Genomic DNA, 139,322 nt, shown 5'->3' with positions numbered 1-139,322 from the left:
TGCTGCGGCACCCTCCATACTCCTCCTTCCTGTGCCTACGTTGCTGCTTCGCACCACAAATTCTGCCCAGTGAGTCCAACTAAGCAGGGCTCCTAGGCAGAGACTTTTATACTCACTGCCCAGCTCTCCTCTTGTGCAGTGATGCATGAGGAGTTCTCATCCCAGCCCTGCTGTGTGGCCTTCAACATATCACTTCCCCTCTCTCTTGGGCAGACTGGTGGCACTTGGGAGCTCTGTCTGGGGCTCAGCCCTTCCTTTGGAGCAGCATTTCTCAACCCGCAGGGCTAGGGCATCCCTGGAGGGACACGAGAGACTCTAAAGTAAAGAACACCTGGCTCCCCTAGGTTGAATTCCTCCCCCCCCCATGCATTACAGAGGCTGTTTTATTCTTACTAAGACAAGAATAAGTGCAAAGGGGTCAGGAAAGTGTTCTGAATGATTGTTTGCCAACCTGAAAAATTGAAGGGTCACTGGTGTGAAGGCGGCCCTTTGACTGGTTATGCTGATTACCAGATTTCTTTGTGAGATTCAGGTGATGTCTGTGTGTGATAAAGTGGGAATTTTGGTAATTTGTTATGAATGCCTGGCAAACTGCCACCCCCCGTTTAAGCCAGATACTACACTGGTGAACTGGAGGGGAGCAAATATTGCATATCTTTAGAAGGGGCAGCAGACTGACCCCAGAGAAACAGAAGAATGAGCTCTTCACAATCGGGACAACTATGTGCAAATTACTGAAAAAGAGAGTTACAAAACAACCTTGAGTAACATGCTACACTAGGGACAGACCATACAGCAAATCAGACATCTCCAACTCCTTGGAATTCTTCAAGGGAGTCACCAGAACAGTGGAGAGAGAAGAACAGAAGACATAATTCACTTAGACATTCAAAAGCCATTGGAAAGTCCCTGATTGTGAAGGCTTTTAAGCAGACCAAGACATGGAGTGAGCTAAATCTGTCAGATTATCACCACTCTACATTGGGTCCATCCACACATTCTGTTCTGATCTACACTGCTAGCTCGTTGGGGCAGGGACAGGCGTCCACAATTGGCGTGTGCACCTCACCCCACGCTTAGATGCTACTACAAACTCACGTGAACGTCTTCACCGAGCTGCTCACTCCTTCTGGAGTGAGCCCAGAAGTGGAGGAGGCAGCCTGAGGAGATGGTGATCAGGGGTTCTGGGATGGCAGGAGCCAGGTCTGAGGGATCTTTCAGGTGGAAAGAGAGAGGACGGGGCAGGGTCCCAGCCATTCCTAATCTCTCCGGTGAGAGGGGATGGCCGAGAGGTCCTGGCCAGTCCTGGTCTCTCTAGTGGGAAGGGGGAAGAGAGTCAGGTCTCTCCAGTGGGAAGGTAGCAGAGTCGGGGGGGGGGGGGGGGGGCGTCCCCAGCTGGTCCTGTAGATCTGGTGGGAGCAGTGCAGAGGGGACGCAGATTCCAGCCAGTCTCTCTCCCTCCCCCACTGGGCTGGGCCTTGGAGATGGGGAAGACACAGCTCATGGTGACCAGGCAGAGTGGTGCATAAGGTGACGATGGCCTGGGTCCTGGGACGTGAGAGTAGGAGACCCCGCCCAACCACACAGAAAGACAAGCACTCTCTCGGATCAGGCCTGTCCAGAGAGTAACCCTCCTCCCCACCTGAGTCTGCCCAGAGACCCAAGCACACCTACCTTGGCGTCCAGCCGCTGCAAGTAGGAACAGATGTATTCTATGCTTGCTCCAAATGGGTGAACATGGAGAAATGTTGAAATGATGCCTAGAGAGATAACACAGTAGGGGTCATTCCTGTGAAGCAGCTGAGAGCACCAGCAGCTCAAGAGGTGCTTTTCCCTGCATGCACTGTCCTGGGGCCTGGCCTATGTGCTGCAAAGTCACGAGGAGCAAAGTGTTTCCTTGGGCAGCAGCCGAGGGTGCGTTTCCAGAATCCCTCAGTCACACAGACAACTCTAAAGTGAGTGGGAAAGCTCCTATGATGGGCAACGGGACGTACTGTGCAGTGCAGCAACAGGTCTGCAGCGACGTGAGGAGGCTGGGCCCTCAAAGCGCCGCAAAGAGACAAAGTGTGGGAGCGGGGGGCATAGTGGCAGGCATGCAAATTCATTCCCAACACTGTGATGAAGCAATACAGGCAGTGACCAGCAGGAGCAGAAGCCGCTATTGCCGGTGCAAGCAGGCAGATTGACCAGACAGGCCGTCAGCATGGCCATGAGGCAGTGCGCTCAGCACCAGAAGCCAAACCAGCCCAGGCCCATGAGACCCCAGCATTCCTGATCGCTCCCAGTACCGATCTTCAGCCTAGCAACCGGGACTAGCACACGGCCCAGGTGGTTACGCAACTGCACGTTCTGCACTCCTGCCTTTGTGCAAAAGAGGCAGAAGACAGGCAAGCAAGCTGGTACCCGGGATTTATTCAAAAAGCCGCTTCCAGGGTGTGTCATGGGTCATTACAGAGTCAGCCCACTCTCCTCCACCTTCGACTGCTACAATGTTAACTGGTGCTGAGAATGATGCCCCGAGACTCTGCAAGATCCTGAAGTGCCTTCTGACTCAAAGATGAAGTTATGGGCACTAACGTTTTAGTGGTAAGTGTATGTTTAGTGATCTGGGTGCACACCGTGCTCTGCCCATAGTGATATGGAGCATCATAAGAGAACCTGCTGTACAGCAAACTGCCCGGATACACCGAATCAACCACTCTGCGGTGCAGAACGACGACAGGATCAGTCACTATGAGGGATGTTAACAAACGCTTATTTTTGTAAACGTGTAACTGCTGAATTTTTCGATGGGGACACGTTTATACACAAGGGGCAGGCGTCTGGGTCTCTCCATGTACTTCAGAGCACTGTCAATTGGAGAGAAAAGAGGAAACTTCATAGCAGCAGGTTGTTTGGAGAGTGTTTGAAACCACACAGAGGTTTGGGATATGACAATATGCACCAGGGAGACAGAGGTGCCCTTTCTAGATGACGACTCAGAGGTGTGATGCTAGCTCTAGTCCCCCCATGACAAAGCACAAGCTAATGTGGTAAAAACCCAGCAGAGAGTGTGCAGGCCATGGGATCAAAGGTGGGTAATGTACACAATGTATCAGGTGAGAGTTACTCACATACCCAGTACAAACATGCACAAGCATACAGCGTGTGCCCCCAGGGGACAAGAACACATCTGGATACACAAGAGGCCTTGGTGTAAGCATCGCACAAAGGGTGAAATCCTGGCCACACTGAAGATACTGGGAGCTTTGCCATGACGTCAGTGTGAGCAGCATTGTGCCCAGGGCCTACTACCGTGGCAGTGCGTGAAACTGAGGAAAGAAACCCAGACAGTTAAGACTGAAGAGCTGCATTTTCACTACCTGCTGAGAGCATCTCTTATGGCATCTGAATCTATTTAGCATGGGCAGAAACATGTACGACAGCCTCCTGTTAGCAGACATCCTGTACCTGGACTCTCACCTACTAATAAAGCTTCTCGTTCAGATTTGACGGGGCTACAGCTCAGAGTCCTCTCGAGCGGGCACTCCTTCTCCTGGCTAGACGCACAGATCCTGGAAGTATTGCTCTCCTGAAAACACAACAACGTCCACTCCAGACCCGCACAACACAGCAGTGGTTCTAGATAGTAAAATGCTGGCAAGAGTTGCTATTTTGGTTCTTCTGGTTCAATGTGTCTCACTTAATACATCATTTATCTCATGAAATGCATCCAAAAAACCCACAAAACACACAGGATGTGCAACGGAGAACACCGGTCATTTTGCTGTGGGAACTTCCTATTTGCCTTGGTCAGTTCCTCCCGCTGTTAAAAAGGGTGTCCTTAAGTACTTTGCATTTCATAGACTATTTGCTTAAAAGTAAATCATAGATGGAAATATTAAGACTAATAACAACAACAATACTAACCTACTTCATAAAGCACTTTGAGAGCTATGAATGAAAAGCATCATCAAACAGCTTGATATTACTAATCATTAGCATTGGGGTTGTTTCTCTAGGTATTAAATTCCCTGAATAAGTCACACTGGGATTGGAAAGTCAAGCTGGGTAATTTCCAACTCATGCAACCTCTCCATTAATAAAGATCTTAGCAGGCCATAGTAGGCTCCTAGGGTGTGTCTCGACTACATGGCTCCATCGACGGAGCCATGTAAATTAGTTTACCCGGCATAGGCAAAGAAGCGGGGATTTAAATAATCCCCACTTCATTAAAATAAACATGGCCGCCATGCTGTGCCGACGATCAGCTGATCAGGCACAGCACGGAAGTCTAGACACAGATTCGTCGGCTGGGGAAGCTTTTGCCAACCGATCCCTTATGCCTAGTGAAACATGGGTATGTCTAGCACAAAGAGACATATCAAAAAGGCCGTGTAGGAATAGGAGACTTTACCCTGTCACCTGCTGGAAAATAACCTTGCAAAACACAAAATTTCGCTAAGCTGTTGGAATGAGCTGGGGACAACTTTTTGTTTAAGAAAATAGAGAAAGAAGCGATTGGGGAAGAGCCATTTTAGATTTGATTCTGAGAAACAGGATTTTGGTTGTAAATCTGAAGGCAAAATGTGAATTTGAGTGAATATGATCATGAAAGGATTGATTCCACATTACCAAGGAAAGGAAGGAGTGACAGACGCAGGTTAAGAAAAATGAATTTCAAAACAGCAAATATAACTGCTGAAATAATTAACTATTGTGAAAAGTTTCAGAGGGGCAGCCGTCTTAGTCTGTTTCAGCAAAAACGAAGAGTCCTGTGGCACCTTAAAGACTAACAAATTTATTTGAGCATCAGCCTTCGAGAAGGGCTGCAGCAGGGGAGAAGTGTTGGTGGGAGGATGGGAACGTGGCTGTAGCAGGTGGTGAGCACTTGTTAATTTCTCTCCAGAGGAGCCTCCAGCCCCAGAGCACCCAAGGAACCAGTGACTATGGGAGGCTCTGCAAACTGCACTTTTACTGTGAAACAGCCATCTGTGGTATCTGGCTACCCCTGCAATTAGCAGTAAGAAGAGGTTCTTTAAATACATTAGGAGCAAGAGACAGACTAAGAAAAGTGCAGGCCCTCTCCTGAGGGGGAAAGAGAGCTCATAACTGATAATATCAAGTTGTTTAATGCCTATTTTGCTTCAGTCACTAAAAAGCCACCAGATACTCAAACCAATTAATATTAACAAAGGGGAAGGAACAACGGCCAAAAAAAGGAAATATATTTCGATAAATTAGATTTCTTCAAATCAGCAGGGCCTGATGAAATTCATCCGAGGTCAATTAAAAAACTGACTAGCTGAAGCAATCTCTCAATTATTAGCCATTGTCTGAGAGACGTCATGGAGACTGGGTGACGTCCCAGAGGGCTAACATAGAACCACTCCTTGAAAGGCAGTGGAAATTATAGACTAATCAACATAACTAATACCTGGAAAGATACTGGAACAAATTATTAAATAATCGATTTGTAAGCACCTAGAGGATAATAGGGTTTTAAGGAACAGACAGTACTGATTTGTCATGAACACATCATGCCAAATCAATCTCATGTCCTTCTCTGACAGGGTTACTGACTGAGTGGTTGGAGGAAAGCAGTAAACATGATATAGCTTGATTTTAGAAAGGCTCCCAGGCCAAACCCCCACTTTCGGACAAGTTCTGCTGCCGTTTACAAATGAACCATCATCACTTCCCTCCGCAAGATGCTCTGCCTAAAACAGCAGAATGGCACACGATGACTTACATTTCCTTGATTATCAGCCACGTCTCTCTCCTGGTCCTCTTCAGCTGTTCTCTCTTGCTATAGTCAATTACAGAAAAGAAAAGGGTTACGCTCTCTGGCAGTGGTGGTAAAATAGCAGCTTTGTGCACTGATCTCTGCAAATGAAGCTCTCAAACTGGAGCAATCAAATTGAGATTCAAATGCTTTAACAACCAGAAAGACAACAGTGTGTAACCCTGCTCCAGTACACAGCACTAGCTAACACACAGGGGAAGGGAGAGTTCTCATGTCAGGGAGGGTCCAGACAGGATCTGTGTCATCATTGTCCAACTTCATCGGCTGTACTTAGTGAACAGAGCTGGGTGAGGCCTTCCCCTCTCATGAGGATGTATACACAATGGCTGTCACCCTCCCACCCAGTACACAGACAGCGCGCGAAGCAGGCAATGACCAGCCAAGACAGTCCTTGTGAAAACAGCTCAGAGCAAAGAGTGGAAGGAATATTTCGGGAGAGGCGCAAACAGAGGAAAAAGTCAACAGAAAATCAATCCATTAATTCACAAACTCCTCCCACTTCCCCTGCAGAATCATCCATTTCACATTCATGTAACAGAATACAGAGGTGTTCATGATGCAGACACCTACCTGGAAGAGGCGAGGGAGTAAGAGTCATCTAATTCTAAAACAATCAATGCCAAACCTGCAGAATTTGGGGCTGGGATTTGTAAAGGAATTCAGTACCAAATAATGGGGCTCAGACACCTAAACCCTTTGCAAATGCCAGCCTACTGCTGACAGCTGTCTTTCTGCAAAAATGACAGTGACCCCTCCACGTGATGGCTTCAAATTGGCATTAGCATTTGCATAACACTGAACAGCCCTCTATCTTCACAAACATAAGTCCTGCGCTAGCTCTGCAACCTCCTTATAGATTCTGCAGTACTGACCACACAAGCCAGCATCTCCCAGAGGGGACCTCTGGCAAAATTGTTTAGTTGACACTTTGCATCACACTCAAGATGAAGTAATAACGCTGTACAGCATCTTGTTCTGTGAACATATTCACTTTACCCAGTACCCGAGATCACAAAATCCTCGTCAGTGAAATGCCTTATTTAACTGAGCCATTGGCAACAAGACGGCAAGAAAACAAATGACTAACCAAGAGAGTCGGAGAATAGGGATGCAATTGACAAGTCAACTATCCAACAAGCATAAGCTTATCAGATAGTGCTTCCCCGCCCTCGCTGCTCTATCAGAGGGGGGAGCAGGAGCCAGTGCTGGGGGGAACTGGCTTAAAAGCTAAGCCTAAACCTAAGCAGTCCCACCGCGCCTGTTCCTTTGAAATGTACAACAGCCATGGGCGGGGTAGGGAAATTCCATCAACTATTCAATTAGTTGATTAATCAAAATTTAACATCTCTATCAGAGAGTAGAAATACAACATACTAATAATGCACAAGCTTTCATTCTAAAAAGCTACTTATAATTTCCCTTCCTCGCATATAAAGTAAATGCAAATATATTGTATGTAGCAACATTGCTGGAAACCTTAAAATCACCCACATCTTTTAGAGAATGTAAATCAGAACAGACCTTTAAATGCAAGTTTAGATTTACTGTGGATAATGTAGATGTGTTATAGACTCAGACTCAACTTTCATGACAAACCACATGGATGTTTGAATGGCCGTGTAGGCCCCAGAAATGCAAAGCAGACCACTCCCACCCAAGCCAGGCCTAGGTCTTCTCCTGACCCTGTCCCCTATGCTGCACAGAATGAACTGTGATGGGCAAAGGCCGCAAGAGCAGCCAGAGTCTGTTCCTGAAATGTCCTACAGAATCCTGGAGGCCTGAGCTGTACATACCTGCTCCTTAAGGGTTTCTAACAATGTTTCCATTTGCACTTTTTCTTCCTTCACTTTTTCTAGCTCAGTTTCTCGTTTTTGGTATTCATCCTGCAATTTCAGAAGATGCTAGAAAAGAAAAAGGCCAATTCAGAGCACAGCCTGACTTTCACATGGCACTGTTTTCAAGACTGCGTCACAAGCGGTTAGACAAAGACATGGGGCAAATTCAGAACAGTTTTGAACATTTTAAACACAAAAATAGAGGCTGTAAAGTTCCCACAAAATCCCACAGCATGTGTAACGTGCTGGAGTTAGGGAGGTTAGCGCTGTAGCTGCAAGGGGCTCATAGCATCACATGTTGTCACAGCCCTTCCTTATGTTTCCCACCACAAACACCCTTGCTGTGGGCTGTTGTATCATTTACCCATGCACCATGCTGGAAGAGCACCTGCCTGCAGGGCCCTCTTGCTGTACTAGAAACCCAGAACGTCCCATCACCAAATACAAAACCAGCTCGTAATTCACACTTGTCCTGCACACCCGAGCTAATAATAAATGAGTGTTGATCACGGAGACGTTAGCCATGGATCCCAGGGATTCTGGTAATAGGTTTATATTTTTGACAGATGCCTCACTTTTCCCCTGTGGTTTTCATCGCTCTGTGCAGTGGCGAGGATTAAAGCTGTTCTGGGGGCAGGGCAGGACACACGAGGGGTGTAACTGTCTGGGGTGGTATGAATTGGTCACTGAAGGACTGGCTGCAACTGACTCAGAGAAATGGAGGCTCTAGAAACGCAACAGGAACCAGAATGGCCAGGCTAGTCACACCTAGCAATCCAAAACCAAGGGTCCCAGATGGACAGGGCCATCCCTAGAAAGCGTGGGGCAGCAGGTGCTGCCAGGACACTCCACCTCCTGCCGCCAAAATGAGTGCAGCGGGTCCCACAGGTTCCCTCCATAGGATGGTTGAAGCAACAGCCATGGGGATTGGAAAAGGGGCAAAGGGTATCTGAGGGGGGAAGGGCAGCTGTGGGTAAAAGGGGAAGAGGTATCTGAGGTCTACCCCAAAGCAGCTGGATCTACAGTGCAAAAGATTGGGCTCCAACTTTGGGTCTTGGCTTGACTGAGACTCCGAAACTCTTCATTCACAGAGTCCCAGCAGATTGGGGTGCAAGATGGAAGGAGGGCTTGGGCTCAAATCCGCCAGTGTGAGCATACTAGCAGTTCTGGGGAGAATTATAATTGTCGCCACAGCACTGCAGCCTGCAGGGGTACTGCACAAGTCTCCCACAGGAGCCTGCCTTGGCTGAATTCACTGCAAGAAGCTACAGACAGAAACAGGAATCACGGATGTCTGAAGATCCAGTTTTGGGGGGCACAGGTGTGGAACGGTTTAACCCTTTGGGTTTGGAGACTCAAAGGGGTCATGTCCAAGGGACTGATTACAGGCTGGGGGGCGGGGGGGGGGAAGACCAGCCATGGCATATTCCAGACCCCTACGGACCAGAACTAGCCTTGCAGATGATGATCAGTTCACATAACCCAGGTATTGTATTGGTTTTGTAGCCCTAGAAATGGCAGACAGCTGCTTGCTTTTGAATATGAACTCCCAAGCTATCAGCTGGCGCTTCAGTTGGAAAAAAGGAAAGTGGCATTTTGAGTGTGTGCAGTTGCTCCCGTTTGTGAGCTGTGGAGAGAGGCTGCGACCAAGGCCATACCGACAGGGAAGAGTAGCCTTACCTGCTGCATTCCCTGCAACGCCTGCTGCAGGAGTTTTAACTGCTGCTCTCTAGTTGTGTCTTCATCTCTGTTTGCTTTACCCTGCTCTTGCTTTAACAGCTCCACCTCATTTCGATAGGCATCCAGCTGCCAGCGCAAGCTGTCGTTTTCCTCCTTCAGGGCCTCTGTCTGGGACAGCAGTGCTAAGAGAAAGATGCCAAAAGAAAAAGAGTTAAAAAAGACAAACAAAAGTAATGCACGTTCAGCTCCCAGCCCTGCCCCAAAGAATGACCTCGGAGCAGTCACTTAGGCCCAAATCCTGAAAAGGTATTTCAGTGACTAACTCCCATTGGACTCAAAGGAGATTGGGAGCCAAAATACTTCAGAGATCTGGGCTTCCATCCCTATCTGTAAAATGGGGAGGACACAATGTACTTCTTCCCAACCGCTGTCTGCCATGTTTATTTAGACTGTCTATTCTTTGGAGCCAGGGCTATTTATCAGCATGTCTGCATGGTAACTAGTATCAAGGGAAGCCTCTAGGTACCATTGTCTTACACGTAAGTTATGGTACTTTGACAGCACCATCAGTTATTAAGACTTCCATTTTAAGACACAGTTTTCAAGTGCATAGAATTTTACCAAACTTTATCCATCTGAGCTGAAATTTTCCATGCCAGGCACCTGCCCCAGAGAGATTTTGCCCCACTGAAGGTATTGACAAACCTGGGGAAAGATATGTTATACCAATGTTCAAAAGTTCTGGTGAGCCTCCATTCAAACGCTAGCACCACACACTTTGGAGCCAGCTTAGAAATCTGGCAGGGTATGCGGCCTCTGCGTCAGGGATGTGCATTTTGTCATCCCCATGAAAATCCACCCAAACCTGGCCAAGCTACAAGGCTTTGAAAGACAGAAGTTTGCACATGCTCAGTAGAGACATCTTAGATTTTAACAGCCAAAATCTCCAAGAGCCTGGCCATGTTCTATCCGGCAGCTGAGCAGGCAATTACACCTCCAGGCCAACATGGAGTGATCCGGAGCAGGGAAATCAGAATGGAGGAAAGGTTAGACTGTCTCTTCCGTGCTCTCAGCAACCCCTCCTGCCCCCACACTACACCCACACAGTCCAGGCAGCATGGCGGAGAATACTGCCCAATTTGAATACTGGGAGCAAGGGGGGAGAATCTAAATAGGGACAAAAGACCACAAGGGATGCTAGTGGAGAGACAGGAACTGGAGCCGGTAGGAGAGAGAGGGAAATTCAGGCTGGGAGTTGTGGAGGAGGAGACTGGGACTGGCTGAGCCAGGAGACAGGGCCTGAAAATCAGTAGGTGGGAGGTGATGGCTGTGAGGAGACAGATCTGATGCAGAAACAAGATGCATGAAAGAATTGGGACTGGCTGGACTAGAATGGGGACAAGGAGTTAAGGACTTGGGGGGGGGGGGCAGGAAATGACTGAGGAGAATGTGGAGAGGGAAACAGAATGTGGAGAGGGAAACTGGTACATGGAATCCAGAAGAGAGAAGTCTAGGAATTATTGGCCATAGAAATAGGATCTGGGACAAAGAGCCAGGAATGAGGAAAAGGGACTGAGCTAGGCTAGAATGGAGGGGACAGAAAGGTCTGTGAGATTGAAAAAACTGGGAGATACACAAGTAGGGACATGATAAAACTATAGAAATATCAAATGGTTTAGAGAAGGGAGACAGGGAACTGCTATTCTCCCTGCTCCATAACACGAGAACATGACACTCAAAGTGGCAAATTCAAAACTGACACAAATACCTTTCAATACAAAGTGTGGTTAGTATGTGGAACTCACTGCTACAAGGTGTCACTGAGGCCAAGAATTGAGCAAGTTTCGAAGAGGAATTTCACGTGGTATGACTATCAAGAACATCCAGAGTTGCAATCACTATTACAGATTTTGAATGGCTATAAAACCTCCTCATAGTGCCTCACAGAGTGGAGGATTCACTCACATCTGCCATTGCAAGGTTCTTACGCCTCCTTCTGAAGCCACTGGTGCTGGCCACAAGAGACTGGGCTAGATAAATCTTGGCTTTGATGCAATCTGGCAGTTCCAGATTCTGTTCTCCAGGAATGTGATGCTTATTAGCCCAGGGATAACCAAAGCCCAGTATCCAATATTCCTGAGGTTTGGGGCTTCTAAATCCTGGCTCCCCAGGGAATTCACACACTGCAAACACAACATGAAGATGTATTTATCATCCTTAACAAATGGTGTACCTGACTCTTCCGTTTCTTTCGCCTCTGAAGGATCTTCTATCTCATCGTCAGACATTTCCATTTCCTCCTCACTTCGAATCCCCATTAGTTCATCATTATGAATGTTGCGGATTTCCTAAGGTTTAAAATGTAGATCTTTCAACATGAGGTAACAAGCCACTTGTTTGTTTAAAGAACAGAACCAGTGCTACCAGAAAAGAACATGTGAGGAGCACTTCGCTGCCCCCAGCCACATGACAGCAAAGACCATTCATGTTAGAACATTCCTGGGCATAAAATATTCCCAACCTCCCCAACGCACACCCAGCACTGCCCTTCACCTGAATTGTTGCCTCATCCACTAGTTCCCCGATGTGCACCTTGCTCAACACTGCTTCACCTCCCCACCACTCTCCTCAGAGGTGCCCTGCCCCCCAACACACACTCTTCACACCTGTCAGTCACAAAGCAGGTGTATAAAGCCATTTAGTGCCAGTCCCAGTCCTGCAGGCTGGGAGAAGCCGCTTCTCTGGTGTTGTATAGTACTGTATGGCTTAGCAGCTGAGAAGCAGCCAGGAACCAGAGCTGAGCCACAATCTGAACATCTAACTGCTCACAGGAGGAAATGGTGAACCTCTCGAAGGGGGCTGGATTTGGCCCCCACCCCACCAACGTGACACTGGAGCAATGGAGCGATGAACTATTACTGCGGTCCAACTGAGGATCCAGCTGAGGGCACGACCACTGTGTCCATTCAGCCATTCCCAACAGTGGAAGGTACGAAAGCCTCCTGACGGCCACACTGCCAAGTGATACCCAGGAGATCAAACAATGGTGCCTACCACTGACACATCAGAACTCAGTCAGCTCACAACACAGGAGGGTTTCATACAAATGATCCACCAGAGGGAATGTTCTACACCTGTGCTAACCTCTTACTGCAGCCCACAGTCCAGGGAGTACCACACAGGGAGGCAGAGGGAAGTGTTTGCAGAAAAAGTTGGGGCAGCCATGAGTATGAGGCACTCCCACATGTGCCTGAGGCCACGCTGATCCTATTTCTGTGCATTGTGCTTTTTAGCATAGTCCCATTCTGTGCCCCATGCTTGCACTGCCTGCCCTCAGCCTGTGTATGATGCAGTCTACCTGCTCCCCTCGCAAACCTTCCTCCCTCCTTCCCCTCTTTCAGGAACTTGTCCTCCCGCATCAGGTTTGTAGCTAAAGGGGAAGGAAGCACAAAGGCACAGCCAACTTCTGTGCGCCAACTGGCCTCCGCCTCGCCCTGGCCTGGCCTCTGCTCTCCTCGTGGGATGCCAGAGCCAGCCTAGCCTGCAGCTTCTCAGGGACAGGTCATGGGCTTGACTGCCCTTGGCCTTGTACTGATTTGCACCTAGAATGGCGCAGAATGGCAGCGGTTCACCCCCACTTGGCACGTGTGTAAACGTCTGCCTGCGCCAGACAGAAAGACAATGGAGAATCCAGTCCAAAGCTTCATAAGAGCGGAAAGGACAGACTGGGTCAGACCAAAGGTCCATCTAGCCCAGCATCCTATCTGCTGACAGTAGCCAATGCCAGGTGCCCCAGAGAGAGTGACCAGAACCCATAATCAAGTGATCCCTCCTATGTTGCCCATTCCCAGCATGTGACATTCTCTCTGCAAAGTGTCACTCACACCCAGGCTGTGCCGTCTACAGGTACAACATCTCTACAGGAACCACGCAGGAAGAGAGATGGGTAAACGTGTTCAGGATGCCAAAGTTACTTACCAGAGTCCAGCAGAGGTTGCAAAGCGCCCCTCCTAATGGCAACTTACCAGCAAGAGCTTTGCTAAGACGGAGCGACCATAAACAGTGACAGGAGAGAAAGCAGACGAGTCCCAATTACTCAGCAAAACAAGAGGACAGCTACCCTGGCCGAAAGTGCCACCAGGTGCCAGCATATCCTGAGCCCTTCGGTGGCTGCACTCAGCAGCAACACGTTGCAGTTCTGAGCGCCAGCGGGCCCGCAGAGGCAAAGTGCTGCATAGTGCCCACAGCATAGAACAAAGCCACCAAGCCACCGCTCGGACCCTCACGTTTCCTGTCTGCTGAGCTTGGCGGAACACACTGGGCACTCTGGTGCTACGGCTGCTTTATTTAGAGTAACTAGATCCAGGACTGAAGAATACAGACAACGTAGCAGCCCCCTTAGTGAATAGAGCAGCCACACTGCTTTGTGTTATGCTCTCCCTGCACTGCAATAACCTACCTTGGGGGAGTCTCCATCACTGGAAGGCATTAGGATAAGACTGGCTGTCTGAGAGCTACTCTAGCTCTGTGAACCAGGGAGTCTCTAACTACTCACGGACAGAGACCTCACCATCATGCAACTCACATCAGGCTGGACACATTAATTGCCCCAACACTCTGTCAGAATCTGAGAGATCATATGCCAACTGAGAACATGCTGGTCACAGATATTCAAGTGATCTATGTGAGGACAGTGTAGAACACATTATAGATGTGTGATGCCAGTGAGAGGAACTGCACACTGCAAAGGAGACTGCTTTGCGCAGACCCAGGACTGGAGAGGCTCTTGGTGTCACCATGCAAGGAGTAGCCAGGTTGGTGGAAGTCAGGAAGAGGCTACTGTTCTGTGAACAGGCTGCTGGTGTCAGGGCTCAGAGGTAAAGCAGCACAGCACAGAGGCACCCAGTGTTCCAGGACAGCCAGTTACACAGCCGCTTACCAGCCTGGCCAAAACCCCATAGTGTAGGGCCAGGCAAAATATGGCCCGTGGGCCAATTCTGGCCCTCCAAGCTCTCGGATCCAGCCCACGGCCTGTGCATCTTTGAGCACCATTGCAAGCTGGGGTGGCGGGAATTGTTCTGCGTGCTGTCCTGCCTCCAGCACAATCTTGTAACTCTCACTGGCCGGAACTCAGAAAATGGGAGTTGCTTATTTGCAGAGGGCGTGCAAAGTACCGCCCCCTCCAGGTTCTCAGCACTTAAAGCAGCACATGGCCCCTGAGGTGGCATGCAGGTGTGGGGCATGAAGGGGCAGAGCAGATAGGGAGTCTGCCTGAGGGTCCCCCTGAGCTGCTGGCTGGAAGCCACCTTTGTAAATGTCTCCTGGCCAGAGCCTGTCTCTGGCACTCCAGCCATCCCTTGCCCCAACCCTGTCCCCTCCTCCTGAGCAACTGCCCCACATGACACAAACCCTGCGCACCTCTGCTCCTGTACCCATACACCTCCCAGATGACACAACTACCTCCTCTTGTTGGGGGTGGTTTAATTATGCCAACAGGAAAGCGCTCTTAGGAAACCTAACAATGACATCGTTGCAGCTATACAGCTGTGCCGCTATATGGTCTCAAACATTAACACAGCCCCCATTACATTCTATAGGCACAGAAGTATGGTGATGCCTTCAGACCTGCTGGATTTGTTGCAGATTTAAACATCACACCTCTAAAGACTGATAAGGATGAAAGGATTGTCCTTGTAAGATTCTCTCTGAGGCCACCCCCAGTCTCCACACCAGTACAGAAATTCCTACAGCCCTAATACCACAACAGAAACCACAGCCCAATAGGTACTGTACACAATACCAAGTGGCTTACAAAGCTCAATTTAGCGTTACTGGGCCTGTGTTCACATATGCGGGATCTCTCTCCAGCCAGAGAAAACAACAAAACCCATTACCTTAGTTGCAGCAGACAATCTGAGTAAGGTCCATCTTGCACCATTTCATGAAGGCGGTTTCTGTTCATGTGAGCAAAGTGCTACTAAGTGGCCAGCTAAACTCAAACCCAATACCCCGTTAAGAAAGAAACTGTACTCTGCAGGAGCTAACAATAAAAAATTACCAACCTCGGCTTGTTTGCACCACACGCTGATGTTCTTACGCTGAGCTTTCGTGAAATGGTCCCAAGCCTTTTGTTTGGAGGCAGAACGGTAAACAGCCACTATCTGCTCAACTGTAGTGTGAAACCAGCAGTCAAACCGGGGCAGAATATCATCCAGAGAATGCGAACGAGAGGAGCAAAGGAGTAAAAAAGCGGTATCAGGCAGGTGGTTTGGCTCATCTTTTGTTATAACACCGTACTGTGCCGGGGCCATGCCAGGAGGGAATCAGTGCCCAGAAAGGGAAAGACGGGACTCCAGAAGGCCAGAGCCAACGTGTCTATCAAATTATTAACAACTGGAGAGGCAGAGTCACTCAAGAGAACAAAAGCAAGACGGGGTTAAATGCAGGAAGGATTCACTGTAACCAACAAATCAAACAGTGGATTTCCCAGGAATCCAGCAGACCAGGGCCCTGCACTTTTTCGATTCCTCACAACACAACATGGCCAGCTTTCATATTGAGTAGCTGGCAATATGGATGTTCTTCTGTCCTGTTGTTTCAACCCAGTGCACGGAGACATGATTTAGCAACTATAACACGACCCTCAAACACAGGGCAGGGACCTCCGCCACAGGGCAGCAAAACCAGAAGGCTCTCTTCTTTCCCTGGGCACTCACCTGTCAAATCAGGGCTCCGGAGACATTCTTTCAAAATATCTTTTCCACCAATGCTTGGAGGAGCTTTTAAAGGATGTATGTGACCTCCCTCTGCAAGGAGGTAGAGGTCACCTCACAACAAGCAGCACAGCTAGGCTTGTCTTTGTATATTTGGCCTGCTGGTGTAGGCATGATTCTCATGAAATAAAACTCTGTGTGCTCAATGTTTAGACCAACCAGTGCAGCTGTGATAAGAATACTAACGGGTGTGTTATGACGACTGTGTTATGACGACTAATTACACAACACTACCTGCTCTCTTGATCTCTACTTACTCTACCCTGCATTCAATGCCCATATTTGTTTATTTTAACCATAGGAATGTAGATATCCATTAAAAAAGTTAACCAGTTAAACAGTATAATTGTTTAACCGTGTAGCTGGGAGCCAGCCAACCCACTATGGGTAAGGGGGCTGTTCCGGCCAGCCTGGGTCTCACCGTGCCACAGGCGGGAAGCTGCTCCTCCCTGCTCGGCCAGCCGGTTAACCGGTTATAGAGTAAGCATGCTGGTAAGGCTAATGCTTACCGGGTAACCTTTTAAATCCCTAGTTAAGACTAGAACAAAATCTGAAACAAGATTCAGCATGAAAAGAAAACCAAATGCACAAGGGCACTAGTTTAAAATTTGGTCTTACCTCACCTTTAGAAATTAATTTAATCTGCTATTTATGAAACCTCTTTCTACCACAAAGAACTTTAAAAAGACTCTGTTACCGCCTACCTTTGGAGAGTCACTCCTGAACACTGCACCGAAACACTGGGCTGCTGGGGACTTACCTTGACTGCACACAGGGGCAGAATGTTAGGCATTGCTACAACAGAATATATTTGAGAGAAATAATGAGGGATTCATTCCCCTGTGCGTAAATGCTTACTCCACACAATAACAGAGTTATGGAGATAAAGACAGATTATCTGTAAATTAACTGTATTTGTCCAGCCACGGTGATGATTTTTCTGGGGTCTTCCTGTATTTGCTTTACTCCCTCAGAACAAAACCAAAAAACCTCACAGAAGCTGTTCCCGTCTAGTAATGCATGAACAACGTTCAGTGCTGAAGTACTACTCACACTGGACTAGAATCCCTGAGAGAGCAAGCTTAAACTTCTCCTTGGCTTCCTCCATCTCTTTCTCATGCGCTGCTTTCTCATTCATCAGTCTGCGAACGTGGCTGTTAGCTGACTGGATCATAGAGTAGAAGTTGTTTGCACTTCGCCTGTTCACTTCCCCTCGTTCTATCCAGGTCACCAAGGTCTGCACTGCTTCCAAGAACGTGGAATCATCTGGGTCAAAACGGAAAATCTTTAGACCAGGCAAATTTGCAGTCATTTCCCGGGGCCCAGCTAGTCACGTTCCCAGCAGTCAGCACTGAATTCGATTCCTCACAACACAACATGGCCAGCTTTCAGTCAGTTCATCTCCTTCAGGTCTCGGTCTTCCTTTGGGACCCAGGGTGGATCTCTGAGACTCACTCCCCTGGCCAGGTCTCTCTAGTCTTCCACTTCTAGGATACTGCACCCGCTCTATACAAAACAGCAGTCTGCCCTTCAGTGCCCAGACTCTGCCATCCCTCGGATGGCTGGGAAGGGAACCCAGGCCCACGATCTACTCTAGATTCCAGTCTGGAAACTTAATTAACACTAGCAATGGTGGCCTGCTCGTTCCCAGACCATGTTGCTCTTCCCCTGGTCTCTTGCTAGTCTTCCTACTTCTCAGCTCTGATTCTGGCTCCACCCTTCAAATTTCCAGCCCAAACTCCTGCCTCTCATCACAGACTCAAACCCAGCTCCCTTCTCTTGGTCCCCTGCAGCCCTTTTCTGCTGACAACTTTTAGGTTTATACCAGCCCCAGCTAGAGTCTGTCTTCATTCAGTTCTTCCAATCCTTGCGTCTTTCCCAGGTGCAGCCGACCACTCTGCCTTGCGAGTGGTCAGCACCCCACTACAGGGTACCAGGTGGCATTATTGTTCTGTCTACTAAAGGAAGCTACTGAGATCTGGGTGAATTTTGTTTCTTAGTATTTGCTACGAGAACCTACCAGTCTTTAGAACTACATACCTTTCAGCTTTTCAGCCACAATGCTGCACTCATGGTCAGAGTAGTGGACAACAGGGGGTGGAGAAGGAGGGCAGAACCTCTCCTCCTCCATTCTTCTGCGATGACGCTCCTCTCGTGCCAGCATCCGCTGTTTGCATTCCCACTCATACATATCATCCCGCGCCTGTGCAAAATCCACATGGAGGCGGCCAGTATCCTTTTTGTCGGTGCTGGAGCCTAGTCTGATACGATAACCTAAAGGTCACAACAAAACAGTCAAAGACAGCTTGTAGAATAACTGACCATTCTGGCAATTGGGCCTCTAGCTCACACAGCTCTGCAGAGACTGCCCACTGGTTCCACAAAGCCACCCCATCAACCAATCACCGTGGATGTGGTATAGTGCATAATGCATCTGCAGCTTCTCCTGCCAGAGAGGAACAGGGACAGCAGCTAGAGATTTAAGAGTAATCGTCATGTTCTAGGCAGGATTTAACATACAACTTTCCCTCTCTGGCCACTTGCACATGCCATACATAAAGTAGCGAGCATTGGACCAGAAACAGCAGACAACTTGTGCATGTGACTGAGCATGCATGTAGAATGCACGGAGAACATGGAAACCACCTTGGGTCCTTCACACACCCTTCTAATATTCTGCACAAACAACTAGCACCTTGCAACCCGATGGGACCTGAGTGTTGAGTTCAAGTCAGGTCTCTCAGCAATACATTCAAAGGGGCATTGTGTAATCTGTGATAAAGCCTGGGAACATTATAGAGGAGAAACCTCATCAGATGGAGTTCAGCAAGCAAAGGGGAACTTTCCAGTAACTCCTGACATTAGGAAAGCTTCCTTCATGAATAGGAGACATGTGCGGATTGCAAAAAACCCAAAAGAGACAGGGGAGTGGTCCTCAACCTATTCGCCACTGTGGGCCACATCCGCACACTATACGTACACCTAGCATGGCCTTCAGACAGTCACATGGCCCCAGCTGTGCACTGGTAAGGCTGCAGGTTGAGAAACTCTGCTCCAGAAGATCAGTTTGTCAAGATGACTGCTCAGTACTGCTGGAGCTATGTGTGTTATAGGAAAGATGCTGATGAAACCCCCGGCCCTATTTAATGGCTCCATCCATCTGAAATATTTAAATGTTACTGCTTAAATGACCCTCTCTCTTTCAGAGAGTTTGCTGGAACAGACCCAGTGGGGCATCAACGCACAGGACAGGGGGATGAATTCTCTTCCAGTTCCTTACCTCATCCTGATAAGTTGCAGAGTTTTGTGGGGATTGAAACATCAGGAGGCACTTTCAGACATTTAAACCAGCATGAGGCCCTCAAATTTCACAGCAGAAAGAAAAATAATCACAGGGAAAAAGAGGAAATACCTATCCAGACAGCAACAGGCGATCCCATGTATAACTACACAGAAACCGCTTTTTCTCTGTCCCAGTTTCCAAAACCATCACTCCAAGCAAAGGTGTGCCTACCCGAGAGATAGAGAGCCTTGTCCACCATGAATTCCTCAGCAAAGCGGATGTGGCAGAAGTTCTTTTTGCTCTTCCGAATAGCTATGATCTCTCCACACTGCTCAAAAATCTCCACAATGATCTGCTCGGTCCCGTTTTCTGGTAGTCCTCCTACAAATACTGTCTTGCACCCTGGGGGCCTCTCTCTCGTGGCAGGAGGAGGAAGATCTGCACATGGAGAGGGGTAAAACACAGGCTGTTAGAATGTCAACAAGTGCTCCACTTACCCACCTATCACTCCTCAGAGCCAGCCACTGCTTTAGCAGCTCTCACTTGACTGAGTACTGGCACCTATGGTGATCAGCAGGGCCTACCAAGCAGAACTTGTTCATAGCTTGTGTATGCTGGACTTGCAGAGCCTGAATAAGGCTAAGATGGTCAGTTATTTTTAGTCCTTCTGATGCTCCAGCATACAGAGGTGAAGGGCCAGAACACAAGCAGAGTCTTACTTGGGTTGGGTGGGAAAAGGGTGCAGCTTTTGCAGTGAATAATCTCCTTTACTGCTGGCATGTCTGGACGAATGGGAGGTGGAACTATCCCCAAGCCGGGCATCAGGGGGTTGATCGGTGGGATTCCCGTCATTATTCCAAGGGCAGGATCAAAGTCTGAAATGGGGGAAATAAGGAAGACCGTTATTTATTATTTTTGCTGCTATTGAGCCGTTTTAACCAACTTAAATGAAAAAAGCACAGAGTTTCCTTGTCAGCCTTTTTTTAAACTTTCCCTTTATTTTCAGTAGTTTATGTTTTCACAGTTCTGTACTCTATTTACTTTTGTGTGTGTCTTTGATGTGTCTTGTCTCTTTCCATCATACCTGGCCACATGTCTAGCCCCAGATATCAAAGACCCAACTCTCTCCTATGAGAAGTATTGTATTATCAATGCAATCTCCTACAGCATAAAACAAACCAGATACAAAATCAAATTAAACAACACAGACGCCTGAGTGTATTATTCATGTTTATAGTTAATTCATTACAACCTCAATAGTAACCACCAGAGCGCAGAAAAGTCCTGGAATTAGACTGCGGAATTTAGTTCCAGCTTCTTGCAAAGCGGATGAGGTCTTGGCTATAGATGGATAAAATGAATTTAAGAAGCTAGAGATATTTGTGTGTTCAGTTTGTTCCTTTCAGGAAGGTGGATTTCACCTCAACCAGCCTAATTTTAGATAGCTTCCAGGGGTAGCTGAGTTAGTCTGTTACAGAAAAAATAACAACAAATGGTCTGGTAGCACTTTATAGACTAACAAAACATGTAGATGGTATCATGAGCTTTCGTGGGCACAGCACACTTCAGATGACCGGAGTTATGAGCAGGGGATATGAAAACTGGAATAAATAGGAGAGAGGAAGAGAAAGAAAAGAGGAAGGGGGGTGGGAACAGGGCATCAGTAAGTATCTGGAGAATGGGTACTTAAACCAAAGCAGATAAAGATCAAAGTCAATAGATAGATTGCTGAGACAGGAAGGATACCGCTCAGAAAGCTGTTAGCACCTTCAGTGGTAGAGTCCCCACCAGCCTATATCTCAATTGAGTCCATTAGCATGTGAATTGAATCTGTGTATGTACTGTAATTCCAAGTTTTCCCTGTGGATTTAGCTTGAAGAGGTCTGCTCTTCTGAATGATGTGCTGCATGTGTTCTCCTCTGTCCACAAGGTGGCAGCATTTCATGTGCTGCTCCAGTATCATGGTTTATTTTGTGTAAGATTGTGTGACAACCCACAAAAGCCAGTACTGGATGTGGCTTGGATGCTGGCCCCTTGTAGCTTTTCCTGGCACAGCTGGTGACTGGTTCCTGTAGACTAGTTTAATTTTCCTCAGCATTATCCAGCCATGCATCTCCCAGGGCTGCATTTCAACTAAATTCATTTTTTTAAATCAGCACAGTTTAGACTCTTGCCTCTAAATAAGTCATCTCACACTGTAAGGGCATTTTAGGCATTCATCCCCTTTGTGAGTTGAGGCAGAAATATATAATAATGTTGGTAAACGCCTAGAAAATAATAAAACTGCTTACCTGGCAGTAGTGGCTGAGCCATCCGGGCCATGCCTAGACTGTTCATTGCAGTGGCCCATGCAGTGAGGTCTGACATAGATAAGCCCATTGGAGTGGATTCTGCATTCAGATTTCTAACACCATCTGGTACAAGGAGAGGTTGATTAATTCTAGCATTGGGAACCTGGAGTAAATCAGCATCATTAGACAGAGCTCACAACTAAGCTAGGGAAGCTCCCCAAGCCAAAAATCATGACATTATAGCACCTATATAAATAGAAAAGAGATTCATGTGGTGATAAAGCATCACATTTCATGTCACAGGTACACATATATGAAGCCTGTCATATACCAGTTCTCTGCTGTTCATGTTTACAATAGTCCCTCCACTAACTGTACAAGTACAGAGCCTTCTCCAAATGTAGGAGTTCTTCAACTTTACACTCTTCTGAAAAAAGAAACAGAAGACGAATGTGCACTTTAATTACTTATTTTATAGTTGTCAAAAACACGCTGTTACTTGCTTTTCCGTCTGTTGGCACAGGAAAATTCACACAAAAGGGGATTCATTTACTTACAAGGAATGTCTTTACATCCCTGTCCACCTAGCAGCTGCAGCAGCAGCTATTGTGAGCCTGATCAAGCCCTGTGCAATGAGAGTCGTTCCTCGCACTAGGCTTCAGCCAACTCACAAGCCAGGAGCTGGCCTGGTGATACTCAGAGGAGATACATAAATCTCACAGGAGATACAGTAACTCAAGTGTGTTCAGTGTCACCTCATGGCTTGGAACTCTCCTCTGCCTGACAATGGTGACAAATTCCACAGGCCTCAGATTACTTCAATCTCTGCTCCTGCTTCAATGTTGACCCTGATCTGGCTCCAGCTCAGCTCCCAGCTCCTGCCTTTCTCCAACCTTGCTCCTGTCTCCTGACACCAAAGTTTCATTGCTACCACTCCAACCTCAGTTCCTGACAGGATTAAATTAATTGTCCATTTGAAGGCTAATAATGGACAATTTGAATTTTCCAACGAAGAATTAGGCTTTCCCAATTATGGGGCTTTTTTCCATTTGTAATGGCTTTTAACTTATCATTGGAAATAGCAACGTTTCGTCATTGGCCTTGCTATCAGTCAAAACTGGCTTACAAGATACTTATTTTATTGTATATTTCTATTCACTATCTATTTTGCTGCCACAGAAAACTAGATAAACATTTTTAGAAGCTTTTATGAACATTTTCAGCCAATCTCATGATTTTTGAATTACGACTTCAAAACTATTATTAACATGGAGGGTGTTGAGTCTGGCACATCCACTTCTCCAAATAACGATACCTCAATATCTGGTACATATCGGAGTGAGTTTGTGTGTTTGTTCAAGAACTCCTTCTAAACGATAAGAGTTAGGACGACCACATTTGGTAGGCAGCTTCCTCTTATCACAACTTAGAGCAAGGCCAGGGGTTGGCTGTGTCAGGACAATGGGATGTGCCTGGAATGGGACTGAGTATCATAAAATCATACTAAAAAGAAAATCAACAGGGAAGTGAAAGGGGTTGGCTGGGGGCACCTCTCCCTGTCTAGGACTGTCCCACCCTTGAGCCTCCCACCCCCACATGCCCATTAGGGAGGGTGCGTGGGTTAAAGCCCCCCCTCCATTTGTATGGGAGCATTATTGGTCATTCCCCTTCCTCAGGGAGCCAGGGGAAGTGCACAAACAGACAAACCTGAACTTGTCCCAGGTAGGGAACATGCACCCCGTCCCCCGGCTGTGCCCGCTGCAGCAGCCATGGAGAGGTGCTTCTCACCTAGACCCAAGCTGCTGCGGTGAGAGAGGGCCGGGGTACTCCTCTCTCCCCAGGAGAGCCTGCATACTGAACCCCTCATCCCCAGAGCAATGATTAAAATGAAGCATGTACATTTTCAGTTTATTTTCCAAAATAAAAATTGAGTTAAGGACCAAGCAACACCAGGTAAATCATCTAATTTATATATAAGTGGCAACTAGCCTCAATATACTGAAGTGAAGGCAACACACAGGAAGACATGGCTATGTATATTTTGCACACCAATCTGATCCAAAAGAGAAATGAACACCTACTGCTGACTAATCCGGCCCTGAGCACATACCAAGATGTGATTCCAGTTATTTCTAGCTATCCAGTAACAGAAACAGATCTCCCAGTAACTCTGAATTACTGACACAGCAGGTTCTGACAGCGACTTTGCTTTGCCATTTTAAGCAGAAGCCTCCGTTGTTTCCCTCTTTCACAGTTAAACACACAGTGTGTCTGTCTTACCTGGAGGAATGTTTGTTCTCTTCCTCTTTTTGCTTGACTCCCCTCCATTCTCAACTGCATTTTCAGAAACCAGAGGGCTGGTGGTGGTAAATTGCAGAGGCCCATTATTAGTGGTAGGATCAAAGGGCAGTTGGTTTAAACCTGCAAGAGAACAAAATTTGTTAGGGGGATCTTTTCAGATTTTCACGATCTTCATAAAGCATCACAAAAATGGGAGAAATATCCCATACACAGCATAGCCAGAGGGACCATGGCAGGATTCTGTCCCTCACTCTGTTCTGCAGTAATTTGTCTGATAGCTGTCCCTGCAAGACAGGATTGAATGCTTCCTGCCCTGCTGATGAATTGAAGGAAAAGACACAAGGAACTAACTGTGTTTGCACAAACACACTTACTTTACCTACATCAGAACTCCCAAACTTTTTGATGGCATGACCTCATTTTAATGAATTGTTTCTTCCCAGGACCCCAGACAACATGGAGGATGCCATTTTGCTCTACAAAAGCCAAAGCCAGAACCAAGAACAGACAACGAGGGATGGATCACTCAATGATTACCTGTTCTAATCATTCCCTTTGGGGCACCTGGCATTGACCACTGTCAGAAGACAGGATACTGGGCTAGATGGACCTTTGGTCTGACCCAATATGGCCGTTCTTATGTTTAGAGCTTTGCAAGAGATACTCAGTAATATACTTAGCACGCAGCTAAACAAGAGTCTAAGGGGCAATGTGATACAGCAGAGCAAAAACTGCTAGGAATAGGATGAGACTGTTCAGAAGCACAGCACAGTGGACATGCATCTGACGAAGTGGGTCTTTGCCCACGAAAGCTTATGCTCCTACACTTCAGTTAGTCTATAAGGTGCCACAGGACTCCTCGTCGCTAGCACAGTGGAGTTTATCCTCTCTCGCCGCTTTCTGCTATACTGTATCTTCATTTACAAGTGTTTACATGTGCCTGGAATCTTGGCAAGGATTCTAAGCTAAACTATGCAGGGTCTAGACAGGTGGCCAGCTATTATTTCAGCCCCTATTGCGTAGAATGAGTGTTTGATTTCAACACACTTGAAAAGCCCATAAGGCTGAACTCTTAGATTCCTATTGTGAGGGTTAAATATCACCCATGGAAACATTTGAAACCTCATTATAAATACCTGAGTTTTGACAGGTCATGAAGTTCACAGGCAATAATATGTTATATATAAACGCAAATGAGTTGCAAACTCAGGACTAAAGGAAGCAGTGCCTCTCCCCTATGCATAAGGAGGATGATCTCTGGTTTAGTGTCCAAAAACTGGAGCTAACTAAGGGTATGTCTACATTGCACAGCTATTTCAGGATACCAGAGGTATCCCAAATAGCTACCCCACATCTACACAAGCCCTGCCTGTTATTTCAAAACACTTTTCAAAATAACTGGCATGCTATTTTGCCATCCCGGTAAACCTTGTTTCATGAGGGATAAGGGATGGCTCAAAATAGCACATTATTTTGAAATTTGGCACTGTGTACATGTTCCCAATTTCAAGTTATTTAGAAAGATTTGAGATAAGATTCACAATTTGCATAGCACAACTTGCGTATCTTATTTTTAGTTTAGGGTGCTATGAAGACACACTCTAAGAAAGTAATTTATTGCAGGAGTATCAAGAAGTTACAGTCAGGATTTAGAGCCTATTGGCCTACATGCTGTACCAATATAGAGGAAGAGCAAGTTCTTACCTTGCACAGCAATTTGTCACTTTTGCATTGAGTCACCATATTTCATACCAAACACCTTCCAGTGTCTGTGTGAAAATGGCCAATGGAAAACAGCCAATAAATGTTTTCTCTCTGCAGCCTATGTCTCATACGATGGATAGGAATTCTTTTCAGAAGTTTGCATTTCTTGTGGCACTTGCACTAAAAATACCAGGGAATTCTCCCTGCCACTGCTCTAACATGGGGAAGCTCCAACATTGGGGAGAGCTTTTGTACAGAATATCCTCCCATGTTTGGACCAGAGGCGATGGTTTCTTCCTGAGGCCTAGAGATATAAAATCCTGTTTAATTAGTTAACCAGTTAAACCAAGTCAGATCCTCCTGATATATAGCAAAGTTAGCAAGAACGGGGCTATGAGCAAAACATGATTCAATACATGAACTTGGCAAGAACAGGACTGGTGTTGCAAAAACACAAGCACTCCTAGGCACTAAATAGTCACATGAACATGTTCCAGAAGAACAGTGTCAGAACATCCCAATAACAAGTTTAGGCCTGCAACTGACTTGGAGCAGCCCTCTACCCATCGCAGGCTGGAAGCTGCTCAAGCCCCTTCTAGTTAACCGCAACTGGTAAGCATCAAGCCGTTATCTGTTAGGGGTATGATTTTCACTCCTCACAGACAAAACTTGTGTCACATAGCTAGAAGTGTAGACCAGGCCTTAATGCAACAAGATAACCAATGCAAAAGAAAGGAGGCCTCTGCTGTAAATTTAAATCAGTAGGCTGCACAGACACTGTACACAAATCTATTGTTCTAACTGAATACAATTCAATTCACCAGCTTCTAGACCAGACAGCTGACCTTCTCTATTGCTCTCTAACCGTGATCCTGGAGCACTGTGACTCAGATCCCTGTATTTCGTCTCCCTGATATCCACTTAGAGAAAGAAAAATCAATGCACATATTCAAATCAAAATATTACCTGTCACTCAGTGAAAACAGACATGGGTCCATTTCCTTTACCCTAATCAATCAACACACACTGACGAAAGAATACCCTGTAGAAGTAATGATACTGCCCAGGTTTCACTAGAATTTTTTTCAACATTGAAAAATATTCATCAGCTTGCCAGTCTTTGTTATGGCATCACATTTATTTCTAACAACGCAACAATGTCTGTTTAGAAATGCCCAGGAAATCTTTAATATTTATGGTATTACACAAATGTGACATTTTGCTGATATTTAATTGGTTTCTCGTAAGTCAATTCTGTGAAATATCTAATGCCAAAAGATGTGCTGCTTGTCTGCAACCTTTTTGCTAGCAGTTTTTTTGTTTTGTTTTTCGCCAGTAGCTGCAGGGAAAGAAATTACATATTTCTCTGTTTAAATGCCATCCATTACAAAATCTAATCATAAGAAAATGATTAGAAGCTGCTAGTCTGATTTCACATAAAGTTCCCCATTTTAAAGTGCATTCCAAATCTTTAGCAATAAATTAGAAAACGCTGATTGGAAGAAACACTGGAAGGGGACAGAAAAATACCAGCTGCTTGAAAATTGCTTTTTAATGCAAGCTCCCCAGGTTACAATCTAGTAGTAGTAGCAGCCCTCACATATGCAATACAAGGCAGGAAATGCAGGCACAGCTAGATAATCTTGATAATCAGTTCAAAATACACAGAAATCTGCTAGAACCATGGTAGACATGGTCTACATAAAACATGACTGCCATTATCAAGCCAATAAATCCGTCTAACAACGATCACCTGGAGATACCACAGGGAAATGTTCTTTCAGGAAATAAATACAGAGACGAAGTACATACTGTACCTGTGTACTGTACCAGGAACATTGCAAGACGCTGCTGGCAAAATTCTTCGATAGATCCTACAATCTGTTATCCTGACACTCCCAACTCCATAAGAAAAGAGGGAGGAAAATCACAGCAATTCAGCTCACATAGGATGCTCTTATTGAGCTCAGTTACTCGTACGGAGTTCACCCACAACAACCAGAGCAAATAAAGATCCTAATGCTAGTACAACTGACACTACACTTGCACGAAAGGCAGAAGTGGAAAATCCAGGAATCACGAGGGTGAGGGATTGAACTGACTTTTATGAATTGCTGCCACTGCTGCATGTGTTACCATCAGTCTCCAGTGAGTGACACTTATAGGCTGACTCTTGGATGTAGGAGAAAGATTGAAGAGCAGGTAGAGATGCAATTAGCAACATGCTCATCTGTGAATTGGTAAGGAATTTCAAACATTAGTGACTTGCAAAGTGGCACACAGTTGACACATCTGAACTTCACAACGTGCATGCCTTACAAGCTGCTGCCTTAGCACAGAGAGCAGCTAAGCACTGGTAATGCCCAAAGTCAATTACAGGTGCCAGAAAACACAGCACTCCTTTTGTTTCGAAAGTTCACATTCCAATGGAACATTTTAATCTAATATATAAAGGAAAATGTTTGTATGTTTGTGCGCTAATAACTTGGACACTACAAGAGCTACCGCAACCAAACTTTGCATGGGGTAACCTTTTATCCAGGAGAAGGTTTTAAGGGACTGTGGGAGGGAAGAGATGAGAGATCGATGCCTCTCCCTGGAGCTGCACAGGGCTTGGCAGTGTGGGGAGAAGCAGCTTCTAGGGGGAAGCGGCAGGGTCAGTCACTCACTAAGGCAAGCGGAGGGCGGGCTCGGGCGCTAGTGGCAGGCGTGTGGCTCCCTTTCCCCTCCCTCCCTTCAGGCTCCTCACCTCAGTTATACCAACTGTCAACTTATATTTCAACAATGTATACTGACAAAGCGCAAGGACAGTCACTTAAAGTAGTTGGAATTTATTTGAGACATCTTGCTTTTCACATGGACAACTCTATGTTGTGTGTTCAAGGGTTGGAAGTGGAAAACATTTGTACATATTTGTTAAGAATAATGAAAAAATATATAGTTTACAATAAAGTTTTTGATAACATGTAAAATTGGTTGTTTTATACTTATTTTAATCCCTATAGAATTCAGTGCAACTTTTCTACCATTCAAAAAATGATAATGGACTACTGTTTTTCTAAATTTTGTTCCTCTACTTTCCCGGGCAACGCCGGGTAACTCCCGCTAGCTTTCCCTAAGTAATCATGTTAAAAGGCTCCAGAATAATTATTTAAAAAAATCAAATTCTACTGCACACCACCTCTTAAGACTGAAATAAGGATGAAGAAATAGTCAGGGCTTAGTGTTAAATCCCCTGCTGTGTGGGCATTAAACATCTACACCAGTTTCAAAAGCAAACACACACCTAGGACTTTTCAGTTCCTATACCCAACAATGGAAACCGGAAACAAAGCCAACAAAGATTTTTTTTAAAAACAAGTAGTCCTATGGCACGTTAGAGACAGAAAGAGAGAGTATGTGTCATGAGCTTTCTTGGACAAAGCCCACTTCATAATCATCATGTCATCTGAAGTGGCTCCTGAAATTCACCCTCCTTCTAAATGTAAAAAGAGAAATGCACAGACTCTTTTGCCCCTCTCCCCCAAACAATTTTTACTCTGAGTTTATTAATAAATGAAAGTGAAGCTAAAGAAAAAACTAGCAACATGTAATATCTCACCCTAAAAGTTGTTGTAATAATCTTCACAGAGTAGATATTCTTCCAACCTGGGCCCAGTTCCTCCCCCCAGTTCAGTCTTTGTTGTTTCCTGCAGTCATCTAGGGTGGGGTAGCCAGGGAGCACTGACAACACGGATTACCTCTCTCCATACCCTTAAACAAGTTTTGCAAAAGGCGAGAATCCTTTGTGTTCAGTCTAAACTTTCCCTCTGCTCTTGTGGAAAAATACAGCATTGAGTATGGATCCCAGCATCAGGTGACAGTCTCATGCTTTAGCAGGGCCCCTGTCTCCATACCTCACAAGCTAACCCACACAGAAGGTTAAGCTCTATTGTCTCTCGCTAATGGGCCATCACAGCCCTGAAGTGTAAAAAGTGGGAATGCCCCAAAGTAGCAAATATGCAATTACAGATACACATATACACATTCCATATTGCTAACTTGATCTACAAAAATGATACATGCATACAAATAGGATAATCATATTCTGTAGATTACAACCTTTCCATGATATCTGACGTATCTTGCATAAAGCATATTCATAAACATAAAGATGTGGAATATCTCCTTGCCGGGATGTGTTGGCATTCCTACATAGTCAAGTCGGAAAAGCTGTATTAACCTTCACAGCTAAACAGGATCAGTTTACTGAATATGGACCATATATTACCATTTTTTGGCAGGGCAGCAGTGCATGGAACCTCTAGTGTGAAGCACCTTTACAATTTAAGATAGAGAAATGAAAGATTGTTGACAGTATTACATTTGCTGTATTTTTTTTCCAGTTTGTTTGGTTGAAGTACAAAGCCAAGCAAACAGAGTCGACCAGTCTGACCTCACGTATACTACCACCCAGAATCCTCACATGAAAAACAACCACCAAAATTAGACAAATATTACAGTGCACAGGAAACCAAACTATTATGTGCCACAGGAAGAGACTAGAAGAGAGAGAGAGATGCACCTATGCCCAAGATCCTGATAACCAGATAAGAACACAAGAACATAAAAATGGCCATACAGGGTCAGACCAAAGGTCCATCTAGCCCAGTATCCTGTCTGCAGACAGCGTCCAATGCCAGTGCCCCAGAGGGAGTGAACACAACAGGGAATCATCACACGACCCCTCTCCTGTCATCCATTTCCAGACAAAGACTAGGAACACCATTTCTACCCTGCCTGGCTAATAGCCATTGGTGGATCTAACCTCCATGAATTTATCTAGCTCTTTTTTGAACCCTGTTAAAGTCCTAGTCTTCACAACATCCTCTGGCAAGGAGTTCCATAGGTTGACTGTGCGCTGTGTGAAGAAAAACTTACTTGTGTTTGTTTTAAACCTGTTACCTATTAATTTCATTTGGTGACCCCTAGTTCTTATAGTCCCACCAACAGTGACCCCCACATATGGCAGACAGAGAGAAAGAGAGAGAGAGAGAATGCACAACGCCACTTCAGAGCACTGTACAGCATCCAATTTCTGTTGCTTCAGAGAAAGGAGATCCTCTCCTCCCCCGCAAACCCCCACACACAACGGGCACAAATCCCTTCCAGACCCCTGCAGGTAACCAAGGGAAGCACTGACTCAGGAACTTTAAGAAACGTAAGACATAAAACCAGAAGGGACTGTCAAGCCCTGCCCCTACCATCACAGGCAACTTTGTCATATAATCCCACTCATAAATTTGTCCAACTCTCAAAACTAATTAAGTTGTGGTCTCCCACCACTCTTGTTGGAAGGTGGTTCCAGAATCACACTCCTGTTAGAAACCTTCTAATCTCCAGCCTAAATTTTTCATGGCCATTTTATACCAATTTGTTCTTGTTAGTTTATACGCAGTTGCCCTTTCATTTAAATAGCTCTTCACCCTCCCTGGTATTTGCTCTCCTAATATTTATAGACAGAGATCATATCACCATGTAGGCTTCTTTTTCCTATGTTAAACAAGTCATGCTCTTCCAGGGCCTTTCATAAAATAGGCCCTCCATTTCCATGATCATGGAAGTAGTTCTTCTCCAAAGGTGCCCCAAACACCTTTTGGCTAGGTCTACACTGCAGAGCTATTTCTCGAAGTCTCCTGAAATAGCTATTCTACATCTTTTGAGCAAGCCTGTTATTTTGAAATATAACGGGCTCATTATTCCGACGGACCTGTAAACTTCATTCCACAAGGAGTAAAGGACATTTCAGAATAGCACTTTATTTAGTAGTTTGACACTGCCAGGTGCAGTGTAGATGCACCTTGTGTGTCTGGTAAGTTTAACAGTTTTGTTGGTGGCTAGCTGTACTTACCTAGGGTAGCCAACTCTCACATTTCTACCTCTAGGCCTATAGTATTTGGCGTTTATGAAATCCCTTCTGCGTGATTGAGGAGCACAAAGCTCCTGAGAGGTGTTGCAGTTTCTCACATCAGCTGATCACCACCACCAGAGGGAAATTTTCTGATACATTTGAACCAGAACAAGGACTGTGACACACAAGAGTACAATTCAGACTAAGTAGCTGCGTCACCACCCCTGCCCTCTATTCTGGGGTGCCCTTTGCAATGCTTTGCTGCTGTAGCCACCAACCCAGACAGCTCTCAAACAGCCTCCAGCATGTAAGCCACTGCCAACTCTGTGTGTTCTGCAGACAGCCACACCTTTTATCAGCCTTAAAGAGCATCATGGAGTGACCCTAACATGCTCCCAGTCAGATTTCTACCCAGAAATCTATGTCCTGCACAGTCCAGGACAGTACACATTACAGTACACATTACTTTAAATGTTATTCCTTTAAGAAAATAATGTGTATGCAACTTGTTACCCCAATGGAGTTACCCCCACTCTTCAGACTGAACACACTGGATTAGATAAAACAAGTGTATTAACCACAAAGAGAAAGTGAGTACAAATAATGAAGCATAAGTCAAAAATGGTTATAAGAAAAATAAAGATAAAATACTAATTGCCTTATTTAACCTATGTTAGATTTCAAACAGACTCTGGCCCCATGCTTTCAGCAGTCTTACTGACCAAACTGGGAGAGGAGTCCTGACCTACAGAGATTCCAACAGCTGCTTCCTCTGTCTCTTTGGGTGTGCTGAATGTGATGCACAGGAAAGACAGGAACATCTTGGGGTGACCCTGCCTTTTATAATTTCAGGCCTTGTCTCTTCACAGATCTTGTAATCATTGGGTGGTTCACTTGAGGCCTGCTGTGCCACCAGCTGTCTGCACAGAGCTGGGGTGGCCCAGAGAGAACACACATAGCTAAATGTCTATCAACACCTGAGCACACTAATGACCCCAATATGACAGCTGGCATGGCAGACTTCAAGCAAACCATTCACTGAGTACAAGAACCATTTCCCTCTCTGCTGGGCAAAGATACTCCTTCTGAGATACATCTTTAGACCCAGATACAAACAAGTCAGTACTGCCTCTAGGACTGAAACATCTCTATTACATGCTGTGATCCTGCCCATATCTTTTTTAAAAGAATCAGTGTTTCTCTGGCAGGGCAGAGCTGGCTGCCAGGCTGCTCCGGCTCCTGCCACCCATGTGATGAATGCAGAGGGGGAAACGACCCCTGCTGAAGGCCCCCATAACTCCCAGTCCTTTTTGCTCATAGGACAGTTGGAGCAGCCACTGAGGGGCCCCCAAAAGTGCAGGACCTCGGGCAACTGCTCCAATTAGTCCTATATACAGGACAGTTCTGACCTTCAGCATGTCACTCAAATTGAAGTATCCCATAATTACACAGCTTTTTCACCCCTTAACCCTTACACTGTCCTTCGACTCCCTACTGTTGTTTTGTAGTCTTGCAACTTATACCCACATCTTCACGTTATCCATTATTATACAATTGCCAAAGACAACTTCATTCTCACCTGTCCAAGAATTTTAATTTCTGGTCTAAAATATTGAGATTTGCCATAAGGAGACCAATATGCACGGCTTAATTATGTAAAAGTTACAAAATAGTTTAGTTTAAAATAGTGTCATGTTTACACTCTTCTTGCAATGTCTTATCACAAGCATTATTTCTGGAGATAAACTGACACAGAACCCATAAAAAATGGATCTTCTCTACAAGAATGGGATCTTGAGAGAGTTGAGACCTCTAGGGCAAAGCTAGCGCCAAGAAATCTATAGAAGTTTATTTGGTTAAGCTAAGAAGTTTTAAAGCTAGGTTAGCCTGAGGGGCATGTAGGGCTGTGACACACGAACTGCCTTTCAGGGGCAAGACCCAACAGAAGCAGCCAAGGCAGTGAAACCAAGGCTGAAAATGAGAGAGAAAAATCCAACATGCACACCTGTTATGGAGGTGCACAGAGGATCTGCTGGACATTGTGGATACAGGGGTAAGGAAAGGCAGGTACATACGGCTGAGCAGAGCGCCCAAGCACACACCGGAACTCAGCTCCTCTGCAGCCCCACGTCGCGGCACTGCCCCCGAGTCAGGAGGGCGGGGGGGGGGGGCAGCCCCACGTCGCGGCACCACCTCCCCCGAGTTAGGAGGGCGGGGGGGGCAGCCCCACGTCGCGGCACTGCCCCCGAGTTAGGAGGGCGGGGGGGGGGCAGCCCCACGTCGCGGCACTGCCCCCGAGTTAGGAGGGCGGGGGGGGGCAGCCCCACGTCGCGGCACTGCCCCCGAGTTAGGAGGGCGGGGGGGGGCAGCCCCACGTCACGGCACTGCCCCCGAGTTAGGAGTGCGGGGGGGGCCGCCCCACGTCACGGCACTGCCCCCGAGTCAGGGGGGCGGGGGGGGCCGCCCCACGTCGCGGCACTGCCCCCGAGTCAGGGGGGCGGGGGGGGCAGCCCCACGTCGCGGCACTGCCCCCGAGTCAGGGGGGCGGGGGGGGCAGCCCCACGTCGCGGCACTGCCCCCGAGTCAGGGGGGCGGGGGGGGCAGCCCCACGTCGCGGCACTGCCCCCGAGTCAGGGGGGCGGGGGGGGGCAGCCCCACGTCGCGGCACTGCCCCCGAGTCAGGAGGGCGGGGGGGGGGCAGCCCCACGTCGCGGCACTGCCCCCGAGTCAGGGGGGCGGGGGGGGCAGCCCCACGTCGCGGCACTGCCCCCGAGTCAGGGGGGCGGGGGGGGGGGGCAGCCCCACGTCGCGGCACCACCTCCCCCGAGTTAGGAGGGCGGGGGGGGGCAGCCCCACGTCGCGGCACCACCTCCCCCGAGTTAGGAGGGCGGGGGGGGGGGGGCAGCCCCACGTCGCGGCACTGCCCCCGAGTTAGGAGGGCGGGGGGGGGCAGCCCCACGTCGCGGCACTGCCCCCGAGTTAGGAGGGCGGGGGGGGGGCAGCCCCACGTCGCGGCACTGCCCCCGAGTCAGGGGGGCGGGGGGGGCCGCCCCACGTCGCGGCACTGCCCCCGAGTCAGGGGGGCGGGGGGGGCCGCCCCACGTCGCGGCACTGCCCCCGAGTCAGGGGGGCGGGGGGGGCCGCCCCCCGTCGCGGCACTGCCCCCGAGTCAGGGGGGCGGGGGGGCGCCCCACGTCGCGGCACTGCCCCCGAGTCAGGGGGGGGGGGCTCTCCCAGAACCAGGGCACGCGGAGGGAGGTCACTGTCCATTGGCCAGCAGCAGGGGTCCGCCCCGGGGTCCTCACCTGCCGGCCGCCGGGCCGCGCCGCCCCGGTACTCCTTATACATCCGCCGCTCGTCCGCCCCTCAGCCCGGGCCCAGCGCCGCGCGACAGCCCCGCCCCCTTCGCCTGCGCCGCCCATTGGCCGCCCGGCTCCGCGCCCCGAGGCATGCCGGGTACGGCCGTTGCCTAGCCGCTGGACGCGTGCTCTGATTGGCCGTTAGGGCGCGAGGCCTGGTGGGTGACGTAGACCGGCGCGCGGGGCGTCGGGAGCGGGACTGGCGCCGCCTCAGGCCAGCTCGGGGCGGGTTGCCATGGCAGCCAGGCTCTGCGGCGCGCGCCCGGGCCTGACACAGGGAGGCAGCGCACTGGAGGGGAGGGGTGTTAAGCGCCCCGCCTCAGGGCTCGCCAGGCGGGGCCGCAGCCCCAGTCACGGCGGGGCGCTCGGTCCGTGTCGCAGGCCCGGGGCGTCACAACGGTAAGTGTCGAGATTTAGCTGCCGACATCGGAACCCGCCGCCCCGCAGCGCTCGGCCCCTCGGCACGCGGGCCTCCCCCCCCCGCGCCGGGGTCCGGCAGTGCCCCCCCCCCCGCGCCGGGGTCCGGCACTGCCCCCCCCCCCCGCGCCGGGGTCCGGCAGTGCCCCCCCCCGCGCCGGGGTCCGGCACTGCCCCCCCCCCCCCGCGCCGGGGTCCGGCACTGCCCCCCCCCCCCCGCGCCGGGGTCCGGCACTGCCCCCCCCCCCCCGCGCCGGGGTCCGGCACTGCCCCCCCCCGCCCGCGCCGGGGTCCGGCACTGCCCCCCCCCCGCCCGCGCTGGGGTCCGGCACTGCCCCCCCCCCCCCCGCGCCGGGGTCCGGCACTGCCCCCCCCCCCCCCCGCGCCGGGGTCCGGCACTGCCCCCCCCCCCCCGCGCTGGGGTCCGGCACTGCCCCCCCCCCCCCCGCGCCGGGGTCCGGCACTGCCCCCCCCCCCCCGCCCGCGCCGGGGTCCGGCACTGCCCCCCCCCCCCCCGCGCCGGGGTCCGACATTGCCCCTGGCCCTGAGCTGCCTTCAGAGCTGGGCGCCTGGCCAGCACCCTCTCGCTGCCCAGCTCTGTGGGCATCTTACGCCTCCTCCTTACTGTGGAATAAAGTCAAAGGCTCGGGAATGCGGCTAGTCCCAGGGAGGCGCAGAAACAGGCAAACTCTTACTAAATATCTTTTAAACTTTTATTAAGGCACTTCTGCATATAAATTATTTTATCAATTATTAGAATGACTAATAAGCACAATGCAATACAGTAAAGAAAATTCCTTGAGGTTTCTCTAAATCCCAATAGTTGTTAACAAGGGACCAGGGATTATTAACAGTTACATTTACATCAGTCTTACTTATCAGACTAATCATTTATCTAAAACTCTTAACACTACTACTTAACCATACCTCTAAACAATTTCAGATAACAATACTTACATTTAACAGACACACAAACTACAACAACAACAACAACATATTTGGTATACGTTATGTTTGGTATACATTACACTCTACAGGAACTCATTTGGTTCGGTGAGCAGGAGGTGGCCCTCGGGTGATCAGTCCTCGGACCTGGCTCATATTCTACCATCCAATGTTTATTCGGGATTCCTCAATTTGATACAGGAGGGGAAGCTGTTTTATAGAGAAAGCTTTTGCGTGCTTTTTGTGATAGGCTAGCAGACCCTGTCTGTTAAGTGACAGGAGTAAGAGGGTGAGATGGTTTCCTGTTTTTCCTTTTCTGCCTTATCGGGCATGGCACAGTCAGCACAACCAGCACGAACTTTACATGAACTTTTTAGGTCTGGTTTTGGTTCCTGTTCTTCACTGGTGTTTAAGTTACATAATGTAAGGGTTTTTCATCAAGAGGAAGTTGACCTTTTGCTCTGATGGCAATACGCAGGAGAGGCCTGGCCAGCAAAGAGCCTGCTTTCACAATTACATTGTTACATTTTAATCCAATACTCCTTGATTAGGAGGAGGCAAAATGCAGCCCCTCTGCAGCTGTAATTCCAACAAGCTGTAGTTAGAACACCCTCTTTCAGGGTTCTAACCTTGCATTGCAAAATTGGTTTCATGTGACAGTTACTGGTGAGTGTCAAAATAAAGTGTTTCCACGACATTTGAAAAATATTAAATGGTTTTTTATTTCAAAAGTGTTGAGCCATGGAGCAGTCCCACTGCATGGATGGAGATAAAGAAAAGTCCGTACTGGTCGCTAAATCCCAACACCCACCCTGCTTTGGCAAGTTGACTACCAAGGAGTTGCCTGTGGAATATGAATTAAATAAAAAAGCATGGATGAATTCAGAACATTTTGAAAAATGGCTACCAAGATTTGAGCACAGATCACTACCACAGGAATATAAGATTCTGTTTGTGGATAATGCCCCATGCCTCCTCCTTTGCAAACAAACATTAAACTCTGCTTCACAGGACCAGGGTTGCCAGCTTTCTGAAAACCAGAGCCTCTAACCCACCTCTTCCCTCCAAGCCCCCATTCCTCCCACTCTTCCTTAAAGTCTCTTCATCTCTCTCCCATATGCAACTGGGCTCCCTCTGGTCCGGGGCTGGTAGAGGAATAGCAGCATGACACTGTGCCATCTACCTCTGCCCACAAGATACTGACAGTAGGCAGCCTTTCCTCAGCAGGGGCTGCTGCTGCAGGTTCTCCAGTGCCTCCTCCCCATCCTCACTAACCAGACTTTTGGTGTCCAGTCAATACACTTGACCAGACCCTGTCAAAGGTCTCCTTTTTGACAGGAATTTCTGGTCAAAAGCCAGACACCTGGAAACCTTCAAGCTGTGCAATGGCAATTTCAGAAAAGACAAATTCAATGTATTCTTCATCAAATAGAATCTCATGTAACTTCACTGGCTCCAATGCTTTTGAAAAGGATTTTATGCTTGGATGCAATATACTGGTTTCATCAAGCATGGAATGAGATTGAGCCACACACCATCAAAAAATGATTTCCAAAATGTATATTCACCCTTGCCAAATCACCAAGAGATTCACCAAATGAAGACATTTGTCCAGAACATGGGTGCCCTCTTGTGGTAATTAACATGTCACAACTAGGGATGTCAGCGTGTAGTCAATGACACAATTAACCAATAAGCCTCCCCCTTGTTGCCTCTGTATCCAAACAGACTAATTTCTATTTTTAATTTGAGAATCCAAGCTATGCTACAATTGTACATAACCTTTTCAGTCCAACAAATGCTTTGAAAAACTATTGTTCGGTTTCACTGAATAGGGCTATGTGCATTTTGCATGCTTTCTTTCTCAAATAGTCTGGAACTGCTTTGCAACCATCAACCAATGTCTGCCCTGGCCATCAGTACATTCAGGGTGTCCAGTGCTCAGTTCTGAGGCAGTCAGACTTGTCAGCCCCCAAGGAAACAAAAGGCCAACATTCCTCATTCTACCAGGAAGGCTCATTGACTTCTCCAAATTTCAAACCCTGCTAAAGGGCGGCAGCACGCAAGGACAGATCAAGCAGTAAATGAATAATTACCATTCTACACCGGTCTTGCTCACTGTCAGCCTCCAAACAATCCTAAATTTCCCAAAGCCCACACAGATCCCCTTGGTTTTCTGGTACCTAGGGCTGTAAAAGAGAGAAGTGCAGAGACTTGAGTGCTGATGGAGACAAATGACGGTGGAAATAGTTAAGATGAAACAAATTCTTCCGAGCCTATATTGAGGCTTATTATAGGCTGGAAGAACCTTATCAGTGTCCACTGAAGCTGCTAAATCCTACTCCAAGGAGCTATCCAGGGTGCTGTAAAAAGAGTAGCAGATGGGAAGAAAGTCTCAGAGGGAGCTGTGTTAGTCTAACTATAAAAATGAGTAGTCCTGTGGAACCTTACACACACACACACACACACACACACACGATATGAGCTTTCATGGGCAAAACCTACTTCCTCAGTTGAGCTTGATAAGAGAAGAAAGGGGGGCAGAAGTGACCCCCCCCTCAGTTTGTCAGGGCAACACAACCCAATTAAATGTGGAACAAAGGACCCAAATGGGTTTTGTTGCAAGTCCATTTTCATAACTTTTGAAAACTAAGTTAACTTTTAGCTTTTAACTAAAAACTGGTTTTAAAGATTTTCAATGTAATTTTTTTTTTAAAGAAAAATGAGTTTTCTCAGGGTGTTTACTCCGGCGACAGGACAGGCTAAATGAGATCTCACCACTTAACTAAAGCCATTAACACAGTGAGCACTAAGCAAACCAAGGCTCCTAGATACGAGGAACACCTAATGGCTGGGCCCAGAAGCAGCTGAGACCTACAATCTGTCACTGTTTTGCATTGACTTCAGAGTGCTTTCCAGAAGGTTGATGAGTAACCAGGAGAAAGCTGGCATGAGTAAATGAGGCAGGAGGAAAGGCTTCCTTTGAGGGGCCTTTGCAGCGCTTCACAGCGCTTGGTGGAACAATGCAGAATGGGGGAGCCTTAGCCACACTCTCCAAGATGAGGAAAGCCAGGATCCATGCTCAGGACATCAGCCTTGTGTCTGGTTAGCCAGGATGCTTCAGATATATAGCTCTGTTGGAGCCCAGGAGCCTCACTTTTATTGAGATCTCCAGCGATTATTTTTTATCTAGCTGTTGACTTTTGTCATGACACAGATGAATCTAGCCCTCCAACAGCAGTTACAAACTATCCATTCATTGACCACAAAGGCCAGTGGGAGTGCTTGGGACAAGTTCTTCAGTCCATCTTGATCTTTTCGGACCTTTGAATCACGTAGTTTTCTTATGCAGCACATTTTTATGGCTGGTGAAAAATCCTGCTTACCAAAGTCCTCTTTTTATCAGCTAGCTGTTTGCCATAATTTAATACGATTTAGTGCCAGAGTGGTTTCCATATTTAGATCATTGTTTTAGTCCAGGTGGGATGCATGGGACTGCTGGTGTACTTGGGTTTTTTAAAATTATAACTGTAAACATAGAAGTCATTGGATATTGACCCTTCTTGGATGACAGAGGTTTTAATGAATTGCAACTACAACCAGTTTCAAATGAGACTGAGGCCAACATATAAGAACTGGTCTCTTACCAGAAATGCTGAACCCCTGGGCATGCAATTCCTTCCATGTATCATCAGCACATTTGCTTTCTCTTGGCAGTTTGTTCTCTTGAGTTTTTCATAATACATTTTGAATGAGATGCCTTTCATGTCTCGCTGCTTGCTAAAACATTCATTTGGGAAGCAGTTTTCACTTGCTCTGAAATATCCACTGTTCTTTGCAAAGTCTTGTCTATTTCCTCACAGTAGTTGTATTTTGACCTAGTTATCTGCTGTACCAGAAATAATGTGGGGCTAGATTCACAAAGGAGATGTAGGCAAACTTTATTATGTTTCATTATTCTATTATTTGTATTTCTGTTATTTCATAACATGTCAGTAGTAATGCATACTATGACAAATAAATTGTTGAAATAGCCTATTTTTATCTTTCTTTATTGTGCATAAATCTGGCACAGCCTGAGAAATGTGATACTTTGGTCTCATTTTGGCTGGGGTGTGTAGTAGTTCAGGACAGTGATACAGTAAATTTAAGATTCGCTGGCATGGCGTCCTGACAGGTCTCTCTGCTCCATCAGTGATAACCATTTGGCTGCATGCGTTTTTGTATGTTCCCTCAGTATATCATGCCAGCTCTACACAGGTAGCTAGCATAATAGTCTTCACAAGAGCCCCTAAAGACCACAGACTCAGATAAGATACAAAGGCACCCGAGTCAGGTTTATTGTCGAATGAAGTATAGTAACGGTTGTTGGTAGCGAGATGGCCTCTGAGCCCCTGTGTGTTTGTACCCGGGAAAATGGATGCAACTCAGTTGATTGTGTGGATTTCACTATCGCCCCCTAGGCCGGCCAAAGGAATTAAGTCAAGGTTCCCCCATATTTATAAACTGGGAGTCATAGCCATAGCTAGAAACAGACAATGCAGCTGGGCAGTGGGGGAAGCACGAAAGAAAGTGATGGGGGTGGTGATGGGTCACCGCTTGATCGTTCCAGGGGCCTTCTATTCTGGGGAGTGTTTTGTTTGTTTCCTTTGTCCTGAGCTCTGAGCAGCTTTAGAGAGCCATGGCTTTGTTTTTAAACAGCCTACAAGGAAATGCTTTCCCAGCTGCCCCCCACTACATGTAACGTGGGATGACACGGCTTTACGGCTTGGGGTTGGTATGAGTGAACTCCCTCCTGGAGTCAGGGACAGAGCTCATGCCCCCAGCTCCTGTGTCCTACTGCGGTCTAAGGCACTAGAAAAGTTTCAGAGGTGTAGCTGTGTTAGTCTGTAACTTTAAAAAACAACAAGTAACCCTGCGGCACTTTAGAGACTACCCAAAACATACAGAATCATGAACTTTCATGGGCACAACCCACTTCCTCAGATGAGCAGAGTGAAACATCAGTTGCACAGTGTGACAGCGCGTCGGGGTTTCCCTGACTCCTGCACCCCCGTAATGGCATGAACAGACTCCACCAGCCAGTAGAATAGAGGGAGTTTATTGCTTCTCCAGGATACAGCACAGCACAGATGTCATCTGATTACAGGGCAGGCCTAGGATGCCTCAGCCCCCCTAGAGATGGGAGAGACTGGGCCCCTAAATTCCAGCCCCTTCCCTACGCTGCCTCCTCCATGATCCCAGACAGAAAAAACTAAACTTCCCTTCCAGCCCTGCCCCCCAGCCTGGGCTGACCTCGCCCTTCTTCCTTTGTTCCGCTTCCTGAGAGGTAACTGTTCGGACAGGTTCGGAGCCCCTTGCATAATGATTCATCCCCTACCTTGCTGGACTGTGCTACAGACAGCAGCCAGTGGAGGTCATCCACTGCCCACCGCCCAGCATAGCAACCCGCAAGGTACCCACACTACGTCACACACAGCAGCCTGCTGCAGGCATTCCTCTAGCTCACATGGCCAAGGTTGGTGCAAGGGACTAACAGACCAGGATTCACACACTGTTGTGAGCCAACCAGAGGTTCTCATGGTCACACACAAGGGAATTTTTTTCTCTTTAAAATCTTGTTTACTTCACAGAGCAAGAAACTTCCCTTAGAACAGGTAACATTGTTAAACACGATCATGTATACAACAGTGGGCAATGCTCACACTGACAGTGAACCCACATGTTGGTCATTGGTCACACTCTGGCAGACACCAAGGTAGAGAGCTAGCACCCTGGCTAAGCCAGACACGGGGCTAAGCCTGAGCATGGATCCTGGCTTCCCCATCCCGGGGAGCATGGCTGAAGCTCCCCCATTGTGCAGTATCCTGCCAAGTGCTGCAAAGACACCTTTCCTCCTGTCTCACTCAAGTCAGCTCTCTCTCCTGGTTACTCATCAACCTGATGGAAAGCACTCTGCAGCCAATGCCAAACAGCGACAGATTGCAGCCCTGGGCTGTTTGTGCTCTGCCATTAGATGTTCCTGGTATCTAGGAGCCTTGGTTTGCTTAGTGCTCACTGTGTTAATGGCCTTCATTAAGCGGTGAGATCTCATGTTGCCAGCCCCACAGTGCTAGTGATGTAAGCGACTAGTCAACTAGTCACTTCCTCCTCCCCCCCCCCTTGCTGCCTCTATCACAAGGATGCAACAAGGGGGTAAGTGGAGGAGATACCAGAGGGAGCTGGCTTAAAAGCCGGTTCCCTCCAGCTCTATGGGAGGGGGCAGGGATGCAGTGGTGGCCAACTTTGAAACGTACAAGAGTCCCCACTGGGGCTCTTGTACATTTCAAAGGCAGATGGTGAAAGTTCTTATTAACCAATCAAATAATCAATGGAAAGCCAATCCACTATTCCATCAGTTAATCAAAATTTACCATCCCTAGCTAATGCAGATGCTCCTGCACCAGGGGCTTCTCCCTGCCTCCACCTGCCCCGCCTTGTCTGGTGCCGTGGTAGATAGAGATCAATGCTCTATCCTGGGGTCATGTCACTGGTGTTGGGACAGGGTCAGATAGTCTACCCTCCTGTGCAAGGCAGCATGGCCTAGTGGCCCAAGTCAACAGGGCAGCCCAGCGGGGTTATCACCTTTGAAATTTAAAAAACGAAAACCTGGCACACAGACACCTACAAGGCAAACCTGCCACAATCCCAACCATGAAGCAAGCCCTCCTCCACCCCATCCTTCACCACCCACGTAGGGTAACCATGCACGTGTCCTCGCTCAGGTGTGAAGCAAACCCTCTCACACCCATGGGGCAAGTGCAGGGTGGGGGGGCAGACAGGCACTGTATTTTCGCCTCCGTTATCACTGAAGCTGCAGAAGTGAGAACGCTGCAGCATCTGTAGCTGGACACACACTTTTAACATTAGAGTTCCTGGCATCTTGTGAGAGCAAAGTGACTCTTTAGCCTACATGAAAAACCCCAGCTGCTTATATTATTTTTCTGGCAACTGGGAAATCCATAAAAAACCCAGTCAGAAACCAGCCAGATGGGAGCCCTAGGCCCTTCAGAGCAGGGCAGCATGGCCTGGGACCCAGAGTAACTAGGAAAAGGCAATCAGTCCTCCCATCTAGGGTCCCACAGCCTCCTGTCTGGGACACATCAGCTCAGGCCTTGTGGACCAAAGAGAGGAGGTCACCTCAGTGATGGGGGTGGCAGCTGGGGTATGGGGACTCAGGTCCTCCCTATTCCACCAGGGCCCAGCCTAGGGCTCATTCAAATGGTCCCACCACTGTAGGGATCTCACTGAATCACACTGACTCCATTCCCAGTACCACAACTAGACCCGTGTCAGGTTCCCCATGGCTGCTTCCTGCCTTTTCCCCCCAGCCTACAGTCCAGCTCCTTGAGGAAATTCAGCAGTGAGTCCTTCCCCCCATGGGCCTCAACAGACAGCTAGGTATTCACCGAGGTCTCTGCAGCCTGGGGCTCCAACAGCTTCTAGGCAGGCATCTACAACACACCTCTCATCTCCTCCTTGGTCAGCAAAGACTCAGCGGGGCTACCCTCTTTTATAGCCTGCCTCCAGTTGGAGCATGCCCAGCAAGGGCGAGGGGGCGTGGCCTCTTGGCAGACACAAGTTATGGTTCACCCCTGCAGGGCCAGTGTGAGGTAAATGTGCCCTGCCACAGACCAGATCAGCTCTACCTCTCCTGGGACCCTAGACCCTGCTCAAAACCAACTTGACTCGCCTTTCTTCACAGCATCACACGGGGACCGGGGCTGGCCCGGGCTAGCGCGTTAGATGTGAGTAATGTCAGCAAGGGAGAGGTAGGGTTGTGCATCAGGAGGCGGTTGTGTGTTTGCCAGTGTGCAGTGAAAGGGGTGGTGGGGCAGGGGTTTTTGTCACTGGGCAATGCAGGAGCAAATAGCAGCGAGGAGGGAGTGAGGCCAGGGAAGCAGAGGAGCGACTGCAGCTGGAAGGGATGTGAGTGGGGAATTGTCCATGGGGAGGAGGGTTGGATTTGTGGCTGCCTGGTTCCAAGGAGTTAGGCACCGAATCCAGTTCTTGGCTCACAAAGATCTTCGTGTGCCTAACTCTGCTGCCCTCACATTGCAGCCCTTGTCCTCCTGCACCTGGTTCCTTACCCCACATGCTACTGGCCAGGGGTTGTGGCTCTGTAAGGGAGTGGAAAGTGCCCAGCCCACACCTAGGTGCTGCAAAACCAATGAATTGCAATACCAATCGTTTGGTCATCCCCCAGCTGCCCCGGAGTCCAGCAGCCCTGGCTGGGGGTGGGAAAGGGAATGGGAATGGGCTGGCCTTAAAGGCGTGGGGAAGGTAACCTGTGGAGGTAACCTGGAAGTGTGGGGCCAGGAGAGGCCCATGGGCTGAGTGATGAACTGGGATGCGGGACAGTAACTACAAAGGGTTGGTCGATTGTTCTGGTGGGTAAGGCTCCAGCGTTGCCTCTCTGGAGATCCTGGTGGGACCATTCGCTATGACTGCCCTTGTCAGACCCAGCATGGACTCTGCGCCTCCTACTGCAGGCCCCAACCCCAGGGGTGATGCTGTGCATGAACATGGGATGCTGAGCCACCCCGCGGGCTGTCAGAGCAGCCTGGCCGGTAGCCAGAGCATTTCCCCTCCCTCCTCTCTCCGGGGTTGTCTGGTAACTGGGTTACTGGAGGGGAGGGACCAGACCTGTCGCAGGCTGCTGCTAGCAGCATGCACCTTGCAGTGCCTGTCCGCGGACAGCTGTGGATACACAGACACGGCTCAGCCTCCCGGGCTCCCTCACCCGAGAGGGAACAAGAGCATCCACATGCACTGAGCTTTCCAGCCCAGCTCCTGAAGCCGAGTCCGGGACCACTGGACAGTGACTGCCAGGTGTTTCTGCAGGACATGTTTTCCCCCCTGGTTCCCAGCTGATCTGTGGTCCATCCTGGTAGCGACCCAGCCCAGGGACTGCCATGGAGTTGGGTCAGTAAGGCCGGCCCTGCTATGCCCCGGTGAGATATGAGCTATGGATGGCTTTGGGTTTGGGGTGCTTCTTGCAGTTTTGGCCCCTCTCATTATTGCGACAAACACACTTGTTGCTGTGGCTTTGTTACAGCTGATCCAGAAGAATGGCTGCCAGGGGCTGTATTTTGTCTTGAACCTTGCGGTTGCCGATTTCTTGGTTGGCATCACTATTACCGGGCTGGTCACGAACGAGCTTTCACCCCATGACCCCCCCCCACCAAAGATGTTCTGTATCCTGAGGATGGCGTTCGTCATCTCCCCTTCGGCTGCCTCTATCCTCACCATGATCCTGGTGGCGTTTGACCGATACTTGGCCATTAAGCAGCCTTTCCAGTACTTCAGAATCATGAGCGGGCTGGTGGTGAGCGCCTGCCTCGTGGGTCTCTGGCTGGCTGCCTGCTTCATTGGCTTTCTCCCGCTGTTAGTGCAGGGCTTTCAGCAGAAGAGCTACGAAGGGAAGTGCGCTTTCTTTGGGGTCTTCCAGCCCACGTACATGCTCACCATCTTCTGCATCGGTTTCTTCCCAGCATTGTCCATTTTCATTTACCTGTATTGTGACATCCTGAAAATAGCCTCTCTGCATGTCCAGCACATCCGAGAAGTGGCACAGGCTGGCCTGGCCGGGAACAGTCCCTTGCCTCATAATCCCAGGGACATGAAAGCCGTGAGGACCGTGGCTATTCTCATCGGCTGCTTTGTGCTGTCCTGGGCTCCTTTCTTCATCACTAGCATTGTGCAGGTCGTGTGCCAGGAATGCTTCCTCTACGAAGTCATCGAGAGGTACCTCTGGCTCCTGGGGCTCTGCAATTCTCTGCTCAACCCGCTCATCTACGCCTACTGGCAGAAGGAGGTGCGGCTGCAGATCTACCAGCTGGGCCTCTGCATGAAGAGGAAATGTTTCCCTTTCTTCCACAGGGAGAGTGGCCAGCGGATTCCCAGCAGGGGTCCAGCACCAATTCAGGCCATATCTAGCCCACAGCTCCAGGGGTGACACGGTAAGGAAAGAGACGCGGGCTTTTCTCCTCTTCTGCCCTGGCAGCGTCACAGGCTCAGAGGGCACAGAGCTGGGAGGGACTCTCCCGGCAGTCTGGGCCAGGCCTTTAGACTCCACTTTGCAGACAGCGGCAAGGCCAAGCTCAGCCCTAAAATAAACGTGTGCAAAGTTGCAACCACAGTTTCAGATGCGCCCAGTGATCCGGTGGGTCTCAGGTTGGGCACCAAAATCAATGGCCGCTTATGCAAACAGCCACGGTCCACAGCTGAGTTTGCCAGGATCTCTATCTGGCAATCAGCTCCACGTCCATCTGGCCATGCCCTCCAGGCATTTACCCTCGTTCAACCGCTTGACTTAGGGTAAAGGAAGCCCGTCGGCTCTTGGGTTTATTCCCAGCATCCTGTGAAAACGGCCGTCCTCTCTCCGTTCTCAGCAGCCCTGCAGACATAGTCTTCAACCAAGCCCTCCCCCCTCCCCCTTAGCATTCCTCCACCGGTACCATTTCTCTGGCTCGATCTCTGTGCCCCACAGCAAATCTCTGCTCCCACCAGCCGGCTGGTCCCCCTATTCTGGCTCTTTTGAAAGCCGGGTTCCCCAAGCTAAGTGCTGCCTCCCGACCCTGGGCAGCGCACCCCTGTCCTCTGAGTCTGGCCTGGGCCAGCCCAAAACGGGCCTTTGTCAGGGAGGAGCCGGAACAGGGCGTAGCACTCCCCTGAGAACAAACCCGGTAGTCCAGTGGTCTGCAACCTTTTTAAGCACAAGATCACTTTTTCAATTTAAGTCAGTCCAGGATCTACCTCAAACCCAAGTACCCTTACCTAACCCCTTCGCTGAGGCCCCACCCTCTATACTCTGTGAAGATGGGGTACAGGGGAGGGGGACAGAGTGACATCAGTGCCCCCTTGCCTGTCTCCCCCACACTGAGGGGGCAGCTCTGAGGCTCTGGGCAGGAGCAGCAGGGCAGTGGGGGGAGGGACAGCTGAAGTGCATGCACTTGATAGCCTTCCAGCCAAACCAGTCAGGATCACCTGTCAGAGGCTCCAAGATCTACTGGTAGATCCCGATCGACTGGTTGGTGACCTCTGCTGTAGTCCGCCAGCATGGCAATGCGTCAATAGGTGGCACTGGCAGGGAAAAGTGGAAGACTATGGACATGTGCAAGACAGAGGTCTGCCGTGTGGGCATTGCCTTGTACCCGGGGCCAGGATTCAGAAAACAAGGGGTTGATTGTGAAAGTTACCATTGTTACACCCTCCGTACCATGGGACTCCTGCCCCACATTCATTCTGCTTAGTGCATAAACTAGGTTAGGTCGTTCATTTCCGCAGCACATCTTCCCTAATGATTGGCAATCACCTTGAATTATGCATACAGCCTGCGTCTGCGGGGACAGCCGTTAAACCGACCTGCCCCTTCGGACCCACTTAGCCCTCGTACAGAAGGGCAGCCGACAGTCGTCTACCTCACAACTGCACTCGAGGGCTGACATTTCAGTTGCCAGGAAATCAGTGCTGGATAATGAGAGACTGAACGAAAGGCTGCACACAGCACATTGCGTAGGCAAGGGGCGGGGGCGGGTGGCTAAAAATGGATTTGACCCTTGCTGGAATATTTCCACTCTGTTAATTGAGGAGACTCCTGCTCTTTGGAGACGGTTAGGAGTCATGGGAAATTGAGTGAACTGTGCTCAGGGGTACGTGGGGGGAAAGGAATGGAGGAAACCGACCCCACACGAGAGCTGGTGTGAAATCTGGGAAAAGGGAGCGGGTGTCAGAAGGCTGCTCGTGCACAGTTTAAACAAGTTTGTGTGCGTAGGGGACATAACTACCACACATGCCCAGACAACAGGTTGTGGGGGGGGGGGTGGCGTAGTGGGGGGGTCTTGCTGGTTGCTATGCTGGGCGGTGGGCTGTGGGTGACACCCGCTGGCAGCAACACAGCCCAGCAGGATAGCCAGAGAGTCACGTAGGCAAAGTTGCCCAACTGGTCTGGCTGGTGGAGGGAGGAGGGAAGACAATACAGAGGGGAGAGTTAGTTGCGGTCGGAAAGCATGAGGAGAACAGACTAGGGAGGGGGCTAGAATTGTAGGGGCCCAGTCTCCCCATCTTGGGGGGGATGAGCCTCTTAGCCCTGGTTACTGGGACCAGATTACATCTGTGCTGTGCTATACCCTGGAGAAGCAATAAACTCCCTCAATTCTACTGGCTGGTGGAGTCTGTTCGTGCCACTACGGGGGTGCAGAAGTCAGGGAGACCCCAACACACCATCACATGGGGGGGACACATAGCTACACACAGAACAATAAGATGGAGCTGCCCTGGCAGGTCAACAATCCTGTTACGAGTCAAGCTCCCCATATCTGCCCCATTTCAGAAAGGGGGAAGACCCCAAGAACCACCTTTGTCTGATGTTGGGTGGGAGACAACAGCTTGGGGAAATCAGATTGCCGGGCTCTCTCACCAGGAGCGGGAGAAGCGACTGTGGCCTGCTCTCTGCAGCAGAAGTGGAAGTGCGGGTTAGACTGTGTAACCGCGTGTTTTTGCGTCTGTACAGGTGCCTCAGGTCACTGGGCCAGATCCCCGGCTGGCATGGGAGGGAGAACACGCTGTCGACTGATCAAGGGACGGATCACGGGAAGGGGAGAGCTGTGTGATGGAGCTGTGCCCCCCAACGGGCCCGGGGGCAGGGAGGAACCCCTTGCTCTGCCAGATGGGATCTGCGAGCCAGAGGGATGCATCCTGCGCCCAGCCACACCCTCCCCTCTGAGAGCCAGGCCATGCAATAACTGGATCAAGTCTCGTTACCTGCATGCGGCCTGCTCTGGAATGGTCCCTGCGAATACGTGCTGGCTGCTTATGCCAGACTCTTTTCCACCCGGTGCTTTGCTGGGACACGCTCGGTACCTTCCCCAGTCCATCAGCAGAGCTCAGTGCAGGTGAAAGTTTGTCTCTCTCCCCAGGAGACATTTGTCCAAAAGAGGGGGGGGGCTCTCTCATCCACTTGGTCTCACCAGCCAAGACTGGGATTTCATGGGCACACAGGCCAGGAGATCCCAGCAAACCCCCAGCTGGGGGGGCCGCTAGGCTCAGCTACCAAGGAGTGCTGAGGCTAAAACTGCAAGCAGAACTGCAGGGAGCCTCGGCACTTCCCCTATGGCTAAAACCCCAAAGCCCCTGCAGGGCTGAACGGAGGGGCAGAGCTGAAAGCCTGAGCCCCTATGCTCTCCCAGGTCTAAAGCCCTGAGCCCCACTGCTCCCCCTGCCCAAACCCCTGAGCCCTCCCCCCACCACCACCTTGCAGCTGCAGTCTCAAGCCCCCCCCCCCTCCCCCCTCCCAGGGCTAAAGCCCCAAGCCCTGCTCCCTGGCATATTTATTGTATGCTGGAGCAGGGTTGAGAGCCTGTTGGGGTTTTGGTCTGTGCTGCTGCCTCATTGATTACCTGGCTCCCCCTGCTGTCTGGTTGACTAGTCAGTCCCTAACTCTGGCATTCGGTTCTTTGGCTATGTCTACACTAGCCCCTGGTTTGAACTAGGGAGGCTAATGTAGGCATTCGAGGTTGCAAATGAAGCCCGGGATTTAAATATCCCAGGCTTGATTTGCATCCTCCCATCCGGCCGCCATTTTTAAATCCCCTTAGTCCAAACTAACTGCCCGCGGCTACACACGGCAGTCAAACGTTAACTCGAACTAAGTCATTAACTGTTACATGGAATGAGGTGTAACAGTTAACTTGAACTAAGGACTTAGTTCGAGTTAACGTTTGACTGCCGCGTGTAGCCGTGGGCAGTTAGTTCAGACTAAGGGGATTAAAAATGGCGCCCGGATGGGAAGATGCAAATGAAGCCTGGGATATTTAAATCCCGGGCTTCACTTGCAACTTTGAATGCCTACATTAGCCTCCCTAGTTCGAACTAGGGGGCTAGTGTAGACAGACCCTCTGAGTTTCTACTGCAGGGTGGGGAACCTTAGTCCCGGGGGCCAGAGGCGACTCCTGGCTTGCCTGAATCCAGCCCCCGAGGCTCAGGGAGGCCCCTGTATTGGGGAGCCTGAGCAGGTGCTCCAGCCCCCCTGCCACCCACCCACCCAGCTGGAGCACAGTCTACTAGCCTGCTCCCCCCCCATGGCTCTGGTATACGAGGGGAATGTGAGGCATGTCTTTCTGCTTCTGTCAGGGGCTTCTCACTTGTGTGCAGCCCCCGACTGCTTTTTCTGTGGGTCAGAGGCCCCAACCCAAAAAAGGTTCCCCACCCCGTTCTACAGTATGCAAAACAAACTGCGGGTTACCCTAATTCAGGTTCCCAAAAAAAAGGCTCCCCCAGAAGCGGGGAGTGGAGCTGGAGGGGTACAGCTGGGGTGCAGGAGGGAGTACTTGAAGAGGGGATACTCACTGGAGTAGGGGGGCAGTGTTACTCCCTGCCGTGGTAGGACCACTGGTGCCTGGGATGCAGCACACGTCAGTCAGTGGCTCCCAGGAGGACACCCACCCCCGAGCTGGGAGCTGGGCCCTCGGTGGGCGGGATCCAGCACCTGTGACTTACAGGGGCAGGACCAATAAGGAAGACCACCAATCAGGGCTCTTCCTGAGCCACAGATTCTCTGTTCTGCAGAACTGCCAGACAGTGCCTGTTACCTGTAGAGAATGAGTTTATGTTAATGAGGTCACCAGGACCAGGATTGGACTCACCTGGGTCCAAGTTAAAAAGCCTGAGCCTGGCAGTGCAGGGCTGCTGCTGACCCTCTGCAGCTTAGCATGTTGGAAGTGTCACTTTTTTACCATGGAGAATCAGGGTTGATGGAGCCTTATCTTTTATTGGACTTATGTTTTTGCCCCGAGAGTCAGATCTATACATGAATAATGCATCTCATTCTACTGCAAGTCCTAAATAACGTGAAATGGTTAAGTACAATGGAAGAATACATGGAGTACGTCCTCCAACTCTAGAAATGTGTACGGGGTTGGTTTCCGTTGCAGATCATTGCCCTCTAGAAGTCATCGGAATTGTCTGGCACAAGGACGAACTGTTTGAAACATACAAACCAGGTTCTCATTTAGGAACAGTAAGAGAAATTGCTTAAAGGGGGCTCCTCTGGTATTAGGGACTAGTAAGGAATCCAACTAGGAAAGGGACCAAGTGTCAAGGTTATACGACTGCGCCGCCTACTGGACACCAGCAAATGGCAGCAAAGCCATTGAAAGCTAAGCCCCAGGCATTCGCTTGGTATGTGTGCAGCAGGAATAAGGGGCGGCCCCTTCCTCTGAGCCCTGAAACTAGGGGCTATAAACTGAAGTGACTAAACCAACAAGCAGCTAAAGAATCCAAAGGGCAGCTGAGGCCCAGACCAGCTGTGTGAAAAGGGTTCTCCCCATCCCAAGGGTAGGAGAAGTGATGAGATTTTGTTTCAAAGATTATTTCCCCTTCTCTTCAATATCAATAATTGCAGGTTACTTTGCTCAGTCTGCACTCTCTAGCAAGAGCTCATTAGCCACGGTTTTAGACGAACGCCTTTATACGGCCTAGCTCATTGGTCTAAAAGAAACGCAGATGAATTAGGCAGTTGCTTTTAATATTCTAAACTTGTCCATTTTCGACCAAGGCAACCACACTCTTAAAAGATGCCTTAAAGAGATGTGAGATCAAAGTGTTCAGAGCTGAGAATTTGTGGTCATCAGTGTAATAGGAAATCTGGGTAATGTGTATTGCTCCTGGTCTCCACTCTGCCTCGTGAGGATGCAGGATAGGAGCAGTGATCCAAATTAGGATCATCTCTCCACAAGCTTTCCAGACAGCCCATCTCCCCCTCCCCCCACAACTGTTTCCTTCTGCTGCCTTGTGCAGTTAAACTGAGGTACCACAGAGACTGGGGAGTGGGAACCCGCCCCTCAATTACCATAATTTACGGTAAGTCACTCACTAGCCCCCACCAAAGGCAACAGGAGATTTGGGCGGCACTGCAGACCTATACTGGATTTTTCCCATCCTGGGGGGGGGGGGGGCAGTTCTACCAACCTCCCCACCGTGGAGAGCTACTCCCATGGCCCTTCTCTCGGGGAGCTGGACTGAAGAGTGGCCACCGTGAGCAAAGCCACCAATACACACAGGCCCAGATCTGCTCGAGGAGGAAGAGCCGTTGTCAGCAATGAACCACGTGCCAGCTACCAGCACCAGGAAGCAAGGATCAAATTGGGTACGAGAATACATAGGACTATCCTAGATTTATCCAGGGGTGATGAACCACAGGGAGGGAAACCCCCACGTCCTGTTCACACTGCTGGTCTGCCCCGCCCCATGCTGACCAATGGCGTGGCATGGTCCTTGCAGCCTGCATGTTTTCAGCCAGGAGATCCTCTGTTACACTCCAGTTCTGCTCAAGTGTTCTTGCCAGGATTTCAGAATGACTGTTAGATGCAGCACAATCTAGACCAGTGGGGCCCAAACTTTCCAGTTGCCCCACCCTCCCCCCTTTCCAGAAATGAAATCTGTCCACCCTTCTCTCCACCCCCATGGCACAGCTGGTTCTGCAGAGGAGTGAGGGCTGGGGACAGAACTGGGCCCAGTGGGAGCGGGGGTGGCCAGGGAACCAGAGCAGAGCTGCACTAAGAGCTGGTCTGAGAGCAGAGTGAGGGTCGGGCCACCTGCTCTGGGAATCAGCACCAAAGCAACAGACAAGCCCAGGCAGTCCTGTCAATAAATTATTTAATGAGGTTACAGGCCTGCAGAGCACGGCTGCCCCACTCTAGCAGGGTGCAGCAAGGCGCACCAGCCAACCAGAACGCACCGGAGCTGTAGAGCGTGGCCACTGCACCACATCGGTCTTCACAGAAGACATCGCCTCAGGCCCAGACGCTAGCAGTCAATGGTACCCCTAGATCACCAGGGCCCACCCGCTCAAGGGCCTGTGGTCCCAATCCACACGTGGCAAGACATCCCGACTCAGGAGGTGAAATGAGTGAAAGGTGACAGGATGCTCTTTAAACTGCACATCTTGCAGGCTGTGCTCGCGGACGGAGGCAGCCCTAGAACGGGAGTCGCTTCAGCTGCTCATAGGTGATAAAAAACTGGTGGGCAGGTCAAGGAACTGGGCCAACATGCTCATGCAGACACACGCCCGCCAGGCCCTGCCCCCCAGCCCACACGCAGCCGGGAAACCAGAGCAGCCCCACCCTCAGAGCCAGCAGGGAAACCTCCTGGAGCCCCAGTGTCCGTCACTCCACAGAGCTCACCGGCAGACATCGGTCCCCTCTCCACAGAGCCACGGCCCACAGCTGTGAGGGACATCCCACTGGCATCTCCCTGGAACCTGGGCTTGCTGGGGCTCAGAGCCCAGAGCCTCAGTAGAGGCCAGTGAAGGCCTGGGGTCATCAGGAGCCCAGCCCTGGCATTGCTAGTGTTAATCTGTTTGTGTTAGGGGGCCCACCTCGCACACCAGGTCCCACTGCAGAACGCTACGGGCACACCCAGCCCTTGGGGGCAGGACCCATGCTGCAGAGACTGCCACCTCCAAGCAGGGACAATTCCAAAAGGAACATACCTCCAGAAGCCTTCCTTGGTGGGGGGCAGTGGAGGAACCTGAGGGGAAGGCAGGCGCTAACCCAGCTAGCACAGCACAGGGAGGAGTCCCTACCCCCAGGGCTCAGCTGGCTGCCTCTGCCTGCAGGGCATTTTCTTTCCAAACTGGGAGGGGACACTTCAGAGAGTGACCAAAGGGCCAGTACCAGGCCGTGCAGAGCTTGTGGGGCAGGAAACAGCAAGCACAGAGCCTGTTCCAGGCACCTGGCCCAGGCAACCCAGGGCTTTCCCAGCCTTCATCCCAAAAGCAGGCCCTGCCCAGAGGCTGCCAGCCCTGAACGTCTCAGGGAAGATCTGGGGACCCTCAGCCCAGCTCAGGGCGCTGACTGCCGTGATGGGCTCCTTAGGATCACGAAGCCAAAGCAGAACACGCAGTTAGTGACACGAGGGGGCTCAGGGCTAGCTACTCAGCCGGATGCATTAGAAGCCACAATGTGCACCCCCCAGTTTCTCAGCCATGCAGCTGCCTCATAGCCAGCTCCAGCCGCTGTCTATGGATGGCAGGAGTCGCCCTGAGGGGGCCACTGCCGGGGAAACGGAGGGTAATAGAGCCCCACCAGAGTGAGACCCGTTGGCTTTGTGCCGTTCTGTGTCCTGCTCGCTCCAGCCAGCAGCACCTGCGCTTCCTCCCCGTCACTCCGAAAAGGATACAATGATGTTCCAAGGGCCAAGCCGGAGCCAGTTGGGCCAGAACCCTTTGTAGAGGGCAAAGAAGCCCTCGCTCTTCCACGTCTGGAGGAGAGACAGACGGACCATCAGACGGACACACACGTGGTCTCCCCTCCCCAGTGTTGTGGCACCCTCCCAGACCGAGCTGCTCCCAGGTAAGATATTCACCAAGTGCTGCTCTAGGAAGCAGCTAGAGGCAGTTCTCTGGCCTGTGTCCTTAGGGATCAGACTAGGACACAATGGTCCCTTCTTGCCTTAATCCAGGATGGCAGCCGGGGCCGCCCTTGCTCAGGAAGCTGGAGGAGAGACAGCCAGAGCCCCATGGCACAGAGCAGGCCATGCCCCGAGTCCATGCTCCCTGTGCGGCGACACACCCAGGAAAACTGCTCCGCAGTTGCTGCCTTTCACTGCCGGGGTGGGACATCGAAACGTGTTCTGGCTCAACCCAGCCCTGCCGGTCCACCTCCCCAGCTGCGGGTCCACCTCCCAAGGAGACAGGCTTCCTACCTTTAACAGGCCATCCAGCGTGCCTTTGTAGAGCTCCACGCTCCCCACTATGGCCCTCTGGTTCATCATCCGCGTCCGCACCACGTCCACTGGGTTGGAGGCCAGGGCTCCGGCCAGCCCGCACGTAAAACTGGAACTAAATGCACGAGAGCATCAGGGGCTGCTCCGGGCCCAGGCTGGCGACAGGCCTCAGACAGACACTGGGCCTGAGAGCACCAGCCACTGCGCAGCTAACTTGCTTTGCTCAACCACTCTCCCGCAGTCTGTTGCCATGGGAAACACCGAGCGCAGGCAAGCTGCGCAAGCCACCGAGGCTGACAGAGCATTTATCACTGCAACCAGCTCCTGCATCCAAGCCCCAGCCACTGTGGTCACCTTACTGGGTGAGGCTCACCAGGTAACCAGTGAACTGGTGGCCTGGAGCAGTCTGATGCGGGTGGGAGGCGGGCTCAGCCCAAGCAGCACCGCCCCTCCTGCCTACGGGATCCCAGTTAACCTCACATTTACCCGGTTACCTTTTAAAATGGGATTTTACAGCCCTAGCCTAGCCCTGGGCCGGGGACAAGCTGGCGTCTCTCACCAGGACCCCTGCAGACCTGCCAAGCGCTGTGGCACTGGCGTCACAGCTGGTGGGTTTTGGAAGCCTGCAGGTGCAGGGCTGGTGCTAGGGACACTTTCCCTCCCCCAGAGCAAGCGCTGAAAGAGCAGGAGACTTTCCCGGAGAATGGCAAGGGGGGGAGCAGGGCTAAGGCAGGCAGCCTGCCATTTTCCTTCCTTGTCCTTGCTCTCACTGCACCCTGCTGGCTTCCTCCCTCCAGCCACATGGTGCACGCTTGGCCTGTGCCCCACAGGACCCCACACAACGCTCCCACTGAACCACTCTGCAGCAGCAGCCCAGAAGCAGAACCAGGGTGGGGGACAAGTAGCTAGAAATCTGGCAGCTCATTTCACATGCTCTACACAATCCCCACTCCTCGCCCCTTCACCGCTCTTCCCAGAAGCCCCCCAGAGACTCTGGCTGGGAGATCTGCCCCCGGGAACTGCTCACTACAGACCTCAGCCGTGGCTGCTGCTGCCCACCTGGGAGGATCTAGCCTACATTCCCTACAAGCAGGAAGCGGGTGCCCGGGCTGCACCGCACACGCAGTCACATCCTGCCTGTCTCCAGCAGCGCCGCCTGGCAATGCCTCCCCCCAGCACACCCCCATGCCGCTGAGCCCCGGGGAGCCAGCCTGTGCCGGGTGCAGAGGGCATTGCAGATACTCACACAAAGTGGGCGAGGATCGTGTCCCCCATCAATCCAGAGAGGATCAGGTGCTTCTTGGTGATGTCGTAGACTGGCAGCTCTACCCCAACCACAATGGCAGCTCGCTGCGCCGTGGGGACCACCCCCTACCGAACACAAGCATTCCAGTCACTACTGCAGGCAGGGCCCCTCCTGCAGCCATCAGCCCCCTGGCTGTGCCACCCAGCTGCTCCCCGTTCCCCCGCTGCGCCTGCCTTAGATAAGGGACGTCCCCGAGCCCTCCTCCCTTTGGGCACGACTCCCCAGCCCGGATTGAGAGCTATTCTCCCTCTGCCCTGGGCTCACTTTGCCAGCGCCATGAACCGTCTCACCACTCTGCCCCTTGCTCTGTGACCTGGCTTCCCTCACAGCCACACACCTCTCACTAGGCAGCACCTGCAAAACTAGATGCTAGCCGAGCTTAACCAGGAGCAAGATGCAGCCAGGCTGGGCCAACCCCTTCCTGCCAGCAAGGCCAGGAGGTGCAAGACCCCCGGTCTCCCTGGCACCGAGCCGACGTGTCTCACTAGCTCTGCAGAAGGTCGCTGTGGCTTGAGAGCAGGTTATAAAAGAGCGGAAGGAAACGTGCACCAGCCGGACAGAGCCACCTGAGCTGACTGGGAAGCAGCCCTGGAGGCCGCCATGCACACCACACGTTTGCACAGCAAGGGAGGAGGAGCTCCTGGCTCAGAGAAACACCAGGGCCAAGGACGGGCCAAGCAGCTGGCCCGGTGAAGGCTGCCTCGCATCGGCGCTGTAGAGAGGCGTATGGCCATCAAGGCAGGGGAAGTCACCATGTCACCCAATGGAAACGGCTCTGGCAACCGGGCCAAGATGAACACGTGGCCGTCAGAGCACAGCCGCCCGCACTGGCCTCTGGGAGGTCCATTGAAGATGCCCATTGCCCCTCCCTGCTTCATGTCTAGCCTCTTCCCTACCTCATCCGCTTCTCTGTAATGATTTCCAGCCTTGGCCAGCTCCAGCATTAACTCACCCCCACGCTGCCAGTGCGCCAGGCTGAGACCGCAACGGCCGGCTCGGCTCAGCACAAAGCGGAGGTGGCAGGAGGCAGCCAGGGAATGCCAGCTCTCGGAACAGGAGAGAGGCGGGGCCAGGGCTAGCAGCACCCACTTGTGACTGACCTGGCTGGGCACTGTCTCCTGCCTGCAGCACGCGCCCGCGAGACAGACGTTTCCTTCCTGTTCTATCCTCTCCTCCCCGCTCGTGTGCGTTTGTCTAGAGAGCAGGAACAATCTTAGCAGGAACCGCTGAGCCAAAACCAGCAGTGGAGCGACTCCTTACAAGGCTCTGGAGTAAGAGACCTCGGGACGAGTATCTTCCCTCTGCGGGATTTTACTGAATGCAAGGAAGAGATCAGGGGAACGCTCCCTTTGGGAAAGCCCTCTAACTCGGGAATCCCAGCACTGGGCCTCTCTCCAGTGGGGGTTGCTGGTTCAAGTTCACGGAAGGATTTCCATGGCAAGGTCGCTATGCTCAGGGCTCGCCAGCTGCACTGTCCGGCGTTCTGCGCATGCGCAGACGGCCCGAACCCGGCTCTTCTGGGATATAATCTACTCGCCATGGGTGAGTAGATTACATAGATTGTCGAGCCCTGGCTATGCTACAGGCAGGCCAAGGTACCTTACCACAACCCCTGGCAGTGCAGCTAACTCCTAGAGGCACCAACAGTACCACACCGGCTCTAAAGCATCTCAGTGCCTTTGAGCTCAAGACCCTGTCTCCACAATCCACCCTCCCACCAGGAAGCTGCCCTCCTGCTCTCACTCCTAGGCACGGGGCAGATTCCAGGCAACAAGGGATGGGGGGTTTCAGGCCAGACACGAGGCAGAGCGGAGGCTGGTGCAAGGCAATTCATGTTTTTACCCTCCAGTGTTTTGGTGAGGAGATTCAGAGGAAACACCCGCTGACAATGAAAACTCCTCCTGCATCGGACAGCTGTGCTCAGCCTAACCTCACATGGGGGTGACCCAAACCCACTCAAACACAGGCTGAGTCGCTGGCCAAGAGGGGAGGAGCAGAGTCCTGCAAGGAGAAGCTGGCGGCTAGCCGCAGGTTAGCACTTCTACAGCTGTACCCTCTGGGAGGCTGCATGAGGGGACCTGTCCATTCCCATCCAGTTTGGACAGGGTGCCCTTTGCCACAAGGGCAGCAGAAAACAGCAAGGCGGCACCTGGCCTCAGCCTGTTCCCTCTACAGCACTTCACTCGCTCCACGGGACAGCAGCATCCTGGGAAGAGGCTGAACTCAGCACCTGGCTTCAGTCAGCAAATGCATGCGAGGAAGCAGCTTGCCCTTGCGCTGCCGGAGTGGAAGGGACTCTCACAAGTGGGCGCTTACCCTCCAGAGCCCCCGGGTGCCTTCCTGTTGGTAGATATCGATGAAGCTGCCAATCATGCCCCCCTGGAATAAGCTGCCTTGAGCCTGCATTCGAATCTGAAAGGAGGGGAGAGGTGTTACCAGACAGAGGCTGTCGGGCAGAGTTGGGGTAAGAGACGCAGCTACCACACAGGAGGGAGCAACAGCCGAGGACAGCAGAGCAACATCCAGCCGGCCTGGGAGAATTATTCAGGAGCCAGGCCTGTGACCTCTGAGTGGCGGCTCGCCGGGGGACTGGAGAAAGCAGAATCGCACAGGACACCTAGTGCTCAGAGGTCAGGCAAGGAACCCAGCCAGGGAAGCAGAGTCTCTCTCAAACAGAGCTGAACCCTGTGTGAATTCCAAGAGACACTCTGCCGGATGAGGCCTCCGGACTCCCTTGGCCTAGCATCAGGGGAAGGAGCCAGGTGGGCTGGGCTCTGCCATCACCCCGCAGGACTGGAGTAACAGGGATTACAGGTCAGAGGGCGGCGCGTTTCCGGAGCTGCGTGTGGTGGCCACAGGAAAAGGCTTGTGGCATGCCTGGCGACTGGCCAACACTCTTAGCCCTTTGCCCAGTTCACCCGTGTTGTGAGCACGTCCTCCATCAGCCTGGGGCGCCAGAGCATCTTTCACCACAGGGTTCAAGGGCTGCATTTTCCAGCTCCTCCCAGCACTGGGCTGATCCCTCACATTCGCTCTCCCACCCCTAGCTAAATCCACCAAGGCAGCACTTGCTTTCTACCCAGGGGCTGGAGGGCAGTTGCTCCAGCTGGAAGACATGCTGCTTCAAGGGAAGGCATCAGCCACATCATCCCTCTTGGGAGTCCCATAACACAGGCTACTCTTACCTTCAGCACATCTGTTGGGTTGGCCAGCGTGGACGAGATCACCCCTGAGACCACCCCACAGATCATGTTGATTAGCAGCGTCTCATCTGAAAGCAGACGGGGAGGGGGGAGAAGGTCAGAGCCCAAAGACACGGTGATGCAGGGACCTACCAGAGAAACTGAAACGCTGGGGAAGGAAGGAAGGAAAAGTCCAGCTCCCATTTCAGAGAGCGAAGCTTCGGGGTGCAGACACCAACTAGTGAACTGTAAGCTGTTGGCAAGCCTGCCCCCTAGCTGCCAGAGCCTGAAGGCAGTAGCTGGGACAGGCGGGCTTCAGCGATATTCCACCGGGGAGAAGGCAGGCTCTGATGTCAGAGCCTGGCAGATCAGGAGAAAAGCAGACTGCCAAGCGCCTCATTTCTAGACACAATTATCTGTCACTTCAGCCTCCCCGAAGGCGGTATTGTGGGTTGATTTCACGGGCGCAGTTGAGCTGAAATCCTTAGCGGCTGCCTCCTAAGCGCACAGCCCAGAGACCGGGTAGCCCAGACAGAGCGGGTTAGGGGCAATTAGTTCAGAAGGAAAAGCCTCCAGGCCCAGAGTTAGAGCAGTGGTTATGCTGGGAAAGGGCAGTGGTACTGACCGCAGCACTCTCCAGAGGAGACCAGGCCACTGGCAGCCCCAGCCCTGCAGGGAAACAAACATTTAGGACTCAGTACCAAGCTGGAAGTGCTGCAGCAGCAAAGGGACACAGGCAACTTGTGAGAAGAGCCCTGTGCGGCTACCAAACACATATCCGCAGCCGATCAGCTACATGGGCCGCGGCTGGAGGGTGGGTCTCACACGTGGGCAGGGCTCTGCTTGTGACCCAATTCACCTTCCAGGGAGTTAGATGCAAGGACGGACCGCCACTCATGAGCTAGGGCAGCGCCTGGGAGTCAGCGTGACTGCGTTCTATCCCAGGCCTGCTGTGGGCAAGTCCTCCTTCATCTGTAACTCTGGGGCAATACTAACTCACCTCTTCGGGGGGGACTGCAAATCAAATCCACCAGAGTCTGGCAAATGCTTAGAGCTCGGAGAGAAATGGCACTGGAATTTTACTGCTTCGGTATCTAAGTGGGGCAAGTGGAGAGTCCGTGGCCTGCCTCAGAGCAGCCAGGAAAGCACATTCCAGGGCTGTTCTCACACACACTCTGCAGGAAGGGACAAAGTCACAGAGCTAAGGGGACAATAAGGTCTGAGCAAAAGCTGCTCAGCACAAGGGTTCAAAGCCTCTGCCAGGGAGATGGGAGAGGTTAGTTAACCAAGCCTTCCGCTGCTGCTGCCTTGGAGACAGCTAGGAAAGCAGCACGATAAATAAGAATCACATCCTTGGAGGAAGGTGGGGTGTTATCAAAGCCAAACTTGAGAATCTTTCCTTTCCCCACCCTTTTTACTGGTTAGATGGGGAATACGGGGCCAAGCACATTAGGACCTCTATCGGCTGGCGTTACACAAAGAAACCCCCAGTGTTGGGACAGCAGGGAATGGAACACAGTTTAGCTTCTTTGGGATTTAGCAGCTGGGCAAGGTGGAGAAGGGAAAGAGCCGAGAAATGGAACGGGTGGGGGGCTGGCCTCACGAGTTCACATCATGCTCTGTGACCGCTCCAGAGGCAGCTCAGAACGATGCTTCGCTGGCACTGACCTTCTAAGCGATCTACAAACAAGCGCTTCAGGCTCTGGTAAATGCCGATCTTTATGGTGCCATAAGATGCCTGTCTCAGCAATGCAGGAGCAATCCTGCAAGGGCAAGTAAACGCAAGATCTAGTTACATGCAGCACACTCCCCGGGGGGACAGGCCCCAGTGCACCTCCCAGGCACAGCTCAGCATCACAGGCCCCTCAGGATCCATGGGAACAGAGGGTGCTGCATGGCAAGGAGTATGTTGGCCAGCATGGTGGTTCAGACAGACCCTGCTTGCACTGCACATGGCTCATGGCAAAGTTCAAAGGTTATGGAGCGCCACGCTCACCCAGACACAGCTGGGTCTGAAGAAGAAAAGGAGAAGCCTGGGCCCGTCTGTCTGCATTCTAGTGCCTGACACAAAACGGCTTCCAAGAGGCTTGTCCAGGAGACATTCGACAAGGAGGCAGAGTTATTCCCGCCCTTCTTCCTCAGGGTGCAGTTCAAACAAACAACAAAGTGACCCTCTGTTACACGGACAGCAGCTCCCAAGGGGTGCTTGTACCACACCCATGCCTAACTCCAGTGAGAGGCAAAGCGCTCTCTGAGGAGTAGGACTTCCCATGATCACGGCACGGTGGTGAACTGGGAACGCACCTCTCAAAGAGCCAGACCCGAAGACATTTAACAGGCTTTTGGAGAAAGAGCCAAGGAGCTGCCCTGCCTGCCTCCTCCACACAGAGACTTCCCAGGTCTTTATTTGGATATTTTAGACCAAGGGTTGGGAACCTCAGACCCAGAGACCACATCCAGCCACCGACTTGCCTGGATCCAGCCTGCAAGCCTGAGGGATCCCCAGCATTGGGGGGCCCACACTGGTGCTCCAGCCCCCGCCACTGGGCTGGAGTACACAAAGTTTACTAGGCTGGGTCTCCCTAGGCTGTGGTGTGCAAGGGGAATGTGGGGAGTGTCTTCTCAGTTCGGGGTCTGGGGGCCAATTCAGTGAGGGTTTTTGGTTTTCTGTGGGTCAGTGGCCCGCAACACAAAAAAGGTTCCCCGCCCCTGTTTTATACCCAGACATCTTGGGACACTGACCAAACAGACTGGCTGCTGGAAAGTCCAAAGGCCAGAAGGAGGTCAGCCCAGACTTGCAGTGACTGGCTGCATTCCCAGGTTCTTTAGCCCCCACTAAGTAAGAGAGGTGCAGAGATGGCTGACTATGGGAGAAGGAGCACACGGCCACAGGTTAGACTGTAGCCCTCTCTTGAAAGGATGCAGCAGGGTAGTGAGAGTGGGAAGGGAGACTGCACACACAAGGTATCAAGCAGAGAGCCTTTTGCGGGAAAGGGAGGCACCAAACCTTACCCGGAATAGAGCGCCAGAATCCCCTCCTCCTTATAGATGCGGAACAAGGCATGGAACATGCCCCGGTACTTGATCTCTCTGAAGCGGGCATCAATGCTCTGCCCTTGCACCTGCAGGCGCGTTTTGGTGAGGTCCACAGGAAAGGTCCCTACAGACGCAGAAAGGCTCCAGTCAGGCTGCAGTCCCTGCACCATGAGGGGAAACTACACCCCAGGAAATGGACTAGCACCCTCAAGAGTGCAACTACCAGCCAGGTCTCTGGTGCCCGGGGGGCCAGCCTCTCAAGCAAGTCCCCTGCATTAAAGAGCCCTGAAGAGACAGCACAGCCTCAGGCCACAGAGCCCTGCTGCCTGCCATCCCACCCCCTGCCTATTGCTTATATGACAAGGCCAGACACAATCGCTGGGATGCTCGCACTGGCTTCTGGCACCCCAGGCCAGAGAACATCACCCTGCAATTGCTGCACTGGAGCTACCAGGCCGGGTGCACTGCAGCGGGTGGGTCAGGGTGACACAGGGAGCCATGCCTGATGCGCGGGGCAGGGAGCAGCCTGTCCTGGGTGGTAGAGTGACCCCTCGCGTCCCGGCTGGGTGGGACCCAGCTTCTGTCAGACAGAGGCACCTCTTTGTTGTGTGGGGGAGCAGCTGCAGAGATCCCGCCCCCCCGCAGTGCCCCCCCCACGAACCGCCCCTCCCCCAGCCAGCCCCACAGCGCTCCCTCCCCCGGATCGCCCCTCCCCAGCCATCCCCGCAGCGCTCCCTCCCCCGGATCGCCCCTCCCCAGCCATCCCCGCAGCGCTCCCCCCCCCACGGACCGCCCCTCCCCCAGCCAGCCCCGCAGCGCTCCCCCCCCACGGACCGCCCCTCCCCCAGCCAGCCCCGCAGCGCCCCCCCCACGGGCCGCCCCTCCCCCAGCCAGCCCCGCAGCGCCCCCCCCCCCCACGGGCCGCCCCTCCCCCAGCCAGCCCCGCAGCGCCCCCCCCCCACGGGCCGCCCCTCCCCCAGCCAGCCCCGCAGCGCCCCCCCCCCACGGGCCGCCCCTCCCCCAGCCAGCCCCGCAGCGCCCCCCCCCCACGGGCCGCCCCTCCCCCAGCCAGCCCCGCAGCGCCCCCCCCCCACGGGCCGCCCCTCCCCCAGCCAGCCCCGCAGCGCCCCCCCCCACGGGCCGCCCCTCCCCCAGCCAGCCCCGCAGCGCCCCCCCCCACGGGCCGCCCCTCCCCCAGCCAGCCCCGCAGCGCCCCCCCCCCCACGGGCCGCCCCTCCCCCAGCCAGCCCCGCAGCGCCCCCCCCAGGGGCCCCCCCTCACCGAACTCGGCCACGAGGGAGGCCAGCCCGCCGTACACGAAGGGTTTCCAGCTCAGCGCGGACATCGCATGGCGGGGCGGGGCCGGCCGGGCCGCTCACTGCTCACGGAGGCGCGCGCCGCAAACCGACCGGCAGCCGGCACGACACTGACCCGCGGCAGCAGCGCGCATGCGCGGGGCGGGACCAGGACGTCGCTCCGTCGCGCCTTCCGGACGGTGACGTGAGATTGGCGGCGCCGGGCTCAATCTTACAGAAAGGGGCGGGGCCGGGCCACGCGCCTTCACCCCCCCCCACTTCCGCCCAGCGTCGTGACGTAGAGGCGCCAATCTCACGTGTTGGGGGCGGAGCTTACTGGTTTGGACCAAGTGGGCTTGTACCGTGCGGTTGTCCTGGCAACCCGCTGGGCAGGAGGCGGCCCCATGACTATAGGAGCAGTGCCTGCGGGAGGGGCAGGGATGTCACCGCATCCCTCCCCTCACCCTTTTCCAGACACCATCCCTACCCATCCTGGCTACTAGCCCTTGACAGACCTGAGCTCCATGCATTTTAGTTCTTTGTTGAACCCAGTCAAGCCTTAGTCCTCACCCCATCCTCTGGCGAGGAGTTCCACAGGTTGACTGTGCGCTGAGTGAAGAAAAACTTCCTTTGGGTTGTTTTAAACCTGCTACCTATTTATTTCATTTAGGGAGCCCTAGTTCTTATATAGTGAGAATAAGTAAATAACTTTTCCTTAGTCATTTCTCCACACCACTCATGATTTTACAGACCTCTATCATATCCCCCTTAGTCTCCTCTTTTCTAAGGTGAAAAGTCCCACTCTTTTTAATCTCTCTTCATAGGAGACCTGTTCCATACCCCTAATCATTTTCAGAACCTTTTCCAATGAGACAACCACATCTATACACAGAATTTAAGATGTGGGTCTACACAGAGGGTCTACACAGAAGGAATAAGATGTTCTCTGTCTTATTCTCAATCCCTTTTTAAATGATTGCTAACACTCTGTTTTGCCTGCCACTGCACACTGAGTGGATGTTTTCAGAGAACTATCCACAATGACTTCCAAGATCTCGCTCTTCAGTAGTTGTAGTTAAATTAGCCCCCATCATATTGTACATATAGTTGGGATTATTTTTTCCAATGCACATTACTTTACATTTACCAGCATTCAATTTTATTTGCCATTTTGTTGCCAAATCACTTAGTCTGGTGAGCTTGTTTTGAAGCTCTTCAGTCTGCTTTGGTCTTAACTATCTTGAGCAGTTTGGCATCATCTGCAAATTTTGCTACCTCACTGTTTACCCCTTTCTCCAGATCATGTATAAATAAGTTGAATAGGACTGGTCCCAGTAGGGACCCTTGGGGAACACCACTAGTTACCTCTCTCCACTCTGAAAACTTGCCATTTATTCCTACCCTTTGTTTCCTGTCTTTTAACCAGTTATCAAATCCATGAAAGGACTTTCCCTCTTATCCCATGACAACTTAGGAGCGATGAAGGATCCCTTGATCTCTTTCCTTACTGTGCTGCTGCTGCAGTGCTGCTAGCTCCAGTGAGCATTGCCCACCCTGACATTAACTCACAGAAGCCTGTAGGGTCCTATTGTGCTGGAAACAGGACAGCTATGCAGAGGAACTGTTCAGAATGAAAACTGATGTGGTCTAGGGTGACAGGAGAACCTGGCCAGCAGGGGACAATGCACTGCCTAAGCCCTGGCTACATGAGCCAGAACAGCACCTTAGTCACACTAACGGAAATGATCTTAGATGCTCTTTGATAATAAATGTTGCTATTTGAATATAAACTCTCACTGCTTAAAGCACATAAGGAGAGGGTTGGTCACACTGTGCAGTGCTGCACAATCTTCTGACAGACAGCTTCTTTCAATACCACAGATGCTGAGCTTGCGTGACATCCCCTCCTCCCTCGTAGAAGCCATATTCCAGGAACTTAGCAGAGCCCCGTGGGCTATCTATGCTTCCAGCTGGAGTGAAGATTAAGGGGTTCCACAGGCTACAAGCGCAAGGGGAAACCAAACCCGCAGAAGGCCAGAGAGACCAGGAGTATATTTGGACCCCAATGAGCAGAAGCTGAGTAGAGCTCAGGGAATGCACAATGCCCTACAAATAACACTGTGCGCTAGCCCAGCTTGGAAAAATAAAGTGGATTTACTCACTCACTTGGACCCTAGTACACAGGAACTGCAGGGTGATATTTTCTAATCTGCAGCCTGGCTGGATGGCCATAATGGTCCCTTCTGACATCTAGACATTAGCACACTTCAGCAACATAGTACGGGGACCATGGCATGATTCAGCATGAGCAGACTATTTCTCTCCCTGCTCTCCAAGGACTACAAGCAGACTGTACGGGGCCTCTTCCCTCAATGATTGCCCTGTCGAATAACTGCTTTCAGACCCTTAAAAGAAAAACATACAAAGTAAGAACAGTATCTTGCAATCAGCACTTTGTACAGACAAACTGTCCTGGTTCCAGGGAGAGCTGCACTTCTACACCCTATGGTCTCTGACAGCACATGCCTGAAGTCATAGGCTTTTATCTTCTTGAGGTGGTCTCTGATGGCTCTTCCAGTTGTAGGCCATGCCGTGTGGCACACCACTCTCTGCACCCATAGGGTAGACCCAGCAGGTCTACTAGGCACCTGCAGTTGCTCCCTTTGTGCACTTGTAACCAGCACGGAACACAGTGACCCAAAACATTCTTTTAAACCGAAAAGCATGGCTCAATCTTAACCGTAGGAACAAAGCATTGCATATTTTAAAAAACTGAAGTCTACATGCATGTCTCGAGTCCTGGGCAGACTTACTTCAGAGGCCTGCCTACTGTCTGTTCCTCCGCCCGGAGAGGCAGAGTTCTTTCTAATCAGTTCCCTAGACATGAGCAGCCCTGCCTCCCACAAACTCAGCAGGGGATTGGAGGTAATCCGCTCTCTCTCAAATTAACCCCTTGTATTCACACAGCAAATCCCCTTACAGCAATCAGGCGCACATATAGAACAATGTATTGATAAGCAGTCCCAAAATGGTCACACATTGTCTCTCAGGGATCACCTGAAGCAGGCTTTTTGCACAGAGTGGTTTTTTATTATCCCTAGAATAGTTAAACAGCAAGTCTCTGTGTCAACCTCTGCGTACGGTGTCTTGGGCCTGCTGATGCTGCCATGGATCTGGAGGGAGGCGGTAAGCACTGAATGACATTTAAAACAATAAATTATCCCAACTGCACAATCCAATGCTTGGGAATTCCTGGCAGGAGCTAACGGCCACGTTAGAATTCCTCAGCTGACATACTAGCCCATATAACTTGGATTTAAGACATTCATTGCTGGGGTCAGTCTAGACTGGGAACCCGCACCAACAGAACAGATGACAGAGGTTATTTCCAAGAACTACAGGAGCTGCCTGCTCTGCTTGACAACAATGAAGTGCCAGACAGAACTCATCACCTGGGAGGCATCTCACTGTTAACAACACAGGGCATTTACTGTAGATTGCAATTTGAGCGACCGCCCCAGGCCCCAGCCACTTCTACCAGCTAAGGCAAGAGCAGGAGGGTCCCTGGCTCTCCAGTCCCTAGGGAAGGACTGCATTAACAAGGAGCAGAGATATAAAGCTGACGGAAGAAAATGGGGTGCTATTTCACTGCACTCGCAGAGGCATAAATGCTTGGAGATTATTAGGAGAGAGGATTTGTGGCAAGCTTAAAAATGGATTCAACATGTGGGGGTTTCCTCCCCCTTCCAATTATTAGCTACCCACAGTATTTCTCTGCAAGTAGCACCAGGCCTGTAGTTTTGCCCTGCCTGCAGCCACAGGACAGACAATTCAATAGCGGCTGGAGTCCCTAGAGCTAGACCGTTCTGTTCCCTTGACGTGCTGGTCCCTGGTGCTCCTCTCCCATCGCTCGCTTGATCTCGTGCCCCCTAGATATTCCTCTTGTCTGCTGCAGTGGCCTTCTCCCCTCCTGTTCTTCTCTTCAGCCTTGTCCTCCTTCCTGGATCTGCTCGGACCCTTCTGTTCTTGGTGCCCTTTGTCCCCTCGTCTCTCCACAGCTCTCTTGGAACTCTGCCTTTGCTCATATTCCTCCTCCAGATGAGTCCTGCTTGCATGCTTTTGCCCAGACCCATTCCGGGACTGCTGCCGTGGGTTAGCATATTGGTCATAGCCAGAGTCTTCCTTTTCCTTTTTAATCCAGGCTGTGGGAGGGGGCTCTCCTGCAGGGAGTGACCTCTTCACACCTTTCAGGTCTCTCCTCTTCTCCGTCTGCTCTCTTTTCTTCTTCTCTTGATCTGAAATACAGATTGATCCCTGTGAGAGCGACCCCTGCAAGACTGCGGCAGCGCCAACCTCACCTGCTACCGCAGCTTCACACGTGCCATTCATCCTAGAATGTTTTCCTTCTAACTTCTCCAGCTCCTAGCCACAGAAGGCTCCTGGCCTCACCCACTCTTCCCACCCCAGGAGAAAGCCCGCTTCCCAGAGGATTTCAGTTGATACCATCTGCTGTACCAAGCACCCGAGTTCAGGGATCAGCGCAGCCCACCCGTAACACATTTGTGCTGATTTTCTTTAATAAAAATTCAGATACTCCCACAGTGGGTGTGTTTAAGACAAGGCTGCTTGACTCCAAGGAGCAGGCCAGAGTCCATGTCTAACTATTGGACACAGGACAGTGTACTATACAGCCTCCCTCTGTGCACCCATAGCCAGTCTCCCTTGTGTCAGTGGGAGATTGGCATAGAGGATAAATCCATGAGGTAGTAACTACACTTCATGTATTCAGTCTTCCAGCCACATTCAGCACTGCCCAGTGTAAAATCTGCTCTCCAATATACCCAATGCTGTGCCTGCCCTGTGCATCTCCTCCACCATCCTGTCTCTGATTCTCCTCCGTGTTCTTCCCTCTGCATTTCCTCCCATGCAGCAACTTCCACTTCCCACAAGCCGCTCTGCCATTCTCCACAATTACTAGCAGTGAAATAGCGAGTGTTCACACTGAAGCATTAAGACTCCAAAAGAGCTGAAGAGCTCACATCTAAGCCAGTGTTTCAGGCTCTCTGCACACTCAGGCAGGCACATCAGCTACACTCAGTAAACATTTTGAAAGTTCCCTGTAGCCATGAGGGCTTAAAGAAAACCCAAACTTTACCTGAATTTTTCAATACTGTGAACTTAAGACTAGAAGGGACTACTATGATTATCTAGTCTGACCTGCTGTATGACACAGGACAGAGTCTCACCCAGTAAACTGTTTCAATCCCATAACTTGATTGTCTCCACCCATAGCACACCCATTGGCAACTGTCTGTTTGTTCTGCTCAATGCCTTGTGGGATGGAGGAGTTCTCACATGCTGCGTTCCCAGGATGCAGGTAGGAACATACTTCACCTTTACGCTTTTTCACTGGTACCTCACTGTCTTCTGAGGAAGAGTCCGATGAAACAGGTGGCGGAGTTTTAGCTCCACAGCCTCTCTCACGTAGGACTTTTGTTACATCATCGATATCCTCAGAGTCCTTTGGAGGGCGATAATTAGCGACATGGTCCACCCGAATTGTCCTTCCTTTTATCTGTACAAAATAAAAGCAGGATATTAGTAAAACTGCCAACAAACCCACAAGGCTACAGAAAGTTGCCGCCACACAGGCAAAAGCCATAGGACTTGAGCTCACGCTAGGGTTGTAAAAATGCAGTTAAAAATGTAACCGCTTAAAAATCTTAGTTACAGTTGCACATGCTGCGCACTCCGCAGTGTAACGTTTAGACAGGCTTTATACTGTGCAGACCACAGTAAAACCTCCACGGGGGGCTGCCGTTAAGGGGGAGGCTTACCAGTTAACCGGTTAACTTCACATCCCTACTCCAATATTGTCATAATAATAAATAATCATTAAAAAAAATCAAATGCTTATTAATGTTTCAAAAGCAAATGTTTGTACTTACACAGTCTGTAAGGGCTGTTAAACAACTGTATATTTAACTATTCTAAGGTAAATATGTCGTATAAAAATGGTTAAAATACAAACATACGTATTATCAGGGCTCGCCAAACCGCGGCGAGCCCTGCTCGCCAGCTGCACTGTCTGGCAATCTGCGCATGCGCAGATCGCCCGCACCCGGCTCTTCCGGGTTGTAATCTATTCGCCTCGGGCGAGTCAATTGCATTATTTGTCGAGCCCTGCGTATTATAATCCTAACCAAAGCGCAAATCATCAACCACTAACTAATATCACCCACAGATTACCAAAGGATAACTCTACACCCCACGCCTCTGTCATGGGTCTAATATCCCCAAATCCATTCTTAAAAAATAAAATCTATCTCATCAGTAGTACAAAAAATGTGCAAACTAAAAAACAAACAGGGCATAACTATCTCCATGAAAAAGGCGGCCACAGAAGTGCTAGTCACAGAGCATTCACATGAACACATCCTGAAATCAAATGGTACCAGAACATCTCTGAAGGTTGGATCCATCCCATGGGTCATATCTACATCACTTCTCTTGTGGCACTAATATACTGCTGTAATTCCCTCTGCGGACACAAATGCTTTTAACTGCGCACCCTTGGATGTGGAAAGAATGGTGAACTGAAGCTTTGGGAGCCCTAAGGTCATAGCAAATAATAGCCACACACTAGCAGCCAACCTGGGCACAAACAGGACTTCACTTAAAGGCTGGTCTCTTTTCTTTCACATACCAACCTTGATCCCATTAAAGTTGTCAACAGCAAGTACGGTGCTTCTCTGATCTTCATAGCAGATAAAGCAGAAACCTTTCGATTTTCCAGTCTTTTTATCTCGCACCAGATTAATGTTCACAATTTCTCCATATCTAGAAAGAAAAAAGTGAAGTCACAAGACACCAAAGGCGAGGGAAATGACAATTCCATGAAAAACTACTAAGAAAAGTGTAATAGAGAAGGAAAAGCCACCAGCCCTCGAGATTTCTCCTGCAGTGACTGAGGTGGGGGGATGTCACAAGAGGCCATGTGTCATCCAATATCAAGGCTTAAACACCAACTGTTTGGCCTCATGCTACGACCTTACTAAACTACTGAGAATGAAGAATGAAATTCGACTTACTGTGAAAACACGCAAATGATATCACCTTCTGTCAACTCATAGGGGAGACCTCCTGGGAAGAAGACACAAATGTTAATGCTGCTCAGGCTCAACAGGACTGCAGTACAGCTCTTATCCTTGGCCTTGCAGATTATCATGCCTGTCCCCCTCAACCCAATATGCCTCTCTTGACTCCCACACTCTAAGGTACGTCTACACTACAAGGTTTTTGCGTAAAAACCCGCAGAGCGGCCACATCTCAAGCGCGTTTTTGCGCAAGAAAATCTACAGTCAATCGACAGAACAGAGGGTTTTTTGTGGTGTAGGTAAACCTCCTTCTACAAGGCATAGCTCCTTTTTGCACTACAGCTGTTTCGCAAAAAGGCATCTGTGGACGCTCCATCGGAGTTTCTTGTGCAAAAAGAGCCTATCCAAAAAAGCACAGGTGCTCTGATGGCCATTCTGTGAATGACAATCAGAGCTTTCTTGTGCAAGAGCATCCATGCAGTGTGGATGTGCTTTGAGGTGTGGACGCGCTTTTGCTCAAGAAGTTTTTGTGCAAGGATTCTTCTGCAAAAGACTTCTTGCACAAAAACCCTGCAGTGTAGACATAGCCTAAGCGACAATTCTTCAAAGTTTTAAGTCACTTGATTTAATCAGAACCATTTCATAATACTGATGAAGTTCTACAGAACTTCTATTTTAACTTAAAAATGACCAGTAGTCCTGTGTCACTTTAGAGACTAACAAAAATATATAGTATCATGAGCTTTTGTGGGCAAGACCCACTTTATCAGATGAGTTGGAGTGGAAATAATAGAATCCAAGATATATATAAACAGCAGAAATACCACTTATCAATTGCAGGACCCATGTTAATGAAGCTAATTAAGTGGACTGTATGTGTCCCATTCATAGCTGCCTTAAACATTCGCATTTTCACATCAAAAGCTAACTGGTTACCTTTTTAAACAGGATTTTACATCCCTAGACCAAAATATGAACCTGGGAGGGCTAATATTGTTACAGCACGCAGCAACAGGGAAATAGACTGACACACAGGGCTCATGATACAGAACCTGGGGGAACCAGCACCAAGACTGCTGCACAAATCACATACCCACAAAGATCCAGGCGCTATCACTGTACTCTGCATGCCAGGACACCTTCTCCTGTACGCCCAGCTCTGCCTCCCGCTCATTCAGCTCATTGATCAGTTTCACCTTCGTCAGGGGGCTGCAGTGCAAAGGCCAAACAGTTACCAAGGTAGGGACCTCGCCCTGTCCAATGCCTCCTCCCACTCTCAGCCCCTCCACATATCCCCAGGCAGCCCCCCCCACACCTCCAGTATCCCCTGTGCTGCCCCCCCGCCCCCCATATCCCCACCCAGCCCCCCCACACTCCAGTATCCCCTGTGCTGCCCCTGCCCCCCATATCCCCACCCAGCCCCCCCACACTCCAGTATCCCCTGTGCTGCCCCTGCCCCCCATATCCCCACCCAGCCCCCCCACACTCCAGTATCCCCTGTGCTGCCCCCCCGCCCCCCATATCCCCACCCAGCCCCCCCACACTCCAGTATCCCCTATGCTGCTCCCTGCCCCCATATCCCCACCCAGCCCCCCCACACTCCAGTATCCCCTATGCTGCTCCCTGCCCCCATATCCCCACCCAGCCCCCCCACACTCCAGTATCCCCTATGCTGCTCCCTGCCCCCATATCCCCACCCAGCCCCCCCACACTCCAGTATCCCCTGTGCTGCCCCCCCGCCCCAGGCAGCCCCGACCTACTTCATGGCGGTGGCTGCTCAGCCCAGCTCTCGCGCACGCGCAGTTCCCGGGCGCTCCGGAAGGGTGGCGCGCGCCCGGCCCAGCAGTAAGCCCCGCCCCGGGGCGGAGCCGCGCGCTCCTCGCTGGGGGGGGAGAGGCGCGCGCGCGGGCCGGATCGAGCCCTACGGGGCAGAGGAGCGAGGGGCGCGGGCACGTGGCCAGCCCGGCCCCTGATCGCCACCCGGCACGTGCTGCCCCCGCCCGCCCCGCGCCCCTAGGGCCTGCGCCCCATCCCCAGCCCCATCACTGCACTCTAAGCCCCCAGGCCCTGCACCCCATCACCCCACCCAGCGCCCGCCCTGCGCCCCACCCCGAGCCCCCAGGCCCTGCGCCCCATCACTGCTCCCCATCACTGCTCCCCTAGGGCCTGCGCCCCATCACCCCACCCAGCGCCCCCAGGCCCTGCGCCCCATCACTGCTCCCCTAGGGCCTGCGCCCCATCACCCCACCCAGCGCCCGCCCTGCGCCCCATCACCCCACCCAGCGCCCGCCCAGCGCCCCACCCCGAGCCCCCAGGCCCTGTGCCCCATCACTGCTCCCCTAGGGCCTGCGCCCCATCACTGCTCTCGTAGGGCCAGAGCTCGCCCTGCGCCCCACCCCGAGCCCCATCACTGCACCCTGAGCCCTGCGCCCCATCACTGCACTCTAAGCCCCCAGGCCCTGCACCCCATCACTCCACCCAGCGCCCCCAGGGCCTGCGCCCCATCACCCCACCCAGCGCCCACCCTGCACCCCACCCCGAGCCCCCAGGCCCTGCGTCCCATCACTGCTCCCCTAGGGCCAGAGCCCGCCCGCCCTGCGTCCCACCCCGAGCCCCCGGGCCCTGCGCCCCATCACTGCTCCCCTAGGGCCAGCACCCCACCTCAAGCCCCCGGGGCCTGCGCCCCATCACCCCACCCAGCGCCCGCCCCGCGCCCCACCCCGAGTCCCCAGGCGCTGCGCCCCATCACTGCACCCAGCGCCCGCCCTGCGCCCCCAGGGCCTGTGCCCCATCACTGCTCCCCATCACTGCTCCCCTAGGGCCAGAGCCCGCCCCACCCCGAGCCCCCGGGGCCTGCGCCCCATCACTGCTTCCCTAGGGCCAGAGCCCGCCCTGCGTCCCACCCCAAACCCCCAGGCCCTGCACCCCATCACCACTCCCCTAGAGCCAGAGCCCGCCCTGCGCCCCACCCTGAGCCCCATCACTGCACTCTACGCCCCCAGGCCCTGCGCCCCATCACTGCACCGCAGCCCTCAAGCCAGCACAAATGCACAGTGCCCTGCACCCACCACCCCACCCGGCACCCGCCCTTTCCCGAAATAGCAGGCACGCTATTCCGGTGTCCTTATAACCCTTGTTCCACGAGGTTTAAGGGATTTGTGGGAATAGTGCCTTATTTTGAAATTTGGCATTGTCTACACTGCACCACATTTCAAAATAAACTCTTTTAATCTAGACTCGGAATAAGATGTGCAAATTGCGTAGCTTATGCTGACAGAAGGATGCTGCATAGACGCACCCTAAGATGCCACAGGACTTCTTATCTTTTCTGCTCCTGTTTAATCAGTTAACCAGTTAAACTTAACTTTTAACCAATTGACTAATCAAATGGGATTTTACATCCCAAATTCAGGCAGCTTTGAAAGTCACCTTGAATAGCTAGGTCCCCCAGTAAATACTGAGCACTAGATTCTTCATTGGCATGTGAGGAACGGGAATGGGGGCATGGTGATTCATTTAGATAATGAATGGACGTGACATCAGCAGCACAGAAAATTAGGTTAAAAAAAAACCCAACCGATTTTGAGGCCAGAGATGTATTCCTCAATTCATTATTTTTAGCAGGTGATTATCTCACCGCTGCTGTGTCTGAGTCACTGAGCTGTGAGCCGTGTGACTGACACCAGACCAGAGAGCTGCCCTTGTCCCCCTGTAGCTCAGGCATTGGGGTTCTGATGCGGCTGGGGTTGCTCATTTGCTGGATGGTCCCTAGAACATTCCTCCACGGCAGCCGGGACTGGCTCCAGACATAACCTGAAAACAAGGAACTTTCTTTCTACAGTGTGCAGAGCTGGGGAAAGAGGTATGCTTGGTCACTAGCTTCTCCTTTTCCGGAGACACAAGGTGGGTAAGATATTACCTTCTATGGACTAACATCTGTTGATGAGAGACAAGCTCTGTGTAGTTCAAAAGCTTGGCTGTCTCATCTACAGGAGTTAGTTCAATAAAGGATATTACTTCACCCACCCTGTCTCTACTGTCTTGGGCTACTGTCCACAGCTACAACACTTGAAGCAGAAATATCTCAATTCAGGTTATTATAGCAACGTTCAATTGGAAAGGATCCCCCGTATGCTCTAGGACCAGAGAAAAGAATAAATCATTCACCTCTCCATAGCTAGTGTAGAACACGGGCAGCTGCGTAGCAGCAACACTGCAGGACAGGAAGTCAAGATGGCTCTTGTATTGATCTAAAACTGCAAAGAGAACATGAGTTACATTCATAGATTCCAAGGCCAGAAGGAACCACTGTGATTATCTAGCCTGACCTCCCATATCACAGGTCAGAGAACTGCTCCCCAATAATTCCTAGAGCAGAGCTTTTAGAAAAACAGCCCATCTGGATTTTAAAGCTGTCAGTGACAGAGAATCCACCATGGCTGTTTGTAAACTGTTCCAGTGATTAATTGCCACTGATAAAAAGTTATGCCTATCTACAGTCTGAATTGGTCTAGTTTTCACTTCCGCTCATTGATTAAATATTGGACCTCTCTGCTAGATTAAAGAGCCCATTATTCAGAACTGGATCCCCATGTAGCTAGATAATTATAGACTGTCATCCACTCATCCTTTGTCTCTTTGTAGACTGAGCTCTTTGAGTCTCTCTCTGTAAGGCATATTCTATAAGCCTTTCATCATTCCCATAGCTCTTCTCTGAAATAGGGATGTGACAGGTAACAGGTTAACCAGTTATCCGGCATGCATTGCCGTTAACGGGTGATGCTTACTGAGTAACAGTTAACTGATACCTGGGAGCAGCCTGTTGCAGGAGGAGGACTGTTCTAGCCTCACCAGGCTCCTGCGTGGGGCAGCCCCATGTGGGTTAACCGATTAAATGGGATTTGACATCCCTACTCCGAACCCTCTGCAGTTTATCAACATCCTTCTTGAATCATGGATGGCAGAACTGGCCATAGGATTCTAGCTGCTGGAACACCAGTCCCAAATGGAGGAAAAATAACCTCTCTACACAACTCAAGATTATCCTGTTCAGGCACCCTGGGATCGCATGAGCCCCTTTGATCACTGCATCACCCTGGGAGCTGATGCTCAGCTGATTATCCCCCTTCCCCCCCAAAAAAAATTGTTTTCAAGAGTCCCCGCACCTGTAAATACAGCGGACAATCTTTGTTCCTACAGGCAGACGTTTAAAGCTAGCAGTACTAACATGCAAAGTGTTTGCTTATGTCCATTCACCTCAGCAATCTGGATCGCTCTGTATGAGCCACCCGTTCAACTTTGATGTCAGCTTCAAACTTTATCAGGGATGATTTTCATTCTGTTCGGATTGTGTTCAAATAGCACAGGGCCGAGAACAGATTGCTGCAGGACTCCATTAGGAACTTAGACTTGGGGATTCCCTATGTCCAGTTTCATATGGAAACCACTCAGTTCACTGGTTGTTAATTGGTGTCCTGCATTGTTTCCATCTCTGATGGCCTGGGCAGTTCAGGGTGCAGTCCATGCCAGTGACGTGCCTGTCCTGTTCCTCCCTGCTTTGCTGCTGTAGCTCCCAACCTGGGCTACTCACAACCAGCTTACCAGCACATAGACCACACTCTGTGTGGAACTATAGGCCCAGGCCAGCAGCAGATCCAGCTACACACTGAGCTCCATCAGCCTTATTTACAACTAGCAAGATGACCCCAACACAGCCCTAGTCTTTAATTTCCCCCAAACGATATGCCCTGAAATGTCCAGCCCTCTCCAGCTCAGAGAAATAATGAAGTTCATTGCTCCAGAAAAGAGATAAAACTGCACCAACAGCTTCCTAATTGAACTGGGGGTAAATACACCCTTCCCTTAAACACAGGGCTGAGTTGGGTTGTGGTAAGAGGAAAGTGCATTTATTTACAAAATAGACAGAGGAGTAAGTCAGTTCACATATAAGACATTAAAATAGAGTCACGAGTAAAACAAAACCTGCTTCTAAAAATCCCAAACTTAATCTAGCCAGGTACAATCTTTGCCTAAACAGGTTTCTCGCCTATATTCAATTTCCAGACTCCACCCCTGCCCTTTAGTTGAAGGACCTCTCTCTCAGCTCACACAAGCTCCATTTTCATAGGTCTGTCTTGTGATGGACACCAAAGGTGACTTGTGCCTTTCCTTATAGTTTGCAAAGTTCAGCAATGTTTCCAGAGGCAGGATGACTTCCTGCTGTTCTTTCCTCTCTGTGGGCTTCCCGCCCCCCTGAAGATAAATAGGGTTTCCACTGGTTGTTTCCACCATTCTTGATTTACACAGGAGACAGGTAGTTAGCTGTCTGTGCCATTCTCTGCTGTCTGGGCAAACTGTATAGCCTAATATAAATGTGTAGCCATAATTTCTGACAGTGTTCATACGTACGTTTCACATGATTAATCACCACTGTGTCCTTAGCTTTCAGAAAAGACCTCACTCGATACACTTTCATAATACAGTAATACTGTGTACTGCCAGTTGATTATCAACTGAGTTGGTGCAGGCCAGGGTGGCAGAGGCTATGCTGCCAGCCAGCAGCTGCTCCCCAGGGCTGGGGTACTTGCTGCCACCCTGTGGTCATCCATGGGTATAACTGTCCCTGCTCTCCCACCCCTCCCTTTCCGTTGATTGAAAAACAATCACATTCCAGGCAGATCCCATTGTCCTGGCACAACCAAACCATGGCCTTGCTTTAAATTAGGAGAGGAGGAAGCTGCACCCCAAATCTGGTGGCTGTTTAGGAGGAGGTATTGAACAAATGTACAGACGGATACAGACAGACGCACAAGCAATCTAAAATACATAGCAGACTTACCAGATCCTTGAAAAGACAATGAGAATGTAACTGTCTGGTGGAAAAAGCACAATCCTTTGCTTAGGGGGTAATTCCTCCTTGGCAAATCAATTTTAAGAAGTATAATTTCAAAGTGTCCGTAGTCAGATTATGCACCTACATGACAATATTAATATCCAGGAAGATAGGAGTTATCCAGTGACAATCTATATCTAACGAAGTGTCCTGTAATAACGACGAGGTAGGGCTGGGCAGGCCAACAAACTCATTGTCAGACACCCAAGCGGCACGTTCCTTCTGCCCTAGGGCTGTTCTTAACATCAATAACATTCAAAATATCACGCCGTACCAGAAAGAAGTTGCAGATTTGATCCTACTCAGAGCAATGTGCACAAGCCAGCCCATCCAGCACAGAGGGGGCATTCAGCTGTTGCAGAAAAGCTACCCATGACATGACTGCCAGGTGTCCTTTCAAACTTCATCTCTTCCATGGTTAGAGGAACAGCCAGCCAAGGGCTTTGCTGCGCGTTTCTGTCCTAGCCAAGACCCCGTTCCTACAAGCACACAGGGGACACTCTGAATCCCCTGTTGAAAGGCAAAAAGACAGACTCAAAGCAACATCAGTGATACAAATTTTATTTTAACATTAATTTATTGTGAAACAAGCAGTGTCAGTCTTACACAGGCGCCAAACCCCTCCCTGCACACCCAATATTAACCTCGAATGCACAGCCGTTACTCAGCAGGGGCAGGAATTTTTGTTAGCATTTTGTGTGAACTCCAGTTTCTGCACCTTTCCCTGCTGCCTCTCCATATCTCGATAGAGCAGGGACTTCTGGGCCTTCAACCGGCAGGCCAGGCACATGAAAATCGACTCCACATTCTGACTCTCTTTGGGGTCCTTGGCTGACGTTTCAAACAAAAGCATGTTATGAGCATCGGCGAATTTCAGGGCCAGGCTGGAGGGCACCTGAATTTGTTCTCGTAAGTCACATTTGTTCCCAACGAGCACCTTGGGGACAAAAGGGGGCACTGCGTGCCCGTTGCACTCCTCAATCCACATCTTGAGATTGGCGAAGGAGGCCATCTTCGTGACATCGTAGACAAAGATGACAGCGTGCACATTGCGGTAATAGTGTTCGACCATGCTCTTCCGGAACCGCTCCTGGCCGGCTGTGTCCCAGACCTGCACCTAGAAAACAAAGCACACTGTGCCTGAGGGAACCGACATGGAGGGGCGGGACAGCACGCAGTGTTCCCCCACCCCACCATCAAGCAGGTCTTGGGTCTCAGGAACAGACAGTATTGTGTTGGGAGAGGCTGGATGCACAGACACTTGGGGCATTCCTCTTAGTCTGTCTCTTTCTCAATATGTACATAACCCTTGTTCAGCTTTTTAGCAAGGCCAGACAACTGCTGAACTCCATGAAGTTAATTCCCCTTCACCTCAAGCACACTGCTGAGTACAGCACGTTTAGGGAGAAGTCCTCCCTGGGGCAGCCTTTGCTTCCCCTGCAAATGGTCCCTGTACTCTGGCCCAGAAACCTTGGATCCTCCGTCCTTGTACTGCACCTGGTTTACTCCAAGCAAACTGGTTGTCTGGAATCCAACCACTTTTGCTGAGCATCCTGCCTGCCGCACCCCTCTGGCAGGCCCTACGAGCATCTCTATAGAAAGCGTATCCTCTTCTCAACGCGTTTCATTGCCAGCTTCACCGTAGCAACGATGTGCACTAACCACTAGGCATTTCAGCCCCACGCCAGGAATCAGTCCTCCCCCAGCATTGAAGCCCAGAAGCGAAGAACCCTATAATGCACCAGCCAGTTGTACAAAGGTGAATCCGAAGGGGGAAGAAATAGCTGAATTTCTTCTTGACCCCTGCAGGTGCACCCTGAAGCCTGGGGGGTTTATTGTTTTTTAAAGCTATAATAGAATGTTGAAACCATCCAGTTTCCATATCAACCCTGTGCCAGCATCTGCGGCAGGGGAATCTCTGGAGCTGGGCACAGGCTGACCGAAAATGAGCATGTGATGGGGCGGGGAGAGAAAGATACAAGTGGAGGACATGAAAAAGCAGAGAGCAGTATTCTCCCTTTAATCACATAAGCCCACAACTCGGAGCTTTAAGAACAAATATGGTGAGACTTGCAATCAAATGGCGAGAATTGCCCGACTCTCGTTCCACCTTCAGAAGCCCTCAGACTGCTCAGCTGCTGGGGTGACTCTGGCTGCAGTGTGCCAAGCCGCCCAGCTCTCTGCTACCTCCCCGATCCAAGCAAAGTTTACCAGCCTCAGACAGGGAGCCTGAATTCCCATAGTCAGGCCCTGGGCTGGCAGCCAAATCCAACCCACGCACTGAGAGAACGTGGACTCAGGATGAGTTAACATTTTGCAGAATCTCAGCTTTCATTTTCAAAGGGGGTTGCTAGCCCTTACGTTGGCAAATAAAAATCTGAACACACCTGAGTGCAGGCCAAAGGCTCAGAAACTGGGCGGGGGAGTGGGGGAACGAGGGGGAAGCCACCCAGCTTTGGTTTTCGCTCATGGTCTTGGAACACAAGAACATCCAGACCGGGTCAGACCAAAGGCCCATCCAGCCCAGTGTCCCATCTTCTGACAGTGGCCAACACCAGGTGCCCCAGAGGGAGTGAACAGAACAAAGAATCCTCACCTGATCCCTCTCCTGTCATCCATTCCCAGCCCCTGACAAACAGGCTAAGGACACCATTCCTACCCACCCCAGCTAATAGCCATTGATGGACCTAACATCCATGAATTTATCTAACTCTTTTTTGAGCCCTATTAAAGTCCTGGTCTTCACAACATCCTCTGGCAAGGAGTTCCACAGGTTGACTGTGCACTCAGTTAAATGCTTCCTTTTATTTGTTTTAAACCTGCTACCTAATTAATTTCATTTGGTGACCCCTAGTTCTTGTGTTATGGGAATAAATAAAGAGCATTTACTTATTTACTTTCACCACACCAGTCCTGATATTATAGACCTCCATAACATTCCCCCTTAGTCATCTCTTTTCTTATTAATCTCTCCTCAGATGGCAGCCATTCCATACCCCTCATCATTTTTGTTGCCCTTTCCTGAACTTTTTCCAGTGCCGAGGTATCTGTTTTTGAGATAAGGTGACCACATCTGCTCGCAGTATTCAAGATGTGGGTGTGCCACAGATTTACACAGAGGCAATCAGATCTTTTTTGTCTCATTATCTATCCCTTTCTTAATGATTCCTAACATTTGCTTTGCTGTCTTGACTGCTGCTGCACACAGAGTGGATGTTTTCAGAGAATCCATAATGACTCCAAGCTCTCTCTCCCCAGTGGTAATAGCTAATTCAGTCCCCGTCATTTTATAGGTATAATTGGGATTATGTCTTCCCAATGTGCATTGCTTTGCATTTATCAACATTAAAATTCACCTGACATTTTGTTGCCCTATCATCTAGTTTTGTGAGACCCTTTTGAAGCGCCTGCCAGTCTGCTTTGGTCTGAGCTCTCGAGTGGTTTTGTACCATCAGTTTGGGCTGTCTGGGGAGGTGACCCTGGGATGGTCATCTCCTCCTATGGAAAGAGTCTGGTGCAAGAGACTGGCACCCCCAGAGCCAGGTGCTTGAGGCTAGTTCCCAGCATGGCCAGTACAGCCTGACAGAGCAAGGAGCAGCCCATGGGCGACCCGCCGTCTCCACATGCCGCTGCAGCTAACCCTGCCCGGGCCTCGAACTGCAGCCACAGCAAATGGCTGGTTCACAGTTCTGCTCTGCAAACGGCAGCCTGGACCCCTTCCCCAGGGCCCTCAAAGCCTAGTGGCAGGAGTCCTGGGATCTGGAGCAGCTACCAGCTCTTTCTGCCAAATCCTCCCCCCTCCCCGGTCTCCCATGCAGTTCCCATGTTCCAAATCAGGGTTGGCTGGACCCACACTGACCTCACCTCCTCTTCCTCCTCCCCCCGCCCCTGGGAAGCTTCCACCCCCCACAGGCCTGGTCCATGGGCCCCACTCTCCTGCTACCCTCATATCTCAGCACCCACCTGCCCTCCTGCCCCTCCCCACCAAACCCTCCTACAGCTCCCACTGGCCCCTCCTGCCCCTCCTCCCGCAACCCCTCTTCTCATCTTCATGGGCCTTTCTGCCCCCATTCACCTTATGCCCCCCCGCCCCCGCCAATGCTTCACACCTCTGATGCCCCCCAACCCCTCTGGCCTCCAGTGCCCCTGGACCTCCCCCGTTCCTGTCCCTGCCACTTGCTACTCCACTCACTGCTCCACACACGCCTTTGGATCTTACTGCCCCTGCTCTCGCTCCCCACCACAGCTCTCCCCCTCCACAGCGGGCCTCACTCACACCTCACTGTCCCCATCTCCGGAATGCGTTTACAGCCTGGCCCCTCTCCCCCGGTTACTTCACAACAGCCTCTGCTCCCCTGTTCCTCTCTGGCCTCCCCATGTCTCACCCCCGCCAGCTACCAGCCCCCTCAGCACACCTCCATCCTCTTCCGCCCCTGCCAAGCCCCAGGCCTAGGTCTTCTGCCTACGATGTGACCGGTAAGGGGGGAGGCTCACCGGTTCCCGTTAGCCAGTAGGGGCTGGAGCAGCTCCCCGCCCGCTGCAGGGAGGGCAGAACAGCCCTTGTTCTTGGTGGGGGGAGTGCTCCAGCCCATCCCCCTTTAATCAGCTAGCCAGTTGAATGGGATTTTACATCTCTCCTTTGGCCTTTGCACGACCATGGCCATGGCACACCCGGGGAGCCCCCATCTCTCCCTCTGCTGCCAGTGCCCTGAACCAACCCTGCCTGCTCTCTGGTGCCTGCCCTCTTGGTCACGAGCCCCTGCTTTCCCCCACCGCCCTTAGCAATCCACTCACCCCACGCCCCTCGCCATCCCCATCCCCTCCTCCCTCACTGACCTCTGCTCCCCCATCTCCCACCGCCCCAATTCCCCACCCGCCACTGCCCTCTGCTCCCCCATCCCCCACTTCCCTTCTGCCACTGCCCTCTTCCCCCTCCTCCCCCACCACCCCAATTCCCCACCCACCACTGCCCTCTGCTCCCCCATCCCCCAATTCCCTTTTGCCATTGCCCTCTTCAACCTCCTCCCCCACTTCCCTTCCGCCACTCCCCTCTTCCCCCTCCTCCCCCACCACCCCAATTCCCTCCCCCCTGCTCCCCCAATTCCCCCGCCACTGCCCTCTTCCCCCTCCTCCCCCAATTCCCTTTTGCCACTCCCCACTGCTCCCCCCATCCCCCAATTCCCTTTTGCCATTGCCCTCTTCCCCCTCCTCCCCCATCCCCCAATTCCCTCCTCCCCCTTTGCCCCGCTCGCCACCGCCCTCCTCTTCCTCTCCCCCCTCACTGCCCCCCCGGCCCCACCTTGATTTTCTCCCCCTCGATCTCCACCGTCTTCTCCCTGAAGTCCACGCCGATGGTGGCCTCGGTGCTGGCGGGGAAGGCGCCGCCGCAGAAGCGGAAGGTCAGGCAGGTTTTGCCCACGTTGGAGTCGCCGATGACGATGATTTTGAAGATGCGGAGCCGCAGGCACTGCTCCAGCGAGGCGTCCAGCTCGGCCGGCCCGCAGGGCTGCATGCCGGGCGCGGGAGCCGGGGCTGCGGGGCCGGGCGCGGGGAGCCGGGCGGCGCCCGCACACAAAGGCAGGCGGCGGCGAGCCCGGCGGGTCAGGTGGCTGGTGCCTGTGCGGCGCGGCGGAGACCCTCCCCGTGGCCGCCCGGCCCCATTGCGCCCCCGGCAGCGCACGGCGCCGCGCCGAGTAAGGGGCGGCCCGGCGCGCACTGCCCCGCCCCGGCGCTGGGCCAGGCGCTCTGCGGGCGGGGGCGGCCCGGCCGGCTTCGCTCCCACGTGCTCCGGTCTAAGGCCCCGGGGAGAGGAGCCCTGCGGCGGACTGGGGGAAGCGACAGGGACAACCCCTCCCCCCAGCAACCTCAGCCCCAGCGGGGAGCAGGCACGGGCAGCGACCCCCCCGGTGCCACCTGCTCTGCGGGAACGGCCAGGGGAGAGGGGAGCCCCTGGGCACAGCCTGGCATCTCGGCTGCAGCGGGCCCAGCGTGTGTACCAGTGGGCAGCCCTGTCCCCCAGCCTGCTCCCCTAGGCCCTGTCCCTCCGCCCTGGGCCAGGCAAGCAGAGAGGCGCGCTCTGGCTGGCGGGAGACTGGCCTAGACCACCAGACTCAGGGGCTCCATGCAGGCCAGAGACAGGGCTGACATTTACATTAACACATCCAAGCGCAGACACTGTGCACCGCCGAAGCAGAGACAGACAGAGCCTGGGTATCTGCTGGGGGGACCAGCAAGGCATGCCTGGATAAGTGTCCTGGCCTACACCCCCGCTTGTACAGTCCCTGGAGAGTCATCCCGTCAGCAGGCTGGGACCCACGGACCTGCAGCAGTCCCCAGTTCTCCCCCTGGCTCCGGCCCAGGCAGACTCCTGGGAAGGATTGTGTGGTGCCCCTCCCAGCCACAATGCTCTCAGCGAACCTTTGCAGCCACACGGCCCCCTGTTCACACACAGGCAGCGAGTTATCAGTCACCTGGCTACACAACCTGGAAACCCTTCCAGGAGCAGGGAGAGGAAAAGGTTCAGAGGAGAGTTCAGCCTCCCTTGAGCCAAGACCATTTTGGCCAGTGCCGTCCCTCTGCCTTTCTCCCAGCCTCTGGTGCAAGCTGCCACCTAACCCCATGGTGACCGCTTCTCCCAGCCACCGGATACCGGTCAGTCCCTGCCAGCACCTGCAGAGCCCTACTGAGTTCCACCTGGCCAGAGTGTCCCCGGATCAGGATCAGTGCTTCAGTCCCATTGTCTTTGTGGACCTGGCCTTGACATAGGTCAGTTTCAGCCAGACCTTTAACAACCCAGTAACTCCACCCCAGACAGTTACATGACACAAAACCTCATGGCTCCTGTTCCGCTCCAAGAGCAGGTTTTTACCCTTTTGCACCTAGCACTGCAGGCAGATAGGGAAACCGAGTCACGCACAGGCATAAAAATATTACAGAAAATTCCCACTTTGTCCCAGAGGGTATCTGTGGGCTTGTACCCCAACCACTTAGATCAATCTAACTGATGTTGCTCAGGGTGGAATTATGTCACTTCCAGGTGTGGCTTATATACCCTGAGCAACATACGTAATACTAGCCTAAGTGCCGGTGTGGACCTCTCTGTCCAGGGAGAGCTTCCCCCGCCGACACAGCTACCACATCTTCCCGAGGCTGCCAAGAGAGCACTCGTCCATCGGTGTGGAGTGTCTCCCCCAGGCGCAGTACTGCGGGTGTGGCCCAGCCCCCAGTCTGCTCCTTCCTTGTCTTTGCCTACGCTGGGGATCTACTCCACATCCAGAAAGTGGCCTATCTTCACTCCTGCACACTGCCACTGCAGCAAGGCTGTCCCGACCAATACACCAAATATACAGCCACGTAGGGCATCACAACATTGGGGAATTTGGCATGGGGCATCGCTGGCTCTGGCAGCCAGCCACATCCCCCCGCCTGCCCCCCGGGGCCAGGAACAATCCTCCCACTCCGCTCACTACCCCCCATCAGTGAGTACAGGGAGCCGTTCCACTCCTCACCCTAGTTCCCCTCCCTCCCCCAAGCGGTAAGCAGAGTGGGCTGGGATGAGGTTACTCTGTTTCCCACTGCAGCCCCATGAGGGGCTGCCTGTCTCCTCCCTGCCCCTGCAGCTCTGGGCCAGCCCCCTACAGCTCCTGACCCCGCAGTGGAGCATGTCCCCCCTATGGGGAGCTGCATGGAGCACCAAAACTTCTAAGGGCCCTGTGACCGCAGACATGACAGAGTTGACTCCCAGGGACCTTGCCGGCCTGCACGACTGGCCGGAGAGGAGGCAAAGCTGAGCGCAGACAAGACCTGTGCTTTCATCCTCCATTGCCCTATCTTGGATCCTGGGGCCTTCGTTAGTGCCCAGGGGTCTCCACAGTGCTCCTTCACCCCTCCCTCACCTATTCCGTTCCCCACCAGCCAGTCCCTCCTCCACAGTATGTTGGGGTGGGAGGGACACAGCAGCTGCTGGCTATTAGCACTGGCAGAGCAGAGCTGTGACTGCTGCCCAAGGGCCTAGCGTGACTGCCCAGAGCAATGCATGCACACTGCACTGCCAACGCTGCTGGCCGGATTGTGCTGCAGCCCTTCCCCCTCCACCCTGGCTCAGTGAATGGCTCCAACACCCTTCCCTGTAGTCAAGGAAACCAAGCTAGAGCCTGGCTAGTAGTCATGGCTGCAGCTGGGAGGCGGATTCTCCTGGCCAGGACTGGAAACGCATTCAGAGCAGGCTCAGGGGGACTGCAGCACAGAAAATGCTGCTGCTAAAGCCAGTGCATCTAGCAAGGGGCTAGGAGAAAATGTTTTGAGGGATTCTTTGTTAGTAGCAACAGCCAGGGATTTAGAAGTTTCCAGTCCCTCCCTTGGGCAGGGTGCAACGGAAATACAGAGAGAAGGATTCTAGCCACCCCAGGGGAGCTTATTGCAGATTTGGGCTCCAGGTTACACCCTGAAGGTGGAGGAACGGTTACATCTCCACTTCAAGACAAGTCCCAGAGCAGGGTGACTGGTGCCTGCAGGGGAAGGGGGTGCAGCAAGGGCCACCCAGAGGGATTGTGTTGGAGGCAGGGGAGGAGCGTGAAGCCTGACACAGAGAGGCACAGGGAGCAGCCAGTTGCTTTGAGCAGCTTATGGCTGCTTCCTGCCAGAAGGTCCTGGAGGAGAGGGCTGCAGGGCCGCATCTTGCTCACCCCTGCAATCAACCCCAGCTCTGGGATTCAGCGCTGTGGGTTTCACTGCAGTGTAGACTTACCCTGAGAGCCAAAGGGTTCACTTAACCAGCAGGTACAAGAAGGGTCTAGTTATACAATGAGCCCAATAAGGACTGGACAGAGCAGCTACTGGTGCACTGGCATATGCTTGTAGGGCACAGTGAGGTAGGTGTTCCACTGGACAAGAACCCATCCTCTGCATTTTTATATCCCATCCCCTCACTCTTCAATTCTGTAAAAAAAAAAAACAAAAAAAAAACAGGAGTCCTGGGGCACCTTAAAAACTAGCAGATTTGTTGGGCCTCAGCGTTCGTGGGTAAAACCCACTTCGTTGGCTGGAGGGAGGCTGTGACGGGAAGCACAAGGAGCAAGTTGGGCTCCTATGGAAGTAGTCTGGAAGGACCCAGTGCTTCCCAGGAGAGGCCAAGCTCAGAGGTGGGCTGAAGAGAAGCCCAAGTGGGATGGCAGAACCTTTCGTTGGTTTGGGACCTTTGTTGTTGGGTCTGGACTTTACCTGAGGGCTGAGCCATGTGACTCTCCCAGAGATGGAAAACTGGTGAGCAGAAATGTAGGAAGCACTGTAAATCCAGGCATAGCCAGCAGGTGGTGCTACGGTGTGGCCATGCCTGTGACAGCCAATGAGGGGTCCCCCTCTTCCCAAAAGCCAGAACAGGTGCCCTAAGGTGAGCACTCAACTGCAGGATGGGGAGAGAGAGTCGGTGGAGGCAGCCCCTCAAGCACCCTGCCCACAGCCCCCCTTTCTCTTGTGAGAAGAGGCCATTTCGCAGGTGGCTAGGTGGATCCAGGTCTTCAGTCCGTGCTGAATAGTGACAGAGACGCAGCCGCGTTAGACTGGTCTAGCTGAAACAAAAGACAGAACTATGTGGCACTTTAAAGACTAACACCTAATAAACCATCTTGTTAGTCTTTTAAAGTGCCACATAGTTCTGTCTTTTCTTCAATACGTGCTGGCTGCCGCTCCTGGGTGGCTGCCAGGGGGGTGGAAGGCAGGGCCGGCTGCAGAAGTCCCTGCACCCCCAAAGCAAGCTGCTGCCATCAAGCCAAGTGCCAATACAGTTAAGTGCTGGATAGCCAGAGACAGCTGCAGGGTGTCCCCAAATTGTGACACTCTGCAGCAAGCCAACTCCCTCATGAAAAGGGGCCAAATACCCCCCCCCCCATTCTTTCCATGACTGCCCCAGCCCACGAGCATTCACATGCCCAGGCCCCGTCCATCGGGCACTGTTCCAGTGCATGTGGCAGGCTGAGGGGATGGCAGCCAAGGGCCTGGCATTGCCAGAAGTACAGCTGGGGTTTGGTAACCAGTTGCGGTCACTTCCCCCTGCTCCAACTACGAGTGCGGAGCTGGCTCACGGCCGCTTTCCGAGTGCCTGGATGTGCCACGCGGCCTGATGCGTTCTCTGTGCTTCCTGGGCAAGCCAGAGCCATGCCATATTGCTCCAGGAGAGCCCTGCGGGAATGCACTCTGGGCTGTCCTGGGAGGCAGGGCTGTGACCAAGCTGGGAGGAACCAGGCTCTGGCCACCCCCGCAGGACCGGGAGGAGAGGGCCACGAAGTGCAATCTGGGCCTCTGGCTGGGCCACTGGTTCTTAGCAGCCATAGCGTCTGCCAGGAGTAACAGTGCCTGGCCAAGGCTAAGAGCAGAGGCATGATCCACACAGACAGCACTGGAAGCCAGTGTTCCTCCAACCCTAGCCACCCACCCAGAGCACAGAAACAGCAGGAGGGACAGCACGCTACAGTCCTGCCTGGCACATGAGCAATTGCCCCAGAGTAGTTTCATGAGTTGCATCCCCCCACAGCATCACATCCCACAACTCAGAGAGCTATGCTGCATGTGCCCCCACCTGTCCGCCCCCTTCAGCTGTAACAAGCCAGCTGCAACCCCTAACCCCTTGGCAGGAGGAAGCTCCCAGAGACAACAGATAGAGGCCACTGTAGGAGAGGACAAAAGCGGCTTAACATTCTCCAGCCCTCAGCAGCGCCTCTGGCAGCCATCCCCACTGGCACTAGCAGGCAAAGGCCCTGAGCCCAGCACAGGGCCTTATGTGCAGAACTGGCTACCAGGTTGGGCAGCAACCTCAGTACTCCTCACTGCCCCATCCCTGCCCCTCTAAGTCAGCCAGCACGTCTGAGCGCCCCCACAGGGCTCTAGGTAGTAGGGGTAGTCTCATCCCAAAGGAGGACAGGCCACTCAGGGACAGGCAGCTGTTAGTGAACCAGGCAGACAGGGTAGAAAAGGAACTAAGGAGGTGAGAGTGGGGCGGGGTTCTCTTTTGAGAGTCCATATATTATTTAGAAAAGGCCAGCAGCCACTCAGCCCCCACCCCCACACATAGGCCTGGCTCCTGTGCACTCAGGTAGTCAGGCCTCGCAGTTTACTAAAGGGCATCCCAGCCAGGAGGGGGCTGCATGAGACGCACCCAGCTGATGCCTGATCCTGCTGACTCCTTTTCAACACGTTCTTCAACAGAGACCCAGGTCCTGCGTGTTCCTGAGGGTTTTATTCTCAGCAGTGATTTGTAAAAGTCTACGGCCCCTTGGTTTCCAACTGACGCCTTCTTGGCATTTCCAGTCTGGGAAACAAGGGCCCTGTGTCAGGGCCAAGCTGTCTTCCCTCAAAGGGACACAGCTTCCCATGGTAGCGAGGCAGAAAGGCCACGTCTGAGAGAGCCCTTTCCTCTGGCAGAACAGCCAGCCTGGAAAGTAACTTGTCTGCCGTGGCTGGAATGACTGGCTGCAGCAGAATCCCGTAAAGCCGCAGACATTCCAGTGTGACATGAAGGATGGTGTCAAGCCATTGCTTCTCGGCAGGGTTCTCTCGGCAGAGTTTCCAGGGTGCATGTCTCTGGAAGAAGCCATTGGTCTGCCTCACACATGCAGTGATGGATTCTAAAGCCTTGTATATTTGGAAGTGTTCAAAATAGTGAGTCACCTGGGAGGGCAGGTGGGCGACTGATGCTACCAGCTGGTAGTCCTCAGCCACAGCCCTTCCTGAGGCTTCCCCAGGCATGAGGGCAGAGTCCTTTCGAAAACACAACTCTGAGAAGGGTGGGTAAGTCCCACTGGGGTTGATGTTATGAGCTGTACAACGGTTAAGAAGCCCTCCAAGGGCATCTGCGAGTTCAGAATTCAGCAGCTTAATAACTTTCTCCTCATAATAGTCACAGTCTCGCTCAGGGACACCCTGCCTTAGCAGAAAGTACCTAAAGCCATCGACTGTGTACCGTGTGAAACACGCCACTGGATCCACCACGTTGCCCAGGCTTTTTGACATCTTTTGCCCTCGGACCGTCCAGTGGGAGTGCACGTAGATCTGCTCCGGAGGATCCAGGCCCACAGCCATGAGCAATGCTGGCCAGTAGATGGCATGGAATTTGAGGATGTCCTTGCCAACAACATGGTGAGCAGCTGGCCACCAGGCATGATGTGTGTCAGGGTAACCAGCTACAGTCAGATAGTTCACCAGGGCATCTACCCACACATAAATGGTTTGTGTTGAGTCACCAGGGACAGGGATACCCCACTGTAATCGGCTTCTCTCCCGAGAGACAGACAGGTCTGGCAGGTCCTCTTCCAGCCACCGGAGCACCAGCTGGTAGAAAGGTTCAGGGGAGATGACATGCCGATTCCCCTGAAGCCACTTTCTTAACGGCTCTTGAAATTCAGACAGCTTGAACATGTAGTTCTCCTCCTTGGTCCAGTGCACCTGAGAGCGCGAGAGAAAAGTTAATTACAACCCATACCCTTCACTAACAGTTCTACAACAGGTACCCACAGCTTTGTTCTTTACGATGTTACCCAAGAGTGAGAACAGGCATTTACATGGCACTGTTGTAGCTGGCATTGGCAAAGTATGTGTGCACCAGATATAATACATTCATATACCTCTTTCTGTTTCAGCTTGTAGGCTCTATAGCTGTACCTTTGTAAACTGCGCTTTCACCATAAAGAGACTGCACTATTGTGTGAGATTTGAATTTTGTGACTATATTTTTAATCTCACAGTTATAGGGTTTTTCTTCAGGCTGAATGCTAGATCTCAAAAGGTACAATGGAGTGACATGGAATTCATGTGGCTATTTTTTTCTGTTTTGTGCACAGAGTGTGTTACAAGGCTGATGTGTTAAAAACAGTGTTATAAAGTGTTCTAGGTGGTCAGAACCCTGTAACTACAAATTTAGACCATTAACTGTGCTCCTGTCCATGAATAGACATGCCAAATTTCAAATGGATCTAACCCTATAAGCAAATGAGGTTTGAAATTCCAGCTTCTCTTGAAACTGCTTGTGTGTCTTTGTACCACAAAGAAGCAGTGAACACCCCTACGGGGAGCACAGGGCCTGAGCCCTGGGGAGAAGGCAGAAGAGAATGTGGCTGCCCATTCACTTGCTGAGACACGAGGTGATAGGGAAGGCACCAGGCGTGCCCAGGGCAGGGAGGAGGGCAGCGCAGCTCAGTGCAGTACCTGATGCCCACTCTCTAGCGAGACCTTGCAGGGGTGGCCCTGCGCATCAGGGCGCTCAGTGACCTGGGCCTGGCTCAGGAAGCACTCGTCCGGTGTGCAGTACCAGCCCTCGTAGAAGGCCTTGTAGAGCATCCCGCGGCCCTGTAGTGCTGTCCAGAAGTGCTGCACCGCCCGGCAGTGGCGTGGCTCGGTGGTGCGGATGAAGTCGGTGAAGGAGACGGCGGCCCGGGAGAAGAGGTCATGGAAGAGGCCGGACACGTGAGCGCAGTGCTCAGGGGGAGACGTCCCAGACGCAGCCGCCGCTTGCTGGATCTTCAGCCCGTGCTCGTCGGTTCCTGAAATGGCCAAGCGGGGCACTGAGCACGGGGCTGTCGCAGGTGCTGCCTCCCTGGGCCCGCCTGAGACAGGGCATGGGAGCGCCAAGTCCTGCCGCTGCAGGGAACCACTCCCAGGCTGGGGCCAGCTCTGGGAGCAGGAGACTCCCACGCTCGGCGGCACTGGGGCAGGGTGGGCGGGCACCCTGAGCCCCAAAACTGCGACGGGAGCTCCTGGGAGCGGAGCAGCAGCTGCCCTGGGCACCTGCCAGGAACCAGCCCCGCACGCTGCCCCCGCCTCCTCCAGCCCCAGCCGACCCCTGTCCCCCCCAGCGACCGCCCCCTCCCCCACTACCCCCCTCAGAGACCGCCCCATCCCTCCCCTCCCCCACTACCCCCTCAGCGACCGCCCCCTCCCCCACTACCCCCTCAGAGACCGCCCCATCCCTCCCCTCCCCCACTACCCCCTCAGCGACCGCCCCCTCCCCCACTACCCCCCTCAGAGACCGCCCGATCCCTCCCCTCCCCCACTACCCCCTCAGCGACCGCCCCCTCCCCCACTACCCCCTCAGAGACCGCCCCATCCCTCCCCTCCCCCACTACCCCCTCAGCGACCGCCCCCTCCCCCACTACCCCCTCAGAGACCGCCCCATCCCTCCCCTCCCCCACTACCCCCCTCAGAGACCGCCCCCTCCCCCACTACCCCCCTCAGAGACCGCCCCCTCCCCCACTACCCCCCTCAGAGACCGCCCCATCCCTCCCCTCCCCCACTACCCCCCTCAGCGACCGCCCCCTCCCCCACTACCCCCTCAGAGACCGCCCCATCCCTCCCTCCCTCCCCTCCCCTCCCCTCACCCACTGCCCCCCAGCGACTGCTCCATTCCTCCCCCCCCGCCCCCTTCCTGTCCCCCCACCGACCCGTGGCGAGGCGGCCCGCGCCCGGCCGCAGGCCCCTGAGGCGGTGCAGCGCGTCGGCCAGCAGCGCGGAGTAGAGGTGCCCCACGTGCGGCGGCCCGTTGACGTAGAAGATGGGGGTGGAGAGCAGCCAGCGGCGGCCGGGCCCGGAGCCGCGCCGCGAGGGGGGGGCCCGGGGCGGGGGGCGGAGCGGGCCGCGCGCCGGGAGCAGCCGCATGGCCAGAGCCGGCGGCCGCACCATGGCGACGGCGGCGAGAGGCGCTCGCTGCGCGTGCGCCTGCGGCTGCGCGGTGGGAGCCGCCAATGGGGCGCGGCGGGCGGCGCATGCGCGGCGGGAGGGCCGAGGGCAGCGCGAGCGAGGGCGCGGAGCGGAGGCCGGCGCGCTGCAGACATGTTCGGCTGCCGGGCGGGGCCGCTGGCGCGGGGCCTGCGCTCCCTCAGCCCCAGGCCGCGGGGCCGGGCGGCGGCAGGTGGGTCGGGGCGAACGGCCCCCGGGCCCCGCCCCTCGCCCCCCGACCGGGCCCCTTCCCCCGGGAACCCCCCCCCGCCCCCCCGGGCCCCGCCCCTCGCCCCCCGACCGGGCCCCTTCCCCCCGGGAACCCCCCCCCGCCCGTCCCGGGGCCCCGGCTCGTCCCTTCCCCCGGGAACCCCCCCCCCCCGCCCGTCCCGGGGCCCCGGCTCGCCCCTTCCCCCGGGAACCCCCCCCCCGCCCGTCCCGGGGCCCCGGCTCGCCCCTTCCCCCGGGAACCCCCCCCCCGCCCGTCCCGGGGCCCCGGCTCGCCCCTTCCCCCGGGAACCCCCCCCCCGCCCGTCCCGGGGCCCCGGCTCGCCCCTTCCCCCGGGAACCCCCCCCCCCCGCCCGTCCCGGGGCCCCGGCTCGCCCCTTCCCCCGGGAACCCCCCCCCCCCGCCCGTCCCGGGGCCCCGGCTCGCCCCTTCCCCCGGGAACCCCCCCCCCCCCGCCCGTCCCGGGGCCCCGGCTCGCCCCTTCCCCCGGGAACCCCCCCCCCCGCCCGTCCCGGGGCCCCGGCTCGCCCCTTCCCCCGGGAAACCCCCCCCCCCGCCCGTCCCGGGGCCCCGGCTCGCCCCTTCCCCCGGGAAACCCCCCCCCCGCCCGTCCCGGGGCCCCGGCTCGCCCCTTCCCCCGGGAACCCCCCCCCCCGCCCGTCCCGAGGCCCCGGCTCGCCCCTTCCCCCGGGAACCCCCCCCCCCCGCCTGTCCCGGGGCCCCGGCTCGCCCCTTCCCCCGGGAACCCCCCCCCGCCTGTTCCGGGGCCCCGGCTCGCCCCTTCCCCCGGGGACCGCCTCCCCGGGTCCCCGGCTCGTCCCTTCCCCCGGGAACTCCCCCCCCCCCCCCCCGCCCCGGGTCCCTGGCTCACCCATTGCCCCCGGGAAACACCCCCCCCCCCGTCCCGGGTCCCTGGCTCGCCCTTTGCCCCCGGGAGTCGTCTCCCCCCACCCTCCCATTCCTCGCGGGAGCTGGTCGCCACCTGTCACAGAGCCCGGGCTGTTCTAGGGCTGCTGCTATGCCGCAATCCTGGGGCTTCGGGGAAGGGGTTTGTGAAAGCCGGGCCAGTGTCCGCCCATTGGATCCGAGAGCTGCTCGCTGAGCCAGGCGTTGCTGGGCACCAAGGAGAATGGGGGGTTGCAGGGACAGCCAAGGCAGTAGACAAGTCCATGGTGGATGGGTTCCTCCGTGCTTGGTAGCCAGGGGATGAGGGATCCTGACTTTGCTGCAGCTGGGAGGGGAAGTGGGGTTGGATCAATCCAGCTGCTTGTTCTGTGCACTGCCCTTGAACCTCTGGTACTGGGCTGTGTGGGAGACCAGCTGTTGGGCTAGCTGGACCGTTAGTTTGCCTGAATGCTAGTTCTCATTGCCGCCAGCCACCTGGGCTCAGGATGATGAATAGATGTGAATGCCAAGATTTCTAGGTGTGAAGTAACAGTCTGGGTGAGATCACTGTTGCCTTGCCTGCTGAATGTCTTTGGAGTTGAGTACCTGCTAGTGGAAGAGAAATGGGGTGTGAGTTCTCAAACAGTTATCTGCATGTGAGTCACAGGCTTTGAGTCTAGGACAGAACTAAAACCAGTGGGGCTTGCTGGTAAAGTTAGGGGTTCTTAGCTGTGCTGGGTTTTACCCAGTTCTGTGATCTTTTGCATAAGAATGTGGGTGGCGAGGAATAGCTTTGGTGGCACCATCAGCTGGATTCTTAGAACGACTGTGTTCATCTTTGAGGTAGGGATATCTCAGTGTGAGGGCTGTTTAAGGATGTGTATTGAGCTTTCAGAGCATGGGAGCAGTGAACGAAGTCCCTTGTGCAGCTTTCCTGTCCATGACTGAAATACTGCATAGAGCCTGGGGCATCTGCTGGCCCCAAGCTCCATGCAGCGCTTCCACTGTGAAATGTACAAGAGCCCAGCAGGGACTCCTGTACATTTCAAGGGTGGAATGCTGCTGCTGTGCCCCTCCCATGGAGCTGGAGGGAACTGACCCTTAAGCAGGCTCCTCCCTGCACCCCCTCTGCTCCTCCTCCCCCACTGCCTTTTTCTGACTAGTCACTTACATCCCTACTCTGTACCGTGTGCAGGATGCAGGAGTTAAGGGTTTCTTCTTCGATTTTCCTCCTCTTTCCTGTGACCCACTGTCGCAGCCTGGGCCACATTCACATGACACTGTAAAAAAGGTTACAACTGATTCCAGGTGGTGAAGGGATGTGGAGCAAGGCAAATGGGAATGGCACTGGTGCGGCAAATGCAGAGGGGTCGTGTTCAGGAGGAGATGGCAGGAAATCCATGGTAGTCATGGTTTGGCGATGTGGGGCAAATCTAGGAGTCCCTTCCAGGTATAACTCCTGTTCCACACATTTGTTAAGCCCTCTGGAGGGCTTTGAGCTTTCTATAATCGATGGGTGGGGTGAGGGTCCCCAAAGGCCTTGTATGCCAACCCAAGTTAAACCATTGGCTCTCATTTAAAAACAGATTGATTTTCCCAACAAAGTTACTTTTAATAAGTTAACATTGAAAGTGTGTGCCAGTGGACTTCAGCTAAATACCTTCCTTCCAGAAAAAAACTGGCCAAAATGTGGCACCGTTGGAAAAACCAAAAATTTAAAAATTCTGGAACTTGTTAACTGATTCTCCCCTCTCCCCTCCCCCACACATACATGTTTTACACTACCCACCCACCATTTTTAACTGTCTCTAAAACTAGCGAAAATATATGTGCAAAGGTCAAAATGACAATTGTCTAGGAATTCATAGAATCCTGTTTCTTATTCAGACTCTATTTCCATTGCATAGCAGAGACATAGTGCAACAGCACTCGCTACAAAACTTGCATTGTTAGTTGCTACACGTTATATTAATGGAGTTCAAATACATACTTGCAAGCTGTACCCACAATTACATAAACCTTCAACATCATACAGTCATCCAATCTTATGATGCCATGGGTTTATCATTATGTTTCCACTCTATTCCACCAATACATCACACTAAGAATAAGTATGGAACTTGGATGTATTAATGTACCTGAGACTCTGGCTCTGAAATATTTACTACCTATTGAATAAACATAGATGTAGCAGCTGATTTCCACTGGAGAAGAAAACAACTTATGAGTACTCGTGGGTACCTGGTGTAAATTGTGTTCGATAGTAGTGAGTCATCACAGAAGACTGGAGAAGTGGATCCCTTAAATGTTAACTTCCCAGATGTTTGGCTTGTTCAGATGTGTGGGATTTTTATAAAGAGGGTGTCATTTTGGGGTTAGTAGCTGGACTCCCAAGCACACATTCCTTTTTTCCAACAAAGGAGCTAAAGTTGAAAGTCCTTATTTGGGATTTAATATTAATAGGAAACTTTTGGTCTCAAGCCTTACCTAAGTCTTGTAAATGCTTTCTGCAGTTGTCAGTATTGGTTCAGATACGACACACTCTGCAGTCCCGAGCACCCTAGTAGAATCATAGAATCCTAGGGCTGAAAGAGACCTCAGGAAGTCATCGAGTCCAGCTGCCTTCCCAAAGCAGGACCAACGGTAACTAAATCAACCCAGCCAGGGCTTTGACAAGGTGGGACTTAAAAATATCTAGGAATGGTGATTCTACCCACTCCCCAGGGAACCCATCCCAGTGCTTCACTACCCTCCTAGGGAAAGAGTTTTTCCTAATATTCAACCTAGACCTCCTGCCTAGTGTAGATAACAATTATTCCAGAATAACATAGTCCATGTCTACACTACAAGCAGTTATTTCGACATAATGTCGAGCTGGAGGACTTTTTACTCCAACTCTTGTAACCCTCATTTTATGAGGAGTAAGGGAAGTCAGAAGAGTAGTGCTGTTCCTTGGACTTCCTGCTAGTATATAGTGCCAAAAGCCAAATTAGGCTATTTTGACTTAACCTACGCAGTTATCGTAGCTGAAGTTGACTAGCTTATTTCAGCTTTATCCCTGCTGTGTAGACATGCCCCAAGAGATGTTATCTTTATAAATTTCCAATTCTTTTTTGAGCCTTGATAAATTCTTGTCTTAAACAATATCCTATGGCAGTGGGTTCCACAGCGGATGTGGGAAAAGGTAATTCCTGTTGTCCATTTTGAATTTGGCACCTTCTGATGTGTTTGAATGTCCCCTTGCTCTAATGTGAGAGCTTGGTCAGGAAGGTTGGTGTCCCTGTGAATGTAATTGAAAGACCAGAGAAGCAGGAAGCTCTGAAACAAATTTCTTCATAAATTGGAGGGTAGGAGCTACCAGGCAGAGTTGTGTGCTCTGATATTAGATGCCTAATGTGCATAGTGGTTCCTCTGATGTCTGTAGAGATGAATCTTAATTGTCCTGAGCCTAGTTTTTCCTTTCCTGGAAGAAGCAGATTCTCACTTCTGGAATTGGTCACTGGAAGGGCTGTTCTTGGCATGGCAGCTTTTAGAGAAATGTGAATTGTGCTCGTAGAAAGTCTTGCGACACATTAGACGTGCTGCATTCTTCTAGGCCTTGTATACAGACTATTGCTGTGTTTGAATGTAGTAGTGACAAACTGTTAGCTGGCAATTTTTTCCTGGACTACCTTGTCAGCTAATTCAATTATTCAGACTCCTGTTTGGATAGTCACTGTTGTTTGGATAGTCACTGTGTGACATGTAAGATGGGTTCTAGAGGTAGCCAAGTAAAATAAATCCCAATGGGTCAGTGCCTTGCTGTCAGCAGGAGTGTAGTAACGACCTTGGAAGGCCATTGGAAAATCTAGCAGCTTATGACCTTGAAAGTTGCTACTATTTATACTGGTCACTGTTTCCTTTCTACTTCCATATTTTTCATGCTTACACATTTGTGGAAAATTCTTATTTCCTAAATTTTACGTGTTGATCTCTACCTAAAAGTGGTTTTTTCATAAATTGAAGCAACTTATTCAGTTGATCTTGAAACATATTTTTCCTGTGTTAAGAAAATCTAGCCACTTTTAAAAAGAGCTGTATGAAAAATGGCTGAAGATTTAAACTGGTCATACACGTCGTCCTCCTTGAGAAGTAAAAAATGACAATTTGTGCACGTCAGGAGGCGTTATTGGCAAGTTCATGGTTAGTTAGGTTTATGCACGATTGGTTCCAGGAGCTTATGATGTGGCTTGTGAAGTCTGCACAGATTGGAAATGTTGCCAGCTTAGTAGCTGTGGATAAAATTAATGTCCAAGCTTTGTAAGATTAAAGGGAAAGTGTGGTAATGTAATGTTAACAGCATTCCACTGTTGTTCATGAGTTACATTTGAGTATTTTCTCTTTCACTCTGGTGAAATATCTTAAGTTCCTAGAAGTGCAGACTATGAAAAACATACTGTATTAATTATGTGTCCAAGTTAGCATTTGCATTTCCTGATAGTATCTTGTGCAACTGTGGTATGGCATGAATACCATGTTTTGCATTTAATATATTTCAAATTCAATATGGAACGTATCTATTATGTTTAATTCACAGGATATTGGTTGACCTTCCCAAACACCCTCTTGTCTCTGTTTTTCTCTCGTCTCCATTCACCTCTGTTGCACAGTCAGGCCTCTCCAGATGCAGCTAAAGTTTCAACAAGTGATTGTAGTGTGAAAATCTGGCCTCAGCGTCCCTAGAGGTCATTAGCACATGTTGCTTCCCTTGACTTCAACTGTAAAATTGTGCTAGTACAGCATGTAATGGGGGACACAGGCAGAAACCAGACAGGTGAAGGGGATCACCAGGCACAGTTCTGAATAACTGAATTCTCATGCTCTGACCTTGAGCAAGTTGATTGAATTAATCAAGTTGGTCTCTCCCTCCATCCCTATGCCCCAACAGCAAACTTTCTGAGTTAACAGTGACTGCCCTGCCAGGGCGACAAGCTCCTTGTCTCTCTGCTGTGGACTGCCCCTCTGAGATGAAGGAAGTTCCTGCAGTCCCCTTATGTGGGACTGTAGCTGTTTGTCTCACCAGAATGAGGGAAATTGCCATTTAGTCCTAACAATCGTCCCCCTTCACTCTAGGCCAGGGGTCTTTAACCTTTCTAAGCACAAGATCCCTTTTCGAGTTTGTCAATCCAGGATCTACCTCAAACCCAAATACCCTTGTTCCAACTTCTTTCCCACTCCGTCTCCAAGGCCCCGCCCTGCTCACTCTGGAGATGGGGTACAAGGGTGGGGGGAGAGGGATACCCTGACATCAGTGGTCCCACTCTTTTGCCTCCCCCCATCCTGCACTGCAAGCAGGAGGCTCTCGTAGGGGCAGGAGCAGCATGGCTATTGGGGAAGGGGCACCTGAAGTACTAACACTTGGTAACCTCTTGGCCAAGCCAGTCAGGATCTCCTGTCAGAGGCTCCAGGGTCTACTGGTGGATCCTGATCTACTGGTTGGTGATCACTGCTCTCGACAGTAGGGATGTAAAAGGTTAACCAGTAAGTCTCATACTTAATGGGTGAGGCCTACCAGTTGCAATTAACTGCTAGAAGTTGCAATTAACTTACCTACCAGTTGCAATTAACTGCCCCCCGGCGGTAGGGACTGCCAGCTCTGGAGACTTCACTGCGGGCTCTGCAGTATAAAACAATTTTTAGCGGTTACATGGTTACATTTTAAAATGTATTTTCACATCCCTACTAGCAAGCAAATGGTCTGGTAGCACTTCATAGACTAACAAAACACATCCCTAGTAGACAGTGTCATTTTTGTCTTCTGTTTGGAGTTGTTTTCATGCGGCTTTAGGCTGGGGTAATCCACAGCGTCCAGCATCAGTGTCTGTAGGGAGTGTGCCGAGTTCTTGCTTGTAATGACCTTTGCTTGCAGTACTCAAGTCTGCTGTAGAGAAGGTAGCCTGGGGTTTGGTCCAGCCTGCTGCAAGCAAGCAGTAACTGTTCACTCACCAGCACCAGTTCCTGCAGTGAGGGAGTTTCTAAGGTTTCCCACCATTGCTGTGGCCAGTGGTAGCCATATGATGGGCTAGTGGAAGCAGAGCACAGATTAGCATGACAATAGTTCAGATGCCAGTGACTTTTGGTGCGCAGCCCGCGTGTGCATGCTTATTGAGATCACTCATCTGACCTCACTAGGGTTGTCAATAGTGGGGGCCGATAGGCAAGCGTTCTGGTGAAGACCAGGTCCTTTTTGCTGATCGGGCTTAGTAACTTCTCCTTGCCTTGGGTCTCAGGCACCAATTGCTGTCTCAAGACATGGCTACGCATGAACTGAGCTTGACGCAAGTTACTGTGGCGTGCAGCGACCCACGTTTGTGTGTTGCTCGTGCGAGTGCAGACTTGGCTGTTTGCATCTGCTCTGTACATGCTCCCAGGAGTGTTTGTGTTGCTGCAAAGTATGATGCATGGGAGGTAGGGACCGTAGCCTGCCACATGTCGCAGTCTGGAGTGTAGTCCCTTTTGGGAACTTTTTGCAGTGTGGGGGGAGTAGAAATGAGTTAGACAAGGACCCTGGAGAGCTGGGAGGGGGTCACTTTTCTCCATCCCAGAATGCCATCCATTGCCTATTGTTTGTCTTTTAAAAAAAAAAAAATCCCACCAACTCACACAGCACTTCCAGGGTCTGCCCTGCCTGATCAAAGCATGGAGCCCACAGAGCTCAGTGCTTGTCTCATGAACGTTGCAAACACAGGAGGCAGGATTCTCCCACAGCTGCAGACCTGCAGGAGGCACTGCAGCAATGGGGGACGTGAGGATTTCTTCAAGGACAGTTTGCTAAGGAAGGTAGCAGAAATCAATTCAGGCTTGTGGGTGGCATTCACAGAGCAGCTGCAGACAGCAGAGCATCGCTTCTGGGCCCAAGCAAAAAGCACAGACCATTGGGATCGCATCGTACTGCAGGTTTGGGAAGATGAGCAGGGCCTGCAGCGCTTTGGGAGGCAAAAGGCTGCAGTGGTGGGATCTGTGCGCTGAACCGGCCCCAGATCGAGAGCTGCATTGACTGGCAGGCGAGAGTGGTGATTGTATTCTGGAAACAGTGCTGGATTTCCACCAGAGAGTGGGAAATCAGTTTGGAGTTGGAAAATCCACAGCGGAGGCCATGAAGGGTCTCCTGCTGCTCAGGACTGCCTCTCCCCGTGGCGAGGTAGGGAGGGATTCCCAAGCTGGGGACGGGCGATAGACCACACTCGTATCCCTAGTGTGGCACAAGCTGGGGGTGGGCGATAGACCACACTCGTATCCCTAGTGTGGCACAAGCTGGGGGCGGGCGATAGACCACACTCGTATCCCTAGTGTGGCACAAGCTGGGGACGGGCGATAGACCACACTCATATCCCTAGTGTGGCACAAGCTGGGGACGGGCGATAGACCACACTCGTATCCCTAGTGTGGCACAAGCTGGGGGTGGGCGATAGACCACACTCGTATCCCTAGTATGGCACAAGCTGGGGGCGGGCGATAGACCACACTCGTATCCCTAGTGTGGCACAAGCTGGGGACGGGCGATAGACCACACTCGTATCCCTAGTGTGGCACAAGCTGGGGGCGGGCGATAGACCACACTCGTATCCCTAGTGTGGCACAAGCTGGGGACGGGCGATAGACCACACTCGTATCCCTAGTGTGGCACAAGCTGGGGACGGGCGATAGACCACACTCGTATCCCTAGTGTGGCACAAGCTGGGGACGGGCGATAGACCACACTCGTATCCCTAGTGTGGCACAAGCTGGGGACGGGCGATAGACCACACTCGTATCCCTAGTGTGGCACAAGCTGGGGACGGGCGATAGACCACACTCGTATCCCTAGTGTGGCACAAGCTGGGGGCGGGCGATAGACCACACTCGTATCCCTAGTGTGGCACAAGCTGGGGGCGGGCGATGGACCACACTCGTATCCCTAGTGTGGCACAAGCTGGGGGTGGGCGATGGACCACACTCGTATCCCTAGTGTGGCACAAGCTGGGGGCGGGCGATAGACCACACTCGTATCCCTAGTATGGCACAAGCCACTTGCAACAGAGACATCAACAGAAAGGGTTCATTTCCTGTGCTTTAGCAAGCTTGGTCAGTCACCAGGGACACTTCACCGATGCCGGAGTGAGCTGGTCTGGCAGGTGTGTGATGCTCAGAAAGCTGCCAGCAGGGGCCTTCTTTCCCACCTGGTGCCTTGCCCGGGGCAGTGTTGAAGTGCCAGTAGTGAGTTTGCGGGACTGCTCTTTGCTCCCTGGCTCACGATGCTTACACTGGCCACCTCAAGGCCACGAAGGAACACTCCACCGGCACGGCAGATGCAGTGCCTGTTGGATATGCTGGAGGGGCATGGAAGGAATGCAGGGGTTTAGTCACTAGATTAGAGAAATATCCTAATGGTTATAGTCGGCCTTTGTCTGGCCTGAACGCTGAGGCAAAGGGGGAAAAGCTGTGTGTCCGCTGAACAGCGAGGGGGGGGGTCTGGACAGCACCGCAGCAGTGTTCTGTTCTGTTCTGCTCTGGCATGTTCTCTGGGCTGGGAAGTGCGGCTGTCACTAGGAATCGGGGGGAGGGGGGGCTGCTGGGTATTTATAAATAGGACTGGCAGTTTGCCAGGCCCCGTGTGCTCTGCGTGTGCAGTGTGAAGGCATAAAGATAATCTCATTCTCAAAACCCAGAAACACACTGAATGGCACGAACGGCCACTCTGGAAACAGCTGGCCTGGGGAAACAGACGCTGGTCATAAATTAACGGGATGGAGCTTTGAGATTGCAAAGGCAGCAAACATTTCTGTACATCGGAGTGCACGAATGCAGTTGATTGTGGCTACACGGACGTATATGGGGAGGCAGTTTGGTTCAGTAGCTTTCAGCACCCCTGCTACAGGGGCCTCTGCTGAGTCTGGTATGCAGCTCATTGTGAAAACAGCAAGTCTGTGGCTCAGTTGTTGGCCTCCCAGGCCGGAGTTTTCAGAAATACTCATTGCTTGCAGGGGAACTGTGCTGCAGCCCTGCTCACGCCCGGCATGTGCAAACGCAGTTAGTGTGACAACAGTATGGACAAACTGTGCCAGAAGTCCCCCTCCTGCAACACTCTGAACAGTACCGTATTCAACATCGGGGGCCAGGATGGGCATTTGAACACTTATTCCCAAGACCGAATAACGTAGCAGTTCCATTTTCCGCTGTTGCATGATGGGAGGTGGGATTTCAGACTTAGTGCAGTTGATTCTTTTTAGCACAAAATAATTCACTGGGGGTGTTGGGCTCTCCAATAAATGTCAGATTTACTTGACTTTAATTGCTATGCCGTAAAACGTTACTGTGTATTGACAATTCTTTGTGTTTTGTTTAAAAAATTGTGTTCCTCAGGCAACTTGTTGCAGCGATGGAATATTCCCTTAAAACTACAGATGAGCAGACAAATGGCTAGCTCTGGTGTACCTGGGGGCAAAGGCGATAGTTCTGTTTTTGTCCTTATTGTGGGCTTGTCAACCTTAGGAGCAGGTGCATATGTAAGTAGAAAGGCAGTCCACAGAAGGAGCTGCAACACAGCTCCTGTTAAATGATTGCTTTCTTGCCTCCTTTGCTTCTTACTGCTGCTCTTCTTTCCCACTTTGGAAAACTTCATAGGACTCTAACGTTCAAACGGAACTGGCCGCAAATTAACCACTGTTTTCTCTCGTCATTTCAGTTACCTTTTGTCTTTCCTAGAAAGCCATCATTATCTGTCTATTGTGATTAACCACAGCTGTCTGTTTTCTTGTATGTGATAATTAGCACATGGTTCTGATGGTTTATCCTTTGAACAACCAACTTAATCAGGCCGTTGATTGCCAAATTTCATTTTTAATTTCCAAGTTGAAGTTTTGTATTTGTCCTCGTCAGATATTTGTAAACTTTTTACCTCCCCTTATGTAACTGAAGAAGCCAGGCTGAGGTGGTAAATGGCGTTCCGTGGCACCATGAATTCAGGAAATAAATAGCTTCTAGTAATAGGTTCCATTTAAAGGAATATGAATCTACCCTTTTGAAGTTCTGTTTCGTACAGAAAAGCACTATCTACAGCTGATAGTCCTGATTTAAAACTCTAAATGCTCAGTGTGCCTTTTGCCCTGATTTTAACATAGTGCCATGGCAGGCTCTTTGGGAAATAGGATTTTTATGTATCTTTTTAAAATTTGGGGTGAAAATGTGCTTGACATACTTTGGCTCTCTGATGTGCCCTGCCACCCTCCTCCCCAGTCCATTTCAGAGATGCCTGCTCTCCCTGCCTGACCAACGTGATCTGACCTTTGTCACGAAATGGAGCACCTAAATGAGGAAATGTCAGACATGAATCCACCCCCTCAAATTTTGAAAGATATAAGTCTGCCACTTAAGAGCTTTCTGAATGTGAAGAGCTTCCTTAGGGACTAGAGCCACGCGTTAAATTGTGTAAACCTCTTGGAGGGCTTCCCTAGCAAAGAAATTCTGTGGTAAAGTTGTTAGAGAAAAGGGCTGAGAACAGCAAGACCCATGTTCTAATACGGAAAAACCATGGACTTGGTGTGTGTGGTCTGGGGCTAAGCTGCTTTGCCTGCCTAGTCTCCTTTCCTGTTAGAAAACTTCAGCCCAAATCAGAATCCAACAAAGTGAGTCCTTTGTGTGAACTGATCTTCCTGAGGAATATGCCCATACCAAAGGGAAGAGGTTTTCATTGTATTTAAGTCCTGAAATGATAAATACACTTTGGCCACGTTTCTTTTGACCAACAAGGTAACTGGAAATGAATCCTGCTTGGCCAAGAGCTTTATGATGAAGTGTCCGCATTAATATTCAGTACTCTTTCCTTCTCTTTTCTTTCATTGCCTGTCTTCGCCTACAGTTTTGCAGTGTCATCATCTAAGACCCCCTTCTAGATCTCTAACGTCTACAGGTGTTCCTGGGAAAGATGGCAACAACCTAGTGTACTACTTAATTGTAGGAGGAACAGTCACTGGGGCAGGAGCTTATGTAAGATGCTTGAACTAAATGTTATGGAGTGGATGGGTGGGGGATACCATGGCATGATTAATACAATTTTTGTGACTCTCAAATGTCTAATACTAACTTAACTAAATCAAATGAAAAGTGTCCTCTCTGGGCTTTTCGTTAAAGGGACATTGTCAAATGGCGTACAATCATAGAATCATAGAATAATAGGACTGGAAGGGACCTCAAGAGGTCATCGAGTCCAGCCCCCCGCCCTCAAGGCAGGACCAACTCCAAATGTGATCTGTCCCCCCCTCCCCGCTCCAGTTCAGGGGTCTCTGATGGGGGAAACTTCCTGCTGAATTGAATTATTTGACACTAAATACCTAAAGCTCCAGCTTGCATTGGATTGGCTGTGTCTCTTGCTTTTCTTCATTGCCCGCAGGGAAGCAAAGTTGATTAATGAGTCACATTCCAAGATTTATTCAGCAGCATTGATGCTGGTGTACTAACAAATAGGATTGGCAAAATTGGACTTTTTATTTTTTATAATTTTGACCAGGAATATGAAATTTTATTTTTAACCTTTTTTTTTTCAATTTTTGTCATTTCAAACTCTCATAGTTGTGCAAAATTATGGGGTGCCCAGACAATATTTTCTTAATCATCAGAGGTATTAATATTCAAAAAATGAAAGCTTTATAAATAATAAAACACAGATTGTCATAGAATACAAAATATATCTTTAATATCCTTAAATAAGACTCTTAATTTTCAAGCAGCATTTGTCTTTGCCTGTCTGTATATTTCAGTTACTATCTATGGAAATGTTTTTTCTTTGCCTGCATGGTGAAATGTGCCAACATTTACTGATGATCTAATCTTTCCAAGCTTACAAATAAGGAAGTAATCAACTAACTTTAAGCTCCATTAGAAAAAGGGGGGAAATCCATTTACCTGCTTTTGTAATTACATTACAGAAAAAGCATTAAACAAAGCACTTCTGTCAAACAGCTAACACTGTAGCTTTGCTTTTTATTAGAAGTCTCTTTGGAAAACCTATTCAGAGGTTGTACTTGGAGTGATTCGATCTAATACATGCACCTGTATGTACCTGCTTTCCTAAATGGTCAGATTTTTATCTGTTGTTTGCTGCTCTTTTAACTCATTTCTCAATTGCACATGATTCTACCTCTCATTCAAACAAAAGTAGATTTACAAAGCTTGGGTTTGTATAATGGATTACAAGTAACATTTGAAAATGCTTTATGTTGTTCTTTTCAAACAGGACTTCCATTATGCTTGAAACGTTGCTTCTATCCCAGAGATAAGCTTTTGTCTGCCTCTGCCTTTTATTCATGTTCTGTTATTAGAGTTAGAATCCCTCAGATTTCATTTGAGACTTTACCATATTTTGCTTCCCTATGCAAAGCTTAATCCTGAGGATGAGTAAAGTTTGAACTGTCTAGGCGACAGGACAGTTACCAGACCTCAAGAAAATTGTTAACTTCGGTTTAAACAGTTTGTATCATGTAATATTTTGCTAATAAACTATTAAATGTCTTCAGTGTCATTTGGTTTTGCCACTACAACTTTAGTTGCCCTGACTTTGAATTTAAAAGTGGCATGTTGCACTTTAAAAAGATCCAAGTGTTAATGTCCTTTCAGGCCAAAAGCCTGATACGCAATTATTGTATCTTAAATTGTTTTTCCTTAACTTGCAGAACGTTATGAGAGGGGTATGCATGTGTGATTTAGGTAATTCTACAAGCCTTGGCAATACCTCCAGACAGTTAAATTGCTTCCCTTTTATTTATTAGCTATCTGATGGGGAGCAATGGTCCAGTTCCAAAACATTCCTTTCTCTCACGCTCCCCCATGCACATGTTTTGGTTTTTTGGGTTTTTTTTAATTGGTTTTGGAATAGATCCTCTACATATGTTCCAACTGAATCGAAGTCTCCAGAATACAGCCCCTGTGCTCACCTATCCGTTTCTAACATGTCTCCACAAAACCCCGGGCTGACTTTTCAGGAAATCTCTGTGGGGAAAAGTGTTCAGCTGAAAGAGATTCCAACAGGTGTTTAGCATCCTGTCCATGGCACAGATCCGTACTTCTCTTGCCTGGATGTGCGGGCATGGACGTCATAGTAGTTGACCAGGATGCTGTGGCTGGGCTGCCAGTTATCAGTATGCGCTGTAGCTCTCCATCCAGAATTTCTGCCCTTTCCCTCTGTCTGGCTAGAGAATGACAATGAGGGGGGTTACAAGGCGGTTGTCTGCTGGCATCTCCCAGCTTTGTTCAAAGCTGAAGGGCCTTCTCCATCATAGAGATGAATGGTCCCCCCTCAGCAGCCGTTGCCATCTTCCCCAGGTAGACTCCGCCTTTGGAGCCCTATCCCGCTAGTCCAGGCTCCGCTGTGCTCTTCTGCTGGGCAGCTGGGACCAGCTTTGTCTGTTTTTTCTTGCTGCCACTTTGTCTATATCCTGCCCTTGTTTTCTGCCTTCTCAGCTCCAGCATAGCTGCCTGGAGACCCAGTCCCTTGCCCTTCCATGGCCCGTCCCTGCAAAGGGCCTAGAGGCTGGCCATGTTGCTTGCATTGCCTTTGTAGCAAGCCCCATCCAGTACAGTCCATCGGAGAAGAAATCTTCATCTCAACTCCCAGAGGTCTGCAGAAACCCTTAGTCCACCATGAGACACGTGCCCCAACAATGGAGATGTCATGAATAGTGCAGTGGAGGAATCAGACTCTGCAGCCAGAGCCACTGTTTTGTAGACTTACCTAAACGGGCATGTGTTCTCTTCGAACAATGAGCTGCAGTTGGCTGCTTTGTTTAATTGGTAGCTCTTCGGAGCAGGCTGAGTGGACAAAAGCCTATTGATGAGTTAAAGCACAATGTTACATTGATGCAGTGACCTGCACGTGGTAAATGTGTAACTGCAGCTCTCTGCTTTTCTCCTCCCAGGTGTACAAGACGCTGAAAGAAGACACAAAGAGATTCAATGACCACATTGAAGCATTAGCCACGAGATCCCAAAAAGTGAAGTCCACCTCAGGTGGGTACCAGCCTACCATAGCTAACAGCTACGTCCCAGTTTTAGGAGCCTTGGAAGAAAGGGTGTTTAAGAGCTCAGTTGGTACATCTAGAATTAGATGGGACAAAACACTCCTCATAGCCCAACCAGCACTAAGCTAGGGCAGGAGAGCGCTTACTGCCTGTGGGTGCAAGTCTTTGGGACACTGTCTTGTGCCTTCGGGCAAGCACAATGGTGCTAGCAGTCCAGGGTGCTCCCTGTAAAAGGGTGCAAGAGGAAAGGGTAGGGCAGCTTCTAAATGCCTGTCCTTGCCCATCTGATAGCACGGTTAAAAAAACAAAACTTAAACCGTATTTCAAGCTTCCGGGATTTGTAGATCACCCATTACTTTGTGAACAGAGCAACACTCTGTGGTCCAAGAGCCACTTCAAAAACTATATTTGCACAATTACATTTCCCAGTTTAATTTTTTATACACAAAGTGTCTCATGCTGCAGCTGAAATGACAGCCCGACACAACTTGCTACCCATCTTTTATAGCATTGCTTCTCAGGCTGCGGTCCGCAGATTTCTTCTGGGCCAAAGAATGAAACCTCTTGAACTGGCTGATGGGAACATTGGGTCCTGGAATGTGGAGGGCAGGTACATAAGTGCTCTCTTACAAAGCCAACAGGAAGAAAAAGTTGTTGATCCCCTGGTTTTTTGGAGGGTTTGTAGTGAAGGTACCATTAGACCATCTAGTCAGACTTCTTGTATCACAGGCCAGAAAATTTCACCCATTACCCTGCTTTTGAGACCAATAGCTTGGACCACTGCAGATCTAAGAGAGGATGCTCTGGTAGGTGCATGCCTGTAGGGCAGACGGCTGAGTTCAAAACAAGGAGCAGAGGGGACTTGAGCGATTATGGGCCATTTCCAGAGGCCCATCACAATGCAGCAAGCAATTCAAGTATCCACATTCTTCCCCCCACCTCCCAACCCTGTATCCAGAGCACAGCAAGCTCTATGCTTCTTGTTGAGGTGGTTTATCTAGAGCGAAGCAACTGCGGAGCTAGGGTGCACTTAGGGTTCGGGTTAGTGCCTTGCCAATGTGGGCACCTTGTGAGTTACAGCGCTGGGGGCTGATTTACTGCACAGTAATGTGCCAGAGTAGACTTGGCCTTATTTGGACCTTGCTGGATTAAGCCTAGTGTCCTATCTCTTCCAGAAGACCATGCTGCTTCCCCGGCCACAGCAGGTGAGAAGGAATCCAGGAGTCACCCTGGTAACTCTAACTCGGTTTAATTTCTGCTTGTGTTGCTTAAGACAGGCTGTGTAGGAAAAACATGCTCCCAGGAGCTGGCCTCCATCTCAGAACATGAGTGAAAGACAATATCCCCCAGGATTTTTTCCTGACGGTTTCAAGTATAAGATTTCCTGCCTCAGAGACCTAACCAAAGCGACCGCTTGGGATTGGGCATTTGGAATAAGTGGCTGCCCTGAGCTATAGCGAGACTGTCTCCATCTTACCTGAAGCTTTTCAGGTTGCATGTTGAGTCCCCACAATAGACTTTGTGGCTCCTTGAATGTGTTGCAGCCACTTCCCCCAGCCATGTGCACTTCAGCAGAGCTTTTTGTAATGGAGGTGTTAGAACTACAGCAGGAGCCTTGAGGAAAGTTGGAATAGCAGCCTTACAACTCAGAGCTGTAGCCATGCTCACATGGGTTAGCAGCTCCATGTGATGCCTAGTAATGATGCCCCAATGGGGTTATGGTTCAATCTCATTACACAGGTTCCTTTAACTAACTCTTATCTCTCTCTGCCTCTCTCTCCCCCCTCAACCGCTCCTGCATCTCCCCCCCCCCAAAAAAAACCCAGCAGAGCAGGTGGCAGCAGTTGAGCACGGAGGTGAGTGAGCATAAAATCATAAGCCCGTCAATGGAAGCTCTTTTCTTGGTTCTTTTTTGTCCTGCCAAAAGTCCTGTGCTGTCCCCCTTAGGTGTGTGGGCTCTGCGGGGTAACCGGGGTAAAAGCGCTGCAGCACTGACTGACATGCACCGGGGCCTAGGCATGCTGCGGTGAGAAGCAGCCTTTCCTTAGTAGCCTTCTGAGGTGAAAGACACATGCACGTGAGAGTAGCACCTCGCAGAATGTCGTGGGATTTGAGAAGCAGCTCTCCGGGTGCGGGGCTGGGAGGGAGCAGCCTTTAGGGAGTAGCTTGGGGAGCGCAGCCCACCAAAGAGTTCCCAGTATTCGCAATGCAAAAGGAAGTCGTGATTCTTCCCAGGGTAAACGTTTCCCCTCTTCCCTTGGGGGCGGGCAGTGTTCCTGGTGCAGGTTGGTTGCTGTGCTCACACCAGGCTGTCTGCTCTGTTGCTTTGCAGCTCCGGAGACAGATCCAAGCGCTCGCTCTGAGTGTCCGTCCCATGCTCCGTTTCTGCTCATTGGTGGGGGCACTGCCGCCTTCGCTGCTGCCCGCTCCATTCGGGCTCGTGATCCTGGGGCAAGGGTAAGGGGCCTGCCTTAGCACGGCACGGGGCTACAGCCAGAGGGCATGCTCCCCGCCCCTCCCTACGTAGCACACCACCCTTTTCAACACATGCGCTTAGGTGAGCTTTGTTCATGATCTCCCACGACAGGTGCTGATTGTGTCTGAAGACCCTGCCCTGCCGTACATGCGCCCTCCTCTTTCCAAGGAGCTGTGGTTCTCGGAAGATCCCAACGTCACGGAGACGCTGCGGTTCAAACAGTGGAATGGCAAAGAGAGAAGGTGCGAGCCCCCTGCGGGCAGTGATGTGAATGGCGCCTGGGGGGACCACGCTGGGCTCAGCCAGGAGTCGCTGGCAGCCTGCGAAGTGAGGACCTCTGGGCTTACAGTGGAGCAGGTGGACAGTCTCTTGAGAACACTTATCCCACTGCACTGTGGGTAGGCTGCTCAGAGAGCACTGTCACCCACACCAGTTCCAATTTCCTCAGGCATGCTCAAGCCCTGCTCAGCCCCAGATCCCATTCCCGCTCCACCTCTGCCCTTAAATCCCCACCCCTTCCCCCCAAGGCCCCACCTCCCCTCTTCCCATTCCCTCCAATGAGCATGCCCTGGCCCCACCCCTGCACTGTCCCAGCTGGGCAGTCACATGCTGCAGAGTTGGCCTCCAGGGGATTTCGGCTGGACCCGGATGGCTGCCCCCCGGCCCAGTATTGCTGTGCTAGTGCTTGGGTCTGAGCCCTAGACGTCACCTCGTTCGGTGAAACCAAACCCTGCCTGGAATCGCCACGTGAGCGCAGTCTCCTGTGCGAGGCTGTTTCTGTTGGTCTGCGCTTGGATGGGTGCGTGCTCCTCCAGCCATTGAGTAGCTGCTAACGCGAGGGAGCCAGAAACCCTGTCCACATTGGGGCACTTTTTCTCTGCAGTATCTATTTCCAGCCGCCGTCTTTCTACGTGCCTGCTCGTGATCTGCCTTATATAGACAACGGTGGAGTGGCCGTCCTCAGCGGCAAGAAGGTTGGTACAGCGATGCTCAGTGCTCCAGCACCATGCATTGACCCTGCGCTTTACAAACAGCAGCGCTTACAGCCGAGGGGCGTTTTCACCCCCACAGCAGCGCCCCTCCTGGCCCAAGCTGACGGGTGCAGGCTTGTGCTACGGCGCTAAAAACAGCCGTGGAAACGCTCAGGCAGAAGCTCAAGTTCTCCATGCCGGGGAGTGGGATATTACAGATGCTGCCAACCACAGCCAGAGTCGGGGCTGGTGTGTGTAGTTTGCGTTAGGAGCCTCCTTACAAATCTCGTGGCGGGAGGGAGCAGAGAGCCTGGCCCCTTCCTGTGGCCCTTTCTCCAAGCGAGGGAGGGCCTACAGGGAAACCGTGTTCACGTGACGGTATCTTGGTGGCTGCTGCTCTGCCCGGTTGGCCTGTGCCAGGTTACAGGACGTGTAACCCTGAGCTGCTCTCTGTGCTGGGCCTTGCAGGTGGTGCACATGGACGTTCGCGGCAACGTGGTGAAACTCGATGATGGAACCCAGATCACCTACGATAAATGTTTAATTGCCACGGGTGAGTTCCGGGGTGTCGCCTTTCCCTGAGACGTCAGTCCTTGGCCCGCAGTAACCTTGCACACCGTGTTGGGCTGTCACCCTTCAGCCGATGGGGCTTGGGCCTGAGCAAACCCGGTTAGGTCAAGTCTCAGAAGAGAACCATGTGAGTCTGTATCTGCAAAACTGAGTCCTGGGGCACCTTGAAGGCTCAGATTTATGAGTACCTTTCTCAGATGAATTGGGTGGGTTTGGCCCACAAGCTTAGGCCCGAATAAATCTGTCTCGAGGGTGCCCCAGGTCTCCTTGCTGTTTCTGTCTAGAATAGTTACATGGACAGGGAGGGGCATGATGAGTGGGACACCGTCTGGTCCAACTCCTCCCAGACCTTGCAGAGCAGCGTAGCGGGACGTCTCCCTTCTCCGCTGGCTGTGCCACAGGGCTGGGAGGGGGCACACTGACCAGACCTAGCAAACCGAGAGGAGACCCTTGGGAAGGTGGGAGAGGAAGGCGATTCTCCTTTCAAGTGTGGCAGAAGGCTCGGAGAGCTGAACCCAAGCCCTGAAGAGCCGTGGCTGTGCCCGGGGGGTGAGTGCTCTGAGTGTTGTGTGGCTAGATCGTGTCTCGTCCTGTTATCAGGTGGCTCCCCGAGGAACCTTCCTGCCATCGAGAGAGCAGGGGAAGACGTGCTACAGAAGCTGACGCTGTTCCGCAAGGTAATCCCGAGGGGCTCTTTGAGGGCTGGGTTCCCAGTCCAGGGCAGGGACCACAGAAGCGTTCAGCCCCAGCTTGTCCGGCCCGGCAGGCTAGAGCAGAGTTTCTCCAAGTCTGGGGAGATTGCACTAGCCACAGCACTACGTTGCCAGTGCACTGAAACTTCAGTTCTAGCTGTCACTGAATGTGGCTGGGGGTGGAAAGTCCCCTCCTTGACTCCTGCTTGCCTCTCCTTAGCCCTGATGCGGAGCATGTCCCTTGGGCAGCGGCCCAGCCCCTCTTGCGGCGGCCTTTCCTCTATGCACTTCTGTGCTTCTGTGCTCCAGGGCCGCCTGAAAGGGCATATCCTGAAAGGTACGGTGCTGGTGCTTCCCTTGGCAGAGACGTGCTGCTTTACACTGGCTCCCTGCCAACCACTCTTTTCTTTTGCAATAGCGGAAGCCATTGTCATGCAAGTATGTAAAGTGGCACCCCCCACTAGGGATGTTAAGGACTAGATAAGTATTTGCTTATCAGATAGTGGACTAGTAGCTTCCCTTCCCCGCCCCCCCCATCAGATAGATAAATGTAGTGCGGTGCATGTAGAATAGTAATAGAGATGTATCAGATAGAGGCAGCAAGGGGGTACTTCAAAGCAGCAGCACCGCATAGAGCCTGGGGTGGGCTGCTCCATGCCACGCTGCGGCTTCGAATGCCACGGGGAGCCCAGTGTCGGGCTCCTCGCAGCATTTCAAACAGCAGCGTCGCACAGAGGCCCCGGGCTCCGTGCGGTGCTGCCGATTTGAAACACCGCCGCAGCATTTCTAAGGGGGCAGCGCCGCCCTATCGACTAATCGAATAGTCGATGCAAAAATGCATCGACGGTTCATTTGGTCAATTACCGGTTACTTAACATCCTTAACCCCCACCCCAGCCCGACACCCAGCTCGCTGGAGCCTGGAGAGGCGGGCAAGGCAGTGGAGATGTTCAGAGCCACGGAGATCGAAAAGATTGTGCCTGTCTAGCTCAGAGAAGATACTAATAAGATGTGGGAGGCAGGCGTTTGATGACAGGCTGGCGACAGTGCCTGAGTTTTGTCTCTGTGAAATGCTAGTTGTAGTTCCAGGGGAGCTGGCAGTACAAAAGCAATGGCCGTATGTGTCACAGTCCCGCCCCTGCCTGCTACTGGACTGGCTGAGGACAGAAGGGTGGTCTTAGTGGACAGCTGGTCTCCCTGATGCGGTGTTCGGAAATACACATGGGAGCCTGCTGGGGCTCTGTTCAAAGGAGCTGAGCTGTGAGCGCCCAATTGGCAGCCCCACACGGTCCTGCCATGCTGACTGCGGCTAGTTCAGGTAGCACGCAGAGCTGCTTTTGGAGCAAAGTTAAATGGGATTAGGCCCCTCATCTGGAGGGGAATTGGGATGAGGAGCCGGCTCCTCCCAGGAGTGGGAAAGATCTCTGGGCTCTGTGTGGGTCAGATCAGATGCTCTGGAAATTCAGGAGTTGCTGCTGAAGATACAGAAGGGGAAACGTGAACAGCTGACTCCTAGGCCAAAGACTTGGTTTCCTGCTTTCCCCATGTTCACAAATTGGCGGCTCCGGGCTACCAAACTGCGCTCTGCTCTTCTCACGGACCAGGGCATCTGACATGGGAATGAATCTTTTCACAGATCGAGGACTTCCGAGCCCTAGAAAGGATTTCTAGAGAAGTCAAATCCATCACCATTATTGGCGGCGGGTTCTTGGGCAGTGAGCTGGCCTGTGCTCTGGGAAGAAGGGGTGAGTGGATCGACCAGGCCACGTGCCAAGAAGCTCTGGTGAGACCCAGGCTAGGAAAACACGAGGGCTTGTCTACACGGACGCTTAGTTTGTGGCAATCTGGGGTGTGAATCTGCCCTTCACTATCCTGCCTGCACACCCCGCTGCCACATGATCCTTCCTTAGTGCGCTTTGACCTACTTGTGCTTCAGAGTAAGGTAGGTGAGAGTGCACTAGGGAACTTGCAGTGTGCACCAGCAGGGCCCACGTGGACGTGCGTGCAGCAGGCCGTGAACTGAGTGTGTAAACGTGTCCTCAGATTGTATCCTTCCCTGCTGTCCCCAGCCGATGGCCTAGTCTGGGGAAGGGGAGGTGCTGGCTGTGGGTCCCTGCAGGTCTAGGCAGTTGGGCGGCAGAATGGATGTGTGATGTCTGCCTGCAGTGGTGTGGTGGGGTGTGGCATCAGCTCTTGGCTGGCTGGGTGGACATGCCGGGCTCTCCCTGGCCCCCCTGATATCGCCTTGGCTCTGACCAGCAGCCCAGGGCCTGGAGTATTTCAGAGTGTCCCCCCGTTCTGAGCCTGGCCCTGGGAGGCTTGCTGTCTGGGCTCGCAGGCTGGTGAGCGTGTTTGGGGACCAGTGCTCCTTGTGGAAGGGGTAAGTCTGCCTTGAAACGAAGCCTCTCGGGAGTTCTCCCAAAGGCCCATGAGCTCAAGCCCCATCCTGCTGGTTTGGGCTCCCCAGCAGGTGTGCAGGCTCGGGAGTGTTTTCCTCTGCAGGCCTCCTGAGGAGCGGGCCTTGGCGTGGCCGTAACCCCCTCGGCATGCGGGGCCGTGACCTGGCCTGCGAGTGCTGGTGTGGGCAGAGGCGATCATCTCTGTGCATCCATCCAGCCTCGGGCTCCGCAGCGCGCGCTGGTGCCAGGCGGGGATCCAGGGCGTGTTGGGCCCCCCAGCCAGGGACCGTCCCTGTGAAGCGAGCTGTGGCAGCCCAGCCTCCTGGTCGGAGGGGCCCGCGTCTAGGGAATTGCAGCAGGAAAGGACTGGAGCCCCTTCAGTCTCAGCCGGGGAATTGTGCTGGGCGCATACCCAGGTGGTGTGTAATCCAGGAGGCATAACCGGCTGCTCTCTGGGTCTCTCCACAGCGCACGCCAAGGGCCTGGAGGTGATCCAGATGTTCCCAGAAAACGGAAACATGGGCAAGGTGCTGCCTGAGTATCTGAGCAACTGGACCACAGACAAAGTCAAAAGAGGTAACGCTGCTCTTGGACCCCTTCCTCTCTGCAGAGCTCCTCCTGCCGGGTCCCCTGCGGCTGGCTCCTCACTCAGCCAGACAGCCCCTCCCCTGGGCCCTCGCTGGCCCCTTTGGCTGCCTCCGCTGGGTCCATCTTTCCTGCCCATGCTGGAGAATCTCTGCTCTGCTGAGCTGGGTCTTCTCACCTGGACCTGATCCTCCGCTCTGGACACTTGCACTCCGCTCTGGAGGGAGATGGCAGGAGTCCTGAGCTCGCTGCATCTCCTCTGAGGAATCGCCCCCTCCCCCCCACAGCGAGGGGGCCGTTTGAAGAGTCTTGCTACCATCTTGCCCCTCACTGAGCTGCCGGAGGGCCACTCGTGGGGCCCCTCACGAACCTAGACTGCCCCTGGCTGCTCTAAGGCCTGAGGACTGGCAAAGCAGGGGTCCTAATTCCTGCAGGTTTCTGTGCGTGTAACTTGCATTTCCTTACAGACAAACACTTGTCCTCGTGCCCGGGTGTGCAAACAATCCTCTGGACTGGAACTCAGAGCAACACACACCCTGGGCAGGGAGGTGGTTTGTAACTGAACAAAACGTTACGGCTGTTCTTTAGAAGTTTACAACAGAACATTGACTCCATGCAGTTTGGAAACTTTACTTGCTTTTAACCATCTTCGTTTAAACGAAACAAGCACAGAAGCTGCTTCCGCACCTCGGCCACTTGAAAAAAGTTTCCCTTTCTATTTTTAGTCGTTGTACGTTTCGCACAGTGCTATGCTGTATTGACTGTTTCCTGGTCTCTGCTGCTGCCTGGTTGTGTGCTTCCGGCTCCAAATGCGGGGTGTGGTTGACCATTCAGTTCATAACTCTGGTGTTTGTAACTCTGAAGCTCTACAGTCATCGGTTTCCTTTCTGTTCACACTTTCCCCTGGACGCGGTGGCTCCTGTGTGCCGCCAAAGAGAAGCCACCTCCCTCGGCTTCTTAGACATTCATAATTCCGCCTGGTACAATCAAGAAGTGATGCATTGCTTGCACCTCTCCACCACACGCTTTGGCTTCCACTGAAGTCTCTGCTCCCGGCCTCCAGTTGAAGTGTTCTGTGTTTCGTTTCCAGAGGGTGTTAACGTCATGCCCAACGCTGTGGTGAAGTCCGTCTGTGTCTGCGGAAACCGACTGAACATCAAACTGAAGGATGGAAGGAAGGTAAATGCCTGCAGCAGGTAGCAAACCAGACGTGTGGCCGTGTGTAGGAAGAGCCAGTTGTGCAGGGGTAGTAGTCAGTGGGCAGACCATGGGCCAAATCCGACCACCAGACACTTTTTGAATGGACCCTGTTATCTTATGACTATCATTGTTGGGTTTACTGTTATGTTCTCTGGCACCAAGGTCCAAACTCTGCCTTGACCAAGAAACTTGGACCTTGCCAAAAACTAAGCGATTGTCTCTGAAAACGTGTCTGACCTCCCTTCTCCGTCAGGTGGTGACCGATCACATAGTGGCAGCCGTGGGCTTGGAGCCCAACGTGGAGTTGGCCAAGTCCTCTGGCCTGGAGGTAGACTCTGATTTTGGAGGCTTCCGGGTGAACGCGGAGCTGCAAGCACGCTCCAACATCTGGGTGGTAAGTGCGGCGGGGGAGAGGCTTCTTGAGCTGCTCTGTCGCAGTGAGTGAGCTTGTGCAGAGCACTGCTGCAAGCCCAGTGACGGTGAATGGCCGACTTGTGGTCATAGGCCGTAGACAGCAGCAGCATCCTGGCCACAAAGCCACCTTGGGCCTGGCACAAGGAGTTTGTCTATCCCAGGAACCCCACCGCCCCTTCGCCTACTAGGATGAAGTTGAATAAGGACAAATGTAAAGTGGTCCACTTAGGAAGGAACAATCCGTCTCACACACAGAATGGAAAGTGACTGTCTAGGAAGGACTAATGCAGAAAGGGATCAGGGGGTCAGAGTGGACCACAAGCTAAATATGAGTCAACAGTGTGACACTTGCAAAAAAAAGCAAACCTGATCGTGGGCTGCATTAACAGGAGTGTTGTGAGCAAGACCCGAGGAGTCATTCTTCCGCTCTACTCTGGCTGATTAAGCCTCAGTTGGAGTGTTGTGTCCAGTTCTGGACACCGCATTTCAAGAAAGAGGTGGAGAAATTGGGGAAGGTCCAGAGAAAAGCAACAAGAATGATTCAAGGTCTAGAGAACATGAGCTAGGAGGCAAAGGCTTGAAGGAATTGGGCTTGTTTAGTTTGGAAAAGAGAAGACTGAGGGAGACATTATAGTGGTTTTCAGGTATCTAAAAGGGCGTCATAGGGAGAGGTGGGTGGGAATTGTTCTCCAAGGACAGGACAAGAAGCAAGGGGCTTAAACTGCAGCAAGGGAGGTTTAGGTTGGACATGAGGAAAAACGTCCCAACTGTCAGGGTGGTGAAACTCTGGAATAAGTTGCCTAGGGAGGTGGTGGAATCTCCATCCCTGGAGATATTGAAGAGCAGGTTGGACAGACACCTGTCAGGGATGCTCTAGACAATGCTTGGTCCTTCCATGCGGGCAGAGAGCTGGACATGATGACCTCAAGGTCCCTTCCAGTTCTAGTGATCTCTATGGTTCTACTGCCAGGGGAGCCGCCTTTGGCAGGGAATCCAAAACTTCTCATCAGTGTGACTCCAAAACTACCTCACTTCCCCTAGCCTGGCAGAAACGCTGAAGCCATGGAGACCTGCTAAATTGGGGATTCTCCTGCAGCCCCTTTTCTCCCTTTCCCTTTCGGGCTGGGCAGTCTCGCTCATCGTTCATTTTCTCTTTCACTGGCCGCCTCTCTTGGCCGGTGTTCATTGTGTGCATCTCTCTCTAAGGCCGGAGATGCCGCCTGCTTCTACGATATCAAGCTGGGCCGAAGACGCGTAGAGCATCACGATCACGCTGTTGTGAGTGGAAGATTAGCTGGAGAAAACATGACAGGAGCTGCTAAGCCATATTGGCATCAGTCAATGTTCTGGTAGTTTTATTCCCTCTTTCTCCCTTTTGTCCCACTGTCCAGAGGGCTCTCCAGTGTGCGTGCCACCCTCAGGCAGACTCTCCCGGAGCGGCACAGTCCCAAATTGGCTGTCTGGTCTTTCAATAGATTTCCAGGCAGTTGTGAACTCCCACAGTGCCATGGAGTCGCAGACAGTCCCTTGAGCAACCACGTGTGCCCAGACCCATCACCAAAGACCACGCTTGTAGCTAATACTGCAGTGAACTAACTAACGGCACATTAAACAGGGGAAATGAGTTATGGACAAGGTCAGGGCCTTCCCAAGGGGAGTGCAGGGTCCGGGGCAATCCCCTTCCCCTGCTCCCCCCTAGAGCACCCCTTTCTTGGAGCCCCCTCACCCGAGCTACGTGGCCTGGAGGATTCCTCGAGGAGCCTGGCATGGGGCCAGCATCCCGTGCACGCCGTGGCATTGCGAGCCGGAGCGACGCAGCAGCCTGCTCCGCTGCCGTCTCCCAGCCTGCTGTGCTTCACATCACCCTGGCCCCAGCCTGCCCCCGGAGTCCAGCATCTCTCGGGGGAGACGCAGGCCTGACACTCTGCTTGCTGCTGCCGCGATGAAGTGGAGCATGGCGCAGTGGGCACAGGAGCATAGCCGCATTGAGCATAGTGGGGCTGACCCCTGCTGCTACCCCACGCCAGGCCCCCTGGTTATCCCCCCAGGCCGCCCTCAGCCCCCCCGGGTCATGTCCATCGGATGGTTGAATCAGCCACCGCGAAGCAGCCTATGTCCATTGAATGTCTGCACTGAGAGCTCTGTAGCCAAAGCTCCCCAAGGGCCGGCCGGCACCTCTTGTACTCGGAGCACTAGGCAACCCGCTTGGCACCAAGCTGTTGGAGGAATGGGGCATTGTGTGGCATCGTGTAGCTTGGCGGAAACGGAGCTGTGGCTAAGGTTTCAGAGCGACACTGCAACGGCCTGTGTGTGTTCACTCCTAGGAGCGACCTGGGGCCTGACGTCGGCTACGAAGCCATTGGCCTGGTAGACAGCAGTTTGCCCACGGTAGGGGTTTTTGCTAAAGCAACGGCAAGAGACACGCCCAGGTCTGCCACCGAGCAGTCAGGTAGGGACCGGCGTTGCTGGAGCCTGGGGGGCTGTCTCCGGGGAGGGCTGTCCCGGGCAGAAGGGCGAGGCAGCATCAGGACAAACCTGCTCTTGCGGCCACGCCGCTCCGTTTGGCTGCCCGCCGTCTGGGAGGGAGCAGCCCTGGGGGGTGAGTTCTGGTCCGTGCTCGGCTTCCTCTGCTCAGGCTCAGAGGCCGGTGATCTATGCATCGGGGGCAGCATTATCCACCTAAACAGCTTGGATCTCCTCATGCAGGAACAGTGTCCAGCCCTCCTCCACCAGCTGGCAGGCTGGTTTGCTGCAGGGCCTTCCCGGGGTGAGCTCCAACCAACGGTTTTGGGAGCCGAGGGCCAGCGTAGGGTCAGTTTAGCGGCTCGTCTTGGTATAAAATCGTTGGGCAGCAATACTGGGAATGCTGCTGTGAGCGTTCTCCGAGTGCCTGGGACTGAGAACTGCCCTGTTACCCCCTCCTCCCGCATGGGGGAGATCTGCTTGTGCTGGGCTCAGTGTCAGCACCTTGACAGCTGCCTGCTGGCCACCCAGCACCCTCCTCTGGGCTCCGCCAGCCCTTTGGCTTGCAGGGTAGCGATATGTGCACTGGTCCCCTTGCAGAGCTGCCCAGCTGCTCAGAGTTGACATCACCTCTTTGCTAACCTTTAACCTTATGAAATCGGCATCCATTGTGTTGGCTTGTGCTGCCACAGAGAGCTGCATCTTTCTTACCTCCCGTCTGCAGGAAAAGTAGCTTTTGTCCCGTGCCGTGTGCGGGTTTCTAACTGTATCTCGAGTACAGAAACGGAGCCCCTTGTATAGTATCGTCACTTCAGTGACATTAATGACTAGTGTGATCCTGACTTGCATTCCAGACCCCACAAGATGTTCTCTGCTGAAACTGAATGTAGGGGTGTGACTGTTCATCCAGTTAATGGATGAGGCTTACCGGTTACAGTTAACTTGTGGGGGGCTGGCGCAGCCCCCTGTCTGCCATGGGGCCCAACACAGGAGTGGGACGCTCTAACCCAGCTGCACCGGGCGGGGGGCTACTCTAGGCTGGCTGGGCTGGGCTGGAGCAGCCCCCACACACACACACACTCACCCCATTGAATTGGTATCCTAGTTGGGTTCCTGCAGCCCGTTTCATAATAAAGTACTCAGGCACACACTCTTCCTACACAGCGGTCAGTTTCCTTCTGCAACAAGGGTTTTGCCGGGCAACAGACTGCAAAAGGGAAGTAGGCCAAGCCCTCCTAATTCTGTTGTTTCCTGTTGCAGCAGCACTGGTATGTAATACGTTCATACCAGGAGCAGTGGCTGCTTCTAGGCCGCTGCTTTCTTTGGTGTGTGGAGAAATGAGTAAGGACTCCCTGTGCATGGCCTAATACAATTCTGGGAGGAGAGAGCCCTTCCAAGTAACGTTTTCACTGCTGGGGTCATGGCCTTGCCCTGCCTTAGGACATGTCTCCCCTTTACAGCGGTGCATCGTGTTTTGCCACATCACAGCTCTTAGCATGGCCCGGATAGGCAAACCAGAGCCCTTGCACCAGGCTTTGCCTGGCAGACTGACAGCTGCCCTCTGGCGTGATGGTCCGTCGGTGAATCATCTCTGTGTTCTTGCTGTAGGGACTGGCATCCGCTCAGAAAGCGAAACAGAAGCCGAAGCCTCTGAGGTCACCATCTCGGCCAGCTCTGCCTCAACACCTCAAGTTCCAAAGCAAGGAGAAGACTATGGCAAAGGGGTCATCTTCTACATACGGGATAAAGTGGTGGTGGGAATCGTCCTATGGAACATCTTCAACAGGATGCCAATTGCGCGAAAGGTCAGATGCTCCTCCCATACTGCTGAATGATTGGGGAATTGAGTTGACCATGTGTCATGTGTGTTGTATGTGTTGGCAGCCTCCCTACACACGAGAGCAGCAGAATACATTATCGTCGTAGGAAATTGTGGCTAAGTACTGCTATCTAATATACCTTCCCATAGAATGACTTGTCCTGTCTTTAAAGCGAGCTAGAAAATAAGTAGATACCCTAATTTTGTAGGGAGAGTAACCCCATCTTTATCCCTTACTTGCTAGTGACCTGTCTTTTCACATGGTGTAGCCTGCCTTCGTGGGTCACAACTTGAGAACACCACATTCAGCTCTCGCTACTGAACGAGAGGGAAATTACGCCCCAAAATGCTGTCGGCTAGTCTCCTATAAGGTCTGCCACACCAGCCACAAAAGTAAACTTCTGTCTCACCACACTAGCTACAAGAAGACACAAGTAGTTTCCTGAGGCACACCCAAGCCAATAGATCTTACCCAGAGATCATGCTGTTGCTGCTCCTTTCATATCTAACATCTAAAGATTGATTTAGAGAGAGAGAGAGAGAGAGAGTTAAAATTGGTTGGAGGACTCAGACACACAATCATTGCAAAGCTCTTGCCTCAGGCTTGTGGCACTGATGGAATAAACTGCTGGCGTAAGTCAGATGTCTGGCTGCTTCCAAATCATTGGCAGCCCTCGTCCGAGTGCTCCCGTTGGTATAGTCCAGAGTTTTGAGCAGGGAGGTGGCACAGTGGAGGTATTTCCAGGGCCTTGGATAGCCTCTGCCATGGGGCGGGAATCCCATGGCTTTTACGGTGGAAATTACAGGTAAAGATGGAGTAGAGAGTCACACGGACGAGTCGCATGTCCAGGCCTAGTTTTGCTTAGTCACAGCTGTGGCCATTACCCCTGGAGCCAGATGGACCGTCGGAGGGATGTTCATTCCGTTTAGATGGGTGTCTTCCATGGTCCGCTGTCAGTTAAAAGTAAGTGGCTCGTCAAGAAATACTTAACAGTCCCTTCAAGATATGCTGGCTAAATACTTGTATTACTGGAGCAGACCTTTGAAATGCAGGTACATAGCCAACATTTATATCATCGGATACCAAAACGATACCTGCGTACACCTGGCATAATCCTGTTCGGTAAACCTTCACTTTTCTAGGGACATGAGGCTTTGTACCAGATTTGTTGCAAACGTGACAGTGATTGCAGCAGTGATCTGTAGATCAGATAACATCGCATGTGGATCGGAGGGATTGTCTGGCCGTGCCAGACCAGTGGCCCATCTATCCTGGTTATCCCGTTTCCAGCAGTGGCCTGTAAGAGCTGGTTCAGAGGAAGTGCAAAACCCTCTATTGGCAGTTAGTGACTCGTGTGGGATCAACATACAGAGTGTGCATGGCCCTCAACGCCCTCTCCTGTCTCCTCAGATCATTAAGGATGGAGAGGAGCACACTGACCTCAACGAAGTAGCGAAGCTCTTCAACATCCATGAAGATTGAGCCCCTCCTCCAAGACCTGCCGGGCTGGGGGGCATTGTCATGCGTGGGAGGCCCACGCTGCAGGCTGACAGCTCGCCCTGCCTCAGAGCGCCAACTCGATGTTTTCTGAGTACTTTGTGAATATTTCCAATGATCTAGAACTCTAAGATTTGCACCAGTCAATAAAGCCAGAATCTTCTACATTCGAGGCCTTTTTCTTAAAGACATGAGTTGCTGTGGAATAATGAGTCGCCTGTTTGCCCCACGGAGGCTGTTGGTCTGCTCCCTTGACGTTGGCATTCTAGCAGCCTGCAGAGCTCCTGCCTGGGATTGAGTGCACGCGGTCAGTGTTCCCCGGGGGCCTGGCACTTCCACCCTCTGCCTGCTTTAGGAAGGCAGTTCTTCAGCTCTGGTGTTTCTGGAGGCCAACCCATGGCCCTGAGAGGGGTTGTGCTGCCGCTACACTCGGACACTTTCAGGTGGAGGAATTGATGCAGTAAGAGGGGGGCAGCGTGTGCTTAGAATTACAGCGTAGGTTCTGATCATGGAACCTCACCCCTTATCAAATACCAGCTCCCTGCGCAGGTACCCACAGACTGGAAACGAGTCCTCCTTTCACCCTTGGCAGCTAAATGTATTGAGCTCTTGGCACCTTCCACATAATGCATGTCCCCTTTAATCAGTCCCCTTGAACCCTCTGTAGTTTAACATCCTCCTTGAAGGGTGGACGTCCAGACTGGCCAGACTCTCAGCGCCAGTCCCACCCGTGCTGGATAGAGGTAAAATCACCTCTCTGCTCCTACCCGAGACTTCCCTGTGTGTGCATCCGAGAACCCCATTAGCTGTGTAGACGAGTGATGCTCAACCTTTGTTCATTTGCGACCCCTGGAGCCGGGAAAATTTTTGTTGAGCAAAAAGAAAAAAACCCAAAACACTGGGGCCATTTTGTTGTGGCCCCTTTAATGTAAAGCACTGGTCTGCTCACTCCCCCCACCCCCATTGTGTGTGCGTGGGGTGCTGAGCTGGGAAAAGAAAATACTGGCCGGCCCAGATCAGAGTGCTGCGACCCCCCAGGAAGACCACCGGTAGCGCATCCAGCCTGCCTCCAAGCCTCTCCCAGAGTCGCTGCTCCCAGCCTAGGGCAAAACGCTCCGGAAGACCTTCCTGCCGCAAACTGGGCAGAGAGGAAATTCCAGGTCCCTTCTGAGGGTTTCAGACACCTCTGCTCTCGCTCTCCTGCAGGGTCCAGACTGGGGAGGGCAGCTGGTGAGTGGGAGAGGCAGGGGGCGTGGAGCAGCGACATCCAAGGGGAGGGAAGGAGTCGAAGAGACTGGACTTGTTTGGTCATAAACATTTGGTGGCTGGGCTGCAACGTAGAACCACCAGCCAGCAAGTTCTGCTTCTTCACTGAGTCCTCCCTGTGGGAAGCCATCGGGCAGGCTACGGGAAAGAAATCCAGCGTGCTGGTGGGGGAGGGCAGGCTGGTGGCCGGAAGAGCTGGCGTGCGCTGGACTCAGCAGCTTGAGCGGTGGTATCTACTGCCCTTTGAAGGTCCCTCCCTTTTCCAGAAGAGACAGGTGGGAGGCTCTGGAGCCTAAAGGACTCTGGGGCAACTCTGGGAATCTGTACACAGGCAACAGAGAAAGCCGTTCTGGCCCCGGCCAGCGCCCAGATCTCAGAGCTTTATACCTGGGCCCCAAGACCTAACAACCGAAGGTGCTGATCTCCCCTGCTGCAGCAGGTTCCTCTGGACCACTGGCCTGGCAGGGTTTGCCGAGGGCAACCTACCAGCCCACACAGATCAATCTGCTCCTACCCGTGTCTGCTGCTCGTCAATTCCGCTGTCTCAATACTTGGCCTCCCACCACCGAGGCAAGCCCAGTACATGTGAGATTCCTTTCGATCCCCCATTCCTGTCTCCTTTCCTGGCCCTTGTGGGGGCCCCATTCCCAAGCCCAGTCTCATTCTCGCAGCGGCCCTGTGTCTTGTAGCCCCAGCTGTAGATTAGCTATTCATGATGCCGTAGGGTTCCCAGGTGTCTCAGGTTTGGCAGGTTCTTGGCCCGAGATCGGGCCTGGCATTATTAAAATGACCAGTTAGTTGGGAGTCCTGCGGTGCTCAGCTGCAACTCACTTTAGGAGCCCCCTGCATTGAGAGTCCTTTAATACAGGCCCTGTACCCCAGCAAGGTAGGCAGAGGTAATACAGCCCGCCCCACTGTAGTCACCATCGCTTGCAGAACAGCCTGAAATGTTGGCTGTTCTCCTCCTCGCCTCCCATGGCCATCATCCTGGCACCTCCAAGGGGCTCCGTGTCTCTCCTGCCCTCGAGCGGGGATGCAACTTTTATAAGGGTGATGCTGACACCTCTCTACTGCATATTCAGTCGGGGTTTCTCCCCTCTTCCTTCTGTACTTCCTTCCCCTGCTAATGTTCTCCTCTAGGTTAGTGTATCAACAAGCTCAATTTACCGTAAGTCAGTCGGTTGCTAGGGCGGGGCACGCTTGGGGTCCGACATCTGCAGAGGTTCCTGTCCTGAACTATCGACACGCTGATTTTAGCTCATGTTCCTCTGGTTGCCTGGTGTCACTGTGCACAAACTTCCCTGCAGCGTTCTGTGCCCAGTTCCCCGAAGCTTCGGCGGGACCATGAGCCCATGTACCTGTGCCACTGTTCAGGGGCCTTGTCCCTTATGTGGACGGCAGGAGCCCACGTCTTAGGGGACAGGCCTGAATGTTCCTCAGTTAGTGCCGAATGAAATAAAAACTGCAGCTAACTCGGTGGCTGACAGTTTGCAGCCGCAGTCTGCTTCCCCGGGAGCCTGGGCTGAACGGGAGCCGCTAAGCTGAGGGAGAAGCCACTTACTGGGTCTTTGCTGCCCTTCCAACCCAGGTGAAGAAGTCGTCCTTGGGTGCCAGGTAGACGCAGCTGGGCTGCCTGCTGCTCAGCCCGGCAAGGAGTGGCCCTGCAGCCACAGGCGTGGCCCTAGCACAGCTCTGCGGGGCAGCAGGTCCTAGAATGACAAGGCTGCGGAGCTCAGCCTAGCCCCCAGCAGCTCTGAGTTCCAGGGAGCTTTGCCCATTGGGTTCAGGGCAGCACCCGCAGGCTGTGGGTCAGGAAGCCGCTGGGCCATGTGGCCCCGAGCTGGGATGTGCTGGCGGAGCCCAGGCTGCGGAAGGACAAAGAAGATGCTGGGGGAGTGTCCCCTGGACTGGCTGGAACTACTGGGGGCTGGGGAGGGTGAAGGGGGCACTTGTCACCCCAAATGATTGGTGCTGGAGCCAAAGGTGGGGGGCCCTGCCCTCCCGCTTCTAAAACCTGCACATTGAGCCTGGAGCCCTGAGTGTCTCGGAGGGGTGCCCTGTGGCCAGGGCCGGCTCTGTGGCTTGCCGTGTACCACAGCGCAGCACCGAGGCTTGGGAAGCCGAGGGCCGCAGCCGGCCAGCAAGGGGAGTAGCCAAGGCGGAGGCAGGTGCCCCAACGTACCCAGAGGCGGCAGCGGAAGCCCGGTGAAGAGCATGGGCTTGACACCGACAGTAGCAGGCTTCCACAACCCAGCCCGCCTTGGCCGCCCCCGCTTCCGTCCAGCCCAAGCCACTACCCCCCCCAGCCCCCTCCCTGCAGCAGCTCCAGGGGCTTGGACCGCCGTGAACGGGCTGGGGCTGTCGCGGGGGCAGCGGGAGCCGCGCTCTGCTGTGTGGCTTGTCCAAACCCGACTTCTCAGGCAGGATGGTACCCTCCCCCCACCCGCCCCAGTCCTTGCACCCCGGGCCAGCTGCTGCGTGGCCCCGCCCCACACAAACAGCGTGGACATGGCCTCCTGCTCCCTCTGTGCCCCGAGAAAGCAACTCGCTGGGACGCCGGCGCATTTGCCCCCGTTCATTCGTTTTGCAGCATTCGTTCCCCTCCCGCTGAGGGGGCTTGTACTGCCCCCTTGCCCAGGCCCGTTTCTGCTCCCCTCACTCTTGTCCTTGCCCCTTCCCTTCCTCCAATGCCCTGGCAGGACTCTCACCTGGCCTTTGAGCCCCTGCCTCCCCGTGGGAGCTCCGCCCGCCTGTGTTTACACCTGCCTTGCTGGGCAGAGTGGGGGTCCAAGTGGGATGCAGGAGGCATGTGGGTAACTGCTGGGCCTATCTGCGAGCTGCGCCCTGGGATGCTTCAGATCCCGCATCAAGCAATCCCCGGGGCAGAGCAGGGCAGTGGCTGAAGGGCTCTCACTGGTGGGGTCCCACTGGGCTCTCCCCCAGCTGGGTCAGCATCTCCCTGCAAGCTCCACGAGGGCCATGAGACCTCCTGGCCCCGACTACGAGCCAGAGCCACGCTGGATACAGGGAGCTGAGCCCAGCCAGAGGGAAAGGGGGTCTGCTCTCAGATCGCCACCCACGGACATGCCTAGACAGCCCCCCACTTCACCCGGACTGGGTCCTGCAACTCTGAGGTGTGGGAGGTGCTCACCGTACCGCGACCGGAGCTCTGCTTTGGGCCTGGGTTTGTGCGGCCGTGCGTGGTGCTTGCACGTGGCTTGGGGGCCTGGTGCATTGTGCACATTCCCCATCCCCTCCCTGTGCACGCTCAGTCCCGCTCCCTCCGTCTGCAGCTCCGGGGTGCTGGCTCCCAGGCACGGCAACAGCTGCAGCTGGGTGCCTCAGGCCACTTCCCCGCTGTGGAGCAGAGCTGTCCGTCCGGCTCATGGGGATTTGCATGTCTGCGCCGTTTGCCATTGGCGAGGGGGGCCAGAGGCGGGCCCCGGGGCCACGCCCGGTTCACTGACTCACTTGCACAAGCCCAGGCTGCACTTCTCCTTTTCAAATGTCACCACTTCCCCATCCTGCTCTGACAGGGCTGCTCAGGGCAGCCCTCGCCTTCTGCACAGCTTCTGGGGACCTCAGCTGGAGCATGGCCGCACACCCTCAGGTACGGGGCTGGGCGGGGTGTGTGCAGTGGAGTGCGAGGGGGCTGCGGGCAGGCGCTGAGGAGAGAGCAGGCTGGAGCTTGGGTGGCCGGCAGGGGTTTCTTCGGGGCACTCAGCCGTGTACGGCAAAGGGGGCTGGGACCTGGGCTTGGCTCAGCCTTGCCTGGGGCAGAGCCTGCTATTAACCAGGGAGGGGCACAACCCACCCCACTGGCTCTGGCCTTCAGCGCATTAGCAGGTGGGGCCTCACCCATCTCCGCCCCGAGGAAGCCCACCTCAGAGCTGGCCACCTCCCCTAGACTGGCCGCACTCTCCTGGGTTCGCTCCAGTCTCAGGCCCTCCGCCCCGGCACACGGGCACGCTCCCTCAGCCACCTGCCGCCTTGCTCCCCCACCCGATGCTCCCGGCGCGTCCCACCTCGCATGCTACGGCCTCTCCGGCTGCAGGGACGCACCCCGGCTGGAGCGCCCGCCTGCCCTGCCCTGGGTTAATGTTTGACAATTCACTGAGTCACACTGTAATCAGCATCCAGGCTTCACCTTGGACTTGGGGGCTGCGGAGTCCCTGTGAGCTGCTAGGGTCTGGAGATGCACTGAGGGTGAACGAGTCCGGCCAAGGCCTGCCTCAGCCTCTCCTTGCGCCGCCCATGGGAGCTGAGCGCCCTGTGGCTGCCCCGCAGGGCCTGGGGCACTGTCTGCTCTCAGCTCTCTTGGGCTGGGCTGCCTGGGCAGGCCCCGCCGTTGTTATCCAAGGGAGCGGCTTGTTTGCAGCTGTTCTTGGCATTGCTTGGGTCCCTGGTTTGTTTGAGGGGCCTGCTGGGCACCCGTCCAGCAAACAGGGCCGGAGCCTTCACTGACCAAGCTCGCGGCAGCCCAGCTCCACTCCCGCTGCTCCAGGCCGAGGCACCGGATGGGGGCTGCTCTGAGAGTCGAGTGTGGGGCTGCCCCGGGCCTAGCTCTGAGCCTCGCCCGGTGCTCCTGAGCAGTGGGGCAGGCTGGAGCAGTCACACAAGGGCGGGGCTGCTCCAGAGCCACCTAAGCCAGAAATCCCTGGCCGGGAACTGCAAGGGCAGCTCTACCTGCCCGCCCGCCTTCTCTGGGATCCCCCCAGCCAGCCCCTGGAAAGGCAGGTGCCTCCTAGTCATGGGTTCCAGCCAGAGGCCAGACCTCTGTCCCACAGGGCCCGGCGCCCCTCACACTGAGCTGTGGTTTGAGCAGGAGGCTGCTTGCCATTCCCTGCTCCCCGCAGCCCTCCCTGTCCTTCTAGCAGCGTCTCCCAGAGCCTGGTCCAGCCTCTCTCCTAGGCCTGCTTCTTGCATTGGCCTCCTTGCTGGAACCGGCTGGAGCACAGCAGGAGCCTTTGCTGCAGCTCCTGTCAGGCCGAGCGTCCTCCCCCTGCCGGCCGCCCGCGCGCTCCGTCCCCGCCCGCCTCCTTCGCGCTGCCCCCAGCCACGTTCATCTGACGTTTGGTTGCCCAACCCTGAGAGATCCCGTGTGGCTCTTTGCCGCCTGCTTTGGACTGACGTGTCCCAGTGCTGCCCTGCGGGGGGGCTGACTGCCGGGGGGGTCACCTCGAAATAGGGCCAGCTGCTCCCTCCCCTCCCCGAACGCTCGCTGTGGGGGCAGAGCACGGGGCCAGGCCCGGCCCCTCCTCCTCATCCGTCCGGCACAGCTGGGCTCCGAGGAGAGGATCGTCGCAGCCCTTATGGCCTCTGTGGTCCCTGAGCTCAGCCATTCCCATCAGCCGCCAGGCTAGGCTCTCGGCTCCTCCGGCAGCACGCAGCACCCCCTGCCACCCTAGCTAGGCCTCCCGGAGCCAGTCTCCGCTGCTCCATTGGCCTGCAGCTCCGAGTCTGTGACTCCGAGAGTCTCCCCTCGCCCACTTCCCACGCCACCCTGCCGGGGAGCCATGGCCCTCAGCATGGGGTGTCACGGCCCAGCAGCGTTTCCATGGAGACGGGTCCCAGCTCTTGCCCAGGCACCTCTGCCAAACCCCAGCCCTGTCTCCTAGGAGGCCTGGGGTAGCACCGCCCGTTCACCTAGCCCAGGCCAGGCCAGGCTCCCTCGCTCCAGGCTAGATCCACATGGATTCTCTGCCTCCCCTCCTGGCTCAGTCCAAGCCGGCCCCGCTCGCTGGCCTGGTGCTGCCGGGCGGGCTGAGCTCAAGAGGGTGCCTCAGTTCCCTACTTTGGGCTCCAGGCTGTCCCCATTCGCCAGCGGCTCCCTCCCTGCCCTTGCTCCAGGCGCCTGCTTCATGTGTCTCCTCTTTCAGCCCGTCCCGCTGGTCCCTGCCCCACCCAGTCTGCTGCCCGGCTCCACCCGCCCAGGTCAGAGTTAGTTCTGCGGGGCTCGCTGGCTCTGCCCCACAGCCAGGCTCGGGTTTGCGGGCGTAGCAGGGAGAGGGGGCTCTGGTCAGCTCAACGCTGCGCTGATGAGAGGGGCCAGCAGGAGGCGCTCTCCTTGCTGTTCGAACGCGCTGGAGAAGGGGCGAGTGACGTGCAGTGAAAGGCAAAGCCGCCTGCCCGTCCCTAGAGCGAGCTGGGAATCCGCAGGCCTGGGCCACGTGCAGCCCCTGAGCCGGCCGTCTGCAGGCTCCTGGGCCGCCCAAGCCACCTTCAGGCTTCCTGTGTTCTTGGGCAGCCTCGGAGCAGCTCTCACCCGGGGCTCGGTCTGGCCCACGGTGCCCGGGACTGAGACCTGCTGCCAGTCGCACGCGGACGGCGGAGTCCCTCGTGCCTGGGCGAGCGTGCGTGGGAGGGAGCCGGCAGGGTCTCGGGCCCACTGAATATTCTCTTGTGAAACTGACCCCTTGTAATTCCCTAACTGGAACCCTGTTAATGGGGGCACAGGGCCTGCGCTGCCTGGATGGTCCCTGGGGTGTGTTGGAGAGTCCCAGAGCATCACCCAGACTGCCCGGGTGCAGTGCGACACCCAGCATGGCCCCTCCCCGTACGACTCTGCACCCCTCCCTCCGGCTGCTGTGAAACCTGCCTGCGGGGGAAGCCCTTACGGTGGAGCCTGAGAGCAACAGAAGCAGCCCAGCTCTGTGTTGAAGGGAAAATGCCTCCGCTGTGGGGCGCGCAGCCCAGACGCCACAGCATTGGGCAAGGCCAGAGAGTCCCGAGGCAGAAGAACTCAGCACCCAGGGGCAGCCAAGGCGAGGGCTTGTGAAAGTCTGGCTCCAAGTGACCATAAAGAGAAATGAAACCGGCTGGGCTCTTCTGCCAAAACTTGCAAACCCGAAACCAGCCGCACACGGGGCCTCTTGCCTTTCTGTCACCAACCGAGCTAGAGCTTCTGGCAGCGCACACCGGCTGTCCGCCTGTCCCCTGCCCCTTGGGCTGTCATTGACATCTGGGCTCAGGGACCACAGTTCGAAAGCAGGGACGCTCTGTGGCAGCCTTCAGACTCACCACGAGCCTCACCTCAGCACCTTTCCTGCCGAGGGTGAGCTGCACTGGGGCGCCCTGGCATTGGGTAACATAAACACCCAGCGCAGGCAAGAGCATGCAATGCTTTTCTTAAAGCCCCAGCTCCTGTAGTCAGGGGAGACTAAGAACCGCAGCTTGCATTAAAAAGTCAGTCTGTGGTCCTGGGTCCGTGATCTGTGCACATGGCCCAGCCTGTGGATTCACAGCTCGCTCTAGGGATGGGCGGGTGGCTTTGCCACACATCACTTGCCCCTGCTCCAGTTTGGACGGCGCGGAGAGCGCTTCCTGGTGGCCTCTCTCATCGGCGCAGCACTGAGCTGACCAGAGAGCGCTCTGTGGTTGTACTGAGAAAAGCTGGAAACCGTGCCCCAAGTGCAGCCGGAAGGCTCACATTCCAGAAGGCAAAGAGGAACACCCAGCATTTATTACTGTAAAGCCCGTCTCATGGTTTTTGGAACCGTGAGGCTGGATGGTGAGGGACTGGTGACGTGGCACAGAGCACACAGAATCTATTAACTTCTGCCCCCAATTTCTGTGTGATGGGAGCCACAAATGGCAGCTGCCAGTCATGTGACACAAAGCACTGCTGGCTGGTACTCAGGGAGATGAAGCACCTGTCCTGAATAGAACAGAGCAGAATCTTTACATTTCCACGGCTTGTCTACACGAGACTTTTCTAGCCCTGCTCAAGCCATGGCCCATGACGTTGAGGCAGGTAACTTGTTAGTAAAGTCCATGTTAGTGTGGATGTGCTGTTGATGTCTGCATGTTTCCCTAGGGCTTCTGAAATCTAAGGAATCAAATGCAAAGAACTGTGTTAAGGCAAAGCGCATGCGCACACACACACACACACACACAAGCGCCAGTTTTCCAAAACTGGATAACAAAATGGGGGGGGGGGGGTTTCTATTAGCTTTTTATTCACTTTTTAAAAAATAGGTCTACAGAAGAAACAAACTTAAAATATATATGCTCAGGCTTATCTGAAGAAGTGGGTTTTACCCACGAAAGCTTATGATATTATATATATTTGAGTTAGTCTCTAAGGTGCCAAAGAACTACTTGTTTTTGTAAAAGTTACAGACTTTAAACACAGCTACCCCTCTGAGACTTTTAAAATTATATGTAAACATCTCATATTAACCATTTGCTAACTAACCTTAGCTATATTTGAAACAGTTAATTGTATCTATAATATGAAAGTTCAAATACAGATCAATTATTTGTTTTGCACACAAACAAAATTTGTTCATACACAGGCAGCTAATTGAAGAAAAATGATTCAATTAAGATAAAGACTAGAAGCAACATGCAGCGGAGGGTGAGAGAGCGGAGGAAGGAAGGAAGTGGCCAGAGAAGAGGGTGAATTGAGGGAGGAGGCTGTACATTTAATAGGATTGTTCAGATATGGCCAGGAAAGCATCCCACGTCTCTGAGACTTTTCCTGGGGTATTTCTGTTATGGGATATGATTGTTTCTACGGTGACTTGGCTTAGGACATCTATGCTCGCTCTTCACTGGTGGTTGCTTTTAGCATTTCCGTTTTTGTAGCACTTGTCGTTTAGCAATGATGAGCCAACGTTTTTCAGCTATATTCATCTTCCAATTACCATCTGTTAGAGTGAAAAGGACAAGTGTAGTTTATAACACAATTTTTTTGGATAGGAAAAAATTAACTGCAATTTAATTTTGCCCAAAACTCACGGAGGTGCAGGCGCCGCCCCAGATCCGATGGGTTATGTTAGCACCTGCTGATCCAGCTTAGCTTATTTGTCTTGCTTAGCAGTGTTTTCAACAGTCGGAGATGGTTCCAATGCTGCCTCCAGGGTTTTTTGGGGTGAGATCTCAGAGCTGATCCTTTGTTTCCATGGCTTAGGAGAGAACAGTTGACCTTTTTCCTTCTCCCGTTTATTTTTTTGGGAATCTGTGTTTCATTCAGCTTTGCTGTCCAAGTGTGTCCATCAGCCATGGGCAAGCCAGGCTAGTGAGTGGCCTCCTTCGTCTCACTTGGCCACACGATTGATGGGCAACCTTTCTTCTGGGGCATGCTTGTACCTATCTAACCGCTTAGGCGCCAGTACTGCCGATAGGCCACCAGGGCCGAGGGTCTTGCTCACACTTGTTTCCTTCATGGCCTGATTTCCTGTGACTGCTAGGGAGAAGCGAGTCTGGCCTGCTGCTTTGTGCGGTTGGGGGCGTTTTAACAAAAGTAGCCAGGTCAGGCGGTGACTCATCACCAATCTGGTTTTGGTTTGTAGTAACCCTGCCCTGGTGCCGATTTTGAGCCAGGCGATAACACTTTTAATCTGTTTGTGAGAGAGCTCCCTGCCGTGTCCCTGGACTCCTGGTCTGTTTGTGGGAGTCCAACGAGAGCAAATCCACCTCGTGCCGAAGCTGCTCTCGCCCCTTCCTGCCGTTGGCGACTTGTTTAAGATTTCATGGAGGGAGGCGGTTTGCACGCTCGAAATCCAGAGCTGGAGGTTGTTTGGTTTGCCTGCCTAGCCCAGCCCTTTTGCTGTCTGCTGAGCAGCCCTGGTCCTGCCCGTCGTAAAACTTGTCCTGGGCGTGACACACCAAGGCACAGTCCAGACCCATGCAGGGCTGGGTCACCCCTGCCTTCTCACTGGGGGTGCCCTGTACACGGCCTTCCTGCTGCAGCGGCCAACCCGGGCTGCTCACAAACAGCCTCCAGCGAGCAAGTGGCTCCCAGCCATGTCTGATTTTGTGCTGCGGCGGCCAGCCACATCTCAGCTCTTATCAGGTGGTGGAAGGGGGGAGGCAGTATGGCGCACTCCAGGTCATGGAGGCCTTGTTACCCCCAGATCTGCCCCTTCTGGGAGCACTGTGCTGCCCCCCCCCCTTGCCCAGGGGCTACCAAGTCAGCCAGCCTCTCTGGTTCTTATCAACTTCCCTTATGCTGCAGGGTGAGCCCAGCACAGCCTCCGTCCCGGCTCTCCCCCCAGAAACGTGTGTCCTGTGCTTCTGGACAGCACAATTCTGTGACGCTCGCGATTCCTTTCAGGGAATACAGCGCACACCGCGAACGGCCCCCGGGGAGTGGGCCGGGCACTGCAGCTTGCCCACGCTGGACTGACAAAGCCGTGACCCAAAAGAGAGCGCGTTTCAGTGAGAACAAACAGGGAGGCAGAAGAGGCAGAAAAGGGCCCAAGAAAAATAAAGAGGCAATGCTCACTGGTGCCTAAGTCCAGTTTCGCTGGTGCACGCTCAGGGACCGCGCCAGGCTTGGCTGCATTGTCACCTTCCTGTCCACCAGATCGATAGCAAGCAGGAAGAAATGCATTCGCACATCTGCAGAATGTAGGAAGGACGGGCTGCCAATGGACGGGGCAGTGGGGGAGGGGAGGGGAGGGGGCAGCTGCCTGGGGCTCAGTGCTTTAAAAGGGCCTGGAGCTTTTGGCCCACATGGTGCATTCTGGGCACCCCTGAAGGGCTGGCTGGGGAGGTGCCTCAGCTGCCCTGCGCTTCTGCACCAGGGCCGGCCCACAACATTCTGGCACCTGAGGCGGGGAGCTCAAATGACACCCCCATATGCACGTCTGCACCAGCAGCAGACACAATTTTCTACACTCTGGGTCCTAGTGGTGCCCTGCCCCCCCTCTCCACACACACACACACACACACACACAGTCTGGCACCTGAGGCGGGGAGCTCAAATGACACCCCCATATGCACGTCTGCACCAGCAGCAGACACAATTTTCTACACTCTGGATCCTAGTGGTGCCCCGCCCCCCCTCCCCACACACACACACACACACACACACACACACACACACACACACACAGTCTGGCACCTGAGGCGGCTGCCTCAGTTTGCCTCATGGTAAAGTCGGCCCTGTTCTGCCCCTTGTGGGGGTACAGAGCCCGGCCTCCTCCCATCTTGTCCAGGGGCCTAGCAAGTCTCCCCACAGCCCTGAGGAAGGAAGGCCAGTAAAACCCTTTCTTGTAGGGTTTTGCAACTGTTGTACATTTTAAAACCATAATGATTGCGTAACGGCACTCGTATACTCTTCTAGCATGGGGTTGTGTAGGTTAGGGTCGTCTAAAAACGGCTCCCGTCTCATTAAATTCTCCTGCTGTAACGAGCGATTCTAGCGGGATACTAATTCATGTGCCAAAAACTTGTTTTGAAAAAATGTGGATCATCTCGAGTGGGCCCGTCTCTATTAATCAGGGTGTACACATAGTCCTCATCTGCAAAAATCGGCCGTCTTCGCCTTTCCTGACATGCAGCAATGTGTACAGTGACTCCTTCGCGAAGCTGTGTTGCCACACCTGAGGCTGCAGAGGGGAAATTGTTAAACACCCGCAACCCCCAGCTGCCTCTTCCCATGCCCACCAGGGCCCCTGCCTAGGGCTAGGGCTACCCCCCAGCTCCACTCTGGCCCCTACAGCTCTGGGCATCACATCACGGCCCCAGCTTTCTTGCCGGCTGGTGCATGGGTAGGCCACCCGTCTTTTTGGGAAGGCAAGGCCTTCCCTTGCCTCCATTACCCGCTGCCCACGGAGGTCCAGAAGCGCAGGAAAGATAAAAGATTAAGTGTGACGTGAGAACCAGCTAAGAAAAAGAAACAAAGTGGTCAAAACTGACCAAGGAGCCCTAAAAATGCACTGGGCACAGGACCTAAGTCCAGGAGGGCTTACAGAGCGTGACCCTATCACTCCAGTGCAAGGACAAAGTTCAGCAAAACAATGGGAATGGCCATTAGGAATGGTATAAAACAACCTTTCAGAGGCCCAGAAAGATGACCGTTTGGAAAGCCCATAAAACCTCTCCCCTTAAACAGTCCTCATGAAGACAGCAAGAGAAAGCAACAATGACAAACAAAAATACAGCACATGGAAAAACGAGGACCTTGCTAGCGATGAGTACAAACCTGCCGTTAGGAAACGCAGACAATTGACAAAGAAAGCCAAAGGAATCAATGAAAAATCGAGGGTAAGAAAGGATTTCTGGAATACACCAGGAACAAAAGAATCCTGGGAAATACTATAGATCTGTTGCTGGACAGGGCCATTAAAATTGTCACTAAGGCTGCAAAAATGGCAGAAGAGTTCAATCAATCATTCTCTCTATGGAAAAAGCAGGATGCTGTACTCTCTAAAGGGCTAATGAAATCCTCCCAATCCAATAGCAACGAGGCAGCATGTTAAACAGCAATTATTGAACTTAAAACATTTTTAAATCTGCAGGTGCCGATAACTTACCCTCAAGAGTCCTAAAAGAATTGGCAAAGGACCATTGGCGAATGTACATCGGTGTACGTTCTTAACAGTCCTTGGAGTACTGGTAAGTTGTAGTGGCTTGGGGAATCCTTAATGTTATGCCTGCATGTAAACAGGGCTACTGGGTAACTACAGCCCAGGGAGCCTGGTGTTGATGGTGACCATACGTATCTGATATGCAGGAGCTCTGTGACAGCAGAGGACTCTTTACTGTAGCCGACAAAAGCAGAATAAGATCTGGTGGCTGGAAACTGACATGAAGCAGATTCAGACTAGAGTGGGGCCTAACAAAGGTTAACGAGGAGAGTAATCAGCCACTGGTACAACTCGTCTAAGGATGTGGTTGATCTTCCATCACTTAACATCTGACTGTTTCCTTGAAAAATCTACCAGCTCAACCCAGACATCGGGCCTAGCTCCAGGCACCCTGGATGTGCCTGTGATAGACACGTCAGAGTCGATGACCATAAACGGACCCTTTAAGCTTTAACATCTCTAGGTGAATGCCTGACTTTCTGGAAGTCCATGGGAGTTTCCAGACGTTGGTGGCACTGGGATCTCACACTGTAATGACTGAAGACTGTCCGGCTGCTATGCTATTTGAACAGCTTTTTGTAGGGTTGTGTCTGGTTTTAGTTGTAGCTACTCAGACTGACATCAGTAAGGCCATTAACCAATCGAGCTTTAATATTTTCATATGTGCTAGGCCCCAAATCACAGTTGTCAGACAGTGCATGATGAAAGATTTAACAGACGCCCCGGTTGTGGAAGTCTGTGGTGTAAACTGTGTGTCTCTAAGGTGTAAGGTGGGCATCAGACTTAGCCAGCACCTGTTCCCAGTCATCTTTGTGCCCGTCTTTGGGAAAGGCAAAAGATTTAAAGCTATGCTCTGCCAGCTCCCCCGTAACACACGCTCTTCTGGAGCTTGGGTGCAATGAGAAATCTTGCAAGATGCATTTGCCAGCCTGACCAGTGTGAAGGGCCGTCAAGGCTGAAGTTCCCTGAACTTGCCAGGTCTCTGGCATGCTGGAAGAGTTCACCCTTTGTTGCCACTTTCCTTCTGTTTCTGTTCTCTGGCCCTGGCGCGGCTGCTGTTACCTGGGCTGCATGTCGTGTATCACATAGTGACTGGCTGCAGAGTTTCGTCCCCAGAGAACTCTTTAAGAGACTTTAATGCGCTGTCAGCCAAGGGGTTTGTGCTCAGCTAGGGTACGACAGACTCCCCGCTCTCCGCAGTCTGGGGGACACGGATTGTATTCAGCTAATTGGGAGTTCTGCTAATCGGGGGCAAGGGCCGATCGGCCACAGGGCGCCCTTTCCCGCAGTCCTGGCTGAGAGTCTCCGCTCTGCCCCCGTCCCTCACTCTCATGGTGGCGGGAGGCTCCCTGCCTGCAGGGACAGACAGACACCCGATCCCTGCCAGCACGAGGCGGGAGGGGGAGGTTGTGCTTCTGGTGGGGCAGAGGAAAGACCCCGCCAGGACTCTGCTCACCAGGCCTGCAGCCTTCCCTGCACCGTGTGCCCGCAGGGATTGGGTGTCAGCACAGGAAACCTCTGCAGCTGGGCTGTCACAGGGCCCTGCTCACTCGCTCGCTCCCGGGACAGCCGGGCTGCAGATGGCTCCCTGTGTTTGCGCAGGAGCCATTCAGCGGCCGGGGGCTGGGTGCTAGTTCCCCACTGCCTCCTCCTTGCAGTCCCGGCCCCCGGCTCTGAGCTGTTACCCACAGCTCTGCATCATCCAGATCCCTTCCTTGCCCCCCCCCCCCCCCCGAGATGCATGCTGCGGAGGGTGCTTGGCTGTCTCACACGGCTGGCATGCTGCAGGGCAGGGAACGGGTTTGGACAGCAGAGCTCCTGCTAAGGAGAAGGTTTCAGGCACTGGCACTTGCCCAGTCACGCCCGGTGCCACCTAGCGGCTGCCCGTGCTGAGCTCTGCGTCCCCGCCAGCGCTGGGATTCAGAGGGTGCGTTGCAGCGGGCGCGGCTGCACCTGGCTCTGGGCAGAGGCACGCAGAACGGCTTGTTGCTGCTCCTTGGAATGGGGGGGGGGTTCTCCCCTGTGCCCTGCCCCACAGGGACTCGCTCAGCGCTGCAGCGGGGGGAGGGTTGGCCCCCGTCTGCATGAGCCGGTGGCTAGCTCAGCGGCCTGCGCCCGTCTCTGCAGGGGGCTCGGGGGTGACACGTTTGGTGGGGTTTGATTTCAGTTTCCTATTGACTCTGTTTTGGAGCTGAGGTTTCTGTGTGCGCCTGGGAGCAGGCAGCGCGAGCACGCACACGCTGAACGCTCTGCTCGGTCGCTGCAGCCTGTCCTAGCATGCCCCCCCCCTGGGCACGGCCAGCAGTGCACCCCCCCCCCCCACTGCTCCCAGCTGGTACCGCTACCTTGCTGACACACAGCACTTGCATTGGTAGCGCCCAAAGCAGGGCAGCAGCCTTATCCCCCTTTTACAGATGGGGAGGGCCACGAGGGGGTGAAGTGACACACCCAAGGTCACCTCGCAGCTTGTGGCAGAGCTGGAAAAGAGAACTCTGCTCTCTTGAGTGCCAGTCCGGTGCTCTATCCACTAGGCCACACTTCCTCCCAGGGAGCCCAGCAGAGTGCTGGCGGGGCGGGGCTAAGGCTGGCCATGGCTTCCCGTTTCAAGGGTGTTGTCCCGGTAACTGGGCACCGGGGCCGTGGGCATTGAACTGAGCGGCACAGGCGCGTGTTTGAGCCCTGGCCTTAGCCGCTCCGAGAGCCCGGGACGGGCACCAGGGCTCTGCCTGCACTCGGCCCCAGGCGGGAAGGCTGGCTAGGAGCACAGAGCGTCCCGTGGGCCTGTGGCTCTGCCCACCGCTCAGCAGTGGAGTCAAGCAATCCGCATGGCTCAAGGGACAGGACGGACAGACGGACAGACGGCACTAAGCAGTCGGGGGAGAGAAACCGTTTCCTGCCTATTGGGCTCAGGCTGCGATGTGCTGCCCCTGCAGAGCGGCTCAGGACACCTTCCCCGGCTCAGGGCCCGTG

General features: G+C 52.8%; 6 protein-coding genes across 24 annotated transcripts in view; 1 reads left to right on the top strand and 5 right to left on the bottom strand.

Annotated features, from left to right (window-relative positions):
- ENOX2 (ecto-NOX disulfide-thiol exchanger 2) overlaps positions 1 to 35,000 on the bottom strand; it is a 37,229-nt gene extending 2,229 nt beyond the window's left edge. Inside the window, exons 1-15 of one of the 5 annotated variants that reach the window (XR_012895626.1) lie at positions 34,848 to 35,000; positions 23,928 to 24,068; positions 21,648 to 21,770; positions 20,076 to 20,231; positions 19,588 to 19,794; positions 18,114 to 18,347; positions 17,127 to 17,339; positions 15,363 to 15,469; positions 11,534 to 11,648; positions 9,301 to 9,482; positions 7,579 to 7,686; positions 5,732 to 5,788; positions 3,451 to 3,571; positions 1,675 to 1,760; positions 452 to 539 (exon numbers count right to left, since the gene is read on the bottom strand). Coding sequence is in view for 3 of the 5 variants with exons in the window: in XM_075896654.1 (XP_075752769.1) it covers positions 1,675 to 1,760; positions 3,451 to 3,571; positions 5,732 to 5,788; positions 7,579 to 7,686; positions 9,301 to 9,482; positions 11,534 to 11,648; positions 15,363 to 15,469; positions 17,127 to 17,339; positions 18,114 to 18,347; positions 19,588 to 19,794; positions 20,076 to 20,231; positions 21,648 to 21,770; positions 23,928 to 24,068; positions 34,848 to 34,890 (1,893 nt within the window). In the remaining 2 variants the exon portion in view is untranslated. Of the gene's footprint in view, positions 1 to 451; positions 540 to 1,674; positions 1,761 to 2,658; positions 2,850 to 3,450; positions 3,572 to 5,731; positions 5,789 to 7,578; positions 7,687 to 9,300; positions 9,483 to 11,533; positions 11,649 to 15,362; positions 15,470 to 17,126; positions 17,340 to 18,113; positions 18,348 to 19,587; positions 19,795 to 20,075; positions 20,232 to 21,647; positions 21,771 to 23,927; positions 24,069 to 27,469; positions 27,692 to 34,847 lie in introns of those variants that run through there. The other 4 variants (XR_012895627.1, XM_075896654.1, XM_075896655.1 and 1 more) reach the window with 4 other exon arrangements.
- Positions 35,001 to 52,941: 17,941 nt separating this feature from the next.
- On the bottom strand, positions 52,942 to 64,051 carry SLC25A14 (solute carrier family 25 member 14). 2 transcript variants are annotated; one of them, XM_075896643.1, is made up of 10 exons: positions 63,834 to 64,051; positions 62,529 to 62,676; positions 61,185 to 61,279; positions 59,520 to 59,605; positions 58,651 to 58,746; positions 57,435 to 57,528; positions 56,275 to 56,399; positions 55,008 to 55,143; positions 54,483 to 54,563; positions 52,942 to 53,320 (listed from the first exon to the last, which is right to left on the bottom strand). In XM_075896643.1, exons 1-10 carry the CDS (start codon positions 63,895 to 63,897, stop codon positions 53,304 to 53,306), a joined length of 942 nt encoding a protein of 313 aa, XP_075752758.1. In that variant the 5' UTR covers positions 63,898 to 64,051; the 3' UTR covers positions 52,942 to 53,303. The 2 variants fall into 2 exon arrangements, with proteins under 2 accessions (XP_075752758.1, XP_075752759.1); XM_075896644.1 differs by lacking the exon at positions 57,435 to 57,528 and having other exon boundaries at positions 63,834 to 64,048.
- A 2,864-nt stretch (positions 64,052 to 66,915) lies between these two features.
- Positions 66,916 to 72,832, bottom strand: RBMX2 (RNA binding motif protein X-linked 2). The gene is made up of 6 exons (XM_075896641.1): positions 72,705 to 72,832; positions 72,038 to 72,153; positions 70,939 to 70,990; positions 70,558 to 70,687; positions 69,242 to 69,422; positions 66,916 to 68,142 (listed from the first exon to the last, which is right to left on the bottom strand). Exons 1-6 carry the CDS (start codon positions 72,707 to 72,709, stop codon positions 67,679 to 67,681), a joined length of 948 nt encoding a protein of 315 aa, XP_075752756.1. The 5' UTR covers positions 72,710 to 72,832; the 3' UTR covers positions 66,916 to 67,678.
- A 5,549-nt stretch (positions 72,833 to 78,381) lies between these two features.
- Positions 78,382 to 83,797, bottom strand: RAB33A (RAB33A, member RAS oncogene family). Its single transcript, XM_075896640.1, has 2 exons — positions 83,136 to 83,797; positions 78,382 to 78,953 (listed from the first exon to the last, which is right to left on the bottom strand). Exons 1-2 carry the CDS (start codon positions 83,346 to 83,348, stop codon positions 78,501 to 78,503), a joined length of 666 nt encoding a protein of 221 aa, XP_075752755.1. The 5' UTR covers positions 83,349 to 83,797; the 3' UTR covers positions 78,382 to 78,500.
- A 5,249-nt stretch (positions 83,798 to 89,046) lies between these two features.
- MARS2 (methionyl-tRNA synthetase 2, mitochondrial) lies at positions 89,047 to 92,520 on the bottom strand. The gene is made up of 3 exons (XM_075896639.1): positions 92,263 to 92,520; positions 91,031 to 91,365; positions 89,047 to 90,271 (listed from the first exon to the last, which is right to left on the bottom strand). Exons 1-3 carry the CDS (start codon positions 92,498 to 92,500, stop codon positions 89,093 to 89,095), a joined length of 1,752 nt encoding a protein of 583 aa, XP_075752754.1. The 5' UTR covers positions 92,501 to 92,520; the 3' UTR covers positions 89,047 to 89,092.
- A 51-nt stretch (positions 92,521 to 92,571) lies between these two features.
- On the top strand, positions 92,572 to 122,931 carry AIFM1 (apoptosis inducing factor mitochondria associated 1). Of its 14 annotated transcripts, none has more exons than XM_075896634.1 (18): positions 92,572 to 92,729; positions 103,032 to 103,174; positions 107,579 to 107,669; positions 108,859 to 108,885; positions 109,510 to 109,536; positions 110,013 to 110,137; positions 110,268 to 110,398; positions 111,040 to 111,130; positions 111,596 to 111,680; positions 112,298 to 112,374; positions 114,025 to 114,133; positions 115,256 to 115,363; positions 116,463 to 116,551; positions 116,826 to 116,966; positions 118,193 to 118,335; positions 119,311 to 119,435; positions 121,058 to 121,254; positions 122,680 to 122,931. In XM_075896634.1, exons 1-18 carry the CDS (start codon positions 92,651 to 92,653, stop codon positions 122,749 to 122,751), a joined length of 1,860 nt encoding a protein of 619 aa, XP_075752749.1. In that variant the 5' UTR covers positions 92,572 to 92,650; the 3' UTR covers positions 122,752 to 122,931. The 14 variants fall into 14 exon arrangements, with proteins under 14 accessions (XP_075752749.1, XP_075752747.1, XP_075752742.1 ...); XM_075896632.1 differs by having other exon boundaries at positions 109,507 to 109,536; XM_075896627.1 differs by having other exon boundaries at positions 108,859 to 108,912.
- The last annotated feature ends 16,391 nt before the right edge of the window (positions 122,932 to 139,322 follow it).

This window comes from Pelodiscus sinensis, chromosome 13, assembly GCF_049634645.1.
Source record: "Pelodiscus sinensis isolate JC-2024 chromosome 13, ASM4963464v1, whole genome shotgun sequence".
In the NCBI taxonomy this organism is placed as follows: Eukaryota; Metazoa; Chordata; order Testudines; family Trionychidae; genus Pelodiscus; species Pelodiscus sinensis.
This window is presented reverse-complemented; position numbering and strand designations above follow the sequence as displayed.

Bases quoted from the DNA above. Each gene is read 5' to 3' on its own strand.
- SLC25A14 (XM_075896643.1), bottom strand. From the start codon at position 63,897: ATGTCCGCGCTGAGCTGGAAACCCTTCGTGTACGGCGGGCTGGCCTCC. The intron at 58,747-59,519 runs GTAAGAGTAGCC...CCCTCCTTTCAG, and splicing joins ACCCAACAGATGTGCTGAAG to ATTCGAATGCAGGCTCAAGG. The intron at 55,144-56,274 runs GTGAGTATCTGC...TCGTGCATTTAG, and splicing joins ACGATCCTCGCCCACTTTGT to TTCCAGTTTTACGTGCGGGC.
- RBMX2 (XM_075896641.1), bottom strand. The intron at 69,423-70,557 runs GTTGGTATGTGA...TATTTTGTACAG, and splicing joins ACAACTTTAATGGGATCAAG to ATAAAAGGAAGGACAATTCG. The intron at 68,143-69,241 runs GTGAAGTATGTT...TCTGTATTTCAG, and splicing joins ACCAGTGAAAAAGCGTAAAG to ATCAAGAGAAGAAGAAAAGA.
- RAB33A (XM_075896640.1), bottom strand. From the start codon at position 83,348: ATGCAGCCCTGCGGGCCGGCCGAGCTGGACGCCTCGCTGGAGCAGTGC. The intron at 78,954-83,135 runs GTGGGGCCGGGG...TTTGTTTTCTAG, and splicing joins TCGAGGGGGAGAAAATCAAG to GTGCAGGTCTGGGACACAGC.
- MARS2 (XM_075896639.1), bottom strand. From the start codon at position 92,500: ATGGTGCGGCCGCCGGCTCTGGCCATGCGGCTGCTCCCGGCGCGCGGC. The intron at 91,366-92,262 runs GTCGGTGGGGGG...TGGCCATTTCAG, and splicing joins CGCGGGCCGCCTCGCCACGG to GAACCGACGAGCACGGGCTG. The intron at 90,272-91,030 runs GTACTGCACTGA...TCGCGCTCTCAG, and splicing joins CGCTAGAGAGTGGGCATCAG to GTGCACTGGACCAAGGAGGA.
- AIFM1 (XM_075896624.1), top strand. From the start codon at position 92,651: ATGTTCGGCTGCCGGGCGGGGCCGCTGGCGCGGGGCCTGCGCTCCCTC. The intron at 108,913-109,506 runs GTAACTCTAACT...AAAAAAACCCAG, and splicing joins GGAATCCAGGAGTCACCCTG to CAGAGCAGGTGGCAGCAGTT. The intron at 116,552-116,825 runs GTAAATGCCTGC...CTTCTCCGTCAG, and splicing joins AACTGAAGGATGGAAGGAAG to GTGGTGACCGATCACATAGT.